General features: G+C 43.1%; 1 protein-coding gene and 1 long non-coding RNA gene across 3 annotated transcripts; both read left to right on the top strand.

Moving 5' to 3' along the window:
* The first annotated feature begins 9,743 nt into the window (after nt 1–9,743).
* Nucleotides 9,744–57,689, top strand: SQOR (sulfide quinone oxidoreductase). 2 transcript variants are annotated; one of them, XM_047863593.1, is made up of 10 exons: nt 9,744–10,060; nt 30,063–30,303; nt 33,242–33,412; nt 39,799–39,852; nt 42,194–42,388; nt 44,394–44,603; nt 50,389–50,572; nt 55,684–55,751; nt 56,036–56,214; nt 57,371–57,689. In XM_047863593.1, exons 2-10 carry the CDS (start codon nt 30,070–30,072, stop codon nt 57,426–57,428), a joined length of 1,353 nt encoding a protein of 450 aa, XP_047719549.1. In that variant the 5' UTR covers nt 9,744–10,060; nt 30,063–30,069; the 3' UTR covers nt 57,429–57,689. The 2 variants fall into 2 exon arrangements, with proteins under 2 accessions (XP_047719549.1, XP_047719550.1); XM_047863594.1 differs by lacking the exon at nt 9,744–10,060 and adding an exon at nt 11,963–12,087.
* Nucleotides 57,690–62,071: 4,382 nt separating this feature from the next.
* Nucleotides 62,072–79,290, top strand: LOC125168455 (uncharacterized). Its single transcript, XR_007153143.1, has 3 exons — nt 62,072–62,431; nt 65,889–65,891; nt 79,280–79,290. It is a non-coding gene; the product is annotated as an uncharacterized LOC125168455 (long non-coding RNA).
* The last annotated feature ends 44,265 nt before the right edge of the window (nt 79,291–123,555 follow it).

The following is a 123,555-nucleotide window of genomic DNA, read 5'->3' as shown; positions in this document are numbered from 1 at the left end:
CCACAGACAGCCCGACACGGGGCTCGAACTCATGCACTGTGATCGTGACCTGAGCTGAAGTTGGACACTTAACCGACTGAGCCACCCAGGCGCCCCAAGAAAGCTGTCTTTGATGTGGCCTTGCTGACCCTGCATTTCTGGATCTTCAGCCTACCTCTCATTTCCATCTGTTCTGTACTTTAATAGCTTTGGGGGAAGAGCACAGCTAGAGTTAGAATCCCCGTTTTCTCACTGGGGGGGGCCCTAAGTACTTCAGTTTCCCTTGGGGGTAAACGTGCAGCCCGGAGGTGAGCCCTAACACTTTTCCAACATTAATTAACATTATAAGACACCTTGTATTCTGTGGCTGTCAAGTAGCATTGACTCCTGGACTGTCATTTTCGCTCAATAATGACACCAGTGTATTTGTTCAGTGCGGTGGCAGCATCCAGGCAAATGAATTCATCTCAGATGAGATGTTTCTGGCCGTTAACTACCTCACAGTGTGGGCCTCACACAAATCCTGCGGTCCATAAGTTTACCCTCTCAGAACAGGATGGGGAGGGAGGCAGAGAAGAGATTGCTTGTTTGCTTGTGACTGAGGGCAGATGCCCCTTTCCTGTCTGGATTATGATGGGATAAAAGTCTAATGGTAAGTACAGGAGGTGAGGCATGATGAGTCACCTCGCCTCTCTGCAGTCCACCCTGGAGTTTTCTTACCCTACTGACTCACCTCCTCTCCCCAGAGAGCTGTCACACTCAGCAGCAGCTTGTGGCACCTTACAAGTCAGACCTGATGTTAAGGATGGAGACTGGCAATTAAATCAGACTGTGCCACATCCACCTCAGTTGAGGGTTCCCATCGTGGCCATGAGGACGTGGCTCGCACACCTCTACATCACTGACCAAGGGCCCCCAGCTGTGGTTCTCCGAGACCCATCTGCATTTGCACTGAGGTGGGCTTCCCTCGGGCTGCTCCTGGGAAAGACAGGACTTCTCTGGCGGTCAGCTTTGGCTAAAGGACTCCCCATGGGTATCACTGAAGTTCTGCTCAGCAGTTTAGGATCCTCCCCTCCCCACCCCCCACAACTTCCTTCCTTTTCTTCTTCATTCTGGCAGGCAGTACAAGAAGGAATAAAGAGGTTGACGGAAGTAGACATGCTGGAAAGGCTGTATCATGTAAGGCCAAAAGATGCACCGGAGAATATGTGCCATGAGAGAGCACAGGACATATCACCAAGTCATCACAATGCACTGGTGACAGGGCCACCAGCATCACTAAGAGGTTTTGCAGGCCAGGAATGGTGGAGTTTCTGAGAAGTGATTATAAACTGAGCATGTTAGCACATGGGAGGATTGATAGAGGCCAGGGGGTGGCTCTTAACTGCTGAAAGCCCCGAGGCCAGACTTCCCTTACTCACCAAAAGGCAAGGTTGGAGGGTAGTCCATGGGCTTTACGGCAGGGGGTTGTAGAGATGGTTAGTGGACCTTGGTGTCAATTTTGCATCAGCGGACAAAATAGGCAGATAGTCAACAAGGGTGCAGCTTAGCATCCGTAACAGGGGTCAGCAACTTTGTAGGTAATGGGCTATATAGTAAATATTTTAGGTTTTGTAGGTCACATCAGCTGTAACAGTACAAAAGCACCCACAGACAATATGTAAACCAATGAGTGTAGCTATGCGTCAATAAAACTTCCTTTACAAAAAACAGGCGGTTGTTTGATTTGGTCCATGGGCCATTGTTTGCTGATCCCTTATCTCTTTTTTTTTTTTAAAAGCAAAATTAGAGGAGCAACAAGCTGGTGGCAGTCACTTCAATACGAAGTCATGATCTCTTGGACGCCTGGGTGGAACGGTTGAGCGTCTGACTTTGGCTCAGGTCATGATCTCACAGATCATGGGTTCAAGTCCCATGTCGGGCTCTGTACTGATGGCTCAGAGTCTGAAGCCTGCTTCGGATTCTGTGTCTCCTCTCTCTGTCCCTTCCCTACTTGTGTTCTGTCTCTCTCAAAAATAAATAAACATTAAAAAAAAAAAGAAGTCATGATCTCTTGCTCAGTTCCCAGACTTGAGTCAGTTTTGAGATCTGGAGCCCACTGATTAAAGAGGTGTCTGGAGGAAGGACCCTGCAGCACTCTGGCTTGTACAGACTGTGACAATTCCCCCAGTCCTTCCTCAAAGGAACCCATGGCCATTTACTTGGGTGACTGTTCACTAGGACTGTTGGACAAAAGATTCTGAGTTGATACTGATACATAGAGACCTAAAGAGGCATCATGGCCCCCCTGTTGGAACGGGGGCCTATGAGGACCAAGTAAAAAATTAGGTCCTGCATGAAGTCCAGTTTACAATGGGTCTACTGAGGCCACAGCCCCATCTAGGGGCCACACTAGATCTCTTCCCATCATTGACACCCCTAACACAATGGGGGCAGCTAGCAGGGCTAACAGCACCGGGTTGAACCTTTTGCAACACCCTTTCCTGCTTCAGCTCCACTCAAAGCGGCAGCCTTCTGTGCCACCCAATATATGATCCAGAGAAATATCCCTGGGGTGGAAAGTGTTGCCTCTAGAGTTTTCTCCCATCCTCTGAAGTGAATGCATCTTACTGAGACCTGTAGCATTTTAGCCTCTCTTACTCGACCTGTCCAGTCAGCTGGATGTCATCAGTGAAATGGGTCATTGTGCTCTTCTCTTACATGTCTAAGAAGCCCAGAGCTCTCAGACTGTATAATGATAGGAAGTGGGAGATTTTTAAAAAAATGTTTGTTTTTGAGAGAGAGAGAGAGAGGGAGCAGGGGTGGAGCAGAGAGAGAGGGGGACAGGGGATCTGAAGCAGGATCTGTGCTGACAGTAGACAGTCTGATGCAAGGCTTGAACTCACAATCCGTGAGATCATAACATGAGCCCAAGCCGGATGCTGAACTGACTGAGCCACCCAGGCACCCTGCAAATGGGATAATTAACATAACCCTGAAGCAAACTGTAAATTGAATGTTGTCTATTTTCCCTGCCCACAGAGTCTCAGCCAACACTTGTCTCTGGGGGCTTAAGAAGTGTCTCATCCACAGGTATGGAATCCCATTCAGCAGAGCATCAAACCAGGAGATCTACATCAAGTGAAGGAGGTATAGGAGAGGGTCATAGCTATGAGATCCTCTGGCTGTGTCATGTACTGCACCACCCAGAAGTAACTGGTCTTACAGATTGTTGGAATGGCCTTCTAAAAGCCAATGGAAGCTCCATCTGTGAGAAAGCACTCTGAGAAGGTGGACTGATGTCCTTCAGGACATGGTGTATTTATTAAATTAGAGACCTCCACATGGTACTGTGTTCTCACTAAGAAGGATACAAGGGTCTGAAGACCAAGGGGTGGAAGCATGAATGGCATAACTTACCATCATACCTAATGACCCACAGGGAATTTATGCTTCCTTTCCTTGAAACTCTGGGCTCTGCATGATTGGGGTTCCTGGTCCCAGAGCATGGGTCCTGGTCCCAAGTACTTCATGGTTGGAGCACCCTTCCCAGAGGCACAGTGAAGGTCCCACTGAATAAGAAGTTATGACTGCTGACTTTGGAGTTTTGTGTCCAGGGACAAGCAGGCAAGAGAGGAGTTGCTATACTAGCAGGAATAACTGACCCTGATCCTCAGGAGGAGGGGAGCTACTTTTACACAACAGGGGCCAGGAGGAATGTGTGTGGGACTCAGGTGGGCACCTCCTATGCTCCCTTGCCCGATTAGAACTGTGAATAGGACACATGCAGCAACCCAGCCTGAGAAGGGAAGGTATGATTATCAAGTGTTCAAACCCCTCAGGAATAAGGTCTGGTCACACCACCAGTGAAGGCCCAAAACCTGCTAAGGTGAAGCTGAGGCTGAAGGTGGTTTAGAATGGATGGTGGAGAAGGGAGAAGGTGAGTATTCACTGTGGCCTTGAGATCAATTGTGATGAGCTTGGGGGTCTGTAGTTCATCCAGTAAAGGCCTTCTGAATTGTTTCACAGGAGGAGGGAGGTCAGGAGGCCCATGGTAGAGCTGCTGTCTGCACCTTTATGGAGAGGCAGATCTGTGTGGCCCAGGAGGTACACAGTGGGGCCAGGAGACCAGGCCTCACAGCCCGCCAACTATAGGGAGCATAATTGAACAAGGACCCCAACCACTTCACTCTGAATTCTAACACCACATTTTTGCTAAAGTATGCTTCCCATGGGCTGCTCCTAGTCAATGACTGAATTCAGCAGGGATATTAAAGCAAGCCCAGGGCCTCTTGTTCAAATTTTGTTAAGAATTTCAAGACGGCGGGGCACCTGGGTGGCTCAGTCGGTTAAGTGTTTGACTCCTGATTTCTGCTCAGGTCATGAGCTCATGGTTCATGGGATCGAGCCCTGTGTATGGCTCTGTGCCGATGGTGCAGAGTCTGCTTGAGATTCTCTCTCTCCTTCTCTCTCTGCCCCTCCACCCTCAAAATAAATAAATAAACACTAAAAAAATAATTTTAAAACAACAGCAGCATAGCATTAAGCCAGGTGTGGGCCCTGTGTGACTACAGGTCATATTCTCATTAAGCTGGCTTTGCCTAGGAGATACAGGTATCCCCCAGGCTGACTTTGGCTTGATAGCTTTGTTGAAACTTCTTTAGACTATACAGCTGTCTAGAAAGCTTCCATTCAACCTTCCTTCCCTCTCTTCTTCTATTAGGGTCAGACTTACATCGTACTCTGATGGTTATCCCAACCTTCTCCAGCTTCCTCCTCATTTTTTCTCCCAAGAATTTCCTAATAAAATCCTTGCATGTTTAATTTTGTACTGGTATCTGCTTCTCACAAGGCCTAGACTCACACAGCCTTTTAATCCTGCTATGCTATCACATATGTATGTAACAGACCCTTCATCATGACTTTGAGGGTTTTCTTCCCAGCAATAAAAACAAGTTAGGCCCCCTGTCTCCTGGGTCTCAGCTGGATGATACTGCTTATGCACAAAATGACCTGATTTCAATATTTATTCATTTTTGTGAGACAGAGAGAGATAGAGTGTGAGTGGGGTAGGGGCAGAGAGAAGGAGACACAGAATCTGAAGCAGGCTCCAGGCTCTGAGCTGTCAGCACAGAGCCCCACGTGGGGCTCAAACCTACAAACCGTGAGATTGTGACCTGAGCCAAAGTCAAATGCTTAACCGACTGAGTCACCCAGGCACCCCCAAAGTGACCTGATTTCAAATGGGCAACACAGGTTATACAGAGGCTAAACTTTTTTTTATCCCATTTTCAGAGAAGGCTGACTGTATTTTGGGCATGAGTTTGTAGTAGAAGTTAAAACTCCTGCAGGAGAAAGAGATACCAAATAGAAAAGGGAGATATCAGTAACAGGAGAGAGGATGCATGTAAGAAAGAAGGACAAAAGTAGGGAATAGTTGAGAGAGAAAACAAGGAAGCCTAAAAGTGGCATTTTCTGGAGAAAGACCCTGAACAGGGGTCCCCTTGGATCTTGGATGTTGGTAGTCCCAGGGCCAATGTCATTGGCCGCTGGAAAGAGGCTGCTTGCTTTCACTCACTCACTGCTCTCTTCAGGTCCCCAGCCACTTTTTCAGGGTTGTGTCAATCGCCCAACTTTAACAGAGTTACCACAAACCAGGCCCAAGCTCATGCATTCTTCATGCTCCATCTGGAGCTATGGGAATCTCCCAGTCCTCCAGGGAAATGCCTGTTGCAACTTCATAGCCCCTAGAGCTCCCTTCTAGATGGACTGTTCCTGTGTTACTCAAAACGTGTAAAAAGTGGTAAGTGAACAACTAGGAGAATTGCTACCTGCTCCAGGGATCAGGAAGACCTTAGATTCCCATACTCCCCTCAGTCTTGAGCTTTTCATCAAATTCCTAGCCCTCCAGGTGCTTATCCGTTGTGAGTTGTAAGTTTACTGGATTTTTAAGACTCCTTTGAGGCAGCCTGTTTGAACTGTTTTGGTGCTTCTACTCTTACCTAGAGACCATTCTGCTGAGCCCAACACACTTTTATTAGATAAAAAACATAGTGCTAAGCCCTGGGAACAAGAAGACGACACAGTTCCTGCCTTCAATGGGTTTATATTTTTCTTGGAGAGACACAGTTTGTCACATTATACATAACTATATTCGTGGGAGCAGTAAGTAATGATGACTTAAAAAGTGTGAGAGGAACTGAGATGGGGAATGAGGAGACTCACTGCTTGGGGAGGCTTGGGGAGAAAAGGATCTTTGACAAGGAGCCAACCATCAACTCCATAGAAACCCCTTTCACTCACCAGCTCTTGCTCTTGAGGCAGAAGGAACACTCACTGCATGTATGTGCCCCTGAGGATGGACTGGGGCCTTCCCCCCTTTTGCTTCATCTCTTGGGAGTATCACTCCCACACTCAGGTTTAATTTTATGTTTAATTTTGGGTGCAGTATATCTGCCTGTAGAGCAAACAGTTAGCTTTTCCACATCTCAAATCCCTCCCATCTTTGAGAAACTGGGTTTAATATTCACGCACCAGGGCAATGTTTGTACCGTTCCATTTGTCTTCGGGCAGGCACGTTGAACTTCTTTCTCTCCAGTACCCAGTATAACACCTGCCTGAACACTGGATAGCAACAATAAGAAAAACTACAATACTATAGTTACTTTAGTAATTACCACTTACAGAATACACATTCTATGCCACGTATGGTACCGATCACTTTATATGTATTAACTCTTTTAATTTTCGTAAGGATACCATGAGGTAGGCGCTTTAAAACATACCCATTTTACTGATACAGTTAACTGAGGTATATTAATACATTCTCTTTGAGACTGGTGGTGTACAAACCCAAAGTATATGGGTCCTCATAGTCCCACACACTCTTAAGTATTCATGGCCTAAGAGACACAATGTTTATTCTTCTTGTGTATCCTGGAGATAGGAGGGCAGGTTTTAACTCTATTTTATAAACAAGGAAGTTTGGGCAAAAAAGAATCGCCCCAAACTGAGTCTGAGACTAAGTGTCTGAGAAAGACGTCATTCCAGATCCAGTATTATTTTTCCATCCTAGGAGACTCCCGTGGATGGAGAGTCGGATCCTGCCTGAGCCACACCTTCACGCCACAGCATTCGAACACAGGATTCAGCAGAACCCTTTGTTGCTGTAGGACTGTGGGTTTCTGCTATCATACCACCTTGCTTATGTATGTAGAAGACATCTATATTAATAAGATCTTATATTTGTGGAGCCCATAGTAAACAGCTTTTTGTTTTGTTTTGTTTTGCTGCCCAGTATTCATCCCCTTTCCCCATGGCGGGGTGGGGTGGTGGTGGGGAGGCGGTGGGGGGAACGCCCATCATAAGAATACTTGTGGAATTCAGAGGGGCCGGATGTGCTCGCTCTCTGCTTTGATAGCTACAATGCTGGCCTTTGACATAGATTTGGTCAGTGGACACTCCCACCGAGGACTGGAATTCTCATTCCCTTTATATTTGTGTCATTTGTGAAAGCAGTTGGGAGCATTCTTGTGGTGCCAGATGGTGTTGTGTTTTCTGGGTTTTTTTTTGTTTTTTTTTTTTTTTTTGATTCTGCAGAGCTGTCTTGATTCCTGTCCACTTCTCCTGCCATTACTACTTCATCATTCTGGTAGTTCTATGAACCCCCCTGAGAGCCTTTATTTTTTATTTTATTTAAAAAAATTTTTAATGTTTATTTATTTTTGAGAGACAAAGTGCAGGGAGGGGCAGAGAGAGAGGGAGACACAGAGCCCGAAGCAGGCTCCTCTGAGCTGTGAGCACAGAGCCCGATGCAGGGCTCGAACCCACAAACCACAAGATCATGAGCTGAAGTTGGGACGCTTAACCAACTGAACCACGGAGGCACTCCCCTGGGAGCGCTTAATATCCCTTTTCTACACGAGGTCTCCTGCTTGTTACCAAGAATGTCGACTGAGATAGAGCCCTTTGTAGTGCATGAAGTGCTTCTGGTCTGAAAAACAACTTCATCTTCTATGTAACCGATGAGGAATCTCTAGCTCTCCTGGAGCCTGATAGCAATTTTAGTTCTTATTTGACAGGGAGGATGGCTCTGAGGAAAACAGCGCATTTGGGAGATGTGGGGGCAGCTTTTAAAAACTCAGCATGACGCTATCATTATGCCCTATTTGCTGCTGTGGGTCTGTGGCTGCCTGGCGGTCTGGCTGGATGATTGCTGTGTGTGCCGCTCTGTCCCAGCAGTGGGGACCCGGGAGGAACCCAGCCCCAGTTCCCCTATAAGTGTCACTGCAGGCCCTCAGAAGCTGACGTCACCTTCACCTCGGCTGGGCTGCTGTCTCAGCTAGGGAGGGTGTGCTGGGGCCAGGGAGTGAGCCTTTTCTCTAGCTACTCTTCCACCCAGGGAAGAGCGGGAAGGGAGAGCTTGCTGGGGAGCTGAGCGGGGAGTACTGTTTACAGCTGCCTGTTTGCAGGACCGGCCTCTCTACGTGCCCTTCCTTCCCACCTTCCCTTTCTTGTTCTCCAGAGGCTCCCTTTCTCTGTTCCATTCCCTATTCCCGCCCATTCCCGTTGCTGGCCCTTCCTGCTCAGGAGCCTGCACCGTCTTCCCAGAGCCATGTCAGTTTGCTTTTCCCTCTCCTAAATGTTCCCGAATTGGGTTGAGTTCCTCTCAGTGCCAGTCCTTCTTCTTCCCACCTTTAATGATGCTTTTCCCAGACCCCCATCTCCACAAGTGCACTTTTGACGACTTAGCGAGCCCCACGTGGGGAGGAACCAAGTCTGTTTTGTCAACAGCATATGACCAGGGAGCAGGCAGAAGGCTTGCTTGACACCTCGCAGGCAGGGACTGGGGAGTATCCATCATAAGAAAGAATGACTGCATGAGTGAGTGAGTAACCTCTTAGCCCCTTCCTGGCTGTCTGATGTTACAGTCAGTCACTGATCTTCTTGGAAGAAGGAAGGGTGTTAGGGGAGGCGCGATGCCTCCAACTTTATTCTTTTGTCTCAAGATTGCATTGAATATTCTGGGTCTTGTGGTTCCCTACAAATTTTAGGATTGTTTTATTTCTGTGAAAAAAAAAAAAAAAACGTCATTGGAAGTTTTGTAAACATTGTATCGAACCTATAGATTGCTTTGGGTAGTATGGACATTTTAACATTAATCCTTTCAATCCATGAGCATGGACTATGTTTCCATTTATGTCTTCTTCTCTTTCATTCATCAGCGTCTTGCAGTTTTCAACGTCTTCTAGCTTCAAATTGCAGTAAGGCCTTGGGGACACCCCATATTTATCATGAAAAGGTGCCGCTCCATCTGATTTGGTGAGGGACCGCTCATCTACACTTTGCAACCCCCTTGAAAGAGCAGCCAACTGAAAATGTCCAGTTATGAAGGTAGTATGGAAGACGGCGTGAAGGCTAGTGGCTGAAGCCAGCTGACCCCAGCCTGTGCCTTGAGGTGAGAGCGCGGCTCGGTCGTTTACCAGCGTTTACCAAAGCAAACGGCTGGGCTTCTCTGAGCCACGGTGGCCTTATCTGTGAGGTGTGCGCTAGGGTAGCTGTTTTCCTGGGACGTCCTGGGAACCGGGCGGGAAGCACGCACCCAAAGTGCCTGGCTTCAGTCCACAGCCCTGCCTCCACCTTTGCCCCTCCCAGTTACGCAGTGCAGGTGGCACAGGCCGGGAGAGTGGGTGGGGAAGGAGGACTTGAGGGAAGGGGTGGGGGGGGGGGGAGAGTGACAGGTGGCCCCAGTGCCCTTCGCAGGCGCACGCTAGGACGCCGGCCAGTTTCCAGAGCGCCCCAGGGGTAGGGGCGAGCGTGCCCCGCGGGCAGAGCTCTGGGCCCGCGGGACCTCTGTCCTCTGTCCTCAAAGCCGGGGTCCTGTCTGCACTTGGCCTCGGCGTCAGGCTGCGGCGGCAGGCGGGGCAGCGGCAGGACCTTTCCGGACCTTTCTTGCGGGGAGCCCCGCTCTCCCCGCCTCCAGCGTCCGCCCCGGGGCCGGGCAGGCGGGCGGGCGGGGCCCCAGCCGCGGCGCCCAGCCCGGGCAGGGATCCGCCGCTTTTGCTGCGCGGACACTGTGGCCGGAAGCTCCGCTCGCCCCTGGGTAAGAGGCCTCCCGCGGCCGATCTCGGGCCCTCGGCCAGGGGAGGGGGACCGGGCGGGGACACGGATCACCCCAGAGGCTGGTTGTGGGCCCACCTCCGCCCACTCAGCTGGCACCGTGCGTCCCAGGCCGCTTCACACCCTCTCCCCACCCGCGACCCCCGCCGCTCTCGCTGCCCTAGTCTGGAGCTCGGGGGTGGTGCTCGCGCTTCCTTCCCGGAGCGTCAGGTTTCGGGGGCGCGGAGGGGCCAACCTGCGAGGGGAGGTTGAAAACTGGGGTAATCCGTGGGTTTGGTGTGTGGGAATTTCTGGCGCCTTTCACTTGTTGAATGTGCCACTTAGCACCGTCCCGGGACACCAATAAGTGCTCAGCCTTGGGGACCGGAGGTTGACAGCCCGTCTGAACGCAGCGGGGACCCATTTATCCTCTGACACTGCGCGTGGGACAGAGGGGGGACTCAAGGAATCAGCTTCGCCGGGAGCAAGCAGAGGAGAGAGCATTCAGGGCTCGTGCCGAACGGGAATTGGTGGAAAGGAGAGAAAAGTTCTTTGGTGGAATCGGGCGTCTTAGCATTTGCTCTTCATCTCTTTTAATTAGGAAAATCCCAGCCTAGCTTTTTGCTCAAAGACATCGGGAGAAGAGCCTCTGCGTCTGCCTCGGCTTCTCATTGCTGTAATGTAGGGTTCTGACCCACCTTTGTGCCATGTACCCCTTTGGCAGTTCTGGGGAGACTAAGGATGCCTTCTCAGAAAAATACTTTTTAAAAGTTAAAAAAAAATTTTAAAAAATATTTATTTATTTTGAGAGATAGAGCACAAGCTGGAGAGGGGCAGAGAGAAGGAGAGGCAGAATCCCAAGCAGGCTCCACATCATCAGTGCAGAGCCCGACTAGGAGCTCGAACTCACAAATTGTGAGATCACTATCTGAGCTGAAATCAAGAGTCAGATGCTTAACTGACTGAGCCACCCAGTCGCCCCTGAAAGGCCAAGCATTATAAAGAAAGCTATTTCCAAAGCTCTTGTCAAAATATTAAAAATAATTTATAATGTAGTAATATATGTGCGTTTAAGAAAACCTAATGCATTGGGGCACCTGGGAGGCTCAGTCAGTTGAGCGTCTGACTTCAGCTCAAGTCATGATCTCACGGTTTGTGGGTTCCAGTCGTTTGTGGGTTCGAGCCCTGCCTGGGGCTCTGTGCTGACAGCTCAGAGCCTAGAGCCTGCTTAAGATCTATGTCTCCCTCTTTCTCTGCCCCTCCCCTGCTCGCGCTCTGTCTCTTTGTCTCTCTCTCTCTCAAACATAAAATAAAAAATACCCTAATGCATTAAAGATCTGGCCTCAGTCCACAGTCCTGCCTCCCCCTTTGCCCCCCCCCCCCCCCCCCCCTCCAGTTACGCAGTGCAGGTGGCACTGGCCGGGAGAGTGGGTGGGGAAGGAGGACTTGGGGGAAGGGGGGGGCGGGAGTGACAGGTGGCCCCAGCGCCCTTCTGGGGATCTGACAGCTACCATAATTTTGAAGTAGTAATGAGCATAAACTGTATTTCAAGATATCGGCAACCCCTGTAATAAAAGAGAACATCTGCAGTTTCTTTTGGCAACGATCATAGGTATTGCTAATGCTGCTGTGGTTTTTGCCAACACGTACAATTGAAAAAAATGTTAAATTTCAGTTAGAGATTGGTGAAAGTAGAGATGTGATTTTTTTTTTTTTCCATTCAAGTTCACACCTTAGGGTAAGATACCCCCCTGATAGTGGGAAGGACAGTGCCCAAGGTCAGGTGACATAGCTGTGGTCTTGACACTTCCATTGACTAGCAGCATGACCTTGGCTTTGAACTTCTTTGCACCTTAGATTCTTCACTGCTCAGTGGGGATAATCATGTCTTCCCGCGTGTTTACAGTACCCAGCACTGTACCTGACACAGAGATGTGAATGGTTACATTCGTTAGAACTTGTGTGTCTTCCTCACTGGACTACAAGTTTATGGCCGTCACCATTGGTATCACCAGTCCTGGTACATGGAAGGTACTCAGTAAATATTTATTGAATGAATAAGTGGGTTGGAAAGGGTTGCTTATGATTATATCTGAAAAAACCAAAATTCATCAAGGAGACAGCTGGTGGTTTGAGATATGTCTAAAATTTGGGCTTCTCCTCCTCCTCCTTCTTCTTTTACTGGTTGAACAAATATATAAACACATCTGGAGTTGGCGAGCTTGAGATATCATTCAGGACGATAGGTTGTGTGTGTGGGTCTGTGCGGCTGGTGTTCTACCAGAGAAAATGAAATTGAATGTTGATAGGCAACCAGGATTCCTCTGCAGAGCAGTTTCTCTTCCATCTTGCCTATGTCTAGGCCTGTTAATCCTATGTGTTGCAACACAGGAAATGTCTAATAGGGAACGGAGACAGACCCATGATGAGGCATTTCTGGGCATAGATACACATTTCTTTTTCCTCTTTGCTTCTTATCTTTCCCTGCCCACCACCCATTATGTACCTCCTCTGTGACCCTGAAGATTTGGTAAACAGCAGCAGAGGGGGTAAGTTGCTAGAAGCTGCCCAGACTAGGCCGGAAGCAAACCAGTTGCTGCTTAATTCCCAGCCTTAAAAGTCTATGTAGCAACAATTGTGGATGGTAACAGGAAGAAGAAAAGTAGGTCCAGCCAGCCCTGACGTTTACTTTGTAAAAGTGCTAAATTGGGGCAGGAAGATGGGGAGAGAACTTTGAAAGGAAGAAGAAATTTAGAACACACTATAGCTAACTATGTCTGTAACTTTGGGAAGGGCAAATACTGGTGTTATGGACTGAATTGTGTCCCCTCAAAATTCGTGTGTCGAAGCGTTAATCCCCAGTGCCTTGGAATGTGACTCTGTTTGGAGATAGGGCCCCTAAAAAGGTAATTAAGATTAGAGATGATAAGGGTAGGGCTTAATCCAATATGACTGATGTTCTTATAAGAGGAAGTGACACCAGGGCAGGCCTGGTTAATACCTTTGTCATTCTCTGCTGCAATAATTTACAGCACTGATCAATCTAAGGAGTTAGTACAACAAGTATTCCCATTTGAAATATCTTTTTTTTTTTTTTTTTCTGAGAGGGAGTGGGGAGGGACAGAGAGAGAGAGAGAGGGAGGGGCAGAGAGAGGGAGACAGAGGATTGAAGTGGGCTCTGCGCTGACAGCAGAGAGCACAATGCAGGACTCAAACTCACAAGCGCCTGATTTCATGACCTTAGCCCAAGTCAGGATGCTTAACTGAGCCACCCGGGCACCCCGCAAGTGTTCCCATTTGAGTACTTGCTTGTGAACCTCCGTTTCCCTTTCCCCCTCATTTAGAAGATCACAGCATTTTGGAAAAGGAAGGGACCTTTGAAGCTTCCAGTCCAGTCCTTTATCCTTTGCCGAAGAAAGTGTGGCCCAGAATGGTTAAGGACGAGCCCTGCCTGGCCCTGCCTGGAATGTGGACCCAGTCTCCCAACTCCCTGACTCCTGACACGCCCTCAGACAAAGCTTCACCAGGATGGGGAACTGTGCCATTGGTCAGGCATAGGACAGACATGGGCTTAGGGAACCCGGCACACCTGTTACCCAGCCTACCCCTCATTCTGTTCTAACCAGTAAAGGATTGAGTTTGTCATCCCTTCAATCACATTCAAACAACAGATATATAACTTGTAATTAAAGAGTCTTTTCTCATTGTGTGAAGACCTCACACCCTGGATTCCAAGGAGCAATATGAGAGATTAATTGGCCAGTCCCTGTTTGTAATGAAATTCCGTGTATGTGGGACTGAGCCAGAATCCCAGCACTCCTGAGGCTGATGAGTAATTTTATGGTGATCATTTAATAGACTCCGCCTAAGCTGACCCCCTGCTGTGTGACTAGGAGCAAATTAATTGCTCATCAGGCCTCCCTCCCCAGTGTGTCCCCTCTACAGTCTGGGGATGGGCTCACACATGCATGTGCAGATGTTGAAAGGAAGCCTGCAATATACTTGACTAGAGGCCAACTGTGAGTGATGGACTTGAAGGAGAGCTAAATTATGACTATTTATACCCCAGAGCATGAGCCACACTCCCATTGGCTAATGCAAGCAGAAAAGCAAGGCACCCCCCCTCCCCCGCCCCATATAATTCAATCAAAACTTTTTACTTTCAGTTGAAATAATCCAGTTGACTGACTTATTTCTTCCTTTTCTGAAGCCAAAGTGTAAGAATTTTCCTTTTGTAAATAGAATTTTATATTCTGCGTAGCAAATATGAGGCTGGTGAAATTGTCAGTTCCTCCCCCCCTTATTAGGCTTTCTTGATTGTAAAATGCACGTAGCCTAGGGAAACTTGTAGGACACTTTTCAGCAGCAAAGGGGGCCCAAGTCCTCATTAGTAACTCTTTTTCAGTAACTCTTCAAGGACATTTATTTTTTAATGTTTATTTATCTTGAGAGAGAGAGAGAGAGAGAGAGAGAGAGAGAGAGAGAGAGAGAGAATCTGAAGCAGTTTCCATGCTCGGCACAGAGTCTGACACAGGGCTCCATCTCTCCACTGGGGGATTGTGACCTGAGCCAAAATCAAGAGCCGGACGCTCAACCGACTGAGCACCCAGGCGCCCCCAAAGACATTTCTTATGCTTTGTTCCTAAAGAGTTAGGGAACTAAAGAACCCCACTGTGGCTCTAACCCCTGAATCATCAGGAGCAGTACATGATATTTGTTTTCTGGATGATTTGCTCCTGGTCCACTACCAGAGCACTTGCTCCACATCTTAATATTTAATGTTAAAATATTAAAATATTTAATTGTACAACTCTGTAGAGTTCCAACATGGTCCTGCAGGCCTAAATGAAGATTGCTTAATTTTGTTCATTTGTTAACAATAAAGTAATCCAGTTCCTGAACGCACAGGCGGCGACAGCACCTCCATTACTCAAGAAGAGGTGTGCCAAGAGGAAGGGCGCGGCCTGCATTACGCCTTTGCAGAACAGCGCTCACTGAACTTTTAGGGGGTGTGGTTTCCTTCTCTTCCACCTTGCTTTGGACCTTTACCGCACTTTGACTAATCCGACACTGTCACTTACACCCTCTCTCATTGTATCCACCTGAGCAAGGTCATGTCCACCTCCTTCCTTCTTTATCCCCTGTGGCTAATTTGTCACAAAAATTCAGTAGGCATGTGTATTCACACCTCCATCTCTGTTGTCACCTTCTTTTCCAAGCACCACACCCCCCACCCCACCTGAGTTTCCAAAACAACCACTTAGGGGATCCTTATGCCCCTGGTCTCTCCTGTTAAAACAGACCACTCTTTTATCGTTGCCGTCTCCCCAGCATCTAGCTCAATGCTTGGCACATAGTAAACGCGCGGAAATGCTGAACTCAACGGACTTGCTTCAATTTATCCTCTGTACTTCCCCCTGGGGATCTTCCAAGACATCAGTTGCATCGAGAACGGCCATTAGCAGGGACCATGAGTTCAAATGCACGCCAAGACGGAGCAGGTGACACAAATGAGTAACATAGACCAGGTGGGGCTGGGGAGAACTGTAACCTTGTGTGGAGTATAGAGGAGCAATGACTGCTCAGCTCCAGCTAAGGGTTGACATGCGAGAATGTGGGCCCAGTGTTGTAAGGCCAAAAATCTGGAGGTTTGTTTCGGTGTGATAACCAAAAATTTTACTGTTGGCATTAATTCAAAATTTGAGAAAACTCTGTGAGTCAACCCAAATACATCTCTGGTCTGCATTTCACCTGCACATTGCTGCTCTGTGACCCCTAGATGGGATTGCAACTGTCCGGGGTTAAGCTCCCAGCCGAAACTTCAGTCATGTATGCTTATCCAATCTTATTTCTCTCTTCCTAGTGGACATCTATCTGCTGTAGTCTGCCCTCTTCCTTGTTCACAGTTATATGATGCTCATTCTAGGTGATTCTGCTTGCCAAACCTCAAACCTAACTCCCTGAAACTACCCCAAACAGGCTCTTACCTTGCCCTCCATGTTTCCTGTTTCATAGAATTCTTTCTTCTGCCACTTGAATGTCAACTTTGCCTTTTTTTTTCCCGCCCAGGGTGCCCTTCCCACCTCTCATTGAATCATTCCTTTTCCTCTACCTTGTTCTTATCTGATTCTTTATTTGCATTTCTAATGCCCGTCCCTAACCAGGCCCTTGTCATTCACACTAGACCACTGCACTAGTCTCCAAAATGACTTCCAGAACTGGTTTGACGCTCCTCCTATTTAATTTGCTCCCTGACACCAGATTCATTTTCTCATAACTTCCCGCAGTTCCCCATTTCTCAAAATGGATTTTCAGTAGAAAGCCTCAGTGTGGCCCTTTATTTTATCTTATTATTATTATTTTTTAATGTTACTATTTATTTTTGAGACAGAGAGAGACAGAGCATAAGCAGGGGAAGGGCAGAGAGAGAGACACACGCACACAGAATCTGAAGCAGGCCCCAGGCTCCGAGCGCTCAGCACAGAGCCCGACACAGGGCTCGAACTCACAGACTGTGAGATCATGATCTGAGCCCAAGTCGGACGTCCAACTGACTGAGCCACCCAGGCACCCCATCAGTGTGGTGCTTTAGAATCAGGCTGTGATATTTTTTTCTTGTCTACTTTTCTACTCCTCTGAACAGCAGCCAAATCTGGTTGTCCTTCCATCGCCCAAACACATTCTGGGCCTTTCCACCTTATCAGCCAGCGTCTCTGGGAAACAGTTGGCACACTCAAACATGTTATTTAGAAGGATTTAATAAAATAAGTATTTGTAAAGGTGTGGGCAAAGTTAACAGAAACCAACGAGAAGGTGAAGCAATCGTATTGATTTGAGGCCTGAAAAGAGCAAAGAGAGGACGTGATTACCAGAAGCCTGAGAAAGAGCTGTAGCTGAGGGCCACCCCACAGGAAGTCAAGGCTTTTGGCTGAGCAATACACCCAAGTGGAAGTTAGAAGACAAGAGAGGCGAGTTGATGCCTCACAGGTCAGCTCTCAGGGCTCTGAGCAGGGCAGAGAAGGTTGGAGTGAGGTGTGCAGGGAAGTCACCATATCATCGATTCATTTACTTCTGCTATTCCCTCCTCTTGGTGCACCCTCCCAAAGTGTTTCCACTTGTCAAAATGCTGCCAGTCTTTTGCCTCCTGCTCAGATTCTGTCTGTCCCACTAAGCTTTCATTGATTACTCTTTCATCAAAATACCTAAGGTGTTTGGCTTGTACTGATTACATTGCACTATAGTCACTAAAGTTAAGGGTAGTTAGAAGTGTGCACTCCATTCTCTTACTAGCTTGGGAAGGGATACAGGCTAGAACTTTGCGTTTTCCTCCACACTCAATAAATTTTTTTTGGAATGAATGAAGTCTCACCTTCATTCATTGTGTGTGCATCTGGCGTATAAGGGTATTGAATAAATCTGCTCATCTCTTAATTCATTTTTTAAAGCAAATATTACTGCTGTGGTCTGAATGTCTGTGTTCCCTCCAAAACTTATCTGTTGAAATCCTGGCCCCCAAAAGTGATGGTATTAGTTGGTGGGGTCGTTGGGAGGTGATTAAGTCATTAGCCTTCACGAATGGGATTATTGCCTTATCAAAGAGGGTCCAAAGAGATCTAGAGCCTCTTCTAACATGTGAGGACATGGGAAAAAGGTCCTCACTCACCATGCTGGTGCCTTGATCTTGGACTTCCCAGCCTCCAGAACCATGAGAAATAAATTTCTATTTATAGGCCACCCTGTCTCTGGTATTTCATAGTAGCCTGGAAGGACTAAGGCAATTACTGAGATCCTTCATTGTGGCAGGTGCTGTGCTAGGTGCTGGGACTAAAACAATGAGCATGTTACATGAGGTGTTTGTACTGACAGGGCTTACTTTCCAGGGGAATGGAGTACATGGTATTCCTTTGTCCCCTTATTATTATTATACCCTCCTGAAATGCCCTGCTCAACGTCCAGCCCAGGTCCTAGCTGCTCTAGTCCCTTCAGCCCAAGTCGATTCTGTAAGTCATGTTGCCTTCCTTGCCCTTCTAGGAACTTTCTTGTGGTCACTCAGTCATTTTGTTGGCATTTTGATGCGTCTTTTTTCCCAGAGAGATTGAAACCTCCTGGTGGTTTTGGACTCTGGTGCTAGACTCTGGTCTTATCTATCCCCACTGGACCATTCCTGTCATCCTCTGGGATGGTCAGGATAGTTGGTGGTAGCAGGCAGAAAACCTCTGTAGTCTACCAAGAGGGTAGCACTAAACTCTCTGGCCACCTCCGTAGGAACAGTTGCCAAAAAATTTGGTACCTTTATTTTCTACACGTCCACCATCTCTGGGTTAGTGGAAGGAGTGTTAGGATTGACTTCCAAAAATCTAGGTTTATATTCAAGTTCTTGGATTTAACTAGAATGTTACTTAAACTTCTCTGAACCTCATTTTCAGCATCTATAAATGGGAACAACAACACCTTCCTCTTGACATGGTTGTGATGATTAAGTAAGAGGATGCATTAGTTTCCTATTGCTGCTATAGCAGATTCCCATGGACTTGGTGGTTTAAACAATACAAATTTCTGTTCCTACAGTACTGTAGTCCCGCAGTCCAACATGGGTCTCACCATAAATCCAAGTGCCAGCAGGGCCACATTCGTTTTGGAAGCTCCAAGGGAGAATCTGTTTTGCTCTGTTTTATTTTTCTTTTCCAGCTTCTAGATGCTGCCCACATCTTTGGTTCATGAACCCCTTCTTCCATCTTCAGAGCCAGCAACTTTGTATCTCTCTGACCTTTCTTCCAAGAGTCATGCCTGCCCTCTGGCCGCAGCTAGGAAAGGTTCTTCACTCTTGAGGATCCATCCTATTCATACATGGGCCCACCTGTATAACAATGCAGACCACTTTCCCCATCTCAATGTCCTTATGTTAATCGCATCTGCAAAGTCTTCTTTGCCTGCAATGTAACATATTCATAGATTCCAGGGAATCTTTGGTGGGGGGCAGTTATTCTGCCTGCCGCAGTTCATACTCTGGCTCCCCAAAATTCAGACTTATCCCATATACAAAATATATTCCCTCCAAGGTCCCTAAATAGGTCCCCTATTAGAGTATTAACTACGGCACAAAATCCAATTTGAGTCTCATTAGCTCCGAAGTCTCAATTTCATCTACTGAATAATCTAAATTACGTGTGAGCGAGGCTCTAGGGATGATCCATCCTAGGGTTCAATTCCTGTTCATCTGTGCGCCTATGAAACTAAAGAAACAAGTTATCTGCTCCCAAAATACAGCGGTGGGGTAGGCATAGGATAAAAGTTATATAGGCATAGGATAAAGGTTCTGCTTGAAAAAGGGAAAAAGTGGAAGGAAAGAAAGGAGTCACTGGTCCCAAGAAATTTTAGAAATCCAGTTGGACAGGGGCCCCTGGGTGGCTCAATTGGTTGGGTGTTCGACTTCAGCTCAGGTCATGATCTCACAGTTCGAGTTTGAGCCCTATGTCGGGTTCTGTGCTGACAGCTCAGAGCCTGGAGCCTGCTTCGTATCCAGTGTCTCCCTCTCCCTGCCCCTCCCCCACTCGCACTTTGTGTCTCTCTCTCTCTCTCTCTCTCTCTCTCTCTGTCTCAAAAATAAAATAAACATTAGAAAAATAAAAATAAAATCCAGTTGGACAAATTACATTCGGTTTCAAGGCCTGGGAATAATCCTCTGCGGCTCTAGGCTCCACCCACTGGGCCATCCTTGATTTGTCACCAAATATAGTGTGTGGTTGCCAGTAAGTAGTCCTAGTTCATTTTTGCTGAACAATTCTTCCTTTAGTTTATCTCTTTTCTTTTACATTTTCCTAAAGGAGCAAGAAGAAATCTGGCTGCACCTTCAACACTTTGCTTGAGAATTTCCTCAGCTAAATGTTCAATTTTATCGCTTACAAATTCTCCTTCTTACATAACTGTAGGACAGAATTATCTTAAGCTTTCTGCCCCTCTATAACAAGGATCCTTTTTCTCCAGTGTTCAGTAATATGTTCCTCACTTCATTCTAAGCCCTCACCATCAGAGCCTTTAATGTTTATATTTCTACTAATTGTCTGTTTCTGGTGCTCTAGGTGGTCTCTAAGATGATTTGTTTTTTTTCTCTACTGTGCTCCTTACTTCTTTCTGAATCTTACCCAGCATGGTGGTAATTGTGGTACACTAAGAAAGATTTTTTTAAAAAATATTACTCAGCAATGATGCCAATGATCCAGTTAAAATTTCTTCTAGCTTGGGGTGCCTGGGCAGCTCAGTTGGTTAAGCATCCACCTCCTGATTTCAGCTCAGGTCATGGTCTCACAGTTCATGGGTTTGAGCCCCGTGTAGGGCTCTACTCTGACAGCATGGAAACTGCTTGGGATTCTCTCTCTCCCTCTCTCTCTCCGTCCCTCCCGTTTTCACTCTCTCTCAAGATAAATAGATAAACTTAAAAAAAAAATTCTTCTGGCTTTTTCATGGCTTATTTTTAACATTCTAATATTTAAATTAGACCATATCATATCAAAAGAAAAAACTTTCCCCTGGAATTTGGCTCACCCTTATTCTTGGCCTACATTATAATTAGGTGGCAAAGCTGTGCTGTTCTGCCCTTAGCACCTGAAGCTAATAGACTGGGACCAGGACCAGGACTGGGGTGGGGAGGTGTCTGTCCAGCAGCACAGGTCCTGGTGTGTAGTAGATTCTCAATAAGCACTTGTGGAAACAGTCTTAGCATCATATAGATTTCATGTAACTCTACTCTTTCCATAAAGATATACTTACACATTTAGCACAGCTAAATATAATTCAATTTGCAGACCTGTTGTGCGGGAAATAAATCTGTAAATAAAAAGGTAGCTTAGATTATGTTTCCTGATTTTTGGCTCTGCAAATTTAGCCACTGCATGATTGAGACAAATTTAGTATACGTATGAATGTGTACATGTATTTCTATCCTGTAGAAAACTTGCTCCTTAAACCCCTTTCTGAGCAACTCTGGCTAATGACACTTACCCTCTATCAAGAGTAAAAGGACAAAAAAGATGGGGAGACTTTCCTTGGTGGAGAAGATCACTCGTTTTGGTAGAGCAGGTGATAAATATATGACAAAGGAAAGGAAGGTCCAGTGCTCTATTCTTCTGGAGTAATTATTGCATTAAAAAATTATACTGTAGCTATGTTATTTACTTGTAAAAATTTGACCCAATCACCCACATAATTATAACATTCCACAGTAATATGTAATTAAATTGCTTTTTAGGGGAGCCTGGGTGGCTCAGTCAGTTAAGCAGCCAACTTCGGCTCAGGTCATGATTTCGCAGTCCGTGAGTTCGAGCCCCGCGTCAGGCTCTGTGCTGACAGCTCAGAGCCTGGAGCCTGTTTCAGATTCTGTGTCTCCCTTTCTCTGACCCTCCCCCATTCATGGCTCTGTCTCTCTCTGTCTCAAAAATAAATAAACATTAAAAAAAATTAAAAAAAATTCTTCTCTCCCTCCCTGTCTCCCTCCCTCTCTCCCTACGTCTCTCCCTCCCTGTCTCCCTCCCTGCCACGTGCCACCTGACAGTTAAATGCCTGCCACCTGACAGTTCAATGGATATGTAAGGAGGAGCAGAGAAAAAAAATTTGTTACACATATAAAATCTTCCAACACATCAGGAGATGACCACTATGAAGGAAGAAATTGTTCCTCAGAGTTCACCGGGAACAGGAGCAAGATACCCCCCATTGGGCCACATGGGGAAGCACCTGGTGGGTCAGTAGACAGGAAAATTGAGGGGAAAGCATGGGCAAAATCTGTATTTTTTATTATTTATTATTTTTAAAATAGTTTCTTTTTAATTTTTAAAAAGCACTTTATTTTTAAAAAATGTTTATTTGTGAAAGGGAGAGAAAGAGAGTGCGTGTGTGCACGCAGGGGAGGGGCAGAGAGCAACGGGGACAGAGCATCTGAAGCAGGCAGCCAATGTGGGGCTCAAACTTCTGAACCAGGGGATCATGACCTGAGCCAAAGTCCGATGCATAACCGACTGAGCCACCCAAGACCCCACAAACCTATATCGTAGTTTTTGTGAGGCAGGGGGAACGAGATGACCAGGTTTGGGGTTGGCTAATTTGAATAAATTTTAGTGGGCTTTGGGGTATAGGGGCTACCCCAGTTGCCTGATGTCTGGTGGTAGAATAATTAGGGCAGAAGGATACTGCTTTCTGAAGTGTACAGCCAGATGGGGGAGGTGGTTGGGAGTATGGGCTCCCCATGGGTTGGTTTACATAATAGAGAGGTGCTCCCAGACAAGTTATTTACTGTCTTAAGGAGTTAGCTAGCACTGGAGGGGCAGTCTCTCTAGGATTAGCAAGTCCCCCAGATGTCAAACAATCCTAAAATACAAAAAATTAAAAACATTATTAATACAGTAGGACTCAAAACACCTCCAGAAAGATTTCATGAAGTGTCTAATCCAGTGCCTTTGATATGTACCACAAATAGGACTGCATCATTTACTTGAATGCCCTTCAGATTAAGATGAGATCATATTAAGGAACCACAGTATTTATGAGACAATGTTTGGCATTTTCTTGAGACCCAAAAGTGGTACTAATCCAATCGTAGTAACAATTTCTTTCCTAAGATTTTTCTAGGTTTGGATTTGCTGTTTTATAGGTTAAGTCAGAGGGTATGATAGGTAACTTTATGTGTCAACTTGCCTGGGCCACAGTGTGCCCGCACATTTGGTCAGACATCACTCTTGTGTGTCTATGAGGGTGTTTTCTTTTTTTTTAAAAAATTTTTTTTTTCAACGTTTATTTATTTTTGGGACAGAGAGAGACAGAGCATGAACGGGGGAGGGGCAGAGAGAGAGGGAGACACAATCGGAAACAGGCTCCAGGCTCTGAGCCATCAGCCCAGAGCCCTACACGGGACTCGAACTCACGGACCGCGAGATCGTGACCTGGCTGAAGTCGGATGCTTAACCGTCTGCGCCACCCAGGTGCCCCCATGAGGGTGTTTTCTTGAGGAATCCTTATGCAGATTGCCCTTCCAATGTGGGTGGCCTCATCCAATCAGGTGAAGATCTGAATAGAACCAACAGGCTGACCCTCCCACTAACAGAGCATCTTTACTACCTGATTGCCTTGAGTGGGAACGTTAGTTTTCTCCTGCCTATACTTGGAACTGAAACATGAGCTCTTCCTGGGTCTTGAGCCTGCTGACCTTTGGACAGAAAGTGCACCATTGGCTGTCCTAGGTCTCCAGCTTGCTGACTGAAGATCTTGGACTTGTCTGCTTTCATAATTGTGTAAGCCAGTTCCCAGGAGTATTCTCCATGTCATAGGGAAAATGATGATGTTTGCTTTCGTTCTCTTCCTTACTCTTTTCCGTCTCCTCTGGTTGAATCCTGATTCTATTTTATTTTATATTTTATTTTGTAATTTAATTTAATTTAACTTAATTTACTTATTGGCTGTGTGCCCTTGAGAATGTAATCTATCTTCTAGAACTTTTTTCAGTTGTAAAATGAAGATAATGTGTCCACCTCAAGTGCCCAGCACAGTGCCTGGCACTTAGGAATGTGCTGTAGGGCAGTGATGGACCAGTTTTACATTAGGGATCCGGATGTAGCTTCAGATTGTTCAGAGAAGCCGTGTTGTGTTGGGAAGGGGTGGGAGGGGGATTGGCAAAACTCAGAACTGGTAAAAGGAAAGGTTGGCAAGTTGTGAGTCCCAGGCAGGTGGGTGGGCAGTGTGCCCTAAAGAAGTGCTGTAAGCACTAGATGCGGATTTACCCAGAAGCAACTGGAGTTCAAGCTTCAGGGGCCATCTCTTGTATAGGTCCACCTGCATGCAGAGCGGGGGGTTCCAGGAGGGGAGGGGTAGCCAGGCTGTAACCAGAAATTATTTCTATGCTTGTATTTCTGATAAGTTGCCTCAAAGATCAGAGGAAAGAGTCCTGAGTCACCAAGAATCCAGACATTTATTGTGATTTATTTTCTCATTCAAAGTTAACATTAACTATCATATCTAATTTTGTATTTGTAACTTCAGTCCCTAAATTGTATAGGCTTCGATGGCCATAAAACCAGGACTGGAGTCCTGCCCCTCTGGGAGATGGTATGTGTGGCCATTTGGGGTTGCAGGATTCTTCTGCCCTGCCCTACCCAACCCAGCACAGAGGCTGTCCCGGGATCTGGGGGCGCCTGGGTGGCGCAGTCGGTTAAGCGTCCGACTTCAGCCAGGTCACAATCTCGCGGTCCGTGAGTTTGAGCCCCGTGTAGGGCTCTGGGCTGATGGCTCAGAGCCTGGAGCCTGTTTCCGATTCTGTGTCTCCCTCTCTCTCTGCCCCTCCCCCGTTCATGCTCTGTCTCTCTCTGTCCCCAAAATAAATAAACGTTGAAAAAAAAATTAAAAAAAAAATTATATCAGTATTATTGTTGTATCTCACCCCTCTCCAAGAAATGTAATTTTTTTTACTTTTCAGTTTGTAGATTCCTTCCCACCCCTCTCCGTGGGGCAGAAGTTACTTTAAATTTGAACATAAATAGAATTCAGCTGTGAGGCATGTTCCCTCAACTATCTCTTAGGTCTAAAACTGTGAGAACACCCAACTGAAGAGTTAGTTTGAATTAAACTCTGCTGCTTAAATTAGTGCTATAACCTTAGGTAAGTTCTCTAACCTTATACTAAACCTCAATGTTCTTATCTGTAAAATGGGGATACTAACATCTCTTTTATAAAGTTATTTTAAGGAGTCTCTGAGACGGTGTCAGTAAAGTACAACCAGTAAATACTCAGTAAATGTTAGCTATTATTATTATGACAGTTTCTCCCCACTTCTTCCTATCAAATCCTGTCTTCTGGGAGTAATTGGTTGAGAGCTATAACTGGTGATAAATAGCCTAAGGGCTGACTTAAGTAAATAAGCCTAGAAAGCCCAAGGGGGAGGAGCAGATGGGAGAGGAGGAACCTTCCAGGAGTCCTACCACCTGGGCACTAGGGGAAAGCCCCACCTGTGCTGCGTGGACAAGGCTCATTTGTGTCTCGGAGACTGGGACCCACAGGGATTCAGACCATCAGGACATAACAGCTCTGAGTAAGTTTGGCCCAGGGAAGCTGGAGGCCGAGAGGTAGGGTGGGAGGAACAGAGTGGGTGACCAGAGCTGGAGGCTGTTCGTTATCTATTTTTTGCTTTGATTTTGGAAGTGTTCTACAAAGCCGACAAGTTGAAGGTTGGCTTTGTGGTTATTGAAACCCGAAGCAAGGAGGGCCCTGCTTGATGTCGGCTTGAGGTAAAATAATTGTGAACCATACAAAGACCCACTGTTTCCTCAAGAGCAAAAGTAGCCGAAAGGTTAAGTACAAGTCTTGCTGGCCCCATGGATCTTTCATTAAGAATGCTCTGAATAATCCTTACTTGGAGGCCCGCTCTGTTTGAACTCAGCCAGGTGTCCTGACACCCATCGAGTGTCATGTCATGTGCCATGAGATTAAGGAGATTTTTGACACAGGCGATCTGCACTGCCTGTGCAAGAAGGGCCAGCAGTGGGAAGGCGTGGAGGCCCAAAGACTTGTCTGGACCGCGGCCCAGAGCCCGCAGTCAGGGATGTAAGTAGGAGATGCGGAAGAGACCGACTTCTCCTTTCAGGCAGCAGGGATTTTACTTTGCTAGTTAGGCTACAGATACAGCAAAGCATTTATTTTGATCCCTTAAAGGAGGCACTTGATTTAGGATTCACTGAAGACTGTTTATCTAACTTCAAATAATGAAATTATTTAATTATAAAATCTATTGCATGCACATGTTAAATGAAAGTTAAGTTTGCCTTATTTATTTTTTAAAAGTGTGTGTTTCACCTCTTAAGAATGTAGAGATAAAGTGGCTGTATTCTTCTGTATCATTGGTAAATTCTTGTTTCTTTTTTTAATTAAAAAATTATTTATTTTAGAGAGACAGAGAGTGTGCACATGTTGGGGGAGGGGCAGAGGGGAGAGAAAGAGAAAGAGAAAGGGGGAGAGAGAGAGAGAAAGAGAGAGAGAGAAAATCTTAAGCAGGCTCCACTCGAGGCTTGATCCCATGACCCTGGGATCATGACCTGAGCCAAAATCAAGAGTCAGATGCTCAACCAACTGAGCCCCCCAAGTGCCCCTTAAAAATTTTTTTGTCATTTTATTTATTTTAGAGAGAGAGAGAGAGTTAATTCTTATTTCTTAACCTCACCAGTTTCAGGGTACCTTTTCAAGAGACTATGTATGAAATCATGTAAGATTTATGCTTCTTAGTTATTTGGTTGACAGAAATTATCTGTTTCTTTTCTGATCTGATCCAATGACTGTCATAAAAGGCCAGCTCAGCCCTGGCCTTTCTTTTCTGTTTGCTTTCTGGTTAAGATTGTGTGACCATTGCTTCCTTTGATTGTCTGGTTGTTTTGGTTGTTGCTATAGACTTGATTTATTAGGTCAATGTCAGACCTTCTTATTGGTTCCTGTGTAATGTTTTCTGACACTACTTCTAGCACCAAATATATGGTTTTTCCAACACCAATCAGTTCTCTGACACCAAGTGGGTGTCCAAAAATTCAATTCTGATGTTAATTCCCAGAATTAAATCAGACCCCACAGGTTAAGGGCGCAGCCACATAAGACTGCCCCCACCTCAGATGTCAGCTGCAAATGGGGGTCCCAGGGGACCCACACTTCTGCCTGGCTGACTACAAGTTTGGGGGCTCCCATGATCCCCACTCCTTAAGTTTTGACAGTTCACTAAAATGATACACAGAACTCAGGAAAACACTTTACTTATGCTTACCAGTTTATTATAAAGTTTGTTTCAACACGGAAACAGCCAGGTTGAAGAGAGCATAGGTACCGGGGGTGGGTGGGGGGTAGGAGCCAGGTAGAGACCCCCGCCCTCAGCACTTCTGCGTGTTCACTAACACAGAAGTTCTTAGAATCTTGTTCAAGAGTTTTTATAGAATCAGTCCCCATGACATTCTGTTTGATGACTGTTATTAATGAAGCTGATAAAACTGTTTGAGAGGACTTTGCGTTTACAAATATCGAATCCAGAAACAGCCTATGGGTAGCTGCTGAAATAAAACAGAACTAGTTTTCTTGGCTGAATGAGGGAAATATTTGCGTGGACTCTTCCTCTTTCAAGAGAAAAACCATGGCGTGTTAGGCTGGAAGGGAATGAGGAGGTTAAATGATGTTGGATGGAGTGGCTGGAAACCAGGAACTTAGCTAGGCCTCCTCCTAGATCACTATTGTTCAGCCCTTTCCAGGAGGTTTTAAGATGTAGTGTCAAGACCATGAAAAAATGGTTTCTGTTTCTGGGAAGTGAAGGGTTTTGCTGTGATTCTGTCATTTTGTGGATAATAGGAAAAGGCAGAATGTGACAACTGTCTGTTCACCATAAAACATCTTCTTTCCCTACCAAACAGCAACCTCCAACTTGGTGGTTTCCTCCACTCCTCAGTCATTTAAAAAAAAAAAATCAAATTGAGTGATTTTTAAAATTTAAAAATCTAGAGTTCATTAAAGAACACTTGAGAAAATCACACAGAAAAAAGAGGAAAAAGCCAATTATAGTTATATCAAAACATTAATATTGAGGTGTCAGTACCATAAAAAAAATAGTTTGCCTTCTCTGGGAAGTATGGAAAATATATGTCTGAATTTTTTTCCTTTAACATCATCGCATAGGCAGTGTTTTGTTGCTGTTGATAAAGATCACAGAGACAGTAGAGTACAGTGGTGGTTTAAAACAGAGGCTGTGGCACCAAAGTGCCTGGGTTCAAATCATGGCCACCACTTACGGGCTTTTTCATCTTGAGGAAGTCACTTACCAGCTCCCTGGCTCGATTTTATCATCTGTAGAATGGAGATGATAATGGCATCCAGGTCACAAATTAAATGCTTGTGTAAAGGACTTAATAAATGTTACTTATCAAAATAAAGATTTTATTATAACATTAACATATGTATGTAGTAGACACTTTATAAAACACAGAAAAGCGGAAAAAATCAAAATCACCCATTATCTTACATAACCATACTTAACCTTTCTCCCTGATGTTTTGACGTTCAGACTGCTATTCCCTGCCCCTCCCTACCACATTAAATTGAGTCAGTCATAAATTCACGTTAGTTAAAACTGGGCCCCGAGCCTTCTCTGGCCAATGTGGAGTCTGTAGTTTTTTTCTGTAACCAGGATGTAATCAGAGCCAGTCCACAAGCCACTTAACTGAAGGTTCACCATATTAGGAATAAATATGTGAGAAATACTTGTGTAAAGGTTTTTTTTCTTTAGCATTATTAGTTATTTCCTTAGTCTGGAATCCCAGAAATGGAAATGCAGGGGCAACGGCTGAGAAATGTTACTTTCTAGAAGGGTCACATTGATTTTAAACTTCTAGCTACAGTTTATGAGCCTGCCCCACTTACTGTGGGCACCCAAATCCGCCCACCTCCCTAGCTTGGAAGTTGTGTGTTTGTGGGGGGCAGGGAGGGGGTGGTGGGGTGGGTACCCAAACCCTGGAATAGTTAATTCTAATTAAAATCAGCACTTGGCTCCTCCTTCCTACTAGGTTGATTCTGCCTCCTCCAGAGCCTTTCTTGCTTCCTTTTACATCCTTTCCCCCTCTTGGCTTTGTTTAATCCCCTCGTGTAGCCTTCTTCTTCTTTTGTTGGGGGAAAATCATACCATTAAATTGTTCCCAGTAAGAAGTTAGTGACCTCAGCCGCTGGAAGTGTTATCCCCCAGCTGTGTTTGCATTTTAATAAAGGGTTGTTGAACCCAGAGGACTAAACTTGATGGTGAAATTTGGGCCACGGAATACCCAGAGAAGGTGATATTTTTGAGTCTGGGCCCTTCACCTATTGGTAAGTAGGTGGCATCCAAGGTGTAGGGCCCCTTCTGTGGATGGGGTGAAGCCAGGGCCAGTTTCTGAGAAGCTTTCACTTTCTCACTGCCACTGCACTAACGGCTCAGCAAAGAGACACCTTTGCCTAAAGTTAAAGTGTGTCTCTGGGGGGAACTGGGAAGGAGAGATTGTTTACTGAATTGGATATAATAAAAGACCAGTCAGCAGCATGTGCAGATTCTTTACATAAAATATAACTTTATGATACCAGGCAGGGCTCCTTTTATGGCCTTTTAATCACCGGGTTGCAATTACCAAGGGTGTGGAGAGCTTTTGCTTATGTGTAGCCAGTGATTTGATTACACTGCATGTCCGTGAGCAGGCGGAGCCACGAGGCCTCTGAGTGGGGCCAACAGCCCTAGTTACCTTGCTCTGAACTCCAAGTTGTAGAAGGTGGGTTTCTTCTGGACTGTTTCTGTTTCATCAAGATCTGGGGTGCTCTTTATGGCAGGGAATTGTACAGGTGTCTCTTCGTGGACTCCTACATCTTTGATGGGCTCAAAGGTCAAAGAAACAGTTGTAGAGTGTGCCTGAGAGGAGAATGGGTGACACCCTAGGTTTATGGATGGACAAGGATAAGCGTTGGCTAATTATTATTATGATTATTATTATTTTAAGTTTATTTATTTATCTTGAGAGAGAGCAAATGAGCAGGGGAGGGGCAGAGAAAGAGAGGGAAAGAGAGAATCCCAAGCAGGCTCCATGCTGTCAGTACAGAACCCAATGTGGGGCTCCATCTCATGAAATGTGAGATCATGACCTGAGCCAAAACCATGAATCAGACACTTAACTGACTGAGCCACCCAGGCGCCCCAGTGTAGGCAAATTACTAGAACTTAAAAGGTAAGTTCTAGTTCAAACAAAAGTCCTAGGGGTCCTGAAAGAAGGAGGGAGAATAATAGGAAGCTTAGCCAATTATTAGCTATCAGTGGAGTGTTCTCAGGAGACTTCTGACCACAGCCGGATGGGAATATAAGGGTCTTGAGAATAGACAGTGGGAACCAACTAGAGCTGGTCAGACGCCAGCCCCCCCTTCCTGCATGAAAGAAAATGTTTTAGTCCCATAGGGTCCCTACCTTACGCACAGCCTTGTCTGCTCCTTTCCAGCCTGAAGATGACCCCATTGGCCACTGCGGTGTCTGGCCCCCGGGCCCGGCTCTTTGCCTGCTTCCTCAGGCTGGGTACTCAGCAGGCTGGCCCACTTCGGCTGCACACAGGGGCCAGCCTTGCAGCCAAGAACCACTATGAAGTGCTGGTACTGGGTGGGGGCAGTGGCGGGATCACCATGGCTGCCCGCATGAAGAGGAGAGTGGGTGCAGAGAACGTGGCCGTTGTCGAGCCCAGTGAGGTAAGTGTCCTTGTTCTGAGTACGTGAGTGTGTGTGCACGTGCACCTGTGTGTTCAGGGGTAGGTCATGGATGGCTGTCAGGCACTGTGTCGTCACGTTCCCAGATTAGTGCATCTCCTTCTGGGCACAAAAAGCAGGCTGTCTAAAAGGACTGGGAGAAGGTGGAGAGAGGGAGGGAGGGAGAAAGAGAGAGAGAGAGACAGAGAGGACAGATCTCTGGGCTGTTATGGTCTCCTTTGTGTTAGTTTCTGAGCATTGCTATAACAAATTATCACAAACTTTGTGGCTTAAAACAATAGATTTATTTGTTCACAGTTCTGGAGGCTAAGGTGTTAGTAGGGTGATGCTCCCTCTGAAGGCTGTGGAGGGGAGAGGGAGTCAGTCCCAGGCTTCTCTCCTAGCTTCTGGTGGTTGTGGACCATCCTTGGCATGCTTTGGCTTGTAGCTGCTTCATTCCAGTCTCTTCCTCCATCTTCGCGTGGCCTTCTCTCTGTGTGTCTTTAGTGTCTTCGTCTGACCTTATTATAAGGACACCAGTCTTTGGATTTAGGGCCTATTCTAATCCAGTCTGACCTCATCTTAACTTGATTACATCTGCAAAGTCCCTATTTCCAAACAAGATCACATTCACAGGCACTGGAGGGAGGACTTGAACATATCTTTTTGAGAGAGACAGTTCAACCCACAAAAGCTTCCCAATTCCAACCTAGCATCCAGAGGAAAATCAGTGACCATGGTACTTTCCTTTCTCCGTTCTAGTCTGGAGAACGGGTGATGAGTTGAGCAGCAGGGAGGCCTCTGGGAAAGGTGTTAGTGGGTTTGGGAAATTTAAATGCGAAGGTTTACAAATAGATAATAAAGCAGAAAAAGGTAGAGATACCAGAAAGGAAGTTGGGAAGTGTTTGTATGGCACTATTTCATGCACAACATTTTAAGGTGGTCCTCAAAGCTTCAGCAAAGCTTCAGCAAAATGATTCCAGAGTTTTGGGGGTTTGACTAAGGTTTCCTAAGGTACTAGGTATGTACCCATTGGGGCCTGTGCCCTTGGGAGGGAAGCAAAATGGATCCAATGCCTGTTTGGTGGGGAGGGCAGGTCAAGAAAAGCACACACCTTTTCAAGAAGTCTCCCCAGTTCCTCATGCACTGCCTAGGGCTTTGTTGTAATCTCTGTTGTAATCACTGTATGCTGTGATCTGAGAGTAGAGTAGAGGGGGTGTGCCCTACCATTTTCCTTTCTAAAGTGATTGATTCAGGATCCATGTTAAAATTTTTTTTTTAAATGTTTATTTTGAGAGAGAGAGAGAGAGAGAGAGCAAGCTGGGGAGGGACAGAGAGAGAGGGAGACAGAGGATCCAAAGCAGCCTCTGTGCTGTCAGTGTAGAGAGGGACGTGGGGCTCCCACAAACTGTGGGATTGTGACCTGAGCTGAAGTTGGCCACTTAACCGACTGAGCCTCTCAGGTGCCCCTGGATCCGTGTTTTAAATGACAGTGATCTGAGAGCTCTGTCAGGGGCCTGTGGTGTATTATAGCTAAGCCATGGGCAGGTCTCCCATTGGGGTTACTCTTTGTATGAGGGCTCTTCTGAAGCAATGGGCACAATTTAGGAGGCCAGAATCCTGGCCTCCTGGTCCTTCCCCGTGAGGAAGTTTGGGACAGGAGTCTTTCAAAGGTGCTGCCAGGGGCTCAGGGGTTTGGTACTTTCCCTCCTGTGTCCTGTGTTGTGATTGGAGGAGCTGATGCTTGTGTGTAGTCTGAAAAAGAGTCCGGGCTTCTATTTTTATTCCTTTTTCTGTTCAAGATGGAGTTGAAATGAGTAAGTTCTCACCATTGGAGGCGTCTGCCCCCCTCGTCTTTGATCACATCCATTACTGGCTGTAGGGAGATTGCAAAGCCATTTGTCATATCCTCTTTACTGCTCTGTGGCTGGCAACTCTGTCCAGCCAGATTAAGGCGTTTTGACAGTGTTGAGAGTTCTTGGTCCCCCAGGCCACTCCATGAGTGTATTGGGATTCTCAGAAGCCATTAGATCAATCTGCCCTTTGCCCATGAGTCTAGAACTTTCGAAACTAACTTATATCAAGAGAGGACCATTTGAAGCAGGAGAATTCCAGGACACAGTGGGAATTTGGCATTATAAGGTAGAATCTGGTGCCTACCGGCTTCAGGTGTAAAGCCTCAGAGAGAAGAGGAGGGTGTACTGGGGCTGATAGGGAATGTATGTAGTCTTCCATGGGCTTGGGAAACACAGTTGGAAGTTAAAGAAGTTTTGAGGGGCATCTGGGTGGCTAAGTCGGTTAAGTGTCTGACCTCAGCTCAGGTCATGATCTCGTGGTTCATGAGTTTGAGCCCCACATTGGGCTCTGTGCTAACAGCTCGGAGCCTGGAGACTGCTTCAGATTCTGTGTTTCCATCTATCTCTGCCCCTCCCCCACTCGCACTCTGTCTCTCTCTTAAAAATAAATAAATACTAAAATTTTTTTGTAATTAAAAAAAAAGAAGTTTTGAGACTCCTCAAAAATGGTTATAAACTTTCCAGACTTACTGTAGTCTCCAAATGCTTCTAAGGAACCATATTTAGGATTCTAGGCTTGATTTTCCTTTATGTCTGTGTGCATAAATGTATCCATCATGTATATGTATGTATGCATGTATATATAACATGTACGTGTTAAGCGCCAAGTCAACTTTGAGCAATAAATAATACAATGGTCATGAAACATAGTTGATGGCTTTTTTTTTTAAATGTTCTTGGCAGAATTCTTATGTTGGGTGACTGCCCTTCAAAGCTTAGCATAATGGGAGACACCAATGGAGGGAGGAGGCTAAACTTCCAAGACTTCTACTTGTGATGATCCAAGGGTTGGAAGGGAGTAACTGAGAGTCTAGATCATGCCTTTAATTTTAACCCTTTGAATCACCAAATACTTTGCTTCTCAGAGACATTTCTACCAACCAATCTGGACGTTGGTGGGTGCAGGTGCCAAACAGTTATCCTCATCAGGCCGTCCCACCGCGAGTGTGATACCATCTGGAGTAGAATGGATCAAAGCCAGAGTGATTGAGCTGAACCCAGACAAGAACTGCATCCACACGGACAATGGCAAGGAGGTAACCACTGGGGTCCTTTGGCTTTTGTTAATCAGGGCTTGTGTTAATGCACAACAGTTACCAAGCTAGACAGCTTCGTGGAGAGAGAGCAACATATATGAATGTGTGTTCATGGATGTATGTGTGTTGATACAGCATGAGGTGGGAAAGCATGTGGTGATTGGAGGATGGGGTAGACAAAAGGACTGAGTGATGCTGAATAAATGAACAACTAAGACATGTGTTTGTTGAACACCCACTGTTGCTCTGTTGCCTGGTACAGTATCTTGCATCTGAATGTTTATTCAACAAATACTACTGCTATGTGTTAAAATAGCAGGCACCTCCCTTCTTTTACCTTTGAAACAGCCAGCTTCTTTACCTGATGGCTGACCTCCCAGAGGAAGGGGATGTGGGAAAATATCCATCCCAGTTACACCAGGGGTTGCTATGCCAGAGTGATGAGGGACTGTGTGAGTCTGGATTGTACCAGGGCTAAGAAGATTTTCTGTGGCTAGAGCTTGAGGCTCTCAAGTGTTCAGTACCATTTAGAGTCTCCTCCCATCACCCAGAGATCAAAGCCCCTGTGTTTGACTGAGGGGATGAGGGCGGATGGTGAGATGATGGGCTCAGGAGGCATCTGCAGTGTCATGTCCTCTTGTCTGTTGCCATGCTCATGGCTGTGGCAGGCGGTGCACTCTGGCATTTTCACAGAGCTGTAGAATCTGGAAGTGGGTGGGGATCTGAAGGGTTTCAAGTCCAATCCCTTCCTCTAAGCAGGGGCTCATTGGTTACAGGCATTTGTAACCCTTCCTTGGGTCATGGATTTTTCTGAACACTTGAAAATAAGCCCTGTCTAGAAAATTCACATACATACCAAATTTTGCATTTAATTTCACTGAGTTCAGAGATTCTTGGTAGCTTTTTTCTAAACCCAGATCAGGAGTACCTGCCTTATAGCGTTATTGATCTTTGGCTCTCTAGCCAGCCAGCCAGCCTGCTTGTCTGTCTGCCTGCCTGCCTGCCTTCCTCTTCCCACAAATAATTATTAAGTATATTTTCTACTTTGAGAGAGAGACTGTGAGCATGATGGTGTGTAAGCAAGAGGGGGAGGGGCAGAGAGAAGGGGGGTGGGGAGAGAGAATCCCTAGCAGGCTCTGTGCTCAGCACAGAGTCTGACTCGGGGCTCAATGATGACCTGAGCTGATATCAAGAGTTGAAAGCTTAACTGACTGAGCCACCCAGGTGCCTCTTTCCCTTCCCTCTCCTTCTCTCCCCTCCCCTTCTTCTTTCATAAGCTCTATGCCCAATGTGGGGTCAAACTCATGACTCTGAGATCAAGAGTTGCATGCTCTACTGACTGAGCCAGCCAGGTACCCCTATTAAGCATCTTCTATAAGCTAGATACAGATTTAGGCATGAGTGAACAAAAAGAAACAAAAATCCTTACTGTCCTTGATTTTATATTCAAGTGGGGAAGGGCATCCGATAACTAATAGACATAGTAAGTAAATTATATAGTGTGTTAGAAGGTGATGAGTATTAGTGAAAATAAATACAGCAGAGTAACTGAGATTGGGGCACGTGGGGGAGGGATTGAATTTAAAATGGGTTGGTATTTACATGTCCCAGGGTCAAGGAGCTCTCTGATAACAAGTGATCCCTCTCCATTTTTTAGACAGACAGACAGACAGACAGACAGACATGTTATATGAAATTTTTGCCTTTACTGAGTCAGAATCCATTTCTGTAACTACTTTCATACTCTTCGTTAGACCCCCAGGGTGTTATTGGCCTTAATAATTTCTTGTCCCTTGTTTTATCCTGTAGCCTGGCCAAGAATATCTTTTCTTTTCTGTGGGAGAATCCTTCAACTATTTGAAGATGGCTCTTATCATCTGTGTAAATCTATTCTTCAGGTAGATTTGTGCCCCGTCTCCACTTTCCTCAATTCTTTCTCCTGTTTTGTGGTCTCTGATCCTCTCACTGTTCTCTCTACCCTGCTTTGGACATCATCTGGCTTGTTAGTGCCCCATGAAAAAGGTTGCCTGGAAGAATAGGCAACTTTACAGAATAGCCCAGAATAGAGTGAGATCATTCTCTCCCACAACTGGATATAGCCTAAGTTAGCATTTGCCTTTTTAGCAGGCAGTTACCACAATGCTGATTCATGCTGGGCTTGAGGTCAGTTCAAACTTCTGGGTGTTTTTCTCATATGAACCAATGTCAAGTCAGGCTATATACACACACACACACACACACACACACACACACACACACACACATAAATGTGCATATATTTACATACATATATGTACATGTATGTATATATATGTAGAAAGCCATATATGGATATGGAAATATGTAATGGATTAGAATATATATGTTCCATGTATTACATATATGATATATATCATATTCTATACATAATATATATATACATACATACTTAAAAATTATTTATCTCTCCCTGTTGATGAACTTATTTTCTCCAGCATCTCTAAGAGAACAGACAGAATTAAACAGAAGATTATTCATAGTTCACAAGTTTGAGCTTTGGGGCTCATTTCCTCTGCCAGTTCACTGCTTGTGGGACCAGGGCACCTGTCCCTGACAACATATATCACCTCTTTGGTACAGCAGTGCCTGCCTCCTTGATTAGACCCCTTCATATTACATGTATGGCTCAGAGTCCTTTGTGGTTGGGTTTGTGCATATCTTAAGAATCATAAACTTGTCCCATGTCTTAAGAATGAAAGGCACTGGTAGGTGTTCTCACTTCTGAGCCTTAGACATGTAAGGCTCAGACTCTTAGGAAAGTTGCAGGGTTTTGTTTTAGGGCTGGGGAAGAAATTGCCGTGAGCTGGCAGAACTTTCTTCCAAGATTTTATTAAGTATGTTAGCCAGATATCAGAGATCTGCATAAAACATCTCATGGGGGAGATGTTGTCTTGTTGGTTTTAGTTCCTCTTCCCAACTTGCCTGGATCTTTTGGATTTGTGACTCTGTCATCCGATTAACATTTTTCCCCTAGCCATTATCTATGATAGATTCATTTAAGTTCAGGGTTTTAATTTGGTAAAACCAAATCTCTGTCTCTAGAGAGCTTTTTCTAGCTCGCATCAATGAATCAACATTCTTCAGCAAATATTTTTTGCTAAAAATTTACCAAAATTATTCCATTCTTAGTTTACACTTCACTATTTTTTCAAGACTGAGTTGAAGGGATTGCTGAAATCCAGCCTCGTTGTGTCTCTGACTCTTCCCTGATGCAAGGGTCTCTGTCTGGAATGTGTCCCTTAGGCTCTGTGTGGGCTGGCCCTTGTCCTTCTCCAGACTTAACCTGATTCTGCTTCTGTTCTTTGTCTCATTTCTGCTCCAGTAGATTTTCCTTTCATTTCACATGCCTTGGCCTCCTTCTTCCCCAGGACATTTTCACATGCTGACTCTATCTCTTTGCCTAGCTAACTCCTACTTAGCTTTACCTTAGCTGTACCCCTTCAGGAAAGCCTTCCCTAACCTACTGGACTGGGTCAGGTATCCCCTGGACACGCTATCACAGCATTCTGTGATTTAGTAACTATTTGTGTGATTATCTGGTAATACCTATCTCACCCACTAGGCTGAATTCTTAGAGGGGTAGGAAATGTATCTTTCTTGTTTGGTGTTATCTGTCCAGGACCTAGCACAAGATCTGTCACATAGAAGGTGCTCCATAAATATTTGTGAACAAATTGTGTCTCAGTTTCTTTATCTGTATAAAATGGGATGAGTAATACCACTTCTACCTCATTGGGTTATTTTGAGGATTAAATGGATTAAAACATGAAGGATTAAAAAAATTGTTTTAATGTTTAATGTTTGTTTATTGTGTGTGTGTGTGTGTGTGTGAGAGAGAGAGAGAGGGAGAGAGAGAGAGAGAGAGAGAGAGAGAGAGAGAGAGAAAGCATGAGTGAGGCAGGGACAGAGAGAGAGAATCCGAATCCAAAACAGAATCCAAAACAGGCTCCAGACTCTGAGCTGTCAGCACGGAGCACCACATGGGACTCAAACTCATGAACCAGGAGATCATGTCCTGAGCTGAAGTCGGATGCTTAACTGACTGAGCCACCCAAGCACCCCAAAACATGTGAAGGATTTAGAGCAGTGCCCTGCACAGAGTGCATGCTCAAGAAATTGTTACTGTTATTATTTTTTAAAGAATACCTGAAAAAAAGAAACAGGAAATTCTTATTAAGTACCTACTGTGTGCCAGCATAGTTCTTGACTGCTGACTGACTGAAAGCAGTTTACAATCTGTGAACCTGTGTTGGAACTCTTTTCCCAAATCACTAAGAGACATTTGCTTAGCAAATGAGCCTAGAATTTTGCAATGGAGGACATCCTATCTACTAAGTTATTAGTATCAGAGTTTACTGCCCCCATTCCCCTGTATAAAATTAGAATATTTGCCTGTATTTAGCCTTCTGGCAATGTCTAGACTGTTCTCTGTCATTGCTCAAAAGTCTTGTCTACAAGTTTTTGAAATTCCTTAGAATTTAGATCATCTGGCCTCAAAACTTGAATTCATTCAGAAGGCTTGAGGCTTTCTTTTTGTTCTTTGCTCTCTTAGGGTTTATTCTCCCTTAATGATTTTTTTTTATAATCTTAAACTTGACAGTTACTAGTCCTTAAAAATAATCAATATTATGCTCTTATTAGACAGTCAGGGCAGACACAAACCAAAGGTTTTTCTTGTTGATAGTGTTCATGTTTTGCCTGTAGATCATCACCTCCCGCTCTGACCCCATGTCCCATCTGACCTCACATACCCTGAAGACTCAACATAGTTCAGTCAGGTAGTTAATGGGCCTGGTACACTTTCCTACAGAACAAGGAGTTTCAGGGCACAGCTGTCATGAATAGACAAATCATATGGAGGAAGATGTGTATATTATCCACTTTGAAAAATTATATATTTCATAAACAACTGAAACCATCCATCCATCCATCCATCCATCCATCCATCAAACATTACTGAGTTCCTCACTTTAATTTAGTGGCTGTGCTAGATTCTAGGAATATAAAGAATAAGACCTAACCTTTATCTTCTGGGAGTCGTCAATGTAGTGGAAGGAGACATTACCCCTATATAATAGCACCAGTGCTATAATGCATCATGTACACCACACTAAGAGAGCTCCCAGAAGGAGCCAGTGGGGAGGAATCATTGGAAGGCCTCACTGTAGAGGTGACCTTGGAGCTGAGCCTCCTGGATCCCAGGGCAAGACCTCTGCAGAAGCTTGCTGCCCATGGCTCCCCAGCCTGAGCGAAGCACTCTCTGGTCTTGGAGTTCTCTCTCTTCAATTGTGACCTGCTCTGCTCGCTGCTCTGCTTCTCCATTTAGTACAAGATTGTGATAATTAATTACAATCCATTTCTCCTTTCTGGGCTCCTGACTTTCATTACAATCATTCTCCACCTCTAGTTTTCAAGGCAAGTCCTCTTTCTTTCTTTCTTTCTTTCTTTCTTTCTTTCTTTCTTTTTCTTTTATGTTTATTTATTTATTTTGAGAGACAGAGAGACAGAGAGAAAGGGAGAGAGAGAATTCCAAGCAAGTTCTGTGTTGTCAGCACAGAGCTGGAGGTGGGGCTCGATGTCACGAACCATAAGATCATGACCTGAGCCAAAATCAAGAGTTGGATACTTAACCGACTGAGCCAACCAGCTGCCCCTGCAAGTTCTGTTTCTTTATATCCTTTTTGCTTACACTCTTCTGGCCTCAACTTGTCTTCCTTCTGATCTTAAACCCACATTTCCATCATGATAAATATGGATACTTTGCCCTTGGCATGAGTGATCACAATACCCATGTTTAAAGAGGGAGCTTTTAGGTTATAAATAGATTATTAAGTAAGATCAGGTACATTATGTCACATTTTTTTCCATGGCCCTCAAAAGAGCAGTTTCTCACAATGTTGGTCCAATCCACACGACAGGTCAGATTTGCTTGGGATTCACACATCACTCCATAGATTTTAAAGAAAGTTGATTGTCTTTTAAGATGAGGAAGTGATTCTCCCACCCCTCAGCATGAGAAAGTGTTAACACAGGCACCATACAAATAATTGTGACTTCTTTGTATCGCTGTCCACTATGTAAAAATACAAGAGTCTCAAGCCCTTGGCGGGGGGGGGGGGGGGTTTATACAATACAGTACTTGCAAAACACTGAGGTGTGAGGTGACAGAGAATGGCAGACATGATGGCAAACTGGAGTGTGCCTCCCTCCCTGTGCTCTGCCCATCACCCACAGCCTCAAGGCATACACATTAAAAAATGGAAACATGATGGTGGCCACACAGGGGTGGGGCTGAGGGCTGCCGCTCCTGGGATCCTGGTCTAAAATATTACTGTTTTGTGTTGCAGATCTCCTACAAATATCTTATTATTGCTCTTGGAATCCAGCTGGACTATGAGAAGGTACTATTTTAAGATTTATTTATTGACTTTTGAGAGAGAGAGAGAGAGAGAGAGAGAGAACACAGGGGAGGGGCAGAGGGACAGGGAGAAAGGGAGAGAGAATCCCAAGCAAGCTCTGCCCTGACAGTGTGGAGCCCACCACAGGTCTTGAACTCAAGAACTGTGAGATGATGACCTGAGCTGAAATCAAGATTCCGACGCTTAATGGACTGAGCTACACAGGCACCTGAGAAGGTACCGTTTTAAACTACTTCTGTGTTACACTGGTCTACTTATGCTAAGATCAAAAGCTGTATTTAGTTGCTTTGTATTCGTTTTGACAAGAAACAGTTCTAAGAGATCCTCTTAGTTTTGTTTTTGTTTTTTCTCTTCTCAGTGGTTGTTTTATGGTTTTTGAAAAATCATCTCTAAGATTCTGTCAGTGATAATGATATATTTTAGCTTTAAGCTTTAATCTGAGTTTAGTGTGTCCATCCCTAATGGCAGTTCTTGCAAAACAGCAGGCTTTTTCACACTCACAGGAAAACTACCTTGCTGTGTAGGACTGAGTTGCCTCTTCCCCTCCCAAGCTCCGTGGAGTCCCTGCAGTGTGAGGTCCTGCTCCCTGGCCAGCTCGGCCAAAGGGGGAGTGAGGTCTCCTCTCTTTCTGTGACTCTCCCTGCCCCTCTCTGCTCCCGAGTTCCCAGGGAAGCAACTTGAATTGGATGAGGAGTCATAAACGGCCCTTTGTGACCAGTCTCCCTAAAATAAACCTGGTTACCACTTTGTGGCACCTTTTTCCTTGACAACAATGTCTTCGAACTAGAGAAAAGTGATGAGGGAGATAAAAGATCAGCTGTTTGTTTGTCTCTTGGATAGTGCGTTTTGCTTTGGGAACCAGGAAGTATGGAGGTCATGTGAGAAGAACCCTAGGCAGTGGTCAGGAGCCTCGGCATCTGGTTCTGTAAGATTCTAGGTGGGTCTCTCAACCTTGCTCTCCTCAGTTTCCTCGTCTGTGCCTAGGAGCCAGTACTGTTTTCCCACCTGCCTCAGAGGCATGCAGCGAATATCCACTGTTAGCATGGGGTGAAACTTCAGAAACATTAAAATACAAGGTGATCCTATAATAATAATGATAATCATACTGATGATGATTGTTGAGACTGCTGATATTAAAACTACTTAAACTGCAGCAGGAGATATGATCAGAGAAATGGTTGCTTTTTACACTGAGGAGGAGACCATAGCCCTCTGTTTCCTTGAGAGCTGAGGGATGGGTGTCGAGTGGTGGCCCTATGGCCTGGAGAGCAGCCTGGCAGGGTTCTGAAGGACCAGTGCATCTTGATGACTGTTGTTTGACAGTTCTCTGCTCTTGCTGGAAGAACTGGTGCCTGAGTCTCAACTCAATCTATTCCATCTTCATTGTCCTCTATCAACCTCCTAACATTTAGGACAAGCGCCCAGGTAATCTTCCTGGCAGGAATACACTAACACTTATGGAGCACTTACTTTGTGGGTGTTATTTTCCCAAGCGCTTTCCATGCATGGTTTCACACACTTCTGCCAACAACCCTCCGAAGCAGTTACTTTTATCCCCATTTTACAGGTGAGGAACATAAACTTCTTGGTGTCCATTAGAACCACCCAGAGATCCTGTTAAAACAGGTTTCTGGGCTTGCCTCTGAGTTTCTGAATCAGTAGGTCTGGGTGTGGCCTGATAATTTGCATTTCTAGGAAGTTCCCGGGTACCATACTTTGAAACCCCACTGGCTCAGGGATATTAGGTAATTTACCCAGGGTCATAACACTTGTAAGTAGAAAAGCTGGGACTCAAGCCAGATCTGTGGGGTTCCCAAGTCCATGTTTTTAATTACCTGCCCTTTCTGAGAATGATATGGTACAACCTTCGATAATGGGTAGTTGACATTTGCGATTATTGACAGTATGGCTCTTGGTTCTGTCTGTCATTCTTCTTCCCAGGATGGCAGCTCGTTCTCCAAAAGGGAAGTATGGCTGGCTTCTTGTCCTCCCTGTGATGGTGGGAAGAGGTCTGTCCAAATCATGGTCTCAAGGCCAGGGAGGCGAAGGAGTTTTCTGGGGCTGGGCCCATTCTGTGGGTTGACAGTTGACTTCAGGCCCCACAGCCCTGGTCTTAGCAGATCCCTCACCCACCTACCTGCCTGCTCTAATGTGTGTGTGAATACTGGGGGCTAATAATTGGACTGAAATACTTGAGAGGTTATAGAAATGGCAGAGAACAAAGGCTCTAAACAAGAGTTTTTGCACTTTGGTCAAAAAATTTACACTCCTGTGAATTTGCGCTTTTGTTAAAAAACTAGTTTCTTGGTGTGCTTTCTTGCAGATTAAAGGCTTACCTGAAGGTTTTGAGCATCCCAAAATCGGGTCCAATTATTCGGTGAGGACAGTAGAGAAGACGTGGAAAGCTTTGCAGGACTTCAAGGAGGGCAATGCCATCTTCACCTTCCCGAATACCCCTGTAAAGTGTGCTGGGGCCCCCCAGAAGATCATGTATTTGTCAGAAGCCTATTTCAGGAAGGTATGCTTCCTGTCCAGGGACAGAGACAAGGAGGGCAGACGGTGCTAATAAAGAGATGCCAGAATTCCATTTTGTCCTTGTCACAATACCTTTCTGATTTCTAAATTTTTATTACATATGTACAAAATTATATAACTGGTGGCTTATAAACTAGAAAAAAAGGAAGTCCCTATAATCCAATTACTCTGATATAGCTGCCGTTATCAATTTGACACATCCTTCTATTTTTTTTCCTGTACATTTTTTAACATGGTTACAATCATACCATGCAAATTTAGATGTACTCCTTGTTATTAAATAGTCTTTGTAACATACTTTCTAATGTGTATATAGAAATCTACTGGGGAGCCGTGTTAGACATTGTTTAAGTATTTCCATATAGTTGGACAATTTGTTGTACATTGTTTGTTCTTACACATACAGTATCCTCAATTGCTCCCGCTTAAGTTCAAGGTTATGTATGTTTTCAGGTTCTTAATAAACATCATTGAGAAAAAGTAGGCAAATGCCAAATCTAAAGACAAAAAAAAAAAAATGTTGACCTAGAACTTCAAACCTTAGTGGAAAGAGGTATTTGGGTGGGGACACTCCCAGCATTCCTCAAAGATACGTGTCAGAGCCAGTGTCCAAAGCTTGAGTATACCTGGCATGAAGCTCCGGGAAGCTGCTTTCGCCCTCCGGCCCTTGTGTGACATGTCACATGTGGTTTACCACAGCGTGGTCTGACTTGAGGCAGTGTCAGGATTCAAAGCAGTCTGTGGTTCTGTAAAGGGACAGGTGAGAGAAGGGGAGAGAAGGGAAGGGGCAGGTGGGACCAAAGAACCTTTGGACGTGTGCTTGGAACCACACTGGGAAGCCTTCACCTGAGTTATGCCAAACTGTGCCAACCCCCCTGGGGAATTAAGCAACAGTCGGACTCATCATTCCTCTTTCTTTTTTTAAATTTTTTTATTTTTTATTTTTTTAAAATATGAAATTTATTGTCAAATTGGTTTCCATACAACACCCAGTGCTCATCCCAACAGGTGCCCTCCTCAATACCCCTCACCCACCCTCCCCTCCCTCCCATGCCCCGTAAACCTTCAGTTTGTTCTCAGTTTTTAAGAGTCTCTTATGTTTTGGCTCCCTCCCTTTCTAACCTTTTTTTTTTCCTTCCCCTCCCCCATGGTCTTCTGTTAAGTTTCTAAGGATCCACATAGGAGTGAAACCATATGGTATCTGTCTTTCTCTGTACGACTTATTTCACTTAGCATAACACTCTCCAGTTCCATCCACGTTGCTACAAAAGGCCAGATTTCATTCTTTCTCATCTTTTCTATTTCTAAGAAATGGCCTTCTGATTCAAGAGAATTCCTGGATGGCACAGCCTTGGGAGGTTTTCACCCACCTCACTTCTTTCAAATAGTATGATTCAGCTGAGCAAATCTGAAAAGGAACTGAACAAAGGAAAAGGGGAGGAGACAAGTTGTTTCTTCCTTCCTGGAATTGTCTCTGCAAAACTCTTTTCTTCTAAGTCTTGGACAGCTGAGAGGAAGTTTCTCTTTCAGGTGTCATAAGATCTTAGGCATCTGGGAGAATATTAGCCTCTGAAACATACGAAGAATTCTAGTGTGTATGAGCCAGCGGGACGGGAACTTTGTTCACTACTGTTCCTGCAGCACCTAGAACAGTGCCTGACCAGCTCTAGGACCTCATTAAATATTTATTGAGTGAATGAACAAATGAGTATATGAATGAACAGTTCAGACCATCTTTCCCTGGACTTGACCTTCATCTCTGGCCTGCAAATAAGCAGTGCCCTCTTAACCCCCCCAACTCAAATGTGCCCTTAGTTGCTGTGTCACTGGCAGAAAGTAAGAAGGAGGCCTTGCCCCACCGGTGCCTGGTGATAGAGAAAGCTGGTGTGCTCTCTTGTAAGGGTTTTAATTCTTGTGTAAGTTAAAAAACGAAGTGGCTGAAGTAATGCTTTGGTGTCGGCTGTTTCTGTCCTTTCCTTTTTTCCCAGACGGGGAAGCGATCTAAGGCCAATATCATCTTCAACACTTCCCTCGGAGCAATTTTTGGGGTTAAGAAGTACGCTGCTGCACTGCAGGAGATCATCCAGGAGAGGGACCTCACTGTTAACTACAAGCAGAACCTCATCGAAGTCCGAGCCGATAGACAAGAGGCCGTTTTTGAGAATCTGGACAAACCTGGAGAGACCCAAGTGATTTCAGTGAGTGGTGAGGTCCAGCTGTCGGCGAAACACTGCCCTAGATGCCGACAACACTGTGGCTCCCTCCTCCCTGTCGCCCTCTGCATGCTGGGGGAGGCTGGTTACAATGGGCATATTAGGGCAGTAATAGGAGAGAAGGTGGACTAGAATGGATGGGGAAGAGAAAGAGGGGGGCTGCATGCATGGGAGCTGAGGAGGGTTTATCTCCTGGTTTCAAGTGAATTTATATCCTATTTTGTATCTCCACTTTTCTTCTACTGAGTCACTTGAAGCAGCCAAAAATATTTGATGACCTCAGGTCTGCCTAGAATTCAGGAAGGGCTTCCTTAAATGGAGGATTTGGTGATTTCTCTATGCTGTGTGAGAAACAGCCCTGTTTGTGGGTAGTTTACAGGTGACACGGGTGTCTTTCCCCTGTGGAAGAGGATGTCTTTAAACATCTTTCACTGGTGGGGCGCCTGGGTGGCTCAGTCGGTTAAGCGTCCGACTTCAGCCAGGTCACGATCTCGTGGTCCGTGAGTTCAAGCCCCGCGTCTGGCTCTGGGCTGATGGCTCAGAGCCTGGAGCCTGCTTCCGATTCTGTGTCTCCCTCTCTCTCTGCCCCCTCCTCCATTCATGCTCTGTCTCTCTCTGTCTCAAAAATAAATAAACTTAAAAAAAAAAAAGCATCTTTCACTAGTGCACAAAAGGAAGCACTTCAAAATCCTTGAAAGGTGTTTTGGAGCCATACCCTAACTTGGGAAGATTGAGCCTCTGTATATGGGCTTGGATCCTGTGTGTTTCTTCTTCTTCTGCTGTGTAGCAGGAATAGTACTTTTGTAGAGGCTTATGAGGATTAAGAACAAGATGTAAAGGCATCTGGAGAAGCATACATGGGAGAATCGTTTGTTTATATCACTCTGGCAAGAGCTGTTAGCAACGAGAAAACAGCGCATACTGACATTTTATTCATTCAGCAATTTTAGAGGAATGAAGGGTTCCATAAAAAGGGAATTTTGAAGTGAACCAACAACTAATCTTCTAAACATCAAAACTTCATGTTTTAGGCTTTTTAGTGCAGGCTTTTTCTAAAATGTATTGCACACATCTTTCCTTTCTTAAATGGTATGTATTGACTATCATTTAAGGTGTTACTGATGATTCAAAGTCATAATTTAAACTTTTATTTGCAAATAATCTTAAACTTAGAGAAGCTGCAAAAAATGCAAATAGTACGAAGAAAACTGTATACTGTGTAGCCTTTACCTAGATTCATTTATTTTCGTTTTACCCAATTGGCTTTATCATTTGATCTCTCCCTCCCTCCACATATAATGTAATGTAGTATGATGTGATATGATATAATATTCCCAAAGCATCTAAAGGTAAGTTATATACATCCTACTTCATGGCCATGTACCTAAATTCTTTGCTGTAAATCTGTTGAGAGATCCCTCTTCTCTTGCATAACCATAATACAGTTATCAGTTCGGTAATTTGGCATGGATACAATATTTTAATCTACCATTTGTATTTGTTTTGTTGATTGACCCAATAGCACTTATAGCATGCTTCTCCCTCCAGGGCAGAACCCAGTCAACAGGCAGGTATTGCATTTGTTTGTGATGTCTCTTGAACATCCTTTGATCTGGAACATTTCCATAGCCTTTTCTGGTGGATATTTTGGAATAATACAGCCCCCCTCTCCGCTTTTATTTTTTAATAGCATGTTCCTCATTTGGGGTTTGTTTATATTTTCTTGTGATCAGTTTCAGGCTCTGCATTTTAAGTTTATTTATTTATTTTTGCTTTAAGAGAGCAAGCGGGAGGGGGCAGAGTGAGAGGGGGACAGAGGATCCGAAGCGGGTTCTGTGCTGACAGCAGAGAGCCTGATGTGGGGCTCGAACTCATGAATTGCAAGATCATGACCTGAGCTGAAACCAAGAGTCGGATGCTTAATTGACTGAGCTACCAGGTGCCCCTCAGGCTCTACATTTTTAGACTGAAATGCTGTTTAAGGAATGTCGTGTCTTTCTAGTGTATCACATTTGAAAGCACATGATGGTCACCTGCCCCTCATTAATGATATTTATTTTGATCACCAGTCAAAAGATGGCTCAATTTCTCCACTGTATATTGTTATTCTTTTCCTCCTTTGCTACTAATAAGTCTTGGGGGTGGGGGAGACACTTTAAGACCAAGAAAATACCCTATGCCCTCCTCATTAGGTTTCCCACTGGATTTATCATCCACTGATGATTTTTGCCTAGTCCAGTCTTTATTATGGTGGTTGCAAAATGATGATTTTTCCAATCAAGCATTCAGTCCACCTTTAACAGTAAGCTGTTGGCATTCTGTCTGTAAAAGCCCTCCTTTCTCTCAGTTCATTAGTTATAGGTATAAATTTATGAATTCTTTTTTTTTTTTTGCCTCCAATGGTTTATAATTTATTACTGTCCTTAACTCATTACTGTCCTTTTGGCACTCAAACTGTCCCAGATTTGGCCAGTAGGAGTCCTTTCAAGATGGCTATGTCCTTGTGACATGTCGCCATCATATTTTGAGCACCTTCTTGCTTTCTGGTGTCACAGGATGTCCTAGGTTCACCTAGTATGTACTTGCCCCAGCTCAGGGTCATTATTTTGAATAGCTTTTATAAAGTTATGCTCCTAGAGCCTCCTAGGGCTAGTTATCATTTTATAAAAGGGTCTCAAAGTACTCTGCTATTTGATTTTGTATGTGTCCTTTTTGTGGCTTTCCAGTTTTCTTCTTTCTTGGCTGTCAGGCAGTCGTGAGTGACGTTAGAAGGTCCCTCCCACTTCAGCTCCTTTAAGCTGCTGCTGTTAATTCTTTATTGTCTGGAAAATGAGATAGCCAAACTTGTTTGATTTTATGTAAAGTAACAGCGAGTGGGCTACAAGTGAGGGCCCACTACATACTTTTCTGAGCAAACTATATGGGCTTGAGTGCATGAACTTCATTTTGTTATTTGGTCTTTTTCACTTTGGTTCTCAGCTGTGCTGTGGATTGTTGAAGTTGCAGATAGAAACTTGGATATGTAAATGGTTATTGTTCTTCTAAAGGGTTTATAAAGAAAAGAGATATTTGTGTCTGCTTTAAATGATAGGATGTCAGGTCAGAATTTATTTCCAGACCCAATTCCACTCTTAAAATATGGATTTCAAAAATCTACCAAAAGGCGTTAAAGTAGTGTCTCTCAGCCCTGGCTGCACATTGGAATCACCTGGGGAGCTTTTAAACGCTCTGATGTCTGGGTCTAACCCCCAGATTTTGATTAATTAGTTTGGGGGTGTGGACTGATGATTGGGCATTTCAAAAGTTCCTCTAATAATTCAAATGTACAATCAGGATTGACAACTACTACTGTAAGGAATTAAAAAGAAAAGAAAAGAAAAGAAAAAGCCTATAGCCTAACCCCCACAGTGTTCAATGGTCAACTGTGATGTATTTCTTTTTTTTTGTTGTTGTTTTATTTATTTTGAAAGAGAGAGAGAGAGAGAGAGAGAGAGAGCGCCTGAGGGAGAGCATGAGCAGGGGAGGGGCAGAAAGAAAGGGAGAGAGCGGATCCCCAGCAGGCTCAGAGTGGAGCCTGATGCGTGGCTCGAACTCATGAACTGTGAGATCATGACCTGAGCTGAGATTAAGAGTTAGATGCTTAATGACTGAGCTACCCAGGGATCCCTGTAATGCATTTCTTTATAGGTAAACAAATGGAAGGTAAAGTGACTTACCATATAATAACATTCTGTTTTTCCTTGTAAATGGACCTGTTCCTTCAAGCCAGAGCTTCTAAGACTGTCACCTACAGGTTTCATGTGTCAGAATCGGTAGGAGATTTTGTTAAAGTGCAGATCCCTATGCCTCACCCAGACCTACTGGATTGGGATCGTGGGGTGGTGGGGCCCAAGAATCTGCATTTCCCACAGGTCTCCCAAATGCTGCTTATAAACATTAAAGTTTGAAAACCACTACCCTGAATAGATTATTTACATTAATGAAGGAGAACCAAGTTATCTGTCACACACAGTTTGTGGAAATAGTGGATAAAGAGCAAGTTACAACTAAATGCCAATGTTATTTTTTAATAAATCTATAAAGCAGACCCTAGTATATCTTTTGTAGGATATTAGTTTGAGTAAAACTTCATGCCTTTATGATGATTGTGTGGAAATATTTAACTTTTCTTCTAGCAAAGATGTGTGGAATTCATGTGTGCTTGTGAAATTTAAGCACATTAATGCCAGTAGGTAGATATGACTCTGGTAAGACTTAGCCCTCAGCTAAAAAAAAAGTGGTTCTACTTAACTATAGAAAAACAGACATAGCCTTTATAATTTGGTGGCTGATGGCTGTTGGATTCCATACATTATCCTGCAGACATGTGCTCAGTCTCCATGTTCATTAGCACAGCCAGCCTCTGGAACCCATGCCCTTAAAGAACCCAAGATGACCTTGCAGAGGAGCAGAGCCTATTGACAGCTCTCCTTTACTTTAAGGTTAATTAAGTTTATAATTGTTTGGGAGGAGGAATACATACAAGTCACCTCCTTACCTCCCTCTGCTGTCAAGGACTGACCAGCCCTGACAAGGGCTGGGCCTCCTCAGAGAAACCAGGGGCTATGGACTGCCACAAGGTGGGGATTGTCTTAAGACACTAAAGTTTTCTCCTTAGTGAAATGTTTTGGAGCTCTTAAATCAGTTTGAAATTGCTAGATGGAGTTTGCGAACAATAATAAAAAGAATAGGAAGGATAAACCACAAAAATATTACATAAGCAAATAAGTACTACATAAACAAAACATTAAATGAGCCATCCAAATTGATCAGGGTGGGTTAGTGCACTGCTACCAAGGGTAACGTTGATACAGGTTTTCTGGGAAAAATACACAGACAAACCATCCTACCCCCCCAGACTGTTCAGTAAACCTATTACTGAATCAGATCACTCTCTCCTCCAAAATGCTAGCCGATATTCTCACCACCCTTTATGTCATATTTTTTTTTATTAAAAAATTTTTAAATGTTTATTATTTATTTTTTAGAGAGAGAGACAGATAGAGCATGAGGAGGGGAGGGGCAGAGAGAGAGGAAGTCACAGAATCCAAAGCGGGCTCCAGGCTCTGAGCTGTCAGCACAGAGTCTCATGTACAGCTCGAACTCACAAACCATGCAATCATGACCTGAGCCGAAGTTGGATGCTCAACTGACTGAGCCACCCAGGCGCTCCCTTTTATGTCATCTTAAGTTGGTGTTCCAATGGTTTCCTTTATGTGTTTTGAGAGTTGATCCATGTTTGAAAATGGTGCTCACTTACCAGCCCCGAACATGACCTTTGTGGGTTTCAGCGACTCTGAGCACCACTTTGCAGAATAAAACGGAAGTAACGGACTTTACAAGTAGTCAGCTGAGGGTCAGGCAGAGAGCAACCGAGAAACACCACTTCCTTTGTTTTAGTAATAATAGAAACATCAGTGGGTTCTTTCAGAATGTGAGTGAGGTTCATTCCAGTGCTTCTGATTTCCCCACGCCTCTGGCCAAAAGGATCATGTTGACTCTGTATGGGGAAACAACATCAACTGAGCGAGTGGTTAGTTGTTTTATCACCACGCTGCATGGAAGCATGGAAAACCTCGGGGGGGGGGGGTGTGGATTAGGACAGCCACTGAGTATACAGTGTGCCATGCAGCCATAGTATGGTGTATGGGTAAGGGAGATCAGGGGACAGCTGTGGGGCTGTAGAAATACTGCAATAAACACAAGTTTGGATGCTTTCCTTCTTTTGTAGTATGAAATGCTTCACGTGACCCCACCAATGAGCCCGCCAGATGTCCTCAAGACAAGTCCCGTGGCTGACACTGCTGGTTGGGTGGATGTGGATAAAGAAACTCTGCAGCACAAGAAATACCCAAATGTGTTTGGGATTGGGGACTGCACTAACCTTCCCACATCAAAGACCGCTGCTGCAGTAGGTAAGAGAACGAATGAGCTATGTTCTGACTCTCTCAGAATGATGTCACCCTAAGGGACCATCATAACAAAACCCAAAGCCTGGCACAAATAGCATTCCATTCATAAGGAAACTTTTGTGGCCTCAAAATGACTTCAGCTTCCCTGACACAGAGGCTAGCTGTTGATGAACGTGGTGTCATATGAAGAATAAAGAGTAGCATCGCCTCCTCTGCCCTTTGTAGGTCAGGGTGGTTGTTTACAGAGGAGGGGGCATTAGAGAGAGGGTACCACTCTTCCAGCTCTGCAATTCTTTTACTTCTCATACTGCCATACTCGTATCCTTGGCCTTTTTTTGGCCTGTGACCCTAGGCAGGTTGGCTATTTTTCCTTCTGCTTGAAACACCATAAAGCTAGGGAAGCGTTTGTTTCCACAGAAAACACATGCAAGTCATTGAAAGCTTGCAGACCAGAAAATTGTCCTGTTAGGACAAATACAGTGGAGCATGCCCTGATTGGTACACGATTGAGGCCTCAGCCTGGAAAACGAAATTCTTTACCTCCATGTTCTGCACTAGCAGTGATGAGGAGAATTGCCTTTTAGATGCTGTCCTCTGTAGATAGGAATGGTCTTCTCCACATGCTATAAAACACAGACATCCCTGCTGGTGGGGATGGTAGTGTGTTTGTGCAAATCCCATACCTGCGGAACATGTTGTGTTACTGTCACTATTTCAACCTATTTCCTTTCTAGGAAACCCGCTGAATATCTTTTTCATTATTAAAAATAACTTCCTCCCAATTTTTTATTTTAAAAATCTCAAACCTATGACAAATTTGAAAGAAAGCACAATGAATTTCATAGGACCCTCAGATATTAACCAATTATTATCTTTTTTAGTATTTGCTTTATTACTCTATGTACATTTTTTGCTGAGTCATTTGAAAGCAAGTTAAAAAAAATTTTTTTTTAATGTTTATTTATTTTTGAGAGAGAGAGAGGGAGACAGAGTGTGAGCAGGGGAGGGGCAGAGAGAGAAGGAGGCACAGAATCTGAGGCAGGCTCCAGGCTCTGAGCTGTCAGCACAGAGCCCGACCTGGGGCTTGAACTCATGAGCCATGTGATCGTGACCTGAGCCAAAGTGGGATGCTCAACCGACTGAGCCACAAAGGTGCCCCCTGAAAGCAATTTTTGACAATAATACCTCGCCTCCAAATACTATTGTATTTCTTAAGAAAAAGGACTTTCTCCTCGATATCCACAAGGCCATTATCATGTCCAAGGAATTGAACACTGTATTATCTGATATATAATCATCTCATATACAATCCAGTTCAGATTTGTCCAGTTCCCCTTTATTACCCCCACCCCTACCCTCCCTTAAATCCATGAGTCAGTTAAGGGCCATACACTGCACTGGATGTCGTGTCTTTTTGGTTTCCTTTAATCTGGAACAGGCCCTCGGACATTTTTTTACTTTCATGACATTGGTATTTTTGGAGACCAGGTTGGTTGTCTTGTAGAACAAACATAATTTAGAGTTGTCTGGTGGTTTTCTTTCTTTCTTTTTTCTTTAAAGTTTATTTTTTATTTATTTTGAGAGGGAGAGAGAGCGAGAGAGAGCAGGAGGGGCAGAGAAAAAAGGGAGAGAGACAGAATTTGAAGCAGGTTCTGTGCTGTCAGCACAGAGCCCAATGTGGGGCTTGAACTCATGAACTGTGAGATCATGACCTGAGCTGAAATCAGGAATCAGACACCTAACTGACTGAGCCACCCAGGTGTCCCTTTCAGGTGCCCCTTTCTGGTTCCCCTTTCTGCTGGCTTTCTTCTTTCTTTCTTTCTTTCTTTCTTTCTTTCTTTCTTTCTTTCTTCCTTTTTTTTTTTTTTAAGTTTCTTTATTTTTGAGAGAGAGAGAGAGAGAGAGAGAGAGAGAGAGAGAGAGAGGCTGTGAACAGGGGAGGGGCAGAGAGAGAGGGAGACACAGAATCCAAAGCAGGCTTCAGGCTCTGAGCTGTCAGCACAGAGCCCCATGTGGGGCTCAAACTCAAGAGCCATGTGATAATGACCTGAACAGAAGTCAGATGCTTAACTGACTGAGCCACCCAGGTGCCCCTGGTGGCTTTCTTAAAATTAGATTCAGGTTATCCATTTGGTAAGACCCTCTGTACAGGAGGCTGTGTGCCTCCCACTGCATCACCTTGGGAGCCTCTTGTTAGCATGTCTTGTCCTTGGTGAGGCTAGATTTCATCACTGGGTGAAGGAGTGACCGTTAGTTCTCTGTACCGTAAAGGTATCTTTTCTCTTTGTGACTTATAGGTAGACTGTGAGACAATGCTTTCCATTTGCTTTTATCTTCTTGTAAGTCTGCTGAATTTATGTGGTGAAAATACCTGTGGGAGTACCTGGGTGGCTCAGTCCATTAAGCGTCTGACCTCAGCTCAGGTCATGATCTCACGGTTCGTGAGTTTGAGCCCCACATCAGGCTCTGTGCTGACAGCTCAGAGCCTGGAACCTGCTTCAGATTCTGTCTCCCTCTCCCTCTGCCCCTCCCCCACTCATGCTCTGTCTCTCTCTCTCTCTCAAAAATAAATAAACATTTAAAAAAAATTTTTTTAAAGAAAATACCTGTGGATGCATACAAGGCCCAGATTAGCCAGTCTGTGGCCTACTTCAAACAAACACATGTCATTCATCGTTCTGAATAGATAATATTAAATTTGATTAAATGGAAAGTTATAAGTGAAAAATCTTGCTCCCCTCCCTGTCTTGCATCTATCTGCTCTGCTTCTTTGTTCCCCCTGACCATGTAGAGAGCATCCCCGTTGTTTTTACCTGTTATTTTCCAGTCTGTATTCTATTGCATGGTTGCTCCAGAATTTATTTAATGAGTCTACTCTTAATTTGTATTTACATTGTTTCCAATTCGTTTGTATTTCAGACAGTGCTGTAGTGAATGCTTTTTTTTTTTTTTAATGTCATTTCACATTTCAGGAAGTAAATAACAGAAGTCCCAGTGTTCCCCAAGAAGATCTACGTTTTTCACTAGATTCCCTTCCCTGGGTCCTCTCAGTATGCCTGGCAATGCTCTCACCGGTTCTACTAATCCATCCTTGGCTTTACTCGCTACCCAGACAGGTGTTTTACCTCATTCCAGACCACTATGCTACTGTGGGTGACACCCCATCTTGCTACATTGAATCTAGCTTCCTGTGGCTCATGCCTCTTTCTCTTTCCCAAGATTCTCCCTTAATTACCCACAGCACAGCCAAGACCAGGATGTGGCATTAACAAAAGTTAAATGAAGGTTTGGGCATAGCCAAAGGGGATTATAATACACGAAAAAAGTGCACAACAATTCACATACCCTTTCATACACACATACCTGGACATTGTGACTGCTTCCTGGATCCCAACCTCTTGGCAACTGGTACCCACCCAACATCTTCTCTCCTCTTCGTTGATCTTAATGCCTTGTTGCAGGCACCTCTTTGGAACTTCTCAGTTAAGATTCTAAACTCTGTACGGCCCTCAAAGGGGAGGAAAGTTTTCCAAAAGGGAAATAGGATCTTTAGAGATGTTAAGACAATGAGGACAGCCAGTTAATATTTTTAAAGCGGAATCATTTACTCCTCATTTTTTTGAAACTGCTCATTCGAGAAAAAAAATTATTGCTCTTTTGATTTGGGCATCAGTAAACTACACTCTGTGGGCCAAATGCAACCTGCTTCCTATTTTGTACAACTGGCTAGGAATGATTTCTACTGGTTAACATTTACAATCAATTTATGATAGGGAGCATTGAGGTTCAGAAAAAAGAATTTCAATTTTCTTACTAGTAGACCTGTATTACAGAAAATTATTGTTATGTTTTGGATTTTGTTAATAAACTTTTTTTTCTCTCTTGTTACTTAATATCTTTGATATTTGCCTCTTGGCCCACAAGGTGTAAAATTTTCCTTTACAGAAAAAGCTTGTTGACTCCTGATTTTGGGGATTGCAAAACAACTGCTTTAATGAGTATTATACAGTATAAATCTAATCCATCTTTCCTCAAAAGCAAATCCAGTTTTCCACCTCGAGAGACACAAACTGCTTGTATTTTTAAAAGGGCAGTCTTAATTATTCAAAATTGAGCACAGACTGGGATTAGATGGTATTAAGGAATTATTGCTAATAATTCAGGTATATTGAATTGCGTTTGTATTTAAAAATTGCTATTGTGTTTGTATTTAAAAAGTTCCTCATATATCGGAGATATACACAGAAATATTTCTGGGTGAATTGTTGTGATGTTTGCTCTGAAAATACTCCAGAAAGTAAAAGTAGCATCTGTGATGGGATAGATGAAACAAGAAAGATAAGAGTTTGAATATTTTCATAGTAAAAACAGGAGTCTCCTGCTCTTACCATCAAAAACAAAAACATCCGTCTACCTATCTAATTGTCTATATTTGGTCCAGCCTTAGCCAGGGCACTCTAGTACAGAGGAAAGCTCACTGTGTTACCTAATTGAATACACGTGGGGCAATCTAGGCTGTCTGAACAAGAACAAAGGAACGTATGAAAGTCTAGGGGATGACAACTATTGACAACTATTGACCAAGTTGACAACTATTGACCCCTAGGAGTAGGGGGTCTGCGGTTGGGACAGGGCCACCCTAACAGTTTTCTTGTTTGGAGAGAGCTGGCTCTTGAGTTTCAAACTTAGAGAGGCATCTGTGTAGGCTTTTGATGAATTGAAGAACCCCTCCTGGTAGTGAGAACTTCAAGTGGTAAGATGAGTCATGTTCTAGTTAAAATTTAGAGGGATAGGGGTGCCTGGGTGCCCAATCAGTTAAGCATCTGGCTCAGGTCATGATCTCATGGTCATGAGTTCAAATTCCACATCAGACTTTGTCCGCACTGACAGTGTGGAGCCTGCTTGGGATTCTCTCTCTCTGTCTCTCTCTCTCTGTCTGTCTCTTTCAAAAATAAATAAATAAACTTTAAAAAAGTTAAACATAATAAAACAATGAAAAAATCTAGAGGGATAGGGAATGGAGGCTTCTTAATTTGTCTACATTTATTTGCAAATTAGTTTTCTTGGAAAACCTAGATGTTTATACTTTTCTGACTTTTCCATTTCTCTTATAGCTGCCCAGTCAGGAATACTGGACAGAACAATTTCTCTGGTTATGAAGAATCAAACACCAACAAAGAAGGTTTGTATGCCTTGTAAGAACCACTGTCTGAATTATCATCTCTTATTCTGCCCGAAAGCAGTGTTTTCCCACAATTCTGCCACTTCCTTAATAGGTTTCTCTAATATGGGCACTTTAATTTTTGTCCTCAGTATATTTTTGTTATATAATTTCCATTTTTTCACTGCACAAAAATATTCAAAAACATAAAACCGTAATTACTTAGAGTAAATAATAAATTCTGAAGTATTATATAATGCCAGATAAAGAGCCACTTTCCAACTCAGTCTCACATGCAAATTTAGTATGATGGCTACACCTCGTGTCCACTGGTGACTGGCTACAACCGTGTGATTCTTGCGGAGTTTGACTACAACGCTCAGCCGCTGGAAACCTTCCCCTTTGACCAGAGCAAAGAGCGACTTTCCATGTACCTCATGAAGGCCGACCTGATGCCTTTCCTGTATTGGAACATGATGCTAAGGTAAGGTCATCGCCTAGGGTAGAGAGACACGCCTTTTGGCATATTGCACCGCCTTGTGCAGGGTGGTTGTCTCAAGGAAGCCTTCAAGCTACAGGAGACATCATGACCCAAGGCAGAAATGGCACAGGGGATCTGCTTTGCTGTGTTGTTTCTTAGGGATTTGTGATGGCAGCCTATGAAGGATCTGAAACCTTAGCTGTGTTCTTTTGCTACTGTATTAACAACAACAACAACAACAACAATAATAATAGTAATAGTAAATCAATTTCACATGTCAAGTACTTTTACATCTGACACCTTCTGTGTGTGTGTGTGTGTGTGTGTGTGTGTGTGTGTGTTCTAGGAAAAATAAAACATAGTGATTCAGAGCAAAAGCTTTGGAGTCAGACCTGTGCCCTGAGTCCTGCTTCTGCCATTTACTAGCTGTGTGTCCTAGGGCAAGTTGCTTAATTACTCTCATCTACAAAATGAACTTAACATTGCCTACCGCACAGGATGAAGATCAATGAGATGACATATAAAAAGCTACATAGTAGGCATTCAATAAGTAAATAGAGTAATAAAAACTAAGATTCTCTTGGTCCAAAAAATGACAATCTCATTTCACTTGTCCAAACCCTTAAGAGATAGTTAAGTCAGGTATGTATATCAGTGATTTTGTCTTCAAGGGGACATTTGGCAATATCAGGAGACATGTTTGATTGTCACAACTGGAGGGGATGCTTGTGAGTATCTAGTGAATAGAGGCCAGAGATGCTGCTAACCATCTTAAAATGCACATGTCAGTCCCACAACAAAGAAGTATCTGGTCCAAATTGTCAGTAGGGCCGTGATTGAGAAACCCTGAACTATACTTAATTTACAAGCAAATGAGAGTAGAAAGGATTGCAGTTTGCATGTAGCAGAGGCTTCATACAGGTTTGCTGAGTTGAGTCTGCGTGTCCAGGCTCACATAGCAAGTCAGTGTCAAAGCCAGGATCCAAAGTATGTTGTCCCCTCCTGATCATGGGATCTTTCTACCTCACTAGACAAGTCTTGCTTTATGTGCTGAGAAGCAAGCTGTGTGAGCAACTTGGCTTCCCTTTCAACATTCTGCTGCTGAAGTCACCCCCATCTTTTCTGAAACAAATAATCTTCTGTATGTCATTTCTTACAGGGGTTATTGGGGAGGACCAGCCATTCTGCGGAAGTTGTTCCATCTGGGTATGAGTTAAGGATGGCTCAACCCTTGCTCTCCTTGGATGGCTTCTGAACCCGAATCACAGTCGTTGATTGACCAAGAGCAGCATGAAGAACTTAAAACCTAAAACTGTGCAAAGAGTTTACTGCTGGGTGATGGTGACCAAATGCCTCCTTTTTCAGTGCCTCTGGACAGCTACCATGTGATATGCCCAGGATGAGTTTGATTCTTCAGAAATATTCAAATGAAAGATTAGATTTCTATTTTTTAAATAAAAGCTTGCTATTGATTGAGATTCTATGAGACAATTTTATCTTGAGTGGTAGAACGAAAAGTTACAGCAGTTGGGAGCAAAAGTTGCTGGTGGGAGCTTACCTGTTACCTACTGTGAGTGTTCTATTGATGGCTGATGCATTTTCGCCAGACCCTGTTTGGATTCACACAAAGTCACTCCAGGGAGAGTATTATTTCAAGTGGTGTGTGTGTGAGAGCCCTGAACATGTGATGCTTAGAATTCCTCAGCAGGGTCATAGTGGTTGTTGCCCTCTCCTCGGCCCTCATGTTTGTGCTGAGGCCATACCTCCTCCTGGTTAATGACTGATGCGATACTGGCACATTCCTGTAGAATGTGGGACTCTTCTACTTGGCAGCTGGCTCCAAGTTATTCCCCATCAACCTGGCTGAAGCTTTCTTAGAACTGTGTCATCAGAGATTCTCTTTCCCTGACCCTCCTACCTACCCCCCTTCCTCTCTCAGGTGTCCCGCCTGCATCATGGTCTGAAAGCCCTCCATGCTTCTCCTGTTTCTGTTCCTTTTTTCTTTAGACTTTGCAGACCTTTGCCCCACTGAACCTCTTGCAAATCTTACTCTCCTATGGCACCTGCTTCTCAGGGAACTTATGCACAGTGAGGATGGGACTAGAGGAATTCTGATGTGTGTGATGAGCATTTGCTTGATTCAGTCCCAAATTTGGCCAGTAAAATTTTGAATGAGTTCACATTGGAAATATTGCAGGAAGTAGTTCATTTATTTGAAGTTCAGCAGTGGCTTCAAAATCATTTGTTTCCAACTGGTTTACTTGTGGAAACTTAGTTTCAGTTCAGTCTGGTATTTATTTTTATTTCATTTCATTTCATTTCATTTCATTTTTTAAATGTTTATTTATTTTTGAGAGAGAGAGAGAGAGAGAGAGAGAGAGAGAGAGAGAAACAGAGAGAAAGGGGGACAGAAAATCCAAACCAAGCTCTGTGCTAACAGCAGAGGGTCCAATGTGAGTCTCGAACTCATGAACTGTGAGATCATGACCTGAGCTGAAGTCAGAGGCTTAAACAACTAAGCCACCCAGGCACCCCCAGTCTGGTATTTTAAAGCTTTGTACATTTTATATTTATTTATAAACTCCACCAAAAGGAAATGCATAGCAGTCTATGCAAAACCTTAGATTTTTACAACAGTTCAGAGTTCAAACCTAAACAGCTACCTACTTTAGGCAACAGTGTTATCTGGGATTGCCAAGTCTCTCTGGTTTCCTGGAGTTCTGCTGATGACTTGAGAAACTGCTCAGCCATTCGTGAATTAACCCAACAAGTATTTACTGAGCCCCTACTACCTGCCGAGCACTATTTTGGCCCAGCGGATGCGGTGGTGGACCAGACAGAGAGGGCTCTGCCCACACTATTGTGGTTCATGTGATAGTTCCCTCTTCTCTTTCTGGGATGCCAGGGGGTTGCTGGATGAGGCCTTGGTTGATTTGGAAAGTAGACTTTCCTCAGTGGCACAAGTTCTGAAGAAAGAGAACAAGGTGCCACTCCCTCAGCAGAGTCTGGGCAATAGGAGTGGAAGATGTTTTCTGTGGTAGCCACACATCTGGTTTGTCTGCAATATTCCTATTTAACATCTGTTATCTTGCCAGTGCCACTTTCATTCCAAAATGTCCTGTCTGGACAATATATTGACCATGCTCCTGGGAACACACTCCCCACCGAGCCCTGCCCCAGTCCTAGAATGGGAGAGGAGAGCCACAAGAGCTATGTTCACATCGTGCTTGTGAAAACAGGCAGTGGTGGGATTATTCTGCCCTGTACTCTGAGTCCTGGCCTGAGGTGGCCGCAGCTTGGCTCCTGGTGGGCTGCCCATTCTCACAAGGCATGCAAGTCAGGGAGAGCTGGGGGCTATTCATCCCACATGACCTTCTTCTGCAATGCCCAAGAGGTCCTGGGAAGACCCAGCCATTACTTTCTCCCTGGTTGTAGACAAACATGCTGGTGAAGACGGTTTCTGCGTTTTTAGCAATGGGCTGGGATTCTGGGAATAGCTGAGGCTTTAGGTCAAGTCTCTTTGAAATCTCTTGCAAGGTGAACTGGAGCCTCCTGGGTCTGTTTATGATCATGCATTCTGAATAAACCTCTAAGCACCAGGGGATTTCTTCTGGATTCGCATTAGCTGGGCGGAATTTATTGCCAAGGCTGGAGGGAGCAGTAACCACTATTGGCCAGAAGTCCAGGAAAACTTGGCCTTTGAAGACTATCTCAACCACAAACGTGGGGTTGGCCAAGGGAGGGATCTGCCCTTTTGACTGCCTCCAGTTATTGGGATCAGGCAGCAGGGGGGGTAAGACCAGGATAGAGACGAGGGTGTGTGGTTTCTCCACTGGTGGGGCCTCTGACTCAGAGGCTGATGCCTTTCGGGCTAGGACCAATGACTTGAGAAATCTCTCCTTAGTCTCCTCCCCTTGTTCCTGGAGCTTCTTCTAGGGAATTGAAATTCCTGCCCTGGGTGAGCTATGGGTGTAATAATAGAGCTGGGGTGGCAGCTTAGGGACCACTGGGGTAGAGGGAGGGAAATGAGACTTAAGTCACCAGGGGGAACATGGTTTCAGATTTAGTAGATGTTTTTGGTATTAAAGACATTTTTAGTGCTTTTTTTCTTATGCCTAACTTTTGTAGAAAATTTGGAGAACAGAGATAAACAAAAATAATAAAAATTAGCCCAAATCCATCTCCCAGTGATAACAACTAATAATGTCTTAGTGTCTTTTTCTCTGTTGCTCTAATATTACCACATATAAAGTTGCTGAAAACAAAAAGAATCACACTCCAAAGTACTGTTTGTGTTTTATACTTCATATGTGTTGAAGACCTAGAGATTGATTACAGAGAGGAGTAGGAGATTGGTGAGTAATTAATTACTCAAGGAGCACAGATCATTTGTGTTGGCTAAGAAAATTGCTAATTAATTAATTAATGTAATAAATCTATGTGCCATGCCCAGTAGGGTATTGGGATATAGTCAGCCCTAGATACTTTTCTCACATAATCCTACAATAATCCTATGCACAAAATTATCAAAAACATGAAATAGTACTCTTTTTGAGGAAGGTGGCTTTTGTAACCCAATATTTAAGAATAGCTTCTCTGATTGTTTTCATGCACTGGATAACTCCAGTCTCATTTTTTTTAATGTTTATTTATTTATTTTTGAGAGAGAGATAGAGAGAAGGAGGGGCAGAGAGAGAGAGAGAGAGGGAGAGAGAGAGAATCCCAAGATGGCTCTGCACTGTCAGCACAGAGCCTGATGCAGGGCTGGAACTCATCAACAGTGACATTGAGCTGAAATCAAGAGTTGGACACTTAACTTACTGAGCCACCTAGGTGCCCCCACTCCAGTCTGATTTTAAAATAGTGTCTTCCATTCATTCCCAAGACCACACTTGGAGCTTTCAGTCAGGGAAGGATCATCTCAGGGAAGGAAGGAACAAGAGAAATGCTTTGGATAAGATGAGCCTTTTTGGATGGATTAATGAAAACCAAGTCTCTCTAGTTAGGTTTTTTTTTTTAATGTTTTTTTTGTTTTGTTTTGTTTTCAAAGAGAGAAAGAGAGAGAGAGAGAAAGAGAGAGAGAGAGACAGGGCATGAGTGGGGAAGGGGCAGAGAGAAGAAGGGGACAGAGGATCCAAAGTGGGCTCTGTCCTGACAGCAGAAAGCTGGATGTGAGGCTCAACCTCAGGAGCCTCATGACCTGAGATCATGACCTGAGCTGAAGTCAATTCACTCAACTGACTGAGCCACCCAGGTACCCCTCTAGTTAGGTTAACTGCCAATTAGCTAAGGAGATAGCTTGTCCGTATGCTGGAGAAAGTGAAGGTTAATACTTTGCAACAGATAGATAGAAAGATAACAAAAGACAGTTGAGAAAGATGGATGGTGAAATACTGGGCAGTTTTCCCTCTCTCAATATTGATTTTTAAAATTAACTTCCTTGGAGAAGAGCATGCTTCAAATGACCCTAAATTAAGTTATAGCTTTCCATGTTTGCATGCCGTAAAACTCCTTCGATTGCATCGCTCAGGTACAATCTGGGGCGCCTTACAGGCCAACAGTGGGGCAGAAGCTGCAGAAAGATAGGCTCTCTGGTGCTGCCCTGGCACAAGCTGGCTTCAGATCTTCTCAAAGTACAGCCCAGTGGAACGCAGGACTTGGAACCACAGACCTGGATTTGGGTCTTGGCCCTCCCATTCACTGGCCCTCCCATTCAGTGTCTCAGCATTCAACTCAAGCTGCTGCTGCTGCTGCTGCTGCTGCTTCTTTTCTTCTTCTTTTAACGTTTATCTATTTATTTTGAAGAGAAGGAGTGTGCAGGGGGTGGGGGGGGGGAGGCGGGGAGAGACAGAGAGAGAAAGAGAGAGAGAATCTCAAGCAGGCTCCACACTGTCAGCACAGAGCCCAGTGCAGGGCTTGATCTCATGAACTGTGAGATCACGACCCGGGCCAAAATCAAGAGTTGGATGCTTAATGACTGGGCTACCCAAATGCTGTAGCAGGATTCTTTCTGACACTGAGGCTTTTCTTTCCAGGAAGTAACTTTATTCCTGACAGCACCGCTCAGTTGGGTTCATACCTGGAGAACTGAGCCCCGAACACCACGTGGTGTAGTTTTCTACCTATTTTTTACTTCTTTGTCTCCCATATATGGTAACACACAAACATGTGGTCTGATTAAGTGGTCATGAGGGATGTTGTCACGTATGCCTACAGCCAGGTTGCCTTGAGGTTTGTTTTTTTCTTTCCTTAGGGCCGGGAACCCTACCACAGTGCCCTCCAACTCACGCTTTTAAATCACCATTTTGTCACCTGTAGAGTGGGTGGTAACACCTACTTCACAGAATTGATGTAAGCACTAAAAGAATCAAGGTACAGCTTTTGGCAGTTTGGCGTATGGACCGAAGCTATTATTATTGTCGTTAACTCTGGTAGTTGAATGAAGCACTCAGAAATAGCTTTGCCTTAGACTAGGAATTCCTACCTGCCTGGGAGAAGTGGGGTTTTCCATGACACTTGTTGACATTTGTTATTGTCTTTTGATAGTAGCCATTCTGGCTCGCGTGAAGTAATATCACATTGTGGTTTTAATTTGCATTTCCCTGATGACTAGTCAGGTTGAGCAACTTGTCATGTGTCTGTCGGACATTCATATGTCTTCTTTAGAAGAATGTCTATTCAGATCCTCTGCCCATTTTTAAACTGGATTTTCTCTCTTTCTGTTGCTATTGAGTTGTATGAGTTGTTTATGTATTTTGCATATGAACTCCTTATCGTATTTATGACTTGCAGATATCTTCTCCCATTCAGTATGATGCCTTTTCATTTTGTCGATGGTTTCCTTTGCTGTGCAGAACCTTCTGGGTTGATGTTGTCCCACTTGTTATTTGTGCTTTTGGCACCTTTGCTTTTAATGTCAAATCCAAAAAATCATCACCAAGACTAGTGTGAAGGAGCTTGCTGCCTATGTTTTCTTCTAGGAGTTTTATGATTTCGGGCCTCCCATTCAAGTCTTTAATCCATTTTGAATTAATTTTTGTGTGTGGTGTATGATAGTGGTCTAGTTTCATTCTTTTGTATATGGCTGTCCGGTTTTCCCAACACCGTTTATTGAAGAGACTGTTCTTTCCCCATTGTACATTTTTGGCTGCTTTGTTGATATTTAATGATATGTGTGTGGGTTTATTTCTGGGCTCCCTATTTTGTTGCGTTGTGTCTGTTTTTATGCCAATGCCACACTATTTTGATTACTATAGCTTTGAAATACAGTTTGAAATCACCAAGCACAATGCCTCCAGCTTTGTTCTTTTTCCTTGGGATTGCTTTGGCTATTCAGGGTTTTTTTTTTGTGGTTCCATACACATTTTGGGATTGTTTATTCTAGTTCTGTGACAGGGCTGGGATTTCTTTTTTTTTTTTTTCCTTTTATGTTTCTATTTAAATTCTAGTTAGTTAACATATATGGTAAAATTGGTTTCTGGTGTAGAATTTAGTGATTCATCACTTGCATATAACACCCAGTGTTCATCACAAGCTGGGATTCCCTGTGTTGCTTTCTGTTCCTCCAGCTCCACCCTTCACCTCTGCACCCCATCCTCTGCCCTAGGAGACTGGGTGGCATGAGTTGTGTGAAAAGTCTCTCCTGCTGCCTGGTTTCTGGTTGGTTTTGGCCAGTGAAGGTTGTTGGTAGGGAATGAGAGAGAGGGAGGAAAGTAAGGTTGGGAGTTAATTCCTCTGGCTCCCTCTCTGCAGGGTTGTCTTGGCCCCATGATGAGGTAATAACAGAAATTGAGAGTAAGAGTTTATAAACTTTCATAGCAGTTTGACAGGGATATTTTATATCTGTTGAATCTAATAACAAAAAATTGAGCTTGTACTTTATGTGTTTTCAAATATCCTATTTTCTTCTAATAAATTTTGATTGCATTTTATAAAAGTACTAGTCTGAGAAGAGTTAGGTTAAGAAAAATCAACATGGAAACAAAAACTCCAAACCTGGTCTTTCTGAACGACTCTCTTTTTGCATTCTGAGGATCACTCCTGCACAGTCCCCACGGGCCTAAAGGTGGAAACACCCCTATGGATACAAACCCCAAATGACTCCACTGTGCCTGTGGCTCCCCTAATCCAGGCCACCTTTGTAAATGAGCCTATCTTGAATGATCCTAACTAAACTTTGTCATCTGATTCCTATTGGGACCCTGATTGACACAAGGTAAACTAAAAGGGTGGGGAGACATTGAAGGAGTTTACATAAAAATGGCAGGGAATTAATTGTAGCAGCATGAGTGAGGTATGGATGGAGAAGAAGATTCCAGATGATGTGACCAAAGCCAGGGTCAACTGGATTTAATAAGAGATGAAGACAGCTTGAATTAAGGCACTAAGGAAGGAGTGTATTCATGGATATTTAGGGAACTGCATTAGGCAAACAGAAACCACTGTATAAATAGTTCAGGCAGAAAGAAATTGAAGATGGCAGAGGCCGGCAAACTAGGATCTGTGCACCAAATTCAGTCCACTGTTTGTTGTTATAAATAAAGTTTTAGTGGAACACAGTCACACTCCTCTGTGTATGTATTGTTCAGGACTGCTTTTGCACTACAATGGCAGAGTTGAGCACTTGTGACTGAGACTGCACGTGGCCCTCAAAGCCTAAAATGTTTACCATCTGGCTTTTCACAGAAAGTTTGGTGCCTCCTGGAACATTGGGAAGTAGGTATATACAGAACTGTAGGAATAGATGGGGAAACAAACGTCATGGAAAATTACTGCTGGTTTTTAGGCGATCAGGAGGCTGAAGACATTGCAGGAAATACTGGCTCCATTGATCTCAGCTGTCTGACACATCAGAATAGGTGGTTGCCTACAAATCTCTGCAAGTCTCACGTGTGCAGACACACATGCCCCCTACTGCCAGAGGGGAAAGGGCTTCTTTTCTTTTGTTTTTCAGTCTGATGCAAGTGCCCCTCACTCACTGGCAGACTCTAAATGAAACTAGTTGTCTTTTCCCAGCTTGCTTCTTTAATACAGAGGTCAGTATAAGAGGGGCTGGATTCACAAGCCCAGAGCTTTGAGATGACTAGGAAGGGGTAAGGAAATATGGAGGACGGGATGACTCCCAGGCTTGGGTGACTGTGATGGATGGTAATGCCGTCATGGGGAAGGAGAAGAGCTGAAGAGAAGGTTCTGGACAGGAAGAGAGGCATTGCCAAGAGGTTAGATCCCCAAGCCCCTGCCAACTGTGGAGTCGCAGCCATCTTCCCCAATGGGATTTTACTCAGACTCCATCAGTCAGTGATATTCATGGAATAAAACCATAAAGTATTTTTGACATAAAAAATTAGTATTCCAAACCTGGGATTAACATATCTTTCCACAGCTGACGAATATCCAGCCTTCGGGCTAAAGCAGTTATAAATCTTCCTTTGGTGGGTTTATGGGAGACCTTCTAGGACTGGGAAATGTTGGCAATCTCTTCGGCCCAAGGACCCTGTTTTCATGCCTAGTACTGTGAATGGCAGAGAGAGGCCTGAAGCAAAGCAAAGCAGTGAGAGGAGCAGACTGGAGGAAGAGGTCACGAGGCAAAGGATGGAGAGGAGAGAAAGTGGTTGACCTGGGGATGGGTCTCATTAAAATGATGAGAGGTCATCAATCCCCATACGGGACAATGGGAGGACGTGAGGAAGGGGTGTTGGCACAACTGCTGACCAGCCTTACACCTCTGTCTTCACCTCATTTCCTGTCTCAGTTGTCAGCCAGGGCGCTTCCTCCTGGAGTCCATGCTATGCTGTTGACTGGGGACCATACTCTGAAATTTAACAAGACTGATATAAAACTCTCTTTACCCTACCCCTTTCTTATCTGAGCAAATGGAAGCCATGAGACGCAAGGACTTCACTGTGTGCCATTTTGCTCCATCAAAGCTCATTTTATTAGCTTGCTTCCTCCAAATCGGTAATAGTCCAGCTTGTAAATACATCCTTATGTCCTACCTTAGATCTGACTAATTAGTGGCTGTCTTCTGAGGAATGCCTTCTAATGGTTTGTATATGCAAATACAATAGGTGCTTAAACATCAGTAATTGTAAACACACAGTAATTTGAACAGTTATGGTTAAGATAAAAGTTTTGAGTCCAATTTGTAAATATAGAAATGGGTCGTCATCTGTGACTAGGAACTCTGTGGTCATTGTCAAAAGGCCTGAGAGATTTTCAAGATCTCATAACAAATGAGAAGCCTAACAGGGATCTGCACCTGTCTGTTCTCACAGTGTCTTGGAAAAATTGTTGATATTAGGATTACTTTGGAAGGCTTCTCCTGGTTCAGCCCTGTGATATTTCTGGTTGGGAGTAAAAGAAAATGGAGAAATGTATTAGTCCAAATCCTCTTATTTTCCAAGTAGCAAAAAAGCAATTTATTGGCTTATACATCTATAAACCTGAGAAGGAGTTCAGGCATGGCCAGATCCAGAGGCTCAAGGTGTCCCTCTCCCTTTCTGGCTTTCCTTTCTTTGTTTTGGTTTCCTCCTCGGTACCACCTCACAAGCAGACTAAGAGGCCCCAGGCAGCATCAGGCTTACCTACTCCTTAAAGCAACAGTCCCTCTTTTCTGACTGTGAAGATGGTAAAAATCTGCTAAGAGATTTGATGGTCCAAGCTGAGGTTGACTTTTCTTGAACCAGTCACGTGCCCACTCTTAGGGAAGAGGACTGTGTCAGCTCTGTGTAAGTTGATTTGGGAGGGGAGAGGATTGATTCTCCAAGCAGATGCTAAGGTTAAAAACCTAGTTTTATTACAAGGATAACAAGGTGGACACATCCTGTATTCTACTCCATCGTCAACTTTAATCTATTCATTCATTCATTCTGCAAACACATATGCATGTGGCCTGGCCAGCTGCGGGGGTCACCAGGTGAGTTAGATGGATTCCTGTCCTCTTAAATCTAAGGGAGGAGCTTGAACCTAAGGGATCCTGAGTTCCTAGGGAGGATCCTCTTGGATACTTGCAAAGCATCCTACTGACTAGGAAGGGGGAACCTTAGCTCCTCCAGGAAGCCTGCTGACACCGGGGGTTCCTGCCAGCACCTGCCAATAACGGCCCTTTCAGCTTCATGGGGCTCCTCAGTGGGTTCTGTGACCCAAACAATTAAGTAATGGCTGGTGGAGAGCGAAAGGGGAGCGCGCTGCTGGCTCTCCTTCTGCCTGGGCTGTGGGCGCCCCATGCAGGAGGACTGGAGCACTTGCGCGCCGAGGACACCTGCGGGTCTCCGCTGGCTTCTTCCTGATCTTGTAACAAACTGGGCCTAGAAACGCTTGGTTTGAAGCGATGCCAAGCTGTGTATGTTTACCACCTGCGCCTCATTAACTGGCGGCGCCATAAGCGCCTTGTAAAGGAGCCCAAACTGACGTCACGTGGAACCCGGGCCCGTCTCTCCAGCCACTTGGCCCACCAGGGCGCCGCGCTCCCTGGCCTTGACACTTTCCTGCTCAGGTGAGTTTGCTCAGCCACGGTCATAGTCACAGTCCTCTTCAAAATAGTATCAACTAGACACCCGGCTAGGCGCTCTGCATCCAATTTCTTGTTTAATATTCACAATCACCGTACCCGAGAGCGTTTTACCGACGACAGAGGCTTGAAGAGAAGTAACTGGCCCAGCTCACGTGGTTAGGAAGCGACAGGGTCAGGCCAGAGCCACAAGAGGGCGCGCTCCTCATTTTTCCATATTGTTCTACGGTTTCGCTTTTCCTGGGGGAAACCGACGTTGTATTTTGACTCCGGTAAAAATCCACGTGAACACCGTACGCATGTATGTATGCGTATGTATGTATATGTATGCATGTATGTATTGGAAGGACAGGGCGGCATTGGGAAACGGGCTGCAGGTACTGTGAGCACATTTCTGGAACAGAACATTATGCTGCATCTGTTGTGACAGGAGGCAGAATTTTTGCATTAGGCGTCATGTACCATTTGGGAGGTTGGTCATCAGTACCATATGGGGCGAAACTGTAAAGCTACCAGAGGCTTTTGTGAATTATGGCTGGCAAGCCACATCGTGTATGTATGCATGCAAGCTTCCACACTTTTCTAGATCTTCCTTTCATGTTAGTCCTGGGCACTCCCTTGCCTTGGTAACATTTGGAATTAAAGTCTGGAGAGGCTGTTTTCCTCTGCCTGAGGTAATCTAAAGGCTCCAGTCTTCCTTTTTTTCCACCGCTCTCTCGCCCCTCCCCGCCTTTCCCCTTGTTCCCAACTCTTGGTCTGACTGAAGCTTCTGTACGTTTCAGTTGTACTTACTCTTTAAAAAAAAAAAAATTGAGTATGTAAATATTTATTTTGCATACCCTCTGTTTTTATCAATAACACAAAGGAATATATAGACATATACAATCTGCCCTTAAAAATATTTCTTAATTAATTTTTTTATTGAAGTATAGTTGACACATGATGTTACATTTGTTTTAGGTGTACAATGTAGTGATTTGACAACTCTGTACCTTATGCTGTGCTTTCCACAAGTGTAGTTACTGTTTCATTAAATTATTATTAAACTACTATTACTGTAATTATTATTAAATATTACAAAATACCATTGACTATATTCTTTATGCTATAGCTTTCATCCGCGTACCTCCCACCCCCCACCTTCACCTAGTTTGCCCACCCCCCAGCACCCTCCTTTCTGGCGACTACCAGTTTGTTTTCTTTTTTTGTTTGTTTTTAATTTTTTAAATGTTTATTCATTTTTGATATAGAGACAGAGTGTGGGCAGGGGAGGGTCAGAGAGGGAGACACAGAATCCGAAGCAGGCTCCAGGTTCTGAGCTGTCAACACAGAGCCTGACGCGGAGCTCAAACTCACAGACTGTGAGATCATGACCTGAGCCCAAGTCAGATGCTTAACTGACTGAGCCACTCAGGCGCCCCTACCAGTTTGTTTTCTGAATTTATGGGTCTATTTCTGCTTTGTTCCTTTTTTTTTTTCCCTCATATAAGTACAATCATGTGGTATTTTTCTTTCTCTGTAGGGTTTATTTCACTTAGCATAATATCCTCTATGTCCATCCATGTTGTCATAAATGGCAAGATCTCATGCTTTTTTTATGGCTAATATTCCATTGTGGGTATATGTCCAACTTGGGTTGCTTCCATATCTTGGCTACTGTAAGTAATGTTGCAAAAAACATAGGTATATATTTTTTGAATTAGTGTTTTTGTTTTCTCTGGGTAAATATCCAACAGTGGAATTACTGGATTGTATGGTATTTCTGTTTTTAATATTTTGAGGAACCTCCATACTATTTCCCATTATGCCCATACCAGTTTACATCCCCACCAACAGTGCACAAAGGTTCCTTTTTCTCCACATCCTCACCAACGCTTGTTATTGTCTTTTTGACACTAGCCAGTCTGACAGGTATGAGGTGATATCTCATTGAGGTTTTGATTTGCATTTCCCTGATGATTAGTGATGTTGAGCATCTTTTCAGGCGTCTTTTGGCCATCTATATATCTTTGGGAAAATGGCTATTCAGGTTTTCTATCCATTTTTGAATTGGATTATTTGTTTTCTTGGTGTTGAGTTGGATAAGTTCTTTATATATTTTGGATATTAACTCCTTTATTGGATATATGACTTGCAAATATCTTCTCCCATTTGATAGGCCTTTTCATTTTGTTGATGGTTTCCTTTGCTGTGCAGAAGCTTTTTATTAGGTGTAGTCCCAATAGTTTATTTTTTAATTTTTTTAATTAATTTTTTTAAACATATATTTATTTTTGAGAGACAGATTATGAATGGGGGGAGGGGCAGAGAGAGAGAGAGGGAGACACAGAATCTGAAGCAGGCTCCAGGCTCTGAACTGTCAGCACAGAACCCGATGTGGGGCTTGAACCCACAAACCATGAGATCATGACCTGAGCTGAAGTTGGATGCTTAACCGACTGAACCACCTAGGTGCCCCCAATAGTTTATTTTTGCTTTTGTTTTTCTTGACTGAGGAGATGTATGTAGAAAATGTTGTGAAGGCTGATGTCAAGGAAATTACTGCCTATGTTTTCTTTTAGGAGTTCTATGGTTTCGGGTCTCACATTTAGGTCTTTAATCCATTTTGAGTTTATTTTTGTGAAGTTCTACTTATTCTTCACAGAGGGGAATATTGGTGTTGGGAAAGGCCATTTCTGATTGCCTCATTTCAATAGGCCCTTTCTGATTATAAGTATTGCAATCTAGTCTCTAATTATCAATTGATTTAAAGTGACAGTTTTTAAACCTTCATTAAAGAGGTTTGTATACAGTGATCCCCCCCCCCCCCCCCCGCCCCAAACACCCCTTGCCCTGACACCAGACTTGAGGCTTCTGGAGGGCAAATACCCTGTCTACTTTATGCATTGAAGCCTTACCGTATAGCTGTGTTCGGTGTTGACACCAGGTAAGTGCATATCTGTGGTTTCCAAACCTGGTGGTACCTCAGAATCAACTTTTTCTCTTTTTAAAAGGCTTTGCTTGGGGATTATGCCAAGATCAGTTTGGGCCGAAGCCTGGCAATCTGTGTTACCTGAAAAAGTGGTCCGCATCCCTGTGGCATCCACCCCTGCTGCACTGATGTCTCCCTCCGGCTTGCATCATGGCTTCATGAGGTGGGATGGGGTGAGGGGTTCTCTATGACACTGGGAGAAGAGCTTGAGTCTGTGGGTAGGGGGTTGAACATGGATTGCTGTCACACTACTGCTCCACTCAGAAGTGGACCCTGTGGTGAGAGAAATCCTTCTGATGGGCTGAGCTGTGAGCAGTACCCTTGTTGGTCTATTTTGTATGGAAGGAGAGATAGCCTGAGGTACTTTACACAGACTCCTAGGCAGTGGTGAATACTTTGGTTAGTGTGGAAGGAATAGGTGTGGAAGATCTGAGGCCAGGATTCTGGAGAAGCCTTTGATTGAACCAGAGGAGTGGTCACAAAGCATGTAGATCTTTATGTTGACCATCAAGACCCAGCAGAAGGGTCACTCCACAACAAGCTAGACGAGGTGACTCACCTGGTAGATGTCTGTCAGCCTCTGCCCTTGGTCACCGCAGTGCTCACACGATGGGTCCATGGATGGTGGAACTTCGGTAGCAGGGATAGAGGCTCTGCATGGGTTCCTTCTGACCCAAACTGGTCCAGTTACTGTCACTGCTGAATATCCAAAGTGGTGGTGGCAGAGACCAAAAATGATCCTTCAGTGCGGTACTACTTCTTAAGGAGTCCAGCTAGATTTGCTGTCAAGTTGATGCCACCAGGCCTCTATCACACTGCAGGGGACAGTGATCCATCATCCTTTATGGAACTGATTCCCTCAGATACCTGTTTTCTTTTCCTGTGCCTCTGCTAGTATCATCAAGGGTTCACAGAGTGCCTGCTTACTGACATGGGATCCCACGTTACGGCTTTTCATACCAGGGGCCTGTTTTTACAGTGAAGGGAGTGTGATAATGAGCGTATAAGCACAGAATCATCATATGCCATATCACATAGGAGCCAAATAGAAGATTGGAATGGCCTGTGGTGCCTTTTACCCTTCAGCTGGAATCAGCTGGCCACAGATCTCAGTTATGTCGTTGAGATAAAGTCTCCAAGGGACCCAGGGACTCTGGATGCTTATGTTTCCATAGAGAAGGCCATAGGCTAGAGGGGCCAGATGAGTAGGGGCAGTGGTCTGGGAGGGTGTCTTCAGCGGCACGCCAGATAGCTAGGAGTAGGGGCAATGGAAGAGCTTAATGGCGGCAGAAGAGGGTGGCAGACAACCAAACAAAACCCAGAAATAGGTGTCTGTATCCCCTCTCTGGTGGTTCTGACCAATGAAGCTGAGGGAGGACTTGGGAGTCTGTACTTTAAAAAACTCTTGAGGTGAGTAGGGTGCTCACCCAGGTTTGGAAGCCACGTAAGTGTGGAAAGGGGACTGAACATGGAGCAGAAAGAGGCAAATGTGAGTCCTGGCTTGTGTGAACCATTATTAAATGAGTTAATACACATAAGGCACGCAGAGCAGTGTGTGATTAGCACCAGAGTGCTATTAAAGCATCAGCTATTTAAATGTGCACAGAAAAGAGACTGATCAGGGCCAAAGACAGACCTGAATTTTTCCTGTCTATTATTAGCTCTTCCAGAATCCAGCAGTGGGGGCCCAGGCTACCATTTCTTTCTTTCTCCTCCCCCTAATTTTTCTTTGGAAATAACTTCAAACTTACAAAATGTTGCAAATATGAAATAGTGCAAGGAGCCCCTATATACCCTTTACTCAGATTCACCTATCAGGACATTTTGCTCCTGTTTATCATTTGTGTGTGTGTGTGTGTGTGTGTGTGTTTTGGTATTTTATTTATTTTTTTAATTGACATCCAAGTTAGTTAGCATATAGTGCAACAATGGTTTCAGGAGTAGATTCCTTGATGCCCCTTACCCATTTAGTCCATCCCACTCCCACAACCCCTCCAGTAACCCTCAGTTTGTTCTCCATATTTATGGAGAGTCTCTTATGTTTTGTCCCCCTCCCTGTTTTTATATTATTTTTGTTTCCCTTCCCTTATGTTCATCCCTTATATGAGTGAAGTCGTATGATTTTTGTCTTTCTCTGACTGACTAATTTCACTTAGCATAATACCCTCCAGTTCCATCCACATAGTAGCAAATGGCAAGATTTCATTCATTTTGATTGCTGAGTAATACTTCATTATATGTATATACCACATCTTCTTTATCCATTCATCTGTCGATGGACATTTGGGCTCTTCCCATACTTTGGCTATTGTTGATAATGCTGCTATAAACATTGGGGTGTACGTGTCCCTTCGAAACAGCACACCTGTATCCCGTGGATAAATGAATGCCTAGTAGTGCGATTGCTGGGTCGTAGGGTAGTTCTATTTTTTGTTTTTTGAGGAACCTCCATACCATTTTCCAGAGTGGCTGCACCAGCTTGCATTCCCAATAATGCAAAAGAGATCCTCTTTCTCTGCATCCTCACCAACATCTGCTGTTGCCTGAATTGTTAATGTTAGCTGTTCTGACAGGTGTGAGGTGGTATCTCATTGTGGCTTTGATTTATGTTTCCCTGATGATGAGTGATGTGGAGCATTTTTTCATGTGTCAGTTGGCCATCTGGATGTCTTCTTTGGAGAAGTGTCCATTCGTGTCTTTTGCCTGTTTCTTCACTGGCTGATTTGTTTTTGGGTGTTGAGTTTGATCAGTTCTTTATAGATTTTGGGTACTAACCCTTTATCTAATATGTCGTTTGCAAATATCTTCTCCCATTCCGTCGGTTGCCTTTTAGTTTTAGTGATTATTTCCTTTTCTGTGCAGAAGCTTTTTATTTTGATGAGGTCCCAATAGTTCATTTTTGCTTATTTGTGTTATCTTTCTTCCTCTCTCTCTAAATATATGGAATATTTGTATGTACACATTTATATATACATACATACATTTATATATGTATACATATTATATATATGTGTATATACATTTTTTGAATAATTTAAGGTAAATTACATGTATCATGGCCTTTAACCCTAAATACTGCATTACACTAAGTACTAAAGTATAGTACTAAGTGTACTAAATACTGCAATATGGGTAGTCTCTGACATAACTATAGTACAGTTATCAACCTCACAAATTTTCACTGATACAATATTTTGCCTAGTCTAGTGTTCATATTCTACTTTTATTACTGATCTAATGATCTCCTCTCAAGCACTTCCCTCTTTTAGTATAGGATCCAGTGTCATGGGGGGTACTGCGTTTAGTTGTCATGTCTCTTTAGCTTTCTTTAATCTGGAACATTTCCATAGCCTTTGTTTGTCTTTTATGACATTGACATTTTCCCCAGCTTTATTGAGATATAATTGACTTGTATATTGCAAATTGATGACCACCCTAGCATTAGCTAACACTTGCATCATGTCCTGTAATTACCATTTCTTTTTTTGTGGGAAGAACATATAAGATCTACTCTTACAGCAACTTTCAAGTATATGATATAGTAATATTAACTATAATCAGTATGCTGAACATTAGATCCATAGAACTTACTCATCTTCTAACTGTTGCAGAGGTAGAAACCATATACTGGGGGTCATAGGGCCCATTTTCAGGAATGTTAAGATCAGGCTGGACCAGATCCAGAGTGAGTACACAATTATAGTGTTTTCTTTTGGGTCCTGAGAGATGCCTCTGTGGTCCACAGAATATTAGGCTATTATATAGCCTAATATGAGTGCATGCAAGTTATGAGTATAATCTTGCTTCCCTCCCTGAAAAGGTAAACCATCATTTTAATTATTATTTATTTAGCCCTACTCTGAGGTCTCTGAACTGCCATTTCTTCATAATAATAACTGTAATAATAGTATAAAAAACCAGCAACAATAATGATAATTGCCTGTCTCCCTGGGGTACTGTGAGGATAAAATGAGATAATGAGCTCAAAAGTGCTTTGTAATCCAAAAAGAACTATCATTATACTGTGTGTTGCTAAATACCTGTTATTAGCACTTCTCTCTTAGGGTGGGCCTCCCCCCTTGTAAGTTGGAGAGTTTATGTGATGTCTTTATTTTGGACAGAGTGTGTCAACACAGCCTTAGCATTTTCTCCCTCTTTCTTGCGGGAGACAACTAACTTGTAATGAGAGTCTACCATGTGTAAGGTGCTTTATATATACCATCTTATAGTAATTAAAAATAAAACCTTGTTATGATACAGAATCATTGTTATCACTCTTTTTTTTTTCTGAACTATTTAAGAGCAAGTTGCAGATACGAAAACTCTATACCTCTAAGTACTACATGGGATCTTTCCCCCCAAATAGTACTTTCCTTATAGCCACCAATCAATCCTCCAAATGAAAAAAATCATTATTAATACATTTCTACCCAAGTTTTTCCAACTCTCCCAACAATGCCATTCCCGCCCCCCCTCCCCCCCGCCCTCGCCGCGCCCCGGCCTTTCTGGTTTAGGATTTAGCCGAGGATCTCACTATATTTCATTGTCATGTCTCTTTAGTCTCCATCAGTCTGGAGTAGTTCCTCAGTATTTCCTTGTCTTGCATGGACTAGAAAGATTTACAGAGTACTGACCTTTCCATTCTGAAGGCTGACCTTCAACCTGGGTCTGTCTGATGTGTTCTCATGACCAGACTCACGCCGTACATTCTTGGCAGGAATTCCACAGAGAGGATGCTGTGCTCTTGGTGCATCATACCAGCAGGCAACTGATAGTAACTCTTCCCATTAATATCTGGTGATATTAATCCTGACCACCTTGTCAAGTTGGTCTCTGTCAGATTTCTACACCAATAAAGCCACCATATTTTCCCCATTGTGATTAGCAAATATTTGGTGGGGAGATAGTCTGAAATCAGCAATATCCTGTTCCTCATTAAACCTCTACTCATGTGCCTCAGCAATTATTAATAACTCTCTCCATTATGGTTGCCAAATGGTGTTTTTTTTTTAAGTTTATTTATTTTGAGAGAGAGAGAGAGAGAGCGAGCACAAGTGGAGGAGGGGCAGAGAGAGAGAGAGAATCCTAAGCAGGCTCTGCACTGTCAATGCAGAGCCTGATATGGGGCCTGAACCCATGACCTGTGAGATCATGACCTGAGCCCAAATCAAGAGTCAGATGCTGAACTGACTGAACCACCCAGGTGCCCCCCAAATGGTGATTTTCTATGTCCATCATTCCATCTTCATTTATTAGCTGGCATTCTACTGTAAGGAAGGGCTTTGCCTCCCCCCCCCCCTTATTTATTTATCCATTTTTACCTTTAAGGTCTCATGGACTCTCATTTTATTCAGTGAGCTATAAGCCATCACTGTCATTTATTTAGGACTTTAAAATGTTCAGGTTTGGCTAGTGGGACCCCCTTTAAGCTGACTCCTTAGTCCTTTTGACATATCTTCATTAACCTCTGAGTGTTCCTCACTTCCTGACACAGCAGGATATTTCAGATTCATCTTGGACTTGTACTCCTTTATTTGTTTATATCTTTAAGGTCTTATAGATTCCCATTTTATTCAATGGTTGTAACCCATAACTATTATTATTTATTTCATGGTAACTGTTCCTTTCACTTCCATTTTGTCTCCCCTCAAATTCATCCTATACTTTCACCAGATCAATCTTCTAAAAGCTTAGCTACTGTCATTATCTCTTGAACAACCTGTCAGCTTTGATGAGGTAGAAAAAAATCAAAGCTTCTCACCTGGCATTTAAGACACCTCATACTATGTCCTCATCATCCCTAATATCTAATTTCCCAAGATCTTCCTCATTTGCTTCTCAGCGGGTGTCCTAAGTACCTCCCCTCCTCCTATTCTTCCCTCCTTCCTCTCTTCCTTGCATACTCCCTTCCTTCCTTCCTTCCTTCCTCCCTCCCTCCCTCCCTCCCTCCCTCCCTTCCTTCTTCCCTCCCTTCCTCCCTCCCTCCTTTCCTCTCTTCCTTCCTTCCTTCCTTCCATACTGTCTCCCTCCCTCTCTTCCTCCCTCCCTCTCTTCCTCCCTCCCTCTCTTCCTCCCTCCCTCTCTTCCTCCCTCCTTCCCTTCCTTCCTCCCTCCCTTCTTCCCTCCCTCCCTTCCTTCCTTCCTCCCTCCCTTTTTCCCTCCCTCTTTTCCTTTCATTCTCCCTTCCTCCCTCCCTTCCTTCCCTCCCTCCTTCCTTCCTTCCTTCCTTCCTTCCTTCCTTCCTTTGTACTTATATAGAAGCTATAATGCGCCAGGCTTAGTACCAAGAACACAGCAGTGAATGAAACAAAGTTCTTGCTGTTGTGTAGCTTGTCATGGAGACAGAAAGTAATCACAGAAATACATATAAATCAGGTGATAATAAATGTGAGAGAGCAAAGCAGGATAACGAGACAGATAATGAGAGTAGATTTTGTGTGAGTGAAGGTGTTATCTGTCCCTCTTTCGACCTATGTGTGTGTGTGTGTGTGTGTGTGTGTGTGTGTGCACAGTTGTGAGTGCTGTTTTATGGAGGGCACATCTAGTACCTCCATGACTTTGCTTGTGCCATTCTATTTCACAGACCGTCTCCTGTTGACATTTGAGCTTGAATTTGAAGAGGTAAGATTTTCCCCTCTGCATGAAGTTTTCCTTGCTTGCCCAAACACAGTGACCTTTCTTCTTCTAAGCAAATAAAACTTGGTAGAAAACATGGATCTGTATATTAAAGCACTTTCTTTATATTAAAGTGATAAAATTATACCAGGCAGTATAAATAGGGCAAGGTTTTTTTTTAAGGTTTATTTATTTTTGAGAGAGAGAGAGAAACAGAGTGTGAGTGGGGGAGGGGCAGAGAGAGAGGGAGATACAGAATCCAAAGTGGGCTGCAGGCTCTGAGCTGTCAGCACAGAGCCCGACGTGGGGCTCGAACCCATGAACTGTGAGATCATGACTTGAGCCAAAGCTGGATGCTTAACTGACCGAGCCACCCAGGTACCTGTAAACGGCATAAGTTTTCAAGGTTAAGAGCTAATCTCGTCTTTATATTTGTTTTTCTCTCTCCCTGGACCACGTGGTAGATTCTTAACCAGTTAACCAATTAAACATAACCAATTAACCAATTAAATTAATCTTAACCAATTAAAACATAAATAGAATCAGTGAAAATGGATTCAAAAGAAGAGAAAGATGGTAGACTTTCAGGAGTTAGCGGGAAAGTGATTGTAGCAGCCCTTTCCAGAGTTCTGAGCTAAGATCACATCTAATTCTAGCTTCTGTAGGTTTGAACTCTGGAGCCTCTTCTACTAGGGTTTTATTTTCTGAATTTCAGAGATGGCAGATGATTGACTGAATGTTGCAGATCAGATTTCAGGGTGAGCTGCTCTTGACAGTTATTTCTGATTGATCTTACTTTCTGGTAAATCCTTGCAACAAACCTTAGGGGAAAAAAATCACAATGTCAGAATTCAATGCTGTTAGCTTAAAGCAAGCAAGAAAGCAAACCGAGAAGCCTATAATCAATTAGCCCAAACACCTCCATATTATTGGAGTTTTCTAATTTTTCCACCCTTAAATAAACATAGAAACTGCCAAGTTTAAAGTTTAGGTTAGATACTTTCTGCCCTGTGTAGGTACCTGAAGTGTTCCCCAGATTGTTTCTGTTTTTTCCGTGCTGCTTTTGAAGAGGGCCAAGATGAATTGCACCGATAGTGCTGTAGGTGGCGCTGTGTACTCAACGCGTGGTGGTCCCCGCGTCTCCAAGATTTTCATTTGGAGATGGCGTCTGGCATCTTTTTAGTTAAACTTGATCTATCTTCTCAGCTTCTGTGGAGCAAGTCTGAGAAACAGATTAGCCGATTTCTGACCCTAAACGGAAGGTCAGCCGTTTTGTGCTCAAATGTAGCATTCACCCCAGGCTGGATCATGTCCCGCGCTGGGCTTTGGAATTACGCCCATAAGCTATGAAAATGACCCTGAGGTGTTTCTTCCTAGCCTCTGCCTAACCGTCTTTTCTGGGTTTTGTACTCGGAAGCAGACAGTGCATTAGAGTCACATTCTACATTAGAGTCACATTCTAAGCCCATGAGGATGGAGGAGTTGGGTTGAACATAACTCATCAGCTTTCTTTTAAGCAGCAAGGCTGCTGCTTGGTGTTTTAGGTGGCATAGCTCAATTTCTAAATCCAATATTGCCCTTTAAAGGGGGCACCTTAATCAAATGAGGCTTTTATTGCTCCATCCTTGCTCCCGAGTCCTGTAGCTTGTTGTTTGTTGTTAAAAACCCTCATGACCATTCAGGAAACTCAGTCTCAGATGTTATGCATGCTCTGTGATTGTATACGCAGAGCACCTAATAACAGGGTGCTGAGTGTATCATTTGTCAGCCAAGCTGCAGGATCTCAAATTCCTTAATTAAACTTGCAGGTTTCAGGTTTCAGAAAATGAACCCATGTCTTATTTTTATAGAATTTGAACATGTAGAACTGAGAGAATTGGAAAGCACCTTAGAACCATGTGCTAGATGACCTTCTAGTATATTACAGTTCTAATTCCCTAAACACATTCACTAAAGGCATGTGTAACTTTAAGTGTCTCTTATATTTTTTTGCACTGAAGGGAGTGAGGTGACACTTCCTGCCACATTTCTATAATGAAGTTATTAAAGTCAAATTTGATTATTTTTATTTTTTCCTGTTTATTGTTTTCCGATGACTTCTCTTTTCACTTGTCACCAGTAGATGGCTCTATGGCACTCCTTGAATTGACAGGACTTAGTTTGGTGCCATTAAAATATATGAGGTTAATTCACTTCTGCCCTGGCCAGTGGGGAAATCTTGAGCTGTGTCATTCAGTCCCACAGGTGAGGAGAATGGCAGATGAAGGCTTCCCACCCCTGAGCCCCCATCACCATCTCTACCCTCTGTGTCTGGATTTTTGGGGCCTTAGGTTGTGTGTGTGTTTAGAGTGGGGTGGTGCACTGGAGCAGTCAGATATTAAGTCTGGTGCACCTGGGCAGCAGTCCTTCTGGATGGTCAGTGGGCAGTGTGCGGGCTGCTGTTGATTACAGATCACCCCCAGATGGCAGAGGACAGGATGGTTAGCATGGCTGCTCTAACCTGGGTGTAGAGTGCCTACATGAATGGAAAAAATTCTGGGCCATTTGTGAGCATGAACTCCGCTTCCATTGGTTTTCCTGGTGCTGCTTGAATGCAGGGGACCACGGGGGCACATCTCTGGATGTTTCCCTGTGCTTCTGTCCACAAGTATCTCCAAGTGAGGGCCCTTTGTCAGTTCCCCACATCACTTCCCTTTCATCACCTTTCCCTCCCCCTTCCCCATCGCTCACTCTGCTGTTGGAGAAGACTCACCCTACGGGTGTTTGTGCCCAGTCACAGGTTTTTCTAAATCTTTTTGTTTTACTCTTGTGAAGTGGAGATTGCTGGTGCTCCCTCACACCTGGCCTTTCTATCCTTCCTGAGCACATGGGAAGGTGAAGCTTTCTAGCCTCTCTTATAGTTAGGTGGGGCCATGAGACTTGTTCTGACAGAAAATAGGAATGGAAATGGCACTTAACTGGTTCCAGGCAGTATGGACTGAGGCATGTACCGACCAATCCCCCACCCCTATTCGTATGTTGAAATCTTAACACTCCAGTGCCTTAAAATGTGACTCTATTTGGAGATGGGACCTTTAAAAGGATAATTATGGTTGGGACACCTGAGTGGATCATTTGGTTAAGCATCCCACTCTTGGTTTTTGCTCAGGTCACAATCTCATTGTTCGAGCCCTGCATTGGGCTCTGTGCTTAGTGTGGAGCCTGCTTGGGATTCTCTCTCTCTCTCTCTCTCTCTCTCTCTCTCTCTCTCTCTTTCTCTGCTCCTCCCCCTTCACACATGCACACAAACACACTCTGTCTCTCAAAATAAATAAATAAGTAACTTAAAAAATGATAATTATGGTCAAATGAGATTGTAAGGGTGGGGCCCTAATCCAATATGAATTCTTGTAAGAAGAGCAAGAGAGACCAGGGATGTGCACGTATACAGGAAAGATCATAAGGAGGACACAACAAGAAGGTGGCCACTTGCAAGCCAAGGAGAGAGGCCTCAGGAGACACCAAACCTGCTGACAACTTGATATTAGATTTCCAGCCTCCAGAACTGTGAAAAATAAATTTCTATTGTTTGAGCCACCCAGTCTGTGGTATTTTGTTATGGCAGCTCGAGCAGACTAATACACAGGCTGAGGAATTTTAAATTGAATTAATTTTTTTTAATGTTTATTTTTTTTAGAGGGGAGGGGGGAGAGGCAGAGAGAGAGGGAGACACAGAATCCGAAGCAAGCTCCAGGCTCTGAGCTGTCAGCGCAGAGCCTGACGTGGGGCACGGACCCATGGACTGTGAGATCATGACCTGAGCTGAAGTTGAACACCCAACTGACTGAGCCACCCAGGTGCCCCTAAATTGAATTTTAATTTTAAAGTGAGCTCCCCAGTCTCTCCGTTCTTTTGCTGCACTGACCTTCAAGATTGTGTGTTCCAGGTGATGGAAGGCCCAACCCAAATAAGTTTTCTTGTGCCAAGCCACTGATGTTTCTGGTTTGGTTTTGCTGTGGGATAGCCTAATATTAATCAGGCAGACTGATTCAATCTGGACCTTGCCTTTTGAATACAAAAGCTGAGCATCTGACCCTTTGGATCTGCAGTTCTAGGGGATGAATCCTCCTTGAGGCAGCGGATGCTTTGTGTCTGAATGCGTGAATGGGGCTGAGCTCACAGGGTAATTGGGAATATGGAGGTGAAAAGAATTGGTTAATGCATCAAAATATTCTGCTGCTGCAATTATATAGGCCCTCAATGGACCAAAGAGGGTTCCTCTTAGTGTTCAAGCTGTACCCTCCAGGGTTCAGAGATTTGCTAAGATGCTTTTGGTGGGTGTCACAGGCAAGGTGAGCCTCTGGCTTTTTGTCTTTAATTAGAGCAACGCTACTTTTATCTGTTCTCGGTTCTGTGTGAGACTTAATTTAAATGAAGAGTTCTGTTGCTAAAGAAATTTAAAAAATCACTGTGGTAGTTCCAAACAGTTAAATAATTACAGATTTTATGAGTATATGCAGTCTTTGTAGCTTGGAGTTTTGTTTGATTCAGGCAGAACACTATATGGATGGGTTCAAGGTCATGGTTCTCGGTTTAGCTAACTTACTCCATCCTCTGGGTGTCAAAAAAAAAATCTCTGACTCACGGAAACAGATTTGTACAAAGGAGAAGATTTACTTATTGTGGGCCTTCATGTATTATTTTATGTTTAAAAAGGTATTTATGGGGGGCACCTGGGTGGCTCAGTTGGTTGCTTGCCCGACTTCAGCTCAGTTCATGATCTCACGGTCATGAGTTCAAGCCCTGCATTGGGCTTGCTGCTGTCAGCTCGGAGCCTGGAGCCTGCTTTGGATCCTCTGTTCCCCTCTCTCTCTGCATCTCCCCCACTCTCTCTCACTCTCTCTCAAAAATAAATAAGCATTAAAAAAAAGATATTTATGGAAGACACCAATGGCACATAGTGCTGCAGCAGTGATACTAAAGCCTGGAATATATGGATTACACATGCCGTTGTCACTCCCCATCCTGTGCTTACAGCAGACATTGCTAATTGATCACAGAACTAATTGCTGAGAGCCTAGATTTAGTCCTGCAGTTCTTCTCAACACAGTGCTTGAGGCAGCCTCTTCCAACTAACTGGTGTTAACACATGAAATCAGACCTCTTTTACCATCTTTATGCATAGTCAGTAATGATTGGGATTCATTATCTATGTCTTTGAATGCTGGGTTTTAGAGTTGTAATAAGGTTGGTACCTGAGTGGTCAGTGCTTCTGGAAGCCCACAGTGGCCATGCTGATTTAAATTTAAATTTGAGGGGCACCTGGGTGGCTCAGTTGGTTAAGTGTCTGACTTCGGCTCAGGTCATTATCTCACAGTCTGTGAGTTCGAGCCCCGTGTCGGGCTCTGTGCTGACAGCTCAGAGCCTGGAGCCTGTTTCGGATTCTGTGTCGCCCTCTCTCTCTGACCCTCCCCCGTTCATACTCTGTCTCTCTCTGTCTCAAAAATAAATAAACATTAAAAAAATTTTTTTTTAAAATTTAAATTTGAAATGTGTTCTAGGTAAAGGTCCTGTTGGGTTTAAGTATTTGAAATGAGAATGTATGGGTCAAGATCCTGGCTGGTAACAGGCACATACTCAAAGTGATGACGCTGCAGAGAACTTACTGAAGGGGCTATGACAGACTTCAGGGTGGCATCAAGGAACCTGAGAGGGATGGTGAAGCATCCAGGTACATTCCCAGGTACGAGGGAAAATAAATTCTCGTCTGGCCTGAATGCAAACAGAAGGGACGCTGTTCAAAGATCCTGGGAGGAACTGGAGACCTGGAAGAGGGCCAGGCCTTAAGCTGAGGGGCACAAGTGGGGGAGATGGAGCAGAGAGGCAGCTGGGGGAGCAGACATCCTGACCCTTCTCTCTTTCTGCCATTAAAAAAAAAGTTTATTTATTTATTTTGAGAGACAGAGAGAGAGAATGAGCAGGGGAGGGTCAGAGAGGGAGGGAGAGACACAGAATCCTAAGCAGGCTCCAGGCTGTTAGTGCAGAGCCCGATGCAGGGCCTGATCTCACAGACTATGAGATCATGATCTGACCCTAGATCAAGAGTTGGGCGGTTAATTGACTGAGCCACCTATGCACCCCTCCTTCTGCCATATGATCTTTCAGTGCCTTCTAGTGTGCGAACCCAATTTACTGAACAGACCCTTTCCATAAATTCTTTGCAGTTTAATGAGAAAGCCAGAGATTGAGGAGCTCAGGTGATGGAGGTCAGGCCCCAGGGTACAGAGAAAGGAGGAGAATGCTTCTGGTGGGTGGGCTGAAGAGTAGTCAGCATGGGGAAGTATCTGCAAGAGCTCCACGAGAGCAGGGACTCGATCTGACATGTTCATTGCTGTACCTCTAACACCTGGAATGGCGGGAATGTGCTGGACACATAGTAAGTACTCAACACTTATCTGTTGAGTGAATGAATAAATATCCTGAATACTGGACATACGGCCTTTTTACCAAAATGCCCAACTCAGAATTTAGGAATTATTGAGGAGTTCTCTGGAAGTGTGAGACATGGCCTTTGTTCACCGGCAAATTGACTTTTAACATATGACTAAGACAATGTGTTTAATTTGATTCTACTCACCTATAAAGAGTTGGTTTGAGGATCCATTGAGGTTGTATATGTTTTACAAAGAACTTCCATTTCTGTTTCAGTTATCTATTACCATACAACAAATCACCTCAGAACTTAGCGACTTAAAACAACTATTTTATTTTGCTCACAATTTTTCAGGTCAGGAATTCCAGAAGGACCGGCTGAGTGCCAGCTGGGTTGCTGGGGGCTAGGAGGATCCATTTCCAAAATGGCTTTACACTCTCATATCTGGTATCCTAGGGGCGCCTTAGCCTCTTCTTTCTCCATGTGGCTTCATCCTCCAGGGCCTCTCTACAGGTCTTGGGATTCGTAGAGTATGTTGATCTCAGGGTAATAGCACTTTTTAATGGTGGCTGGTCCCCTGAAGGGAAGAAGCAGAAGCTTCTGGAAAAGCTAAGGGCTGTGTCTAGAATGGACACAATCACTTCTGCTATATTTTATTGGTCACAGCAATCACAGGGCCCAGATTCAAGGTGTGGGGGACACAGCCTTCCCCTCATGATGGGGGAGTTGCAAGTTCACACAGCAGAAGAGCAGGAGGAATGGAAAATGTTGCCAATTTTAGAAAATACAATCAGTTTATTCAGTTTATTGTTCCAGTTCTTTCTCAGGCCTCTCTCTGGATTTTAGCTACAATTTGCTAAGCAAATTGTATGCTAGGGGCTGTACTCCATACTCCTATGCATTATCTCCATTTGATTCTCAGAGTGACCCATGAGTCGTTTCCATTTCACAGATGAGGAAGATGAGGTATGGAGAGAACAGTGATCTTGCCTAAGGTCACTCTGGTATTGCTCAAACTGGCTTTGTTTTAGAAAGGATTTATGATGCTTTAAAATACATATAACACCACAAAATAGAGTAAAATAAGTAGGTTAGAACATTGTGGGTGAGAGAAAGGTAGAATGAAACAGGTGGGAGGTTAGTGTGCACTGGGCCGCCCTCAGAGTCTGGGAACTTGCCTAAGTTAGGCCACACATTTAGCACTGAGACTCCTGGGGGCCGCTGGGGACTCAGTCAGTTGAGCGTCCAACTCTTGATTTCTGCTCTGGACATGATCTCACGGTTTGTGACTTCCAGCCCTGCATCTGGCTCTGCGCTGACAATGGGAGCCTGCTTGGGATTCTGTCTCTCTCTCTCTCTTCTCCTCTGCTCCTCGCCCACTCTTGCATACATGCACTCTCCCTCTCTCCCTCTCTCTCTCTGTCTCTCAATTTAAATAAATAAGCTAAAAAAAAGAGACTTCTAGTAGCCAACACAATGAGGGGAACGTGAGCAGTTCATACAAAGAGAGAGGAGCTGGTGGTACTATCTGTATTCTTTTTCTTTTCTTTTCTTTTTTTTAGAGAGAGAGAGAGAGAGGGAGTGCCTGAGGGAGGTAGGGTTTCTCTCTCACTACTACTCCTGCTGGTGATTCTAAACCAAGTCATAAAATAAATAAAAACATAGGAAAAGAAAGAAAGGAGAGAAAACTTAAGTAAAATAATAAAAGCAGAGTAGAAAGCTAAGAGAACATTAAAATAAGAACATTGAGACTTGGTAAGATAAAGTTGAAAGAAAAAGAATAAAATAAATATTTCAATAGGAGGATAAGAGCCCAATAGAGTAAAAGCTTAAAACTTAAAAATAGTCATGAGAGATAGATTAAATAATGTTTAAGATAAAGTAAATAGAGGAACAGAATCATTGAAAGACAGTGAGAGGAGAAAAAAAAAAGCCAAAAATCAGATTGAATTAAAAAAAAATTAGCAAGCTATGAATAAAAATTAAAAACAAGTAATGATGAGATAAATCCGATGTAAGATAAAAGATACAATAACATAAATCACAAGGTCAATAGGTGAGAGGGTAAAAACATCAAAGTAAAAGAGATAAAATATTGAGACAATAACAGACTAACAATGGAAAAACATGCTATGAACACAATGTTAAAAAGAAAATTAGATGGGTTTGAAGCTTACCTACAAAATAAGGAATTAAGAATTCTCTCTTGAATATTAATACTTTAACAAAGAGGATTAAGAGAAAAATTTTTAAAAAGGAAATAAAGGATGCTTGAACTGAAAGAGATAGATAATAAAGTAAGACTAAAGGCAAAGAAAATTTAAATTAGCACAAATCAAGACGACAAAATTCTTAGCAGTAATAACAAAGAAAAAAAAAGCTAAAAAGCTATGTAATAAGCCCAGAATTTTTGCCTTATAGACAAATAGCTAACAAAAACAGCATCTATCTATTACTAATTCCCATGCTAGGGCTGGGTATCTATACTGGAGTATCAGCTGTTTTGATAGCTGGGACATTTATGAAGATGAAAAGGGCAGAATAGGTATGAGATGCCCTTTACTTTTTGTCTAGATGTTGCACTCTTGGCCTTCAACCCTTTCTTTTGCAGTCACAACATGGCAGTTGCTCTGTAACTCAGCCAGCTGGGACTGTGGTGGGGCACAAGCAGTGGCCAGTCCAAACTGTGCAAATATCTTGAGCAGAAACTATATGGGAAAGGAATTCCACAGCGGGTTGGGTGGAGAGAGATGAGGGCACATAGGAGGAGGAGTTAAATTAGCTCTACTTAGACATACAGATGGCCAACATGTACATGAAAAGGTGTTCAGCATTACTAATCATCAGGGAAATGCAAGTCAAAACCACAATGAGATATCACCTCACACCTGTTAGAATGGCTTTTATTAAAAAGACAAGAAAAAATAAGTGTTGATGAGGATGTGGAGAAAAAGGAATGCTCACGCACTGGTGGGAATGCAGACTGCTGCAGCCACTATGGAAAATAGTATGGCAATTCCTCAAAAAAAAAAAAAATAGATATACTATATGATCCATCAATTCTACTTCTGACTATATATCTGAAGGAAACAAAATCACTATCTTTTTTAATTTTTTAATTTTTTATCTTAGAGAAAGAGAGCAGGTGAGGGGCAGAGAAAGAGGGAGAGAGAGAATCTTAAGCAGGCTCCTCAGAACCCCACATGGGGCTCAATCTCAGGTCTCCGAGATCATGACCCAAGCTGAAATCAAGAGTTGGATGCTTAACCAACTGAGCACTCTGGTGCTCTGAACTCACTATCTTGAAAGGATATATGCATCCCGATGTTTATTGTAGCATTATTCACATTAACCAAGAAATGAAAGTGGTCTATTGATGGATTAATGGCTAAAGAAGATGTGATATATATGTGCCACATAAAAAAGAATGAGTTCTTTCATACCATAAAAAAAGAATGATTCTTGCCATTTGGGATAATGTGGATGGACCTTGAGGGCATTATGCTAAGTGAAATAATTCAGATAGAGAAAGACAAATACTGTATGAGCTCACTTTTTATGTCAAATGTAAAATACCAGACTTGGAGAAACAGAGAGCAGATTGAAAGGGTGAAATGGGTGAAGGTTGTCAAAAAGTACAAACTTCCAGTTATGAGATAAATATGTTCTGGGGATGTAAAATACAGAATGGTGACTATAGTTAATAAGACTGTATTGTATATTTAAGAGTCACCAAGAGAGTAGATTTTAAAAGTTCTCCTCCCAAGAAAAAAATGTTTTAACTGTGTGAGTTGATGGATGTTTACTAAGCTTATTGTGGTGATCATTTTGCAATATATGCATATATCAAATCATGTGCACCTAAAATTAGTACAATGTCAGCTGTTAATTATAGCACACTAAAACTGGAACTAACTTTCTTAAAAGTAGCTCTATTCAATGAGATGAGAATTGAGATTATCTTCTGAACGTTAGAGGGTGGGACCAAGGATGAGTAGGGTGAAAATGATTGGGTGCAGCTGAAGGGTGAGGAATAGCCCAGTAACTCAATACTTCACCCCTAGTCAGGGGCCAGCTATGGTTGAACTGTCTGACTCTGCATAACGTTGCTGTGACATTACACTTCCATGTTGATTCTCTTACAGTGTGAGGTCATCCAGGTGTGTGAATAGGCAGGTGGGTGGAAGGTGAAGAGCAGCCAAATCCTGGGGTATTGGTAGAACCCAGGTGAAGTGCTTGAGCCTGGGGACTAAGTAGTCCAGATTGGACTGGTTGAGAGGAAAACGGGACTGAAATGTTTTCATGAGGGCAGAGAGCAGCCTAATGAGAAAGGGGACTGGGGGTCTTAGGGGAGAGATAGCAGTCAGATGGGACTTTCACACCAACAGCACTTACCTTGATGTTTTGTAGATAAAACAGGTCCTTGCTCACACAGTGCATGAGGGTGTTTGTTTGAAGGAAAGGGGGAAGGGCACTGGGTGTTTAAAGAGCATGGATGATGTTCACATCTCTGAGGATGATGGAAGGAGATATTGACTACAAGGATGGAAACAAGGTTGGAGAGTCCCTGAGGAAAATTGTTTGGAGAGGATGTGAGTGGAGCTGGTGATGTAGAGTATGGAAGGAGGAATATGTGGATCCTTCCTTCTGGGTCTGAGTTGGAGTGAGTAGGGGAAGCAGTGGTCTTCCTTGGAGTATCGCAAGGGAGGCAAGTGTGCATCAGTTAAAGAGATGAAGTGGCATAGAAGAAAAAGTGGAGGATGAGTGGCAGATGGACTCAAAGAGCCTCTCTTCTGATTGGAACATGGTGGAAGAGAAGAAAAGCCTTGATTCAGTCTAGGGGAGGGAGAGTAGAGTTGCATGGAGCTCAAAGAAGTGTGAAAGAAAAATGTGCAGTTACTTGAGCCTAGGATAGTAATTGTGGGTCACTGGGGCAAAGAGGAGGGCCCTGCTAGTGTTGTGGGGAGGAATGCAAATGTGGGAAATGTTGAGAGGAATTTGTTTGTTTGCCATTGGATGAGTTAGTATAGTTTGTCCCATTCCAAGGTTTTAATATGAAGGATTCTACATGCACAGGTAACATAAGCACAGGGCTTTCATTGGTATTTTTAAGGGGGAGGTATGTTACTAATAGAGTCAGGGAGGTGGTCTATTTAATATCCACTCCCAAGTTTTGATGGGTCAGAAATACGGTTGCAACCAACTATGAAGAGTGAAATGTTAGGACTTGAGAGTAATTGGGAAAGGTACTGATTTGAGACTCAAGGCACCAAAGAGGTTATTATAGATCGTTGAATTGCTAATACTGCTGCTAAAGTACCTTTGATTCCTGGCATATTAGACAATAGATATAAAATACTCCCATGTGCTTGAAAAAATTTTCTGGGGCAATTGCTGCTGGCAACTCTTCCGTAGGTAATTACAACACAAATTCTCACACATCTGCTTAGTGGATGGCCTATCAGTGATGCTTAATGATGATGATTTGTTTCTGGTTGGATGTGTTAAATTGTCAGCTATCAAAAATTTTATGTGTGAGACTGCTGGGAATAATGAGATTGCAAGAGCTTTTCTGAAGCATACCCTCCACAGGAACATCTCTGCATCCTGTGCACCTTCCAGCACCTGTTTTTGTGAGGAAGAAAGAATCTGGACCATCAATTTGAATACCAATTAAATGGGTTAAAAATATCTTGGTAAATACATTGATCCTGGGTAATCTGGCCCAACAAAAAAGCCTTTGGCTAACAGTGCCTGGCGCAGAATTAGTTCTCAATAAATATTAGCTAGCTATTGTTGGTCCAGCCACAGTGATACCAACATTCATTGAAAATGTGCCAGGCACTGCTATAAGCACAGTTCATACATTCATTATCAGAAGGTTCCTTGCTATAAAAGAAAGATAATATGGAAGACTTGGAAATATATTCTAAGCATTACATATAAAGATTAAGGGTAAAAATTAATTATTAAGTGAAATTATATTAGCTTGCCCAAGAAAACATAAAATATGCATCTGGGAGTTAGGTGACAAAAAAAAAAAAGAGAGGATGTACAGAATTTAGAGAAATACAAAGGTTATCAAGGTTACCTATACCAAGGGAGGGGAATTCTAGTTTCTAAAAAAAAGTCCTATATGGTATCCCCCACGTTTTGAAAGCTCAGCATCTCAGTGTCAAGCCATCATAGCTTTGAATTGTGTCCGTGAGGATCCATACTTTATCTCAATTTATTTTGTGGCATCCATTAGCAAGATGTGTTCTAAGGTATCAGAAAAGTCTATGAGAGGTTATTTTTGAATAGCAGGGGAAACCTTTAATGGGGTCCTAGTCTCCTTAGCCCTTGGAAGCTCCTGGAAACCGATCCCAAATGTTTCCAGATTAAATGTTTGGTCCTTGAAAGAAGAACAGATAGATGCTCATCTAAGTAGAGAAATTATTGTCTGTCCATTATGGCCTCAAAGTTTAATTCCATTACTTAAACAGACTGCATGGAGTTTTCTTTCCAAGCCAGTCAAGAGAACTTAGTAATTAAAAAAATTTTTCTTAATGTTTATTTATTTTTGGGAGAGAGACAGAGCATGTATGGGGGAGGGGCAGAGAGAGAGGGAGACACAGAATCTGAAGCAGGCTCAAGCTCTGAGCTGTTAGCACAGAGCCTGACTTGGGGCTTGAACTTGTGAACCATGACATCATGACCTGAGCTGAAATTACCGCTTAACCGACTGAGCCACCAGGTGCCCCGAACTTAGTAATTATAACAAAAACCATAAATATATTATAATTATACATACAGTGTTTAAGCATGTATCATGACAGGCACCTTAGATATTCAATATAATTTAATACTCATACAACAAATTGCCAGTCATTTCTTTACCACATTTTATCATGAACAAACTGAAACCCAGAAAGTTATTTATCCAAAGGTATACCTGTTAACCTTAAAAATAAAACTTCTGGTTATTTTATCAGCAAAAGAGGGTCTTATTTGGGAATGGTAGAGAGTTTCAATCTGGGACAAGCAAGGTAGTGACAAAACCATAGGCAAATGCAGAGAACAAAGGAGAGGAACCCTCTATAAAGAAAGTGGGAAACTGGGAAGGGCTATAGTAAATAGAAAGTCCATTGGAGTAAACTGGGGGCTGGAAGTATAGTGGCTTTTTGTTGGCTAAGTTGTGACTCTCTCTCATTGGCTGAGCTATTGGAGGGGTGTGAGAATATCCTTTCTTCCTCTTGCTGAGATCGTAAAGCAGCATCCATGTGCAAAGTCTGTGTCTTCTTGTTGGATTTGTAATTGAGAACAAGTGGGAGAGCATGAGAGCCCCCTCTACCAAACTTCCTGACTCCTAAGGTTGCCCTTTGTTAATTTTTGCATTTCTCCCTTTTGATCAAAATCTTCCTTTGAATATTTTTTTTGATGTTTATTTCTTTTTGAGATAGAGACAGAGTGTGAGCTGAGGAAGGGGCAGAGAGAAAGGGAGACACAGAATCCAAAGGAGGCTCCAGTCTCAGCTGTCAGCACAGAGCACGACACGGGGCTCAAACCCACAAACTGCAAGATCATGACCTGAGCCGAAGTCGGACGCTTAACCGACTGAGCCAGCCAGGCAGCCCCAAAATCTTCCTTTGAAAGCATCACTGATCAATAGTCAGGTTCTTTACATTTAGTGGTTTAGTGGTTTAGTGGCAGGAAGGACCTTTTCTGGTTGTCATGTTCTATGTCAGAGGGAAAATGCATAGCAGTTGGAAACTACTTCAGGGCACTTTGGAGTAACAAGGAAGGCTAGGAAGGAAAACTCTCAGGCACTTGTCATCTACATCTTCTGGAGGTTGTGAGCATCTACCCAACATCACCCTATTGGGTACATCCTTTTTACAAGAGAAGGATAGGCAACAAGTACAGAGACAAAAACATAATAATTCTAAACTGTATGTTGGTTCTAAACCGAGACCCTATGTCTGAAAATAGCCAGCTGAAAATATTTACTGGCACTTATTTGGACTTAGGGAAGAAAGATTTCTCCCTGTGAAGGCAAACCAGGAGTCATGTATGGAAGTCCTCTCTTAAACTTGGCTATGAAGTGAAATAGTGAAATACTGCAAGAGTGCACTGAATGAAATAACCAAACACATTTGGGAAGATACAGAACAAGGATAAACATGAAGCAATAGTTATTGAATTTTTGCAAGAATAGCAAAACTTCAAAGATGTAGTAATGAAAAATATTGTTATCTCAAAAGAATTGTTTTTAAAACAAATATTATCAAATAACATAGTCTGTAATGTTGTAAATTCAGAGACCATGAGTTTGGATAAAAGTCCAACATCTGTTAATAGTTTAAATTTTTGAAAAAATGACTCTTTATGAATACTGAACCTTCTAACTCTTTAGAAAAAGTAAGTGAAAATTGACTTGTTCCAGGATCATAATGACACCTGTTCCTGAAAGGTCAAAATCAAAAGAAGAGTTTTCCACCTTTTGCGAGGGCTTGGGAAATACAGACAGGCGCATTGTTTTCCTACAAAAGAGAGAAGTAGCAACAGTAAGAAAATGGTATACAGGCCTGGTCCAGACATCTTGGGAAAGCTGTCTCATCAGATGTCTTCTGCTTCAATTCCAGGACATCTTTACTTTCAGATCACCAGATTGTGTACAGGTCTACTCAGGGTATGGTGCCTTCTTTAGATGTGTCATGTGAATCCAAGAGTCTATTCCATGGAGTTTGATGGCATTTACAGTTCTTGATAAGGGCCTTTCCAGTGAGGTTGAAGAGTCTTTCTGGAGGTGTCTTTTCCAACAGATGAAATCTCCAGGTTGCAAGGTGTGATACTTAAGGTAATTGTCTCCTGCGAATGCACTGTAAAAAGATTGCTCTACCAAAGCATTTTTTTTTTAATAGAAGCAATTAGGCCTTTATGTTATAGTAGTAAATCTCCTTTTATCACCTGGAGGTGAGAGGAGGCAGTTTCCAAGTGCATTGGACATTCTATGACTGTCTCAAAGGGTGAGAGCCTGTGAATTCCCAATGGGGTTGAGCTGAGATTTGGAAGGACCAATAGCAATGCTTGAAGCCAAAGTATTTAGAGAGTCTCACAGATTTTTCCAGTTGAGTCTCATTAGTGCCATTACTGCATTTTACTCATCTTGAAGATTGAGGATGATATGCACAATGAAAGTGTTATAAAACTGGCCAAACAGCATAGAGTTTTCAAAGCACCTGACTAGTACAATGGGTTCTCCAATTGCTATGAGGCTCAAAAGGGGTTCCCCAGGTAGGGATAATCTTTTCTAACAGAAGTAGCAGTGCTGGTCTACAAGAGAAAGCTTTGGTCCAGTGAGAAAACATACAGATCATGACTAAAACAAATTTGTCCATGAGAGGGCGAAGCTGTATGAAATCCATTTGTACAAACTGGTTAACAGGTTTCTCTCAATTATACTTTGGACAGGTGGGACAAGTGAGGTAGGTACCTTTTGCAGCCTTACGTACCTTTCCCCACCAATACTGGTTCATGAAGACTATCATTTTGTCAGTAGACCAATGGTTTAATGCATTTATAGTTGTAAGTAGTGGGGATTTTAGAATTTTTGATAGCACTGGCTTGTTATTTGGTCCAAACCAAAGTTCTCTATCAAACCAAATATTACTAGATTTCCAATAGTGTTTCTCCTTTTCTGGGGCGCATTGTTGGGAATCTCTGGTCAAACTGTCCAAATTGTTATTTGGGAGATCATCCCTTTGGAACCCGACAGAGGATGCCAACAGAGGTTTGTCCATCAGTCTTCTGAGAGCATCAATTTGGCAGAAATATCAGTAAGGTGGTTTCCTATGGCTTCCAGGTAGTCAAGTCTGGAATGTCCAGGAATCTTAATACTAGCTAGAGCTACTGGCAAAAGTATGGCACTTAATAAATTTTGAGCATAGGCATTTTAAATCATTTTTTTTTAACGTTTATTTATTTTTGGGACAGAGAGAGACAGAGCATGAACGGGGGAGGGGCAGAGAGAGAGGGAGACACAGAATCGGAAACAGGCTCCAGGCTCCGAGCCATCAGCCCAGAGCCCGACGTGGGGCTCGAACTCACGGACCGCGAGATCGTGACCTGGCTGAAGTCGGACGCTTAACCGACTGCGCCACCCAGGCGCCCCTGAGCATAGGCATTTTAAATCTTATCCCCATTGGAGATAAGGAAACCTTGTTTCCATAACATTCCCAAATCATGAGCTACTCCAAAGGCATGTACAGACTATCCATATAGATGTTTGGTACAAGCCTGAGTAAGGGCATAGAACTCAGCCTGTTGGGCTGAAGTAGCCAGAGGTAAAGGTACTGTTTCAATAACTTCAGAGGGGGCTGCACTAGCATACCCAGAATGATATTTACTATTTTTATCCTTTAAATAAGAACCATGAGTAAACCATGAGAAATCTGGATTGGTTAGAAGAGTTTCCTTGTCACAAGGAGTCAAAAGGTGATCTGTCAATCTTAAGCAGTTATGAGGGGTCTCATCTATGAAGACGGAAAGAATGGTGGGAAGGTTAAGGTTATTGCAGTGAGAAGGAGTTAGGTGAGGAGTGAGCAGAAGATTTCATAGACTGTGAGATAACTGACTATAAAGTGTTGAGTGTGATGAGAATTTAGGAGGGCTTTCATTTCATGGAGTACAAGGATGGTTAAAGGGGACCCCATGATTATTTCTTCGGTGGCCTTAAGTAAAAGGATAGTGGCAGTAAGGGCTCTGAGGCAAGGGGGTATTGCCATACTAGTTGTTGGCTATAATACTCTATGGCTCGATGATGGCTTCCATGTTTTTGGGTGAGCACTCCAAGGGCATTTTCTTCCCTCTCACATACAAAAAGGTGGGGGTGGGTGGGAAGGAAAGTTAATAATTAGAATGTCTAAGGGCAAGGGGCTTTTAGCTTTTCTTAAAAGTCTCAAAGGCTATATCATCCCCCTCTTTCCAAATAATAGGGTTAAGATTTTGTTTTTTAGTAAGCATATAAAGGTTGAGTCATAAGAGAGAAGTTTGGAATCCAATTTTGACAGTAGCCAGTCAGTCCACGAAAGCCTTGTAACTGGCACTTAGTTCTAGGTTTTGGGAAATTCAGGATGCCGCAAAGCCTACCTGGTTCCAAATCTAGTCTTTGTTCAGAGATCAGGTGCCCTAAATATTGAACCTGAGTGTGAGAAAATTGCAGTTTTTCTCTGGAGATTTTATGTCAAGATCAAAAGTTTTAACAGGTGGATGCTATCCTTCTGTGGAGAGGTTTGAGAAGGGGAACAGGGAAGGAAATCATGTACATATTATAACAAGGGAGAGCCTGCAGAAAACTTTGCCATCCAAATCTGCCTTAAGGTTTGTGAAAAGTAAGAAGGACTCTGTATAGCCCTGGGGCATTGCTGTCCAGGTGTATTGCTATTCTTCCCAAGTGAGAGCAAATAGATATTGGCTATCCTTATTAACTAGAGTACTAAAAATTTCCTGCATAAATTAATTACAGTGAAAACTTTGCCTTCAATGGGAATGGATATCAGTAGCATATGGGAGTTAGAAACAACAGAGTGCTAAGGGATAAAAATGGTATTTATTGCTAAGAGGTCCTGGGCAAACCTCCATTCATGGCCACTGGGTTTTCTCACAGGTAAAATAGGGGTATGTGTTACAGGCATTAGTGTAGGAGATAACAAGGCCCTTCTAGTATGGGCTTGGTGCCCTAAAAGGCTTCTTTACTTATAGGGCATTGATTAATTGGGAAGAGGTTTTGAGAGATCTAGTTGAATCTTGATGGTAGGTATACTGTGAATTCTGCCAACATCATTTGAGGATTTTGCCCATAAAGAGGATGGCAGATGAACCAACAGGAATAAATGATCAGTACCCCCAGACTCAGCTATAATGCCATCAGAATCAGCATAGAAAAGATGCTGAAGGGTCATTTATTTACCCTTGTTGGCGATTTTGGTTACTATTGTCAAATTCTAGAATTGCTTTGCCCTTTTGGGAGCAATTCTGGCATGATTTTTTTTTTCCCTAAGAAATCTTGGCCCAATAAATGAATAGGGGTAGAGGAACTAAGGAGAAAGTGTGTATTTCTCAAAGGATGCAGACAAAATAAAATAGGCTTCGGGATAGGAATCTATTGAGGTTTCTTAGAGACTCCCACTCTTTGAACTGTTTTAGTACTCTGACATGGGGCTGCTTTACAGCATGGGGTTAAACACAGACAGTGTAGCTCCAATGTCAGTTAGGACAGAGAGATTCATTCTCAATCTGGAGAGTAGTTTCTCTGAGCCAGTAAAGAGGGAGGATTGGGAAGAGCCTCTGAATTTCCTTGAAGCCCTGTCATTGGCAATTAGGAGGACATTGGAAAGTTGGCTAGAGGTCTGAAAGCATCTGGGGTGCTTAAATTTCTAACAATATTTTTTTCCAAAGTCCTGGTTCATTGTAATAATAGCAGAAACTAAGTATCTGATTTTGTTTGGGGCCCTTCATTTGTTGGAATTGAACACAACATTTTAGCGGTCTTTCCTCTAGGTGACTCATGTAGGGTGCGAGTGAACTGGTTTTAATTAATTAAATTTGGAATGGACATAATTCCCATTCGATCTTGGTCCTTTTAAAAAAAATTTAAATCCAAGTTAGTTAACATATAGTGTAATAATAATTTCAGGAATAGAATTTAGTGATTCATCACTTACATGTAATATCCAGTGCTCATCCCAACAAGGGTCCTCCTTAATGCCCCTCACCCCTTTAGCCCTTCCCCCAACCCAAAACCCCACCAGCAACCTTCAGTTTGTTCTCTGTATTTAAGAGTCTCTTATGGTTTGTCCCCCTCCCTGTTTTTATATTAGTTTTGCTTCCCTTCCCTTATGTTCATCTGTTTCATATCTTAAATTCCAACTATGAGTGAAATCATATGATATTTGTTTTTCCCTGACTAACTTATTTCACTTACCATAATACACTCTAGTTCCATCCATGTTGTTGCAAATGGCAAGATTTCATTCATTGTGATTGCTGAGTAATACTCCATTGTATGTATATACCACATCTTCTTTATCCATTCATCAGTTGGTGGACATTTGGGCTCTTTCCATACTTTGGCTATTGTTGATAGTGCTGCTGTAAACATTGGGGTACAAGTGCCCCTTCAAATCAGCACTCCTGTATCCTTTGGATAGATAACTAGTAGTGCAATTGCTGGGTTGTAGGGTAGTTCTATTTTTACTTTTAACTAAAAGAGAAAGATCCAGGTTCAGCTTATTAATAAACATAGAGTTATTATATGCTACCAGATGGATTCAACATTCAAGGAAGACTAGAATCTTCTTAAAAGACAATTTGGAGTTGATTGTAATAATCATGAACAGATTCATCAGACTTTTGTGTACAAGCTTGAATTTTGTTCCATTCAACAAGCTTAGGAAAAGCTATTATTATTGCTCAGTTGAGATTTCCAGTGAGTTTTCCAGCATATTGTCAAAAGTTAGGGGTCTGTTTCTCTAAATTACATTTGGAATGTTCCCTTCTGGCTAGTTTCACCCAGTGTTTGGCCTGGTCCTCACCAGCAAGCATGTGGATTTATTGATATAAACTTGAGAAATCAAGATGGTAAGTTTGAATTAACTATGTGAAATTCTTCAGCAAACTTATGGGGGTCCTCAGTCACTTTAAGAAACAACTATGACTCATAATTTAAAAAATGTTTATATGTTTATTTTGAGAGAGTGTGTGCACATGAACTGGGGAGGGGCAGAGAGAAAAGAGAGAGAATCCCAAGCAGGTTCCATGCTCAGAGAGGAGCCCTATGTGGGGTTCGATCCTATGACCCTGGGGTCATGAACCCTTAACTGACTGAGCCACCCAGGCATCCAGGGCTCATAATTTGACCTTAGTCTGAGGAATATAGGAAATTTGAGGTTTATTTAGATCCTCAGAAGATTTGTTTAAAATGTTTTTATCTATGTTTGAGAGAGAGAGAGAGAGAGAGTGAGAGGCAGGCAGAGAGAGGAGGACAGAGGATCAGAAGTAGGCTCTGTGCTTATAGAAGTGAGCCCAATGAAGGGCCGGAACTCACGAAGAGAGATTATGACCTGGGCCAAAGTCAGACGCTTAACCGACTGAGCTACCCAGGTGCCCCTAGATCCTCAGAAGATTTACCTTTAAACAAGAAAGTTTTTTTTTTAATGTTTACTTATTTATTTTGAGAGAGAGTGAGAGAGAGAGAGAGAGAGAGAGAGAGAGAGAGAATGTGTGAATGTGCAGGCGTGAGTGAGGAAGGGGCAGAGAAAGAGGGAGAGAGAGAGAGAGAGTCCCAATCAGGCTCTGCTATGTCAGTGCAGACCCCAATGAGGGCTTGATCTCACAAACTGTGAGATCATGACCTGAGCTGAAATCAAGAGTCAGACGCTTAATTGACTGAGCCACCCAGGCACCCCTAAAAAGTCGGGTTTTAATAGATTCGGGAGAGGAAGGAGTAGGGAGAGATTTGGAGGAAAAGGGAAAGCCAGCAAAGAGAATAGAGGAAAATGGTGCCAGAGACGGCCCTGAGCACAAGGTGGCCATTACATGTCTGAAGATAGAGAAGATGGGGGAGGGGAAAAAGAAGCCTCAGAAGCCATTTTGACTTCTTTCAGTTATTTGCCTCAGCTAATTTAGACATAGTACTTTGCAAAGAGACAAACCTAGAATCCTGAAAACATCTGGAAGTCTCAAGGTACCATTTAAAATAGGCATCCCATTCAGTTTTTTTTTTTCCTTTTTTTGTTTCTTTTCAGGGCCATGGATTTCTTTTAATTTTAAGTAAAACAAGTTTGGGGAGATTGAAAGTTCCCCATACTGGCCATTGAAGTTTTGAATTACTTTTGGCTAAGGCAGTCTACTTATTTATAAATGTGTATGCTGAGGGACCATATATTTTAAATATAAAACCAGCCAGAGTCCCAGTAGGGAGGTGTACCCTCAAAGCATTTTGATAACCGGGATCCCTTTCTTAGAGATTTTTCAGGAACAGCCTGGTTCCAGAAGCAATCAGACCAAAGGCTAGCACAGTTCTACTATGAATAGCCTGGTTGCCAAGGAATTGGACTGAAAGCTGGCCCAGTTCCAATAAGAATAGTCCAGTCCACAAAGAAGTCAGACCAAATCAACTGGCATGTTTGCAACAAGAACAGTCCCATCCCAAAAGGGAGCCGGACCAAAGGCCAACACAGTTCAGACTGGCCCAGTTCCAACAAGAACACTCTGGTTCCAAAAAGGAGTCAGACAGAAGGCTAGCTCAGTTCAATAGAAACAGTCCAGTTCCACACAGGACTCAGACTTGAAGGCCTGCACGTTTCTATCAGCAGCAGTCGGATTCCAAAAAGGTGTTGCACTGAAGGCCAAATGAGTACTCTCACAGAGAAGAACAAAAACCAAGACCTTAAAACAGATCCTGAAAAAAGCCTGAAGAGCTCAAACACAAAGTGTGGAACTCCAAATACAGGAGAAAATTTACCCTCAAACCCTAGGGTTGGTGAGAAAGCAGTGAGCCCAACGGGCTCTGTAGGTGCTGGCACCTATTTGCTCACCCTTCTGTATCGTTGGTGGTCTTCCCTGCATCCCTCATACAAGCCACTGAGTGATGTTAACCTTAAAAATAAGACTTCCAGTTATTTTACCAACAAAAGATGGGTTTATCTGGGAATAGCAGAGAATTGCAATCCAGGACATACAGCTATGGCAAAACTGTAGGCAAGTCCATAGAACAAAGGAGAGGGATGCTTTTTTTAAAATGACAGTGGAAAGTTGGGAAGGCTGTTAAAAACAAAAAGTCTTGGAGCACTTGGGTGGCTCAGTCAGTTAAGCCTATGACTTTGGCTTAGGTCATGATCTCACGGTTCATGAGTTTGAGCCCCGTGTCTGGCTCTGTGCTGACAGCTCAGAGCCTGGAGCCTGCTTCAGATTCTGTGTCTCCCTCTCTCTCTGCCCCTCCCCTGCTCATGCTCTGTCTTGTCTCTGTCTCTGTCTCTCTCTCTCAAAAATAAATAAACATTAGAAAACATTAAAAAGCCCAAAAAACAAAAAGTCCTTTGGAGTAAACTGGGAGCTGGACATATAGTGGCGTTTCACTGGCTGAGGTGGCTGAGTTGCTCCATGCAGGGTGAGGGGGTGGGGCATGAAAAAAAGGCTTTCTCCTTCCTGCTGGGATAGTAAAGCAATATCCATGTGCAAAGTCTGTGTTTTCCTGTTGGATTTGCAATTGAGGACAAATGGTACAGCATGAACGCTCCCTCTCTGACTCCACTGTAGTGGGGTTTCCCTTTGTTAATTTTACACATACAAGCTAAATTGTATGGTGTTGATTATATATGATGTATTGGTTTTAAAATATGTGAGAGGTAAGGGAGATTCATTTTCAGAAATACCAAATAAAAGCTGTGCTGTCTAGTTAATAGTAGGTTTACAACCTATAGGAAATATGTGTGAACCGCTCCCCTACCCCCAAATGGAGTCTCCAAACCTTTAGACACTTCACTTCCTTGTTCTTCTTCCCCTTTCTGTTTCACCGGCTTATTTGTGTGGCCTTTGCAATGAGCATGCACCGAAGAACAAAGGGAGGAGGGACTAAAAGTCTCTGCATCACCTCTTGGAATGTACATGTGTTCTAATCAGACTACTTTTTGCCTTACATGGGCATAGGTGATGTTAGGCTGTAACCTCTGTAGTTCTTAGCCAATGAGGAACCAGGGGAGGGACTTCCCTGCTAGGAGATAAATTGTTTGCTGTACCTGCCTCAAGTGTGCCTGTCCATCAGATACCCGCTCTTGCAAGAATGTTGACTAAAGCCTCGCTTCACTGTGCTCTGAGTCTTTGTGTCCCTCCTTTGATTGGGTCAATGGCTTATTTATAACAAATAGAACCAATTTCTTTAGAAATCAGCTTTCATTTCAGAATATTTATTAATAATGAGATTGCTCTATACCTACATTTGGAATTGTCCCTAACTGTCATTTTATAAGAGGCCTGATACTTCATAGCACGATTCTTGGGGTTATTGGTAGCCTGGCTCCTGCTACTGTGTGGTCCTACAAAGTATTGAATCACTTAGTGCTTCAGTTTAATGAACAAATTAAAATCATATCCATGCAAAAAAACAAAACAAACAAAACAAAACAAACAAAAACCTTCGGCTACTGTGGGAATTTGAATGCACCGACAGTAGTGACCCATTGACCAGGGTGCCAGGGTGCCCTGGGGTGTGTGAAGATAGGACAAATGACTTCTTTTGATCTTGGGTCCTCATTTGGTGTTCGGAGACTGATTTTCAATGGGTAGAGGGAGAGATTTCCTACACAACACCAAGTGATTCTCCAACACTAGCTGGGTGTCCTCTAATTCAATTCAGTTCTGACAGTATTTATCTGGAGATAGCATCAGAATCTCAATCAGAATACAAGACTGCTCCCCCCACCCCCATTTCGGATGCCAGTCACAAGTCCAGGTTGTTACCTGGGCTTCCAACCGGCTGGTTATAAATCAAAGGATCCCAAGACTCTTTCCTCGAGGTTTTATTAATTTGCTAGAGTGGCTCACAGAGCTTAGAGAAACATTTTACTTTCCAGATTACTAGTTTATTACAAAAGGATATATATACTCAGGGACGGCCAGGTGGAAGGGATGCTTATATAAGGCAAGGTATGGGTAAAGGGTGTGGAGACTCCATGTCCTCTCCAGGGCTGCCACTCTCCCAGCATCTCCATGTGTTCACCAACCCAGACGCTCTCCAAACTCTTTTCTTGGGTTTTTATTGAGGCTTGATTACATAGCCATGATTGATTAATTCATTGGCTATCAGCAATTGAGTCAACTTCTAGACCCCCTCCCCTCGGAGTTGGGGAAGGGGGTGGGGTGGAAGGAAGGGGACACTGAAAGTTCAGACCTTCTGTTCCTTAAGTGGAGTCCAAAAGTCACCTCACTGACATAACAAGTGACTGTTGTCACTCTTTTTTTTTTTTAGTTTTTTTTAATGTTTATTTTTGAGAGAGACAGCACAAGTGGGAGAGGGGCAGAGAGAGAGGGAGACACAGAATTTGAAGCAAGCTCTAGGCTCTGAGCTGTCAGCACAGAGTCCAACGTGGGGCTAGAACCCACGAACTCTGAGATCATGACCCGATCTGAAGTTGGATGCTTAACCAACTGAGCCACCCAAGCTCCCCTATTGCTCTTAATATCTAGGAAATTCCGAGAGTTCTGGAAGCTATGAGCAGGAAACTGAATGAAGAACAAATATATATGAGAGCTATATTTGGGTCATCTGAATGCCCAAATATATATTTCCTTCTTTCTTTTTTAAAAAAAAATTTTATTTTTTTGAAAGTTTATTTATTTATTTAGGGAGAGAGACAGAGCGAGCACACAAGTGGAGGAGGGGCAGAGAGAGAGAGAGAATTCGAGGCAGGCTCTACACTGTCAGCACAGAGCACGGGGCTGGAACTCACAAAACATCAGGTCATGACCTGAGCTGAAATCAAGAGTTGGATGTTCAACCAACTGAGCCACTCAGACACCCCCCAAATATATATTTCTTATAAATTACAATATGGTGCAGGCCCCTAAGGGAGGGGTAGTGAGAATACTCTTAGGAATGGAGTGGACAGAGGCCTTTTTCTTTCTCTTTTTATCTTTTGGTAGGTGAAGAAAGGTTAACTAATGTGCCAGAGGTCATGCAGTTAAGCCATGTCAAAGGCAACACTTGAACTCAGATCTGTTGTCTGACATTTAAAGGGCCTTTTCTTTTCACCACTTTTATGAGGTTAATTCTTTAAGGATGTTACTCAGTCTACACTGAAAAAAATGAGAAAATTTTGTCTTTTTTGTGTGTGTGTCTGCTCACTCTACATGTGTCTGTGTATTTTCCCATTACTCTATTATGATGAAGCAGAGATGATCATGGAATATTACAGGGTGAAACAACAGTGTTGTTTCAACAAAAGCAAAAGCCCACCTCCTGTGGAATTCGTCCTGCTAGTGTTCCTGTGCACTATCCAGGGCTGAGTGGGGGCTGCTGTTCATAGAGTGAGGGTGGGAAAGAGTCATCCGAAAGCCTGACCTGAAGACTTCTGTTATACCAAGTCCAATGACACTGGGTTAGGCAGCTTCTGAGCTGGCTTCCAGTGAGCCCCAAGTCCTGGCATTCAGGCCCTTGGGTGATCCCTCCCCTTGAGTGTGGGCTGGACATAACGATTCACTTCTGATAGAATGATGATAGATGAAGAAGGATGATGGCGCAGCACATTTCAGATCAGGTTATAGAAAGTCTCTCTGGCTTCCCTCTTGCTCCCCCTTTTGGCTCTCTTGCCTGCTCATTCTGAGGGAAGCCAGATGCCATGCTGTAAGCTGCCCTGTGGAGAGGCCCACTTAGCTAGTAACTAAGGGAGGGAGGCCTCCAGTCAACAGCCAGTGGGGAACTGAGGCCCTCAGTCCAACACCCCTCAGGGAACTGAATCCTGCCATCACCTGTGTGAGTGAGGCTGGAAGTGGTCATCTTCCCATTGTGATTGCAGCCTGTGAGAGACCCTGAGCCAGGGAACCTAAGATTCCTTGACCCCAGAAACCAGGAAATAATAATGTGCATTTTTAAAGAACTGCTAAATATTGGGTGATTTGTTACACAGCAATAGATAATGAATGCACACACACTTGTTCACCTTCACTGAAGTGTAGTTGTTAGAAGGCTGTAGTGGAGTATTCTATCTTGCCATCCCGTGTTAGTGTTTTTAGAACTGTTTGGGGCACCTGGGTGGCTCAGTCGGTTAAGCATCTGACTTCAGCTCAGGTCATGATCTCATGGTCCGTGAGTTCGAGCCCCACATTGGGCTCTGTGCTGACAGCTTAGAGCCTGGAGCCTGTTTCAGATTCTGTGTCTTCCTCTCTCTCTGCCCCTGCCCCACTCACACTCTGTCTCTCAAAAATGAATAAATGTTAAAAAAAAATTTAGCACTGCAAGCTACTGCCTGGTACAAGAATATTCTTTGCCACAGGTGTGAATTAATCTTTGGACAGCTTTACTGCTTCACATTTAGCACTCATGAGATTCTGATAGTCCACAACCTTCACAGCATCAGCCATAGCCTTGTATCACTAGCATTCTGAGGTGATAAAATGTTTACAGACAAGCATCTGAAGCACGTTGAGAATAATGATTTTTTTCCCCAAAGCTTCCAACATTAATAGGTTTCCTTCACCATCAAGCATGGCCTACTTATTTTGCAACCCACAATAAGACTTGGAGCACATGTAAGTTCTATGTGAGATCCCATGAATTTCCACATGGTTTTGGGCTTTTAGGATACTCAGCATCTTCTTCCATTTGAGATCCATTCACTAAGACATTTGGAAGCAATCTGTCCCACACTCTCTCTTCTGCTCTGTTATGTGAAGTGCGGGTTTAGGCAGGGATTATGCACTGTGGCAGGGGGTGGGGGGAGGCTCAGCCTTGGTGACCAGGACTATCTGTAATAGTATTCACATCCAAAGATTGTTTCTAAGGTTAGTGCTAAGGAAATATATGAGCTGTCACCAGAACTTGTTAATTGCTTGTAAGAGTTGGGAATTATGTAACAAAAGGGATATCAAAGCTGTTGTCTTTGAGTATATCTGCTAAACAAACATGAGACATCATGGGAAGGGTGAGTAGAAATAGCAAAGACTTGGGAATTAGATGGATTTGAGCTCAAATTTTAGCATCACTGCTTACTAGCATGTGCCCTGGGGCATATATCACTTATTCTTCTGAACCTCAGTTTCATTGTTTATAAAGTGGGAATAATAATACCTGATTTGAAGGATTGTTATGATTTGTTTAATAAGGTAAAACATAAACTGCCTAGTGTATATATGGTACTCAAAAAAAGAATAACTTTTCATGTTACCTGTTGAGGTCCCGCTATGAGTCTCCTAGGGTCAGACAGACAGTATAGAACTCTGGTTCTGCACATGCTGATAGACCAAAGGGAAATAAATAAAACCACCATTACTCATGGGTGCTTGCTGTGGAGGAGTTTGCATCTCTATGTTGTTTTCCTTGTATTTATAGGAAGCAGTTGGGTGTATAGATGTGGAGGGGGGGACCCGCTTTGGACATGCTGATTCCAAATCTGGTTTGGGGTGTGTTTCCAGCTCCCCAGGTGTGTGTGTACCTGGAGGGCCTCTGGCCTCAGAGAAGTGTTTCAACAGCACAAATCTCAGAGCACTGCTTTGGGTTGGATTGCTCAGATACTGTTTCTGTGAGTAAGAGTACACTGAGGTTAGAAAGCCCTTACCAAAGGCTTTCCTCTTTTTTGAGAGAGTGGTAGTATACTTGATTTATTTTTCCAACTACCAATTAAAAGTAATCTTCCTTGCCATTTAAAACCTTTTTTATTTTGAAATAGTTTCAAACATACAGAAAAGTTGTAACCCACAGAACAGAAAGTTGCACGAAGAATTCGTGTATATCCTTCGCCCAGATTCTCCCATTGTTAGTATTTTGCCACACTGGCTTTCTCTCTCTCTCTCTCTTCTCTCTCAAGTCTACTTACCTATATAAAATAATTGTTTTTTCTGAACCATTTGATAGTAAGCTGCAGACATGATGCCACTTTACCTCTAAATATTTCAGTGCAGATTTCCTAAGAACAAGGATACTGTTACATAACTCAGCACAACGATCAAATTTAGAAAATTTAACATTGCAATAATACTGTGGTCTAATACACATCTCATATTCAAACTTCACCAACTGTCCTAGTAACCTCTTTCATGGCTATTATTTTCTCTGGCCCAGGCTTTAATACAGGATCACGTATTGCATTTCATTGTCATGTCTTTTTAGTCCTTTAATCTGAGACAGTTCTTCAGCCTTTCTTTTCTTTGTCTTTTATGACACTGAAATTTTTGAAGAGTACAGGCCAGTTACTTTGTAAAATGTCCTTCAATTTGGATTTGTCTGATGTTTCTTCATAATTAGATTCAGTTATGCATTTTTGGCAGGAATATAATAGAAACCCATCACATCAGGCGGTACTTGATGTCAGATTGTCTCATTATTGGTGATATTAACATTGATCACTTGGTAAGGTGGTGTCTCTCAGGGTTTTCTCCTGTGAAGTTACTCTTTTCCTGTTTGTAATTAATGAATATTTTAAGGAGATACTTCCTTGCCATTTTCTGAGCACTTACTAAATCCAGGCTGTTTTAGGTACTTCACATACTATACCTTATCTATTTATTAATTTAATTTAATTTAATTTTTTTTCTACACCTCATTTAATCCTTATAAAAAACTATGAAGAAGTTTTTTTTAAATTTATTGCTTTATCCCCTTCCCCTCCTCTCACGTTTTACAGATGACAAAACTGAGGGCTGTCTAAGGTCATACAACATGGTTGTCTGTGACTCCAAAGTCCATACTTGCACAGACGTATAGTGTGTTCCAGGAATAGTCAAGCAACCAGAAGTCTCATTGCCCAGATGGAGCACAGCGTTCACCCTAGGTAAGCGTGTCTTTAGTAGGAGCTAAAGGTCTGTACCATAGGGGATTGGTTGAAGGAACACAAAATACTTGCTCTAGCTAGCCATTTAGATAAGAATAGAGTGGGTTGGTCAGTGGACTCAGGTCTGTCCATACATATTTATAATGCAGAACACTCTATGATTTACAAAATGAAACTGATTCTTTGTGCTGTGCTATGAGGATGTACGTATGTCCTGGCCATTCTCCATGATTAGAGGACTTAACAAATCACGACTCAAGTGACAATACCAAGAAGAGGTCTTGCCTGTCATGCTATTATACTTTTTCTTCTTTTTTTTTTTAAAGAGTGGATCTATGACACAGTAGAGTTCAGAACAAAGGAAGTTATCAGGGATAAAAGGGCATTATATAATGATAAAGGGATCAATTCTTTAAGAAGATGTAACAGTCCTTAATGTGTGTGCACCTAACAACAGAAAGTCAAAATATCTGAGGCGAAAACTGATAGAACTATAAGGAAAAATACATAAATCCACTATTATATTTGGAGACTTCAATGCATCTCTATCAGAAATGGACAGATCCAGGGGGCAGGAATCACTAAGGACATAGCTGAACAGTAGCACATCTGTGGAATGGTTCATTAAATAACAGCAGAATACATACTCCTCAAGTTCACCTGGAACATCCATCAAAGTGGACCACATTCTGGGTTATGAGATACAACTTAACAAATCTAAATGAGTAGAAATCATACAATATCTGCTGTCAGACACAGTGGCATTAAAATAGAAATAAACAGAAAGATAGCTGAAAAATACTCAAAGATTAAATAACATACTTCTAAAGAACATATGAGTCAAAGAGTAAATCTCAAGAAAATTTAAAAAAATGTTTTGAACTAATCAAAATGAAAACACAACTTATCAGAATTTGTGGGATTCAGTGAAAGCAGTGCTTAGAGAGAAATTTATAGAATTGAATGCATATATTAGAAAAGAAGAAAAATCTAAAATTAATCATCTAAGCTTTCATCTTAAGAAACTAGGAAAATAAGACTAAATTAAATCCAAATTAAGAAGGGAAGGGAAATAATAAAAAATTAGAGTAGAAATCAAGAAAATTGAAGATAGGAAATCAATAGAGAAAATTAATGAAACCAAAAAGTGGTTCTTTGAAAAGGTCAATAAAATTGATAAGCCCATAGCCAGGCTAACTAAGAAAAAGAGAAAGGATACAAATTACTAATATCAGAAATGAAAGAAGGGACATCACTACAGATTCTGTGGATATTAAAAGGATAATAAAGGAATATTATGAACAACTTTATGCTGACAAATTTGATAACCTAGATGAAACAGACCCAATTCCTTGAAAGGCACCCTCTACTAAAACTCACACAAGAAATAGACAATCCAAAAAGGCCTAGATATATTAAGTAAATTGAATCAATGATTAATAAACTTCTAAAACAAAAAACATCAGACCCAGATGGTTCACTGATGAATTCTACCAAACATTTAAGGACAAAATTATAACCAATTCTCTCTAATCTCTTTCAAAAGATACAAGCATAGGAAATACTTCCTAAATTATTCTGAGGCCAGCATTACCCTGAAACCAAAACCAGACAAAGACATTACAAGAAAAGGAAACTGTACACCAGTATCTCTCAAGAACATAGGTGCAAATATCCTCAACAAAATACCAGAAAATCAAATTAAACAATGTGTAAAAAGAATTACATACCACAATCAAGTGAGATTTATCCCAGGTATGCAAGGATTGTTCAAAATTTGAAAATCAATTAATGTAATCCATTACATTATGTAATGGATTAATGTAATCTCAACAGGCTAAAGAAGAAAAATCACATAATCACATTGATAGGTGCAGAAAAAGTATTTGACAAAATTTGACACCCATTCATGGTAAGAACTCTTAGTATATGAGGAATAGAGGGGGAACTTCCTCAACTTGATAAAGAAAATCTGCAACAATCTACACTTAACACCATATACTTAGTGAAGAGAAATTCAAAGCTCTCCCTCTAAATTAGGAACAAGGCAAAGATGTTCCCTCTCACCACTCCTTTTTAACATTGTATTGGGAGTCCTAGCTAATGCAGTGAGACCAGGAAAAAAAAAAGTATATTGTTGAAAAGAAAGAAATAAAACTGTCTTTGTTTTAAAGTTATATGATTGTTTATATAGAAAATCTAAAAGAATTGACAAGTTGTTGTTGTTTTAATTGTAATGCAAGTGCCTGACTTAAGCTTTTCATGGTTAAGGCATCCACTTCAAAGATGGCTGCCTACCTTGAATAAACACATTTTGAGCCACAGGACAAAGAGTCAGGCCAACCCCCCCCCCCCCCTCCCAATTTCACCCTGTATTAGAGACTGTCAGTTGACTTAAATAATTCACCATTTGGCCTCCTGTTTTTCCCTTCTCACATATTGGTTCCCACTCCTATGTTTTAAATTCATTGATAAGAAATGAACTCGTAAAACCCTAGGCCCTCACTCTCCACCCTGATAAAAGGACAACCCTAAGTCCACACTCTCTTTCTCTACCCATGATCTCACTGCATGGCCCCAGGTGTGCTGCTTGCTATCCAAGACTTGTGAGTAATAACCTTGTCTTTCAAATTTCCAGATGATTATTGTTGAGTGTCTTGGAATCATAATAAAAACCACAAGGGCCAGTCCAGCCACTACCTTGGTTCTAAAAGGAGGCCTAGGGCTCAGGTGAGTGCCCCCAGACATTTCTAACCAATAGCATTACTAACCATAGGCTGAGACCCACACCAAACCAAACAAAAAATCCTGGGACTAATAAGTGATCCTAGGAAGGTTATCAGATACAAAATTAATATACAAAAGTAATTGCTTTCCTATATACCAGCAATGAATAAAAAGAATTTGAAATTAAACACACAATACCATTTATATTAGCATCTCAAAAATGAAATACTTAGATATAAATCTAACAAAATATGTATGAGATCTATATGAGGAGAACAACCAGACTGATGAAAGATGTCAAAGAAGAATGAAATAATGGAGAGGTAGATAGTTTATGTTGTTGGGCAGGAAGACTCAATATTGTGAGAAATCAGTTCTTCCCAACTTGATCTGCAGATTCAATGGAGCCACAATCAAAATCCCAGCAAGTTATTTTGTGAATATTGACAATCTGATTCTAAAGTTTATATAGAGAAGAAAAAGACCCAGGATAGCCAACTCAATATTGAAAGAAAAGAGCAAAGTCAGAGGTTGGCTTCAAGATTTATTATAAAGCTACATTAATCAAGATAGTGGGGTACTGATAAAAGAGTAGACAAATAGATCAATGGAACAAATGGAACAGAGAACCCAGAAATACACTCACATAGATATCATTAACTGATATTTGAAAAAGGAGCAAAAGCAATAAAATGGGGCAAAAACAGTCTTCTGAACAAGGGATTCTGGAACAACTGGACATCCACATGCAAAAAAAAAATTACTGTAGACACAGACCTTACACTCTTTACCAAAATTAACTCAAAATGAATCATAGACCTACATGTAAACCACAGAATTATTCCTACAAGATAACATAAGAAAAAATATAGATGACCTTGGGTTTGGTAATGACTTTTAGATACAACACCAAGGCATGATCATTGAAAAAATTGATAAGATGGACTTCATTAAAATAAAAAATCTCTCTCTCTGAAAGACACCATCAGAATGAAAAGCCAAGCCACAGAGTGGTAGAAAACATTTGCAAAAGACTGATCTGCTAAAGGATTACTAACCAAAATATATAAAGAACTCTTAACAGTCAACAATAAGAAAATGAACAACCCAGTTAGGAAAAAAACCTACACAGATACCTCACCAAAGAAGATATGTAGATGGTAAATAAGCATATGAAAAGATGCTCCATATCATATGCCATTAGGGAAATGCAAATTGAAACAATAATGAGTTGATACCACAAGCCTATTAGAATGGCCAAAATTCAGAACACTGTCAACACCAAATGCTGACAAAGATGTCAAGCAACAGGTATTCTCATTCATTACTGGTGGGTACGCAATATGGTATAGTCATTTTGGAAGACAGTTTGGGAGTTTTGTAGAAAACTAAATGTGCTCTTAGTGGATGATCCAGCAATTCTGCTCCTTGGTATTTACCCAAAGGATTTGAAAACTTATGTCCACACAAAACCTGCACATGGATGTGTATAGCAGCTTTATTAATAATTGCCCAAACTTGGAAGCAACCAATTTATCCTTAAGTAGGTAAGTGGATAAATTAACTCTGATACATCTAGATAATGGAAAATTATTTAGTTCAAAAAAGCAGTGAGCTAGCAAGGCATGGAAAGACATGGAGGAAACATAACTGAAAGAAGCCAATCTGAAAAGTCTACATACTATACGATTCCAACTATGTGACATTCTTTTTTATTTTTTTTTCTTTTAGAGACAGAACACGAATGGGGGAGAGGGCAGAGGTGGAAAGAGAGAGAGAGAGAGAGAGAGAGAGAGAGAGAGAGAGAGAGAGAGAGAATTCCAAGCAGGCTCCACGTGACATTCTAAAAAAGGCAAAACTTGAGTCAGTGAAGAGATCAATGGTTGCTGGGGGTTGTTGAGGAGGATGGGATGAAGAGGTGGAGCACAAAGGATTTTTAGGTCAGGGAAGCTATTCTGTATGATACTATAATGGTGGATACAGGTCATTATACATTTGTCCGAGCCCACAGAATATATAACTCCAAGAATGAATCCTAAGTTAAACTATGGGCTTTGGGTGATGGTAATGTGTCAGTGTAGGTTCATCAACTGTTAAAATGTACCACTCTGGTAGGGGATGTTGATAATGGAGGCATCTCTTGCATTTGTGGGGGGAGAGCTATATGGGAATCTCTACCTGTCATCCATTTTTTCCATGAACCTAAAACTGCTCTAAAAAATAGTCTATTAAAAAAAGTGGATCCTGATACAGGTCAGTGTTTTTATTTTCCTTAATGACTGTAATTAATTATCTTAAGGTGTCTCACATTAATGATGATGTATATACTTTGGTTTTATTAAATTCAGTGATTATTGTTAAAGGAAGGAGAGAGATGGGAAGGAAAAGGAATAGAGGAAACTGAGAAGGAAAAATTATAAGATACAGAGAGTGTGGGTCTGGAATATGCATGCGTGTGTGTGTGTGTATGTGTGTGTGTGTGAATTAGGAGAGTGGCACAGCAAGAAAAACACATATGCTTCTGTGGCTTTTTCTGATAACAACATTTTGCATTTTCAACTACAGGCATAAAAGGGAATGACTCACTCTTTGATTCTTGCCCCAGGGCAGTCTGGGCTGATGAAGGATGCACTGCCTTTGAGAGTAAAAGGTTCTTCCTGATCCCATAAACTGCCTGTCAAAGCCCACACGGGCCCTGAGGTCTGCTCCTTGCCATTGTTTTCAGTTCAGTTTTCAGCCTCAACCATCTGACTCCACCTGCAATCAGCTTCCAGAAGCAGCTGGGAATCAGGCCAGCTGCAGAGAGTGACCCTTAGCCCTCCATGTGACACCCATATGAAAATGACAGATGAGGACATTGAGGAAAACCACCTTCCTTTTGAAGTCACAACATTTAGTAAGGAAGGGATGAAAAGAAATGGTAATAGTTTCTCTAGGTATCAAATGGTATTTTATAAGTAGGCTGGAAACAAGTTATCCTCATGGAAGAAAGAGGCCGGTGCTGATGTTTAAGTTGTACAGTTTGAGGCTCCTTGTGACACTAGAGAAGGCTGAGTGACAGGATTGCCTTGGGGGATGGCCAGCTTGTCACTTTCTGCAGAGACACGCAATAGTGGAATCAGCCAAAGAATTGGACTAGACACCTTGAGAAAAGTCTCTTCTAACCTGAGCTTCTCGGACAAGATGAAAGAGGAGGGAAAGAAAGCTGAAGCAAGAGAAAAGTAGGGGATGGAGGAAGAGGAAAATGAAAAAGAAAAAGAGAACCCAGTAACAAGGAAGAAGGCTTTACACTCTCAAAACCAGTCTCCTTAAAGTTCTTGACCAAGACATTTATTTTTTAAAAGTTTATTTATTTATTTTGAGAGAGAGAGAGTGGGTGGGGAGGGGCAGAGAGAGAGGGAGAGAGAGAGGGAGAATCCCATGCAGGCTTCGCACAGTCAGCTCAGAGCCCCATGTGGGGCTCACACTCATGAACCACAAGATTTTACTAACATCCCTGATCTGAGCTGAAATCAAGAGTCAGATGCTTAACCGATTGAGTCACCCAGGTGTCCCTTGACCAAGATATTTTACATTAAAGGACAGGATCAGGCAGTTCACCCACTTAAGGAATCATTAAGCTTTGATAGAAACATCTATGTATAGGTGGATAAATTTAAAAATAGGTAACAGGAACAATTGAGAATGTTGCTGATAAGTTTGGGTTTGTGTCTTAGTGCATATTCATTTATCAAAGTATTTGTCACCCTGAAGAAGTTTTTAGAGATGGAGTAAATCACACCAGCCCGTGTCTTCACGATACCAACCAGGGCATGGGGGCTGTGCTTGTTTACATGCTTTCCCATGTCCCTACCTGTCTTACTTTGTTCAGGCTGCTAAGAAAGAATACCATAGACTGGGTGGCCGTAAATTGGGTAGGAAGTCCAAGATCAAGGCAGATTTGGTGTCTGGTGAGGCCTGATTCCTATTTCGTAGATGGTGGTGCTATAACCTCACAATGAAGAAGGGGCAAGAAAGCTCTCTGGAGTCTCTTTTAGAAGGGTGGAGCTGTTGTGGCCTAATCACTTCCCAAAGGTTCCATATCCAAATACCATCACATTGGGGATGACATTTCAGCATATGCGTTTTGGTGGGGGACACAAACATTCAGTTCTTGGCATCACCCAGTGTCTCCCAGGTATTCCCTGACTATCTTAGGTTTGGATAACTATTAAAGAGTGCTAGAAATTGTAAATTACTAGGTACATGTGAGGAATGTATTATTGTTCTAATCTTGTTTTATAGCATCAATGACAGGATTATATAAAATCATTTCTGTTCTGCACAAGAAGAAAGTGATGTTCAATGACATAAGTGATTCACCTGGAGCCAGGTGAGAGGTGGAAGCAGGTGGTGATCCTAGGTAACCATGGTGGTCCTGTCTTTCATTCTTAGTTCTGCTCCATAGGCCCAGTTCAGCGATTTATGTTATGGCTAGATCTCCCTACTGTCTACCACCTTTGAGGAAGGTGTTAAAAAAATACCGGATTGGGCCTGACCCTAGACTAATTCACCTAGAACCCAGGATGGGCACTCAGCCTTGGTTTTTATTAAAAGCTCCTCAGGTGGTTCTTTTTTTTTCACGTTTATTTATTTTGAGAGAGAGCATGTGCACCAACGAGCACTTAAGGAGGGGGAGGGACAGAGAGGGAGAGAGAGAGAAAGAGAGACAGAGAGAGGAGAGAGAGAGAGAGAGAGAGAGAGAGAGAGAGAGAGAGAGAGAGAGAGAGAGAGAGAGAGAGAATTTCAAGCACTCTCTGCAGTGACAGCGTGGAGCCTGACAGGGGGCTTGATCTCCCCAATGTGAGATCATGACCTGAGCTGATATCAAGTCAGATGTTTAAGTGACTGAACCACCCAGGTGCCTCATAAAATCTCCTCAGGTGGTTCGAATGAGTGAGGGTGGAGAGCCTCTGATGTGAGCTGTCTTGAATGATTGGACTTTGGTTTTGTCAGGGACAACCATGTAACATTTGAGGGAGCTATGAGGCTGGAGTAGGGGTGCCCTCCTCCTGTGATGGTAATTGGCCCCAGCCAGCTCTGTTCCCCTGTCCCCTACACTGATCACCTTCAGGGGTCAGCAGTTTGATAGAGAGCCAGGCAGTCCCAAGGGGTACATCCCTGGTGACAAGAAACCTGAGAGGGGATCTGAACCAGTAAAGAGGCTTCGTATGGCCATGAACTGGCCGTGCTGCTTGGACAGAGGGCCCTGGTGAGAAAACAGGACTTCTGGGGGAGGCAGAGCTCCAGAGGGAGGTTGGAAAGATGGAGGGTATGGAAGAACAGATTTAAGTGGGTAAGCAGGAATAGCCTGGTGGGTAGAGATGGAAAGGTGGTATGGGGCTCAGGGCCCTGGTATTGGTGGCCTGGACTTGTAGTAGTCAAAATTGTGCCACACCCAAGTCAGCCATATAGAAGTCAAGGTGAGCCCATTAGGTCAGAGTTAGGAACTCACCCCTGGGGAGGAAGAGCCCCAGCAGTGGGGTCCCAGGAGGAAGATGCAGACACAGGGATGAATATGCAGGCTTGGAGAAATGGGGGCCCCTGAACTGCCCTCCTGCCAGTGTAGGCTGCATAAGGAGGGTCCTCCCTGCGTGCCCAGTTAACCTGCTCCCAGCCATATAGTTACTGGGACCTGTTGCAGAATGAAAATGTGAGGCCTCTTGTTCAAAAAGCAGGAAATAATTATGTTAAAGTACTAAAATACAAAGCTTTTTCTTTTCTCTGATGTCTCTCTCTTGCTTGTCATGGTGATTTAATTTAGTTTTTAGATATTTTCTGATGATTTTTTGTTTGCCATTTGATGTTTTTTTTTAAAGTCATGTCAAGTTGAAATTTGAGATTAGCACAGATTTTACTGTTCGACTTCATGTTATGCAACGCCAGTTTTAAATGCAAATATAAGAGCATTCAGCTCATGTGTAGAACCACCAAAATTCCACAATTTGTATTTCATGCAAAATACATGCATATGTATTTTGTTCTGTCCGGAACAGGGGGATCACTATACAGAACTAACTCAACTGTTTCTGTTTCACTTTTTGGTATGTGCACGTTCTACCAACATGCTCTCCCTCTTCCTTACTAAGTAGGGAGAGGAAGGGAACTAGGAATTGCCCTATCTTTTCTTTTTCTTTTCTGTCACCATTTTGTCTTTTTCTTTTATGTCATCATTTTCAGTGGGAGTTGGATGTTACTGGCGGGAATGCAAGTAACACAAATAAGAAAAGATGTGATAGGGTTCCTTGGTGGTTCCTCTTTCCCGGAGCATCCTTGTCTTCTTTCTGGGTTCAAAGCAAGTTCTGGTGTGAATGAAACATGTGGCCTGTCTGGGCTGTGGTGGATGCCCCCACATACTCAGTTGTAGACGTAACATGTACCTTGTAGTCACTTTGAGTCTCGCTGGTGCATCATGGGTCCACACAAATTCGGGTTCACGGAGCATCAGGAATGCTCTGTGCTGATGGGGTGGCAAAGACCCATAGAGGATATGCAGATCAAGCCCAGTGCCTCTGCTCAGGCGCATGCCCCATTGTCCCATTAGGCTTCACTTTCAAAACACAAGTTCAAAGGTAAAACTAAGAATTTCTAGGCAAGGACAGCAGAGCATTAAACCAAGTGCAGTGTCTTTCTGTGGGTGGGGCCCTGAGTGACTGCTCAGGTTGTATGTCCAAGCTGCCCTGCTGGAAAGGACAAGTTGTCCTGTCAGAAGTGCTCCCAAGAGCTGGGAACTGGGGCTGTGGTTTGTAACGAAAAATGATTTCCTTCTGGTTTTATTTTAACTTGGATTTTAAAAATTGAGTAGCTCATTTTTGTTTAGAAACGTTATCACTTCTGTAATTAACCTCACATTACAAGCCAAATCAGCTCCTGCCTAGATTAATTTGAGCAGGGGAGTACAGAGCTGGGTGAGGAGCAGGATTAGCAGCTGGGGAAGTCAGAAATCCCTAAAAAGCTGTCAATCAGGCTTGTTGGATGGAGCAGAGGGAAAAGCTAAATGCCTAGTTATCAGATCTGAGAAGCCTTTGTAAGAATGGACCAGCCCTGGAGGCTGGGAGGCACAGCTGGGTGGGGCAGGTGAGGAGGAGGCCAGTCAAAACAGCCCTTGGTGGGTTTCAGCAGAGGATATCAGGCACCTTGGTGGGTGGCATGGGGGGGCCTCAGGAGGGCCAAGGCAGGTATTCAGGCTGCCGCATTACAGAGTCTGACCTCACTATTGGCAGTAGGTTTGAAGGATGAGACACTAGTTTCTGGGGAACAAGCAAGGCTGATTCTAGCTCCTGGAGAACTAGAGAAGAAAGCCAAGGATTCAGGAGTTCTGGAGACAACATGGACATTGATAGATGTAAGGCAGGTTTTTGTTGTAAGAAGCAAGGCAAGAAGAAGGTTGGGGCAGGAGCAGGAGTATATGTGAGTCCCTGAGCTCCAGTGGTCCTTTTACTTCTGTGACTTCAGGGTCGATTCCAGTGCCTGAGGAAGGGCCAAGTGGTCCCAGTTGGGGGTTTGGAAACTGGCAGGACTGGGGAGCCAGAGGAGTTGTTACCTCTGTGTACCATATCAGCTGGAAAGCGCTGGTTTGCTCCCTGATTTATATTTTGTATATTGGATAAAACAACACTTTAATCCGCCTTTCCCCAAAGAGAATGTGGTTGCAAATCATCCTGAAACCATACACCTGTGTTAGTCTGTTAAGCAATTCCGTGCACTCAGAGTTCACCTGATCCTGTGCTGGTCTTTTCCAACCAGGACTCCTAGTGCTTTGAGCATTACACATATGAAACACAAACACATAGACAGAAATTCAGAAGGCAAATTGCTTAAAATCAGCAAACTGCAAATCGGTCAATCAGTCTATGGATTGGAATCAGTTAGCTAACATTAAATATTAATTTCCAACCTGCAGCCTGTGACCAATGCTTAGTGTGCTCAATGAAATGCCACACTCCTTAGCTGGCCTGTTACACTTCTAGCAGCTCTGACAGAGGCCAAGGTGTTGTGATTCCCCGTCACTGGAGGCCAGGGTCACTTCAGGATTCACTGCAGTTTTGGAATGCTCCAAGCTGCAGAAAATTGCACTTCCTCTGAGCCAGGAATCCAAGGGCATCTTGTCACAGGGCACATGGCTGCTGTGTGTGGGTTTGTGGGGATGTGTGATTAGGGAGCCTACATTTCCAGAAACAATTTCATCATTTTCTGACTATAGTTAGTGACTGCATTGCATCTTAATTATTAACATATTGTCCCTTGGCTTCCAAATCACGACTCCTGCATCTGTTTCTAGCTTCTTCCTTTCCATAATCCATGAGTTTTGCAGATCTTTGGGAAACCCAAATAACATCTCTAGTATAGGAAAAGACAAAGTCAGGTGGTTTGAATTCTTTGGCATTTCCCTGAAGTGGACTGTAGATCTGATCTAGTGACTTAGTTCCCCATGTATAATTAATTTGGAGCATGTTCACAGCTCCTACTAAGCTGCCTGATTTACACTGTGTAGCTAGCAGATGCCAGGCTGGCCTGTTAGCCAATCAGAATTCCCGAGGACAGACAAGACAAGGTCATGAATGAAGATTGTGTCTTGACAAGCCTTGAAGGGAAGTGAAAATAACCAGGCTTTGATCTGCACCCATGGTCACTGCCGACTCCAAAAGATGTCATTTTTAGATATTTCCTGTGTTTTCTTTCAGAGTCACAATACGTCAGGCTCAGCTAAATGAAGAACTAAATTAAAACTGTCATTTCAGCTCATAAATAACAGATGTCTAATGCATTTAATTATTTATAGCCTTGAATCTTTCAAAAATGAAAATGACTATACACATTTTTAATGCAGTTCCTGGTAATTTGCTGCCTGACTGATAAGATTTGCCAACAATCCTGGCTTGCAAACATGAAAAATAAAACTGAGACTGACTCGTTTATTTTACAAGACTGCTTCTGTGCTCCCTTGTGGCTTTAACAAAATCTAAATTAAAGTGAAATCTAATCAAAACAAAATGATGTTCATATACTCATATTAATAATTGGGTTTTCTGAGATCATGCGGTAGGTACCTGGTTGCCAGAGACTTTAGCATTGCCTAGAAAATCAGTGCTTTATCCTTTTCCGTACTCTTTGTCAGGAGGTTGTGACTGCCCTGATCAGGGATTAAGAGAGAAAACTTCACATAGCCCCTAAGCATGCCTCCCAGATCATATTTGCAAGCTTGGCAAAGACTTAAGTATGGTTAAAAATGGCTAATGTGGCTTTAGTGACACCAGGAAGTGCCCTTCTTCCCTATTAATCTCCTTTCGTTTGGGTGAAAAATCTTTCCCCATTTTTTCCATCAGAACTGGAGTCCATTGAGACTCCAGAATGACTTAAAATGATATGAAGGTATAACTGGCCTATATCAGCTCCTGAGAGTAATTTTTATTAAGAGGAGAGAGGAAACTGTTGAAATATCTCAATTGAGGATTACTTTCTGGGTGGGCAAAGGTAAACATTTGCTTTTGGTCTAGTGCTATAATGAAAAGTGAATTAATTTGGGGGTCCTAAAAGACTAAGTTTTTTTTAAGCTTATTTATCTTGAGAGAGAGAGAGAGCGCGTGTGTGCACGCACGTGAGCAAGTGGGGGAGGGGCAGAGAGAGAGAGAGAGAGAGAGGGAGGGAGAGACAGAATCTCAAGAAGGCTCCACACTGTCAGCAGAGAACCCAATGCAGGGCTCCAATTCACCAACAGAGAGATCATGACCTGAGCCGAAATCAAGAGTCAGATGCTTAACTGACTGAGCCATCCAGGTGCCCCCATAAAAGCCTAAGTTTGAATCTCATGTATAATAATTGTAAGCTAATATCCTTGAGTAAGTTATTTAAAATCTCTAGGGCTCAGGTTCTTCATTTCTAAAATCGACGTAATAATACCTGCCTCCCAGAGATGTTGTAAATAGTAAATGAGGTGACATATGTGAAACACCTGTACTTAGTAGGTATACTATAAATTTTAGGGATGTTTGTGTCTGGCTGGGAGAAGAGCAGCAGACTTCTCATTAGTGAAAATAATTACATTAGTAGTTCCCAGAGGTTGTTTTCAGCTAGGAGTACCTGCATCCATTGCTCCCCAACATCGTTATTTCACTCATGCAAAACCCCTCACTGACTTCTCAGTTCTGCTCAGTGCTTGCTTTTGTGATTTCCCTGGGTCATTTTACTAGTCATTATTGCTCAGACATGTGCTTTGGAGCAAGGTTGTCAACTCTCCCTGCACAGAAAGACTAGCTTGTCCCTACTGTGTCACCGTCATGTGTAACCCCAGTGTGTCACTGGTACATCTCAGAATTCCTGGCAGGTACCCCAGAGGTGGTAGCCATAGCCTTTGTCTCACTTCCAAATGCTGGCAGGGACCATGTGGAGGTCCCAGGAGAATATGGGGATTGGTGAGATGGAGAGATCACGTCTGCCTAAAAAATGGGGCAATGGCTTGTCTTTAGCTCAAGACAATTTTCACCATGCATGAATGTGGCCCAGTGTTTCCAGGTCTTTAGACTGGTCAGAGGAAGACAGATACAAGGGTATTTACCTGAAAACTTCCAAGTTTTAATGGTTGCAAGCTACTCATATTAAGCACAAGAAAATAAAGCCTATGAAGATCAATGCTGTGCCATCTAAACAAAGCAGGCCTGTGGCTCTCCAGGTCTGACCTATGGACTTACCGTGTCTCATTGGTCAGCCTCCTTGGTGCCATTTATCTCTCTGAGGTCTTAGACCTCCTGGGAGCAGCCACAATTTCTCCTTTCGTAGCTATAAAGATTTCCTTCTTTCTTTCATGGGGTTCGTGACATTTTGAAATAGCCATTTGGTTGCTGTAGTGATATTCATATCTATTTGTGACCATAAAAAAATAGCTATGGAACTTAAAAAAATGAAGTGATGTCTTTAACCCTCACTCGATCTGTGACTTTTACACCTCCATCCTCCTCCTGTCCCTGAATCTTACCCCAAGAGCCTCTAGAGGTTAGAGGAGCTTAGACATGAGAGAATAATGTTTATAGTGTATGAATCTTGGTGATAAAAAGGCTTGCATTTTAATGGTTTAAATTTTAGCCCTTTTGAGATGACCTAATGTTAAAACAATATGCTGCTTAATATCTTAAAGAAATGAGGATTGTAGCCCAAATTCCTCCTGGCAGAGATTGTTTCTCAAAGGCTGATATTAAAGTTTGTTTATTTTTTATTTATTTTGAGAAAGTGAGAGAGAGAGAAAGAGAAAGAATCCCAAGCAGGCTCTACTCTGTAAGTTCAGAGCCTTAAGTGGGGCTCAGACTCATGAATTGTAAGATCATGACCTGAGCTGAAATCAAGGGTCAGATGCTTAACTGACTGAGCCAGCCAGGGGCCCCAGAAACTGAGATATTATAGGCTTACATCTCTTTCCCCAAAACTTGGGGCAGATAGATTTCAGTATTCAGAATTGTTTGACTTTTGGAAATATATATTATGGAATACTTTCAGTTCCATTTGGGAGAGCACCTAATAATCTCAAACATACCCATATTCTATAGCAAAATATGAATAGTCACACTAAGCAAGGTAAACAAAGACTGTAAATAGCCCCATGTCAGTCAGGTCAGGATCTGATGCCAAATGAATTGCAGAAAAGGCCCTGGTTTTGGATGTCAGAATTATGGGTGAGGGACTATACACCTATACAGGAATCATAGTAGTCCTGTTGCTGTCCGGTGGCAATCTCCTTAGCATGGCCTCAAGAGAAACCCCATTTGGATCATTATACTAGTATATGCCTCCTTATCTTATTGAATCTATAGACTTACATACGGGTATTTTCATTTTCTCTATTTTCTGAATTCCTACAGAGAATATATATTTGTAATTGAAAAATGTATTAATAATTTCGCTTGAAATTTTATAAAGTTGAGGCAGTAGGATGTCCATACCCACTGTGTGTATGTATGTGTGTGTGTGTGTGTGTGTGTGTGTGTGTGTTGCTGAAAACAATTTCGGTTTTGCTTTTCACCGCTGTAGCATGAAGCTCTGCCGTCTGTGGTTATTTCATTAGGAAGAAGTGGAAGGAAATCCCTCCTTGCTCACCAGCCTTCTCTTCCTCTCTTCACCCCACACTCCCACAGGGATAAACAGGCCTCTGAGCTTCTACAATCTTATTAAGGTAATGGCAGGACACTTTGGTTTGAAGGGGATGAAAAGGTGCCCTCGGGAGAGGAGGAGCAAGTCCTACAAAGATGGATGGGTGGGTGGGTGCTGGACTCAGGCTGGCATTATCACTTCTTCTGAGGCAGCAGGATCTCAGAGAAGGACCACTTGGGCTCTAAATGAGTTGATAACTGATCGTGGTGGTGTTTGGAGTCCAGCTTGCTCATTGTGGAGGAAATGGAGGTGGCATCTGCTTAAGCAAAGCTGTACAGACCTGCAGTGTCTGAAGAAGGCTCTACAGCACCACTGAGAGGCAGAGTAAAGCAAGGGCAGGTAAGGCAACTGGAACAGACACCAGGGTCCTCCCTGCCCAGAAAGGAAGTGGGAGGGGCTTGCTTTCTGAGCTGTGTAAGCTCCTGGGGGCCTTGAACCAACCACAGGAGAATGGGGAGCTCTGGAAGGTAATGCTGGACTTGGACTGATCTTGAGAAAAACTAAAATGTGACATTCCTTGTACCTGAATACTGAGACACTGTCTGTAATTATTGTAAGTGAAAAAAACAGGATTATGATATAGAAAACAATCATATCCAGGTTTTAAGAATTTGAGTGTCTCTTGTATTATTCTATAGTGTTATTTGACCTATGTAATAGTGTTATCCAAAAGGAAAAAGAATGAATTGATCAAGGTTCTGACACAGTAGGGAGATACTAGATAACTGTAGGATTGTTGGGAGGCAGATGATAGAAAGGGAAAAAGCCATAGAAACTGGGGATTGCAGGTAACCCCTCTGTAGGTTTACCAGGGGTCAGGCTGCTTCTAGACAAAATCAGAGTTAATCAGTTGTTTCCACCCTAGGATCTTTTGACCTAGAGGTCAGTGCTATTGTACTGTGACTCTATGAACTTTTTTTTTTTTTTTAATCTCTGAAAGTCAGATAGAAATCATGCATTGCTCTCTGAAATGGCTGTATATGGGCTGGCAAGAACACATGCCTCTTTGCTTTTGCTTAGAATTCTATTGCTTGAGTGTGGGCCCAGTGAATATCTAACATGGATCAGAAGCCGTATATGGTCCTAAGGTATATCAATAATTAACAGAAAAATGGGAGAAACAAATAGTCATGTTTAGTTTGTTTGGTGATTAAAGCTATTGCCAAAACACATGATTGGGTAGGGGATTTATAAAAGAAGTCCTTAGGGAAAGGTCAGGTATCCCTGTGGACACAGTGTCTCCCACATTCTCTGAGACCAGGTAGCCGGTCATTGCGGGTGCCTCACTGTCCTGCTAAATGGCATCTATCCCTATGGGCTATGCTGATGAGTGGCAGCTGACTGCCTCCCAGTGGAGCTGTTCTTTACATTATTAAATCAAGAGGGAGACTTGTTTTTAGAGGGAGTAGAAGATTTTAATTTTCCTTGTTGATGAACATTTAATCATTCAGGTTCTCATTAAGTGAACTTGGACCAGTCTCCTTGCAGCTTTGTTGACACAGGACTCTTTGAGTCTCTTGACTTTTTTCTTCATCATCTTCATTTACCATCTGCTTCATTATCCTGCTGTCTGTGGGTACTCTGCTCTTCTCCCTCCATGTACGACTTCCGTGGCTCCTGCTCCTGCCGCTGTGCCTCCCCACCACCCCCTCCAGTTCTGGTCTGTTGGTGTTTCTCCTTTATGTGGTTGTATTATCACAGACCTTCTGCTGCATTTTAGGTACTATGCTGGTACCTGTGCAAAGTTCCCTGCAGAGACTGGTTGCTAAGTAAACGTTTACCTCTTTCTACCTTTCGCACTGACTTCTCATGCAGAATAAATCTTATTTCACCCTTTCTGTGTGAGGCCATGTTACTAGGGCACAGGAAAATCTCATAGCTACCCGTAATGGTGGAGTTGTGTGGGGAAGAACACGCACATATACCCTTGGAGATCTGTTCTAAGAATTCCAAAAGGTACCTGTTCACAGGGGAGTGTGTGGCAGTATATGGTTGGGATTCTGCGGGGAGTCTAGCTCTCCTGTGGGGATCGTGGAGTCTCCCCCTGGATCCCTTGGTCCAGTGCGTGTAGGGGAGGACTCCCACATGCTGGTGATCTAGAAGTTAGAAAGAGGAAAGGGAAACCCTTCCTCCAAACCTGGGTTTGCACTGCAACCTGTATCATTCTCAGACTACTGCTGTGGCTGTTTAGTTGCAGTCCTCACTTGGCTGAAAGAGCCGGCCTTCTTCACTTGTGCCTGACCCTGATTGTAGGGACTGTAGGGTTTGTTAGTGGCTACCCTCAGCACACGTAATGAGGCTAGGCATAGTCTGGCCCAATCCTCCCAAATTGGAGGGGACATAAAAGTACAAGTCCCTTAGATACAAAGGGGGCTGTATTAGTTCCTAAGGGCTTCCATTCACATGCCCA

The sequence above is a fragment of the Prionailurus viverrinus genome, chromosome B3, assembly GCF_022837055.1.
Source record: "Prionailurus viverrinus isolate Anna chromosome B3, UM_Priviv_1.0, whole genome shotgun sequence".
NCBI lineage: Eukaryota > Metazoa > Chordata > Mammalia > Carnivora > Felidae > Prionailurus > Prionailurus viverrinus.
Note: the sequence above shows the minus strand (reverse complement) of the source record. Positions and strands in the feature narration are given on the sequence as shown.

Bases quoted from the DNA above. Each gene is read 5' to 3' on its own strand.
- SQOR (XM_047863593.1), top strand. From the start codon at position 30,070: ATGACCCCATTGGCCACTGCGGTGTCTGGCCCCCGGGCCCGGCTCTTT. The intron at 50,573-55,683 runs GTAAGAGAACGA...TTTCTCTTATAG, and splicing joins AAAGACCGCTGCTGCAGTAG to CTGCCCAGTCAGGAATACTG. The intron at 55,752-56,035 runs GTTTGTATGCCT...ATGCAAATTTAG, and splicing joins ATCAAACACCAACAAAGAAG to TATGATGGCTACACCTCGTG.